Source organism: Triticum urartu, chromosome 2 (genome assembly GCF_003073215.2).
Source record: "Triticum urartu cultivar G1812 chromosome 2, Tu2.1, whole genome shotgun sequence".
Classification (NCBI taxonomy): domain Eukaryota; kingdom Viridiplantae; phylum Streptophyta; class Magnoliopsida; order Poales; family Poaceae; genus Triticum; species Triticum urartu.
In genome coordinates, this window is record NC_053023.1 from 63,601,263 (window position 1) to 63,745,441 (window position 144,179).

General features: G+C 44.8%; 2 protein-coding genes, 2 long non-coding RNA genes and 1 pseudogene across 4 annotated transcripts in view; 3 read left to right on the forward strand and 2 right to left on the reverse strand.

The window, feature by feature from the left end:
• Nucleotides 1-22,135: 22,135 nt before the first annotated feature.
• On the forward strand, nucleotides 22,136-48,485 carry LOC125535051. Its single transcript, XM_048698111.1, has 5 exons — nucleotides 22,136-22,473; nucleotides 24,982-25,048; nucleotides 47,375-47,767; nucleotides 48,035-48,340; nucleotides 48,462-48,485. The coding sequence occupies exons 1-5, from the start codon at nucleotides 22,136-22,138 to the stop codon at nucleotides 48,483-48,485; spliced, it is 1,128 nt and encodes a 375-aa protein (XP_048554068.1).
• A 24,267-nt stretch (nucleotides 48,486-72,752) lies between these two features.
• On the reverse strand, nucleotides 72,753-76,671 carry LOC125535052 (annotated as a pseudogene).
• A 25-nt stretch (nucleotides 76,672-76,696) lies between these two features.
• LOC125535053 lies at nucleotides 76,697-78,503 on the reverse strand. The gene is made up of 4 exons (XM_048698112.1): nucleotides 77,970-78,503; nucleotides 77,573-77,939; nucleotides 77,190-77,422; nucleotides 76,697-77,098 (listed from the first exon to the last, which is right to left on the reverse strand). Exons 1-4 carry the CDS (start codon nucleotides 78,450-78,452, stop codon nucleotides 76,697-76,699), a joined length of 1,485 nt encoding a protein of 494 aa, XP_048554069.1. The 5' UTR covers nucleotides 78,453-78,503.
• Nucleotides 78,504-81,220: 2,717 nt separating this feature from the next.
• Nucleotides 81,221-142,106, forward strand: LOC125541033. The gene is made up of 3 exons (XR_007297429.1): nucleotides 81,221-81,516; nucleotides 81,783-82,022; nucleotides 141,720-142,106. It is a non-coding gene; the product is annotated as an uncharacterized LOC125541033 (long non-coding RNA).
• A 1,837-nt stretch (nucleotides 142,107-143,943) lies between these two features.
• LOC125541034 overlaps nucleotides 143,944-144,179 on the forward strand; it is a 10,511-nt gene continuing 10,275 nt past the window's right edge. The window contains exon 1 of the long non-coding RNA XR_007297430.1: nucleotides 143,944-144,179. This exon is cut by the window's right edge and continues 16 nt beyond it. This is a non-coding gene — a long non-coding RNA (uncharacterized LOC125541034).

Below are 144,179 nucleotides of genomic sequence, written 5' to 3' on the forward strand. Positions count from 1 at the left end.
AAGGTTTACATAAAGAGGGAGAATGTCGGCAGCTGGAATTCTGGGCTGGAAAAGGAGCAAATATTAGAGACCTATTCTGCACAACTCCAAAAGTCCTGAAACTCCACGGAAGTTATTTTTGGAAATAATAAAAAATATTGAGCGGAAGAAATACCAGAGGGGACCCACACCCTGGGCACGAGGGTGGGGGGCGCGCCCCCTGCCTCGTGGGCCCCCTGGTGGCCCTCTGGTGCCCATCTTCTGCTATATGAAGTCTTTCGTCCGAAGAAAAATCATAAGCAAGCTTTCGGGACGAGACTCCGCCGCCACTTGGCGGAACCAATCTAGGGTTGTGGCGGAGCTGTTCTGCCGGGGACACTTCTCATCGGGAGGGGGCCAATCTCCATCAACATCTTCACCAGCACCTTCTCCTCTCAAACCCTAGTTCATCTCTTGTATCCAATTCTTGTCTCTAAGTCTGGGATTGGTACCTGTAGGTTGCTAGTAGTGTTGATTACTCCTTGTAGTTGATGCTAGTTGGTTTATTTTGTGGAAGATCATATGTTCAGATCCTTTATGCATATTAATACTCCTCTGATTATGAACATAAATTTGATTTGTGAGTAGTTACGTTTGTTCCTGAGGACATGGGAGAAGTCTTGCTATTAGTAGTCATGTGAATTTGGTATTCGTTCGATAATTTGATGAGATGTATGTTGTCTCTCCTCTAGTGGTATTATGTGAACGTCGACTACATGACACTTCACCATTATTTGGGCCTAGAGGAAGGCATTGGGAAGTAATAAGTAGATGATGGGTTGCTAGAGTGACAGAAGCTTAAACCCTAGTTTATGCGTTGCTTCGTAAGGGGCTGAATTGGATCCATATGTTTCATGCTATGGTTAGGTTTACCTTAATACTTCTTTCGTAGTTGCGGATGCTTGCAATAGGAGTTAATCATAAGTGGGATGTTTGTCCAAGTAAGGGCAGCACCCAAGCACCGGTCCACCCACATATCAAATTATCAAAGTACCGAACGCTAATCATATGAACGTGATGAAAACTAGCTTGACGATAATTCCCATGTGTCCTCGGGAGCGCTTTCCTCTATATAAGAAATTGTCCAGGCTTGTCCTTTGCTACAAAAAGGATTGGGCCACCTTGCTGCACTTTATTTACTTTTGTTACTTGTTGCTCGTTACAAATTATCTTATCACAAAACTATCGGTTACCCATAATTTCAGTGCTTGCAGAGAATACCTTGCTGAAAACCGCTTATCAGGGCCGGCCCTGAAGTTTTGAGGGCCACAGGGCGGACTCCATGACTGGGCCCAATGACGGTTGTGGTGAGGAAAAAAAGGAATTCCATACTTTGATACGGAAAAATTCTTGCAAAGGCATAAACTATGATAGATTTCCTCCTTTGTAAATAGTAGTATCTGATAATAATAGATTGTGGTGCTTCAATAATATTGACATCTAATTGCTTTAGATTGTAGTATAAAGTAGTGTCATTCCAAAAGATAAATTTATCCATAACCTCCTTCTAAAATTAGTTGAATGATGTGCTCATTTTCTCTTTTCTCGGAACTAGATAAATGTTTTTAGGCAACATATTTGTAAAAACAAAAAGGTGCACACCTCAACTTGGGAGTAAATTAGCAGAAATATTGTGTGCTTCAACATTATTATGCTCTCCAACTATCCAAGTAGGAGTACAAAACATCGAGACCAGGCAACCAAGACCAGCTATCTCCTCCAAGACTGCAAGTGTTATAGAAACAAGAATACAACTTCATTATCGTCCACCAGATCAAAATTGAGGGCTGAAAGATTCATAATTTTTTTACCTCTGTCATTTGGTTGTTCCTCGCCCTAGACGCAGCCGGCAACCGTTGAGGGTTTCACGGTGTTCGCCTGCTCCGTCCTTCGTTTGTGACGCGAAATGAAGCCATAGGCACCGAGCTCATGAAGATTGATAGATTGGCTTTGGAGAATTTAAGAAGCAACTTGCCGTAAAAAAAAGAATTTATGAAGCAATGAAACTAACAGCCACAGGAAGGTCCTTCCCTCAAAAAAAACTAGCAGCCATGGCTCTGAGCAAACACGTACAGCCGATCGTATTCCAGAACGAATTCAACTTGTGCATTCTTTGGGCTTATAATCTACATATCACGGATGGGCCTCTCAGGCCTTTTTTGTTTTCCACTTGTATGGCCTGGGTCGGGGCCCCTAGCTTGACTGGGCCCCAGGCCGTCGCCCCTGCTGCCCTGGCCCAGGGCCGGCCCTGCCGCTTATCATTTCCTTCTACTCCTCGTTGGGTTCGACACTCTTACTTATCGAAAGGACTACGATAGATTCCCTATACTTGTGGGTCATCAGTGCATTATTTAAAATTTGCTTTTGAATGCAAATGCACAATCGATTAGGATCATGGGTTACTCTTCCATGTCACATACATCTTGATGGAGCGCTCAAAATGATAGAAGTTAAAAGCATGCACTCATCACCAATTAAAGTGAATGATCATATAAGGATATAAGAGATAATATCATTCAACAAGCATTAAGGGTAGCATATGATCAAACACATGATCAAACAAGTATCTCACAAGAACATAAAGTATCTCATTCAAGCACACAATAAAAAAGTGTTAACCAAAATAGCAAGAGAGATAAAAAGCAACGCAACACTCTCTCTCGAAGCCTATGATCTATACATTTTTCTCCCCCTTTGGCAACAAGTTACCAAAAAGTTCAAAAATTCATAGTGCTAAATGACTCTCAGGCTTGATCTTCAGTAGGAGGTGTTGAGATGACTCCAGGGACGAAAGGCTCTGTTGATGTAGATGGAGCTAGTGGAGTTGCTGCTGGAGCTGATGGCACTGAGGCTGTAGCTACTGGAGCTGATGATGTAGCTCTAGTATCTGTGACTGGCACTGCAGCAGACCTCTGGCTTCTGGGCACTCTAGCAAAAGCATATGTGGTAGACTTTCCCTTCTTCTCCTTTGCTTCCTCCTGTAGCTGCTCAACTATAGTTTGGATCTCAGTTACCTTGCCATCCAGATCATAGAACTTCTGCTCAATGATCCTCTTAGAACTCTCCTGGTTTTGAGTCAGGGTGGCCAAGCCCTTCTCAATCCTCAAGGTGGATTGGATCAGATATCCAAGTTGATCTTGTTTGGATTTCAAGAACACTTGAGATGCCTCTTCAACAGTTGGCATCTTTGTAGCTTTCTCTGCCCTTGCCTTCTCTCTCTTCTCATGTGCTTGAGAAGAAGATGGTTCATTCTCATTCATGACAACTGTGTTGTCTTCAAATTCATGGCAGATGGGCAGGTGCTCCTTGTCCAGTATATATTTGCCTTTGCCCATCTTAGAGTTGATGAGCTCCTGAATGTGTGGGGCATACCCACAACTTCTCTTCTGATCAGCTGCTGTCCTCTTGATTGTCTCCACAATCAAACTCATGACTTTGAATTTTTGAGGCACATCAAATAAATGTAGTAAGTTGATAGCATGTCCTCTAATCATCTTGTGATCACCTGACTTGGGGAGCAGATTGTGCCTTAGGATCCAGTTGATGGTTGGCAGGCCAGACAACAAGAAGTGGACAGATCCAAACTTATGAGTATCCAAAGCATCATCTGGGATCTCTCTGTACATGTTGGCCATCGTGTTGTGGTCTTTCTTCTTTTCAGCATAGACGTCCAAGTCATCCTCACTTTCTTCTAGAGCATTGATCAACTGAGCCCATTCTTCAATAAAAGATTGATAACTTGTACCTAAGACATCCAAATGATCTTTCCATCTGGGTAGAAGTGGGTAGTGGAGTAAAACTGCATGATTGAAGAGGAAAGGTGATGCAGCACAGTAGCGTAAGTATTTCCCTCAGTTTTTGAGAACCAAGGTATCAATCCAGTAGGAGGCTACGCGCGAGTCCCTCGTACCCGCACAAAGCAAATAACTCCTCGCAACCAACGCGATAAGGGGTTGTCAATCCCTTCACAGTCACTTACGAGAGTGAGATCTATAGATATGATAGGATAATATTTTTGGTATTTTTTTGATAAAGATGCAAAGTAAAATAAAAGCAAAGTAAACAGAAAAAGGAAATAACTAAGTGTAGGAAGATTAATATGATGAAGATAGCCCGGGGGCCATAGATTTCACTAGTGGCTTCTCTCATGAGCATAAGTATTTTACGGTGGGTGAACGAATTACTGTTGAGCAATTGATAAAATTGAGCATAGTTATGAGAGTATCTAGGTATGATCATGTATATAGGCATCACGTCCGAGACAAGTAGACCGACTCCTGCCTGCATCTACTACTATTACTCCACTCATCGACCGCTATCCAGCATGCATCTAGAGTATTAAGTTCAAGAAAACAGAGTAACGCCTTAAGCAAGATGACATGATGTAGAGGGATAGATTCATGCAATATGATAAAAAAACCCATCTTGTTATCCTTGATGGCAACAATACAATGCGTGCCTTTCTGTCCCTACTGTCACTGGGAAAGGACACCGCAAGATTGAACCCAAAGCTAAGCACTTCTCCCATTGCAAGAAAAACCAATCTAGTAGGCCAAATCAAACTGATAATTCGAAGAGACTTGCAAAGATAACCAATCATACATAAAAGAATTCAGAGAAGATTCAGATATTGTTCATAGATAATCTTGATCATAAACCCACAATTCATCGGTCTCAACAAACACACCGCAAAAAGAAGATTACATCGAATAGATCTCCACGAGAGAGGGGGAGAACATTGTATTGAGATCCAAAAAGAGATAAGAAGCCATCTAGCTACTAACTATGGACTCGAAGGTCTGAAGTAAACTACTCACACTTCATCGGAGAGGCTATGGTGATGATGTAGAAGCCCTCCGTGATGGGTGCCCCCTCCGGCGGAGCTCCGGAACAGGCCCCAAGATGGGATCTCATGGGTACAGAAGGTTGCGGCGGTGGAATTAGGTTTTTGGCTCCGTATCTGATCGTTTAGGGGTACGTAGGTATATATAGGAGGAAGGAGTACGTCGGTGGAGCAACAGGGGGCCCACGAGGGTGGAGGGCGCGCCTGGGGGGGTAGGCGCGCCCCCTACCTCGTGGCCTCCTCCCTTGTTTCTTGACGTAGGGTCCAAGTCTCCTGGATCATATTCGGTGAGAAAATCGCGTTCCCGAAGGTTTCATTCCGTTTGGATTCCGTTTGATATTCCGTTTCTTCGGAACTCTGAAATAGGCAAAAAATAGCAATTCTGGGCTGGTCCTCCGGTTAATAGGTTAGTCCCAAAAATAATATAAAAGTGGATAATAAAGCCCAATATTGTCCAAAACAGTAGATAATATAGCATGGAGCAATCAAAAATTATAGATACGTTGGAGATGTATCAGGCATCCCCAAGCTTAATTCCTGCTCGTCCTCGAGTAGGTAAATGATAAAAAGGATAATTTTTGATGCGGAGTGCTACTTGGCATAATTTCAATGCAATTCTTCTTAATTGTGGTATGAACATTCAGATCCGAAAGATTCAAGACAAAAGTTTAATATTGACATAAAAATAATAATACTTCAAGCATACTAACAAAGCAATCGTGTCTTCTGAAAAAAAACATGGCCAAAGAAAGTTATCCCTACAAAATCATATAGTCTGGCTATGCTCTATCTTCACCACACAAAGTATTTAAATCATGCACAACCCCGATGACAAGCCAAGAAATTGTTTCATACTTTTGACATTCTCAAAACTTTTTCAATCTTCACGCAATACATGAGCGTGAGCCATGGATATAGCACTATATGTGGAATAGAATGGTGGTTGTGGAGAAGACAAAAAAGGGGGAAGATAGTCTCACATCAACTAGGCGTATCAACGGGCTATGTAGATGCCCATTAATAGATATCAATGTGAGTGAGTAGGGATTGCCATGCAACGGATGCACTAGAGCTATAAGTATATGAAAGCTCAACAAAAGAAACTAAGTGGGTGTGCATCCAACTCGCTTGCTCACGAAGACCTAGGGCATTTTGAGGAAGCCCATCACTGGAATATACAAGCCAAGTTCTATAATGAAAAATTCCCACTAGTATATGAAAGTGACAAAATGAGAGACTCTCTATCATGATGATCATGGTGCTACTTTGAAGCACAAGTGTGGTAAAAGGATAGTAACATTGTCCCTTCTCTCCTTTTCTCTCATTTTTTTATTTGGGCCTTTTCTCTTTTTTATGGCCTCTTTTCTTTTTTTCGTCCGGAGTCTCATCCCGACTTGTGGGGGAATCGTAGTCTCCATCATCCTTTCCTCACTTGGGACAATGCTCTTGTAATGATGATCATCACACTTCTATTTTCTTACAACTCAACAATTACAACTCGATACTTAGAACAAAATATGACTCTATATGAATGCATCCGGCGGTGTACCGGGATATGCAATGAATCAAGAGTGACATGTATGAAAGAATTATGAATGGTGGCTTTGCCACAAATACGATGTCAACTACATGATCATGCTAAGCAATATGACAATGATGGAGCGTGTCATAATAAACGGAATGGTGGAAAGTTGCATGGCAATATATCTCGGAATGGCTATGGAAATGCCATGATAGGTAGGTATGGTGGCTGTTTTGAGGAAGGTATATGGTGGGTGTATGATACCGGCAAAAAGTGTGCGGTAATAGAGAGGCTAGCAATGGTGGAAGGAAGAAAAGTGCGTATAATCCATGGACTCAACATTAGTCATGAAGAACTCATATACTTATTGCAAAAATCTACAAGTTATCAAAGCAAAGTATTACACGCATGCTCCTAGGGGGATAGATTGGTAGGAAAAGACCATCGCTCGTCCCCGACCGCCACTCATTAGGAAGACAATCAATAAATAAATCATGCTCCAACTTCATAACATAACGGTTCACCATACGTGCATGCTACGGGAATCACAAACTTTAACACAAGTATTTCTCAATTTCACAACTACTCAACTAGCATGACTCTAATACCACCATCTTTATATCTCAAAACAATTATCAAGCATCAACTTCTCATAGTATTCAACACACTCAAAAGAAAGTTTTACAAATCTTGAATACCAAGCATATTAGGATTATTTAAGCAAATTACCATGCTATTTAAGACTCTCAAAATAATCTAAGTGAAGCATGAGAGATCAATAGTTTCTATAAAACAAATCCACCACCGTGCTCTAAAAGATATAAGTGAAGCACTAGAGCAAAACTATATAGCTCAAAAGATATAAGTGAAGCACATAGAGTATTCTAACAAATTCCAAATCATGTATGGCTCTCTCAAAAGGTGTGTACAGCAAGGATGATTGTGGTAAACTAAAAAAGCAAATACTCAAATCATACAAGACGCTCCAAGCAAAACACATATCATGTGGTGAATAAAAATATAGCTCCAAGTAAAGTTACCGATAGAAGTAGATGAAAGAGGGGATGCCTTCCGGGGCATCCCTAAGCTTTGGCTTTTTGGTGTCCTTAAATTATCTTGGGGGTGCCATGGGCATCCCCAAGCTTAGGCTCTTGCCACTCCTTGTTCCATAATCCATCTAATCTTTCACCCAAAACTTGAAAACTTCACAACACAAAACTCATCAGAAAATCTCGTGAGCTCCATTAGAGAAAGAAAACAAAAGACCACTTCAAGGTACTGTAATGAACTCATTCTTTATTTATATTGGTGTTAAACCTACTGTATTCCAACTTCTCTATGGTTTATAAACTATTTTAATAGCCATAGATTCATCAAAATAAGCAAATCCTATAGGTTTAACTTGGCACAAACACTAATTAAAACATAAAAACACATCTAACCAGAGGCTAGATAAAATATTTATTCCTAAACAGAAGCAAAAACTAAAAAACTAAAAATAAAATTGGCTTGCCTCCCAACAAGCGCTATCGTTTAACGCCCCTAGCTAGGCACAAAAGCGAGGATAGATCTAGGTATTGCCATCTTTGGTAGGCAATCCATAAGTGGCTCTCATGATAGATTCATATGGTAATTTTATTTTCTTCCTAGGGAAGTGTTCCATGCCTTTTTTAATGGAAATTGGAATCTAATATTCCCTTCCTTCATATCAATAATTGCACCAATCGTTCTAAGGAAAGGTCTACCAAGAATAATAGGACATGAAGGATTGCAATCTATATCAAGAACGATAAAATCTACGGGCACATAATTCCTATTTGCAACAATAAGAACATCATTAATTCTTCCCATAGGTTTCTTAATAGTGGAATCCGCAAGGTGCAAGTTTAGAGAGCAATCATCAAAATCACGGAAATCTAGCAAATCGCACAAAGTTTTGGGAATAGTGGAAACACTAGCACCCAAATCACATAAAGCATAAAATTAATGATCCTTAATTTTAATTTTAATTTTAATAGTTGGTTCCCACTCATCATAAAGTTTTCTAGGGATAGAAACTTCCAACTTAAATTTTTCTTCATAAGATTGCATCAAGGCATCAACGATATGTTTGGTAAAGGCTTTATTTTGACTATAAGCATGAGGAGAATTTTGGCACGGATTGCAACAAGGAAATACAATCAATCAAAGATAAATTTTCATAATGAAATTCCTTGAAATCTAAAATAGTGGGTTTAGCAACATCTAGGGTTTTGATTTCTTCAATCCCACTTTTATCAATTTTAGCATCAATATCTAAAAACTCTGAATTTTTGGAACGCCTTCTGGGTAAAGGTGGATCATATTCAGTCCCATCATTATCAAGATTCATATTGCAAAACAAAGATTTAATAGGGGACACATCAATAACTTTTAGATCTTCATCTTTATTTTCATAGAAATTTGAAGAACATGCTTTAATAAAGGCATCTTTCATAGCACGCATCCTAGCGGTTCTTTCTTTGCACTCATCAATGGAAATTCTCATGGCTTTGAGAGACTCATTGATATCATGCTTAGGAGGAATAGATCTAAGCTTTAAAGAATCAACATCAAGAGAAATTCTATCAACGTTCCTAGCCAATTCATCAACTTTAAGCAATTTCTCTTCAAGCAAAGCATTGAAATTCTTTTGCGAATTCATAAACTCTTTAACACTAGTCTCAAATTCAGAGGGCATCTTATTAAAATTTCCATAAGAGTTGTTGTAGGAAGTTCCATAATTATTAGAGGGATTGCTAGGATAAGGCCTAGGATTAAAGTTTCCTCTATACGCGTTGTTACCAAAATTATTCCTACCAACAAAATTCACATCCATAGATACATTATTATTCTCAATCAAAGTAGACAAAGGCATATCATTAGGATTATAAGAAACACTTTTAGTAGCAAATAATTTCATAAGTTCATCCATCTTTCCACTCAAAACATTAATTTTTTCTATCGCATGCACTTTTTTGTTAGTAGATCTTTCAGTGTGCCATTGAGAATAATTAACCATAATATTATCTAGGAGTTTAGTAGCTTCTCCTAAAGTGATTTCCATAAAAGTGCCTCCCGCGGCCGAATCTAAGAGATTTCTATAAGCAAAATTCAATCCGGCATAAAACTTTTGTATAATCATCCACAAATTCAAACCATGAGTAGGGCAATTACGTTTCATTAATTTCATTCTCTCCCAAGCTTGTGCAACATGTTCATGATAGTTGCTTAAAGTTCATAATATCGTTTCTAAGAGAGATGATCTTAGCGGGAGGAAAATACTTAGAGATAAAAGCATCTTTGCACTTGTTCCAAGAATCAATACTATTTTTAGGCAAAGACGAAAACCAAGCTTTAGCACGATATCTAAGCGAAAAAGGAAATAGCTTCAATTTAACAGTATCATTATCAACATCTTTCTTCTTTTGCATATCACACAAATCAACGAAGCTATTTAGATCAGTAGCTGCATCTTCACTAGGAAGGCCGGCGAATTGATCTTTCATGACAAGATTCAACAAAGCAGCATTGATTTCACAAGATTCAGTATTGGTAAGAGGAGCAATCAGAGTGCTAAGGAAATCATTACTGTTGGTATTGCTAAAGTCACACAATTTGGTGTTATCTTGAGCCATCGTGACAGACAAGCAATCAGACACACACGCAAGATCACACAATTTGGTATTGCTAAAGTCACACAGACAAGCAAACAAAAAGAAAGCGAGAAAGAGGCGAACAGAAAAGAGAGGGCGAATAAAACGGCAAGGGTGAAGTGGGGGAGAGGAAAACGAGAGGCAAATGGCAAATAATGTAATGCGGGTAGCATCCGGCTACGCCACCCTCGCTTCCACGGCCACCGGCCTCGCTCTAAGCCTATCGGCCTCGCTCCATGGTCGCCTCCCTTTGATAGGCATGCTACCTGTACGCGAAAGAGGTGTGGGGCTCTTCACCGGTCGCACACCCGCAAGGTGTTCGACGTTTTATCCGCAAGGTACCATGGATAGTGGGAGGAGAGTTCTTCTTCAATAACTTCATCGTCGGACGATGAGGATTTTGTGGTCGCGACTATGGTCTTCAGCGACCACATTTCTAGGCAGTGGCTGAGGTTTAAGGGATCGATCCTGGGACATGCTCCGGCATTGAATCGCAACATAGGGAGCGGCCATTTCCTACTCTTCGCCAACAACTTCCAGTGCGCGTCCCCACTCTACAATCCCGAGCTTTTCCGGCGCCGCTTCTGGATGGCAAGACATGTGGTCGAATGTATCCGGGAGGGAGTGATGGAGTACGATGACTATTTCATATGTAAGGAGGATGCTCTTGGAAAGGTTGGCTTCTCCTCTTATCAAAATGCATTGTAGTTATTCGGTTGCTTGCATACGGAATTCCCGGTGATCTTGTTGATGAGTATGCCCGCATGAGTGAGCCTACATGCCTTGCATCATTGTACAAGTTCTGCAAGGCTGTGGTAGCAGTGTTTGGCCCGGAGTACCTGAGAGGGACAAATGTTGTGGACAGAACCCGATTGTTGGCAATCAATGAAGAGAGAGGCTTCCCGGGAATACTTGGTAGCATAGATTTTATGCACTAAAGTGGAAGAACTGCCCACTGCTTGGCAAGGGCGATATAAGGGGCATATTAAATGTTGCACAGTTATACTTGAAGCTCTGGCTTCACAAGATCTCTAGTTTGACACTCTTTTCTTGACATGGTTGGTTCTCACAATGACATCAACATGCTTCAGTTCTCTCCGGCGTTCGGAGGACTTGCAGAAGGCAACTGCCCAGAGGTCAACTTTGAGATCAATGACCATCACTACAACAAGAGATCCTACCTAGCATGGTATATATCCTCAGTGGTCAACTCTTGTGAAGACAATCTCCAATCCGGTAAGAGAGAAGAGGGCTATAGGTTTTCCCAAGAAAAAGAGGGTGCTAGGAAGGATGTGGAGCGTGTTTTGGTGTGCTTCAATCTCGATGGGCTATCGTTTGGTGCTCTGCTAGAACATGGAGCACCAAGAAGATGTGGAAGGTGATGACTGCTTGTGTCATCATGCACAACATTATCATAGAGGATGAGCACGAGGACCAATTTTTCGACCAAGAGTTTCAGTTTTAGGGTGAAAATGTTGTGCCTGAGCATGGACGGGCAACGCTTGCAGAGTTCGCCCAATTTCATCATGAAATGTGTGATTGGGAAACTCATATTCAACTTCAAAATGATTTGGTTGAGAATATGTGGACTCACCTTGGAAACCAATAGATCTAACCGGTCCTTTTCTTCAATGTATTTGTGACAATTTAAATTTCATTTGGCTTGTAAACTATGAGATTTTTGTTTGGTCCTAAGCTATTCATTATTGTAATACAAAAACTATGTGATTTAAAGTTTGGGTAATGTTTAGATTTGTATGCTACAATTGTGTAAATATGGCCGCATACCGGCCCGCGGATGAAATGCGTCGGCTGGTTTGACGCACTGGCCAACAAAGCAAGGAAGGGGCCGGCCGCCGCCCCTATGGTCGACCCAAATGGAGAAAAAATGTGTTGGGGAACGTAGTAATTTCAAAAAAAATCTACGCACACGCAAGATCATGGTGATACATAGCAACGAGAGGGGAGAGTGTCGTTCACGTACCCTCGTAGACCGTTAAGCGGAAGCGTTATGACAATGTGGTTGATGTAGTCGTACGTCTTCACGATCGACCGATCCTCAGTACCGAACGTACGGCACCTCCGCGTTCAGCACACGTTCAGCTCGGTGACGTCCCGCGAACTCATGATCTAGTAGAGCTCGGGGAAGAGTTTCGTCAGCACGACGGCGTGGTGACGATGTTGATGAAGCTACCGTTGCAGGGCTTCGCCTAAGCACCGCTACAGTATGACTGAGGTGGATTATTGTGGAGGGGGGCACCGCACACCGCTGGGAGAGATCAATGATCAACTTGTGTGTCTAGAGGTGCCCCCTTGACCCCATATATAAAGGAGCAAAGGGGGAGGCCCGCCGGCCCTAGAGGGTGCGCCGGAGGAACACTTTGTGTTCTACCAAACGTCACAACGTAACTGGGTGATTATAAAGGTGCTCTACAGGTATCTCCGAAGGTACTTGTTGGGTTGGCGTATTTTGAGATTAGGATTTGTCACTCCGATTGTCGGAGAGGTATCTCTAAGCCCACTCGGTAATGCACATCACTATAAGCCTTGCAAGCATTGTAACTAATGAGTTAGTTGAGGGATGATGTATTACGGAACGAGTAAAGAGACTTGCCGGTAACGAGATTGAACTAGGTATTGAGATACCGACGATCGAATCTCGGGCAAGTAACATACTGATGACAAAAGGAACAACGTATGTTGTTATGCGGTTTGACCGATAAAGATCTTCGTAGAATATGTGGGAGCCAATATGAGCATCCAGGTTCCGCTATTGGTTATTGACCGGAGACGTGTCTCGGTCATGTCTACATAGTTCTCGAACCCGTAGGGTCCGCACGCTTAAATTTCGATGATGGTTATATTATCAGTTTATGTGTTTTGATGTACCGAAGGTAGTTCCGAGTCCCGGATGTGATCACGGACATGACGAGGAGTCTCGAAATGGTCGAGACATAAAGATTGATATATTGGATGACTATGTTCGGACACCGGAATGGTTTCGGGGAGTATCGAGCATATACTGGAGTACCGGGGGGTTAACGGAACCCCCCGGGGAGACTAATGGGCCTATTGGGCCCTACTGGAGAAGAGGAGGGGCAGCCAAGGGGCAGCCGCACGCCCCCTTCCCCTAGTCCGAATTGGACAAGGAGGGGGGCGGCGCCCCCCGTTTCCTTTCCCCCCTCTCTCCTTTCCTCTCCTCTCCTACTCCCACATGGAAGGTGGGAGTCCTACTCCCGGTGGGATTAGGACTCTTCATGGGGCACGCCAAGGGTGGCCGGCCCCCTCCCCCTCCTCCACTCCTTTATATATGGGGAGGGAGGCACCCCTTGGAGACACAACAATTGATCCCTTGGATCTCTTAGCCGTGTGCGGTGCCCCCCTCCACCATAATCCACCTCGATAATATCGTAGCGGTGCTTAGGCGAAGCCCTGCGTCGGTAGAACATCATCATCATCACCACGCCGTCGTGCTGATGGAACTATCCCTCAACGCTCGGCTGGATCGGAGTTCGAGGGACGTCATCGAGTTGAACATGTGCTGAACTCGGAGGTGTCGTGCGTTCGGTACTTGATCGGTCGGATCGTGAAGACGTACGACTACATCAACCGTGTTGTGCAAACGCTTCTGCTTTCTGTCTATGAGGGTACGTGGACACGCTCTCCCCTCTTGTTGCTATGCATCACCAAGATCTTGCGTGTGCCTAGGATTTTTTTTGAAATTACTACGTTCCCCAACAATGGCATCCGAGCCTGGTTGTATGCGTAGATGTTATATGCACGAGTAGAACAGAAGTGATTTGTGGGCGATACAAGTCATACTGCTTACCAGTATGTCCCACTTTGATTCGGCGGTATTGTTGGATGAAGCGGCTCGGACCGGCATTACGCGTACGCTTATGCGAGACTGGTTTTACCGCCGTGCTTTGCACACAGGTGACTAGCGGGTGTCAGTTTCTCCAACTTTAGTTGAACCGAGTGTGGCTACACCCGATCCGTGAGAAGGTTAAAACAACACTAACTTGACGAACTATCATTGTGGTTTTTATGCGTAGGTAAGAACGGTTCTTGCTCAGCCCGTAGCAGCCACGTAAAACTTGCAACAACAAAGTAGAGGACGTCTAACTTGTTTTTGCAGGGCATGTTGTGATGTGATATGGTCAAGATGTGATGAGATATAAGTTGTTGTATAAGATGATCATGTTTTGTTGAAGTTATCGGCAACTGGCAGAAGCCTTATGGTTATCTCTTTATTGCATAAGATACAAGCGCCAAATAATTGCTTTACTTTATCGCTATGCAATAGCAATAGTTGGCGAGACGACCATGTGACAACACATTGATATAGATCAAGATGATGGAGATCATGGTGTCATGTCGGTGACGATGGAAATCATCACGATGCTTTAGAGATGGAGATCAAGGGCACAAGATGATGATGGCCATATCATGTCACATATTTTGATTGCATATGATGTTTATCTTTTATACATCATAGCATAGTTCTACGGTAGCTTTATAAGATGATCTCTCACTAAATTTCAAGATAAAAGTGTTCTCCCTGAGTATGCACCGTTGCCAAAGTTTGTCGTGCCGAGACACCATGTGATGATCGGGTGTGATAAACTCTACGTTCATCTACAACGGGTGCAAGTCAGTTTTGCACACGCAGAATACTTGGGTTAAACTTGACGAGCCTAGCATATGCAGATATGGCCTCGGAACACTGAGACCGAAAGGTCGAGCGTGAATCATATAGTAGGTATGATCAACATAGTGATGTTCACCATTGAAAACTACTCCATCTCACGTGATGATCGGACATGGTTTAGTTGATTTGGATCACGTGATCACTTAGATGATTAGAGGGATGTCTATCTAAGTGGGAGTTCTTAAGTAATATGATTAATTGAACTTTAATTTATCATGAACTTAGTCCTGGTAGTATTAGCATATCTATGTTGTAGATCAATAGCTCGCGATGTTGCTCCCCGTTTTTTCATATGTTCCTAGAGAAAACTAACTCGAAAAATGTTAGTAGCAATGATGCGGACTTGGTCCGTGATCTGAGGATTGTACTCATTGCTACATAGAAGAATTATGTCCTTGATGCACCGCTAGGTGACGGACCTATTGCATGAGCAGATACAGACATTATGAACGTTTGACAAAGCTCAGTATGATAACTACTTGATAGTTTAGTGCACCATACTTTACGGCTTAGAACCGGGACTTCAAAAATGTTTTGAATGCCACGGAGCATATAAGATGTTCCAAGAGTTGAAATTGGTATTTCATACTCATGCCCGTGTCGAAAGGTATGAGACCTTTGACAAATACTTTGCCTACAAGATGGAGGAGAATAGCTCAGCTAGTGAGCATGTGCTCAGAATGTCTGAGTACTACAACCACTTGAATCAAGTGGGAGTTAATCTTCCAGATAAGATAGTGATTGACAGAGTTCTCTAGTCACTATCACCAAGTTACTTGAACTTCGTGATGAACTATAATATGCAAGGGATAACGGAAACGATTCCCAAGCTCTTCGTGATGCTAAAATCGACGAAGGTAGAAATCAAGAAAAGCATCAAGTGTTGATGGTTGACAAGACCACTAGTTTCAAGAAAAGGGCAAAGGTAAGAAGGGGAACTTCAAGAAGAACAGCAAGCAAGTTGGTGCTCAAGTGAAGAAGCCCAAGTCTGGACCTAAGCCTGAGACTAAGTGCTTCTACTGCAAAGGGACTATTCTCTGGAAGCAGAACCGCCCGAAGTATTTGGCGGATAAGAAGGATGGCAAAGTGAACAAAGGTATATTTGATATACATGTTATTAATGTGTACTTTACTAGTGTTTATAGCAACCCCTTAGTATTTGATACTAGTTCAGTTGCTAAGAGTAGTAACTCGAAACGGGAGTTGCAGAATGAACATAGACTAGTTAAGGGTGAAGTGACGATGTGTGTTGGAAGTGGTTCCAAGATTGATATGATCATCATCGCACACTCCCTATACTTTTGGGATTAGTGTTGAACCTAAATAAGTGTTATTTGTTGTTTGCGTTGAGCATGAATATGATTTGATCATGTTTATAGCAATACGGTTATTCATTTAAGTTAGAGAATAATTGTTGTTCTGTTTACATGAATAAAACCTTCTATGGTTATACACCCAATGAAAATAGTTCATTGGATCTCGATCATAGTGATACACATATTCATAATATTGAAGCCAAAAGATGCAAAGTTAATAACGATAGTGCAACTTATTTATGGCACTGCCGTTTGGGTCATATTGGTGTAAAGCGCATGAAGAAACTCCATGCTGATGGGCTTTTGGAATCACTTGATTATCAATCACTTGATGCTTGCGAACCATGCCTCTTGGGAAAGATGACTAAAAGTCCGTTCTTTGGAACAATGGAGCGAGCAACAGACTTGTTGGAAATAATACATACCGATGTATGCAGTCCAATAAGTGTTGAGGCTCGCAGCGGGTATCGTTATTTTCTGACCTTCACGGATGATTTGAGCAGATATGGTTATATCTACTTAATGAAACACAAGTCTGAAACATTTGAAAAGTTCAAAGTATTTCAGAGTAAAGTGGAGAATCATCGTAACAAGAAAATAAAGTTTCTACGATCTGATCATGGAGGCGAATATTTGAGTTACGAGTTTGGCCTTCATTTAAAACAATGTGGAATAGTTTCACAAACTCACGCCACCGGAAACACCATAGCGTAATGGTGTGCCCGAACGTTGTAACCGTACTTTATTAGATATGGTGCGATCTATGATGTTTCTTACCAATCTACCACTATCATTTTGGGGTTATGCATTAGAGACAGCTGCATCCACGTTAAATAGGGCACCATCTAAATCCGTTGAGATGACACCTTATGAACTGTGGTTTGGCAAGAAACCAAAGTTGTCGTTTCTTAAAGTTTGGGGTTACGATGCTTATGTGAAAAAGTTTCAACATGATAAGCTTGAACCCAAATCGGAGAAGTGCGTCTTCATAGGATACCCAAAATGTTGGGTACACCTTCTATCACAGATCCGAAGGCAAGACATTCGTTGCCAAGAATGGATCCTTTCTAGAGAAGGAGTTTCTCTCGAAAGAAGTGAGTGGGAGGAAAGTAGAACTTGATGAGGTAACTGTACCTGCTCCCTTATTGGAAAGTAGTTCATCACAAAAACCGGTTCAAGGAACGAACCGGGACCAATGGGCCTCGCTCCAGGCCCATAACCATTGGTCCCGGTTCCAGCCACGAACCGGGACAAATGATTTGCCTATATATAGCCCATCGCCAGCGAGCAGAGCACTCCACCCTGCTCTGTTTTTTGCTGGCCGGCAAGGGGAGGGCATTTGGGTGCTCTAGCTCAGCTCCTATGCACATGAGGTGTTCGATGAAATGTCTGAGCCACACTAGTTAATATTTCTTCTCTCGAAACTCGACCTCCGAGCTCCATTTTCACCGAGATTTTTCTAGGTTTAGTGGTCCATCACGTCCCATCGCCGTCTTCACCACCGTCGAACGCCCGCGCCAATCTTGTCGCGGGCACCACCGTGGTGAGCCTCTTGTTCTTATCTTCTTTCTGAAAGAAAAAAATTTCTTACTTGAGATAGATACTTGTCTAATTTTCTTACTTTTATTATTCCTTGTTATTATATAGTGCGATGGTTCTAGTATCCGCCCCCGTCGGCCCTCGTCCAGTCTATGATTCGGATGTGGTATATATTATCTTTTTATAACTATTTGGTTCATTTATTGTTTATGACAATTATGCTGACCAACGTGACATAGATTTTATTTATGTAGAAGGTGCTTGAACTGGAAATTCCAACCAACCCTATTGTCGAGAGGTTAAATTTAGTCGACGAAGAAAACAATTACTTGAAGGAAAAAATAAAAAAATTGAGGAGGAGAAGATGATATTGGAGTTGCATGTTGCGGATGTCGTCGATGATCACAAGATCAAGATGGATGCAATGCGGTTGAAGTTTAGAAAGATTAGAAAATATGCCATTCATACCGAGGCTTGGTATCATTATGCTGTTGGATCAATTGTTACCTTAGTTGTGATTATGATCGCATTTGTTGTTGCATTGAAAGGTTTTACATAGTTTCAATGTATGGTTTAACTAGATGCTGTGGAGAGCTATATGTTGTTCAATCTGAACTATGTATGTACTTTGGTTTTAATGTTATGATGAACTACTATTAATTTGGTCACTTATCTATCCATGTTCATTTATAGTGCTTTTCAATTTCAGGATCTTATCAATGAAAAAATCAGTAAATGCATGAAAAATAACAAATGAAGTCAGAAAGGGTTGAAAATTGATGATGTGGCTTTGAATGGTGCATTTTGAACACAGAAAAAGTATGGAGTTCAAATAAGTTCAAAAAAAATGAAATCCCTTTTGTAACAGACGATTTTCCGTATGAAACCCTGATACTTTGAAAGAGACTGTCCGTTTTGTACACGAAGTGCATCCAGTTTTTGCCATAAGCCTCTCTACTTTCTTGCACATGCTATATGGGTGAAATGATGATACCATGCCAACTTTTAACCTTTTAAGAGTTCATTTGTAGTGCTTTACAATTTTAGGGTCTTATAGCTGAAAAAATCAGTAAATGCATGAAAAATAACAAATGAAGTCAGAAAGGGTTGAAAATTGATGATGTGGCTTTGAATGGTGCATTTTGAACACAGAAAAAGTATGGAGTTCAAATAAGTTCAAAAAAATGAAATCCTTTTGTAACAGACGAGTTTCCGTATGAAGCCCTGATAATTCGAAAGAGATTGTCCGTTTTGTACACGAAGTGCATCCAGTTTTTGCCGTAAGCCTCTCTACTTTCTTGCACATGCTATGTGGGTGAAATGATGATACCCTGCCAACTTTTAACCTTTTAAGAGTTCATTTGTAGTGCTTTTCAATTTCATGGTCTTATAGCTGAAAAAATGAGTAAATGCATGAAAAATAACAAATGAAGTCAGAAAGGGTTGAAAATTGATGATGTGGCTTCGAATGGTGCATTTTGAACACAGAAAAAGTATGGAGTTCAAATAAGTTCAAAAAATGGAATCCCTTTGTAACAGACGAGTTTCCGTATGAAACCCTGATACTTCGAAAGAGATTGTCCGTTTTGTACACGAAGTGCATCCAGTTTTTGCCGTAAGCCTCTCTACTTTCTTGCACATGCTATGTGGGTGAAATGATGATACCATGCCAACTTTTAACCTTTTCAGAGTTCATTTGTAGTGCTTTTCAATTTCAGGGTCTTATAGCTGAAAAAATCAGTAAATGCATGAATAATAACAAATGAAGTCAGAAAGGGTTGAAAATTGATGATGTGGCTTTGAATGGTGCATTTTGAACACAGAAAAAGTATGGAGTTCAAATAAGTTCAAAAAATGAAATCCTTTTGTAACGGACGAGTTTCCGTATGAAACCCTAATACTTCGAAAAAAATCAGTAAATGCATGAAAATTTAATAGCAAAAAGAGTTAGCATAAAATAAAATAAACAAGTAATTTGAAAGAAAATAATATAAAATTTAATAAAATATATTAGTAGAAACAAAATAAAATAAAATAAACTTTAATAACATAAATTAAATTTATGAAACTAAAATTAACAAAGTATTTTCTATTCAAAACATTATAAGCAACCTTTAAAATTTATGAAACTAAAATTATATAAAATTGATGCAACTAAAATTATCAAAGTATTTTCTGTTCAAAATCATTAAAAGCAAAAAGAATTTTCATAAAGAACATTGTTTGTTAGAAACTTTAATAGCAAATATATAAGTAGAAATAAAATAAAATAAAATAAATAAGTATTTTGTTGTAAGTAGAAACAAAAAAATAAAGCAAAAAAGTAAACAAAAAAACTAGGAAAAAATAAAAAATTGCCACCTACTGGGCCACCACGGCCTGAATACGAGTAGAAACCCATCCCTGGGCCAGGATTCAGGCCCGCATAAGGCCCAATAGGCCCATCAGGCATAGCAGTCACAATTACGCCTGTAAGCCTGCAATGGAGAGAAGCTCGAGGGGGGTGCGGCAGTGGGGCTTATAAACCACTGCGCGCCCTTCTCAACTAGCGAGGTGGGACCAAACTTTCGACGCGGGCGCAGCAGCACAAGGCCTTTGGTCCCGGTTGGTGGCACCAACCGGTACTAAAGGGGTGCATTGGTACCGGTTTGCGGCACCAACCGGGACCAATGCCCCCCTTTAGTCTCGGTTGGCGCAACCAACCGGGAACAATGGCCGCCGCTTCCCACCCTTTGGGCTGCTGAAAAGAGACCTTTGGTCCCGGTTGGTGGCACCAAGCAGGACTAAAGGGGGCATTGGTCCCAGTTGGTGCCACGAACCGGTACCAATGCCCTGGGTATATAGGAAATACACTTAGCAGTTTCGACCATATCCATCACTTCTTCCCCTGACGCTCCTGCTCCTCCTCCTCGTCGCCACCCGACGCCCTGCTCTACCTTGCCGCCGCCGCCACTGACGCCGTCAGGCTGCTCGACGTCGCCGTCGTCGCCGCCACCAACGCCGTCAGGCTGCTCAACGTCGCCGCCGCCGCCGCTGACACCCTTTGCCCCGACGATGGCGTCGACCCTCGCGCCCCTGCCGGCCCCGACGCGCCGCCCACCATGCCCCGCCGCCCCCTGTGAGCACCAGCCTGCTCCCGTGCCCCTCCCCTGTCCCGCGCCCCTGCGCCCCTGCCCTACCCCGCCGGCGCCGACGGCCGACCCCTCCGCCGTGCCCCTCCGCCCCTGCCGGGTGCTAGCGCTATTAGATTTTTAGATGTTTTTAGATGCTATTTTTAGATGTTTTTACATGTTTTTTAGATTATTTTAGTTTATGTTTAGTTTACTTTTAAGATTAGGAAAATTTCAGATGTATAGGTATATTTATTTAGATGTATAGTTAATTTAGATGTTGTAATTTGTTCATAAAAATTGTGCACTTCTGTATAGAAACTTTATTTTTTTTCATATGTACGAAAATGTAGAATGAAAACGAAAACAAACATATAGGAAAAAACAAAGAAAAAAATGAAGAAGGACCCGCGGTGAAGCAAGTCTTTTTTTAAGGTAGTTCTTTGTTAAAGTGAGGGGGGGCGTCCGGAGCACCCCCCGGCCCTCTCGCTCGACCAAAACTCTCGAGGACACCCAAACCCTAGAAAAAAACAATGTCGGTCTCCTACCCCCTCCCGCCGCGTCCCTACCCGATCGACAAACTCTCTTGAGGCCACCCAAATTTACCAAGTTAAAAGAGCATTGTCGTCGAGGCCACCCCGAACCCTTGAAGCGTTGTTGAGGCCACCCCAAACCCTTGCAGTGTTGCGGAGGCCACCCCAAACCCTAGAGAAGCGTCGAGGCTAGGCCACTAATATGATTCCTTTGTGCTTAGCTAGCTAGTTCAACGTTTGCCGATAATATATCCATCTGTCATGTTTGAATAATAATTGCCATGTTGTAAATATTTGCAGAAACTATGGATCCGCACCCCCGAGACGAAGCAAAAGAAGCGGTGTTGGGGGAGATAATCGCACACGGAAGTGATGCCGTCTTGTCGTTTCTCAACGACACATGCACCGATGGTCTGGAAAGACAGGATGAATAAGCAGGCTATGACGATGATCAGACAATAGAGGAGGAAGGACACCGTGATGACGGCTCCGGTGACCGAATGGAGGGGGAAGGACACGGTGATGACGGCTCCGGTGACCGAATGGAGGGGGAAGGACACCGTGATGATGGCTCCGGTGACCGAACGGAGTCCGGCCAGGTATATATATTAATTAATTAAGCATGTGCTGACTATAGCTAATTGATGCATCAATTGTTTTTGATATGTACACATATTAGCTCTCTTCTTTTTCTTCTTTTCTAGCCCTCCGAATCGAGCAACACTTCGGTAACGAGATGAGGCCCGAAGAGAAAGTTGCACACAGATGAAAGGTACATGATCATCGAAATTGATCACGCTGGCCAACCGATTGAACCCCTCCGGACCAAGCAAAAATTTATTGCTCAGTGCGAGGTTCTACAGAGGGACATGATCCCGATCAGCATCGAGCAATGGTTGAAGCCTAAGGACAAAGACTCTCAAGTGTCTAATGTCAGCGATAGGCAGAAAGCTGATCTTTGGACCGCGCTGCAGGAAAATTTCACCTTCCCGCCAGAGGAGGATCCGGAGAATCCAGTTAGAAAGCCAATGATCAAGGCTTATGCTCTTAAGAAGATGGCTGAGCTATTCCGGAGGTGGAAGAATGAGCTGAAATCATCGTTTGTTAACCAAGACAAGACTCCAGAATTCATCGGCCGATTTGAGAAGATCAAAGATCAGTGGCCCGAATTTGTCACCAAAACGAAATCTGAGAGAGCAGCGAAGATGTCAGCGAAAAACAAGAAAAATGCTACAAAGAAGAAGCATCACCATCGCACGGGGTCAGGTGGCTACCTGAAAACCCGGCCATTGTGGGACAAGGCTGAGAATGACCTCATTGATAAAGGGATCGAACCAGAGACGCGACGCTGGCCAAACTGTTGCATGACTTGGTTCTTCGGGGTTGGGGGAAAATTGGACCCTGTAACAGGGAAGTGCGTTTGGACCAACGAGCAGCTGAACACACCCATCGAGAAGCTTCAAGAGTATATCTAAAAGGTGCAGCAAGGGACGTTCGTTCTGGACAGAGAGAACAACGAGCTCACAGAGGCCCTCAGGAATCCTGAGCACCCCGGATGGACACGAGGCACGCCAGGCTCCCTTTTGTGGAAGGCTGGATTTCCCGACGCAGGCGGTTACAAACGCCAGGAGAGGAAGAAGAAAAAGGAGTTGACCCAACTACAGGCGCTGCATGCAAGGGTACAAGTGCTAGAGGAACGAGAGGCAGTTCGCACCACGCGACCTGCCGAAGCTACACCCGAAGCTACCCCGCCATCTCAGCAGAGAAGCATCGTGGGTTCCACGGAGCTGCTTCAGGAGCCTGTCTTCACGCCTCCTGCTAGCTACCCCATAGATGCTATCACGGAGTCTCAACATTGCCACCTTATGATGCAGTGGATGGAATTGAAAGTCAGGGCGGCTGTTGGCTCTATTGCACCTCCTGAACCTGGCGCAACTTTTCACTGCCGGCCGATTCCAGAAGGATATGCTAGGGTGATGGTGGATGAAATCACAGAAGGATTTGAGGACCTCCAGCTTGACCACCCTACAGGTGACGGGGAGACTCGGTTGGGTTCTTGTCTGAAGACTCCATGCCTATGGCGGAAGGAGCTCATCAACCTTCTGAACTGGATGCCTCCACCTCCTCCTCCTCCTTCGGCGAGTCAGGGCACTCCACCTCCTCCACCGCCTCCTCCTCCGGTGAGTGACGATCAGGGCACTCAGCCTCCTTCTCCGGCGCGTGGCAGCACTCCGCCTCCTTCTCTGCCTGCGCTGGCGCGCCCGAGCAGCCACCAGCCTCCTCCTTCTCTGCCTCGCCAGCAAGGGCGGAAGAGACCCGTCGCCACCCCGGCTGCTCCGGCGCGTCGTAGTCCTTCTCCGCCTCGTCAGCAAGCGCGAAAGAAGACAGCCGCAGCCGCTCCGTCTGCTCCGGCGTCTAGCAGTACAGCCAATGGCGGGACGTAATACAGATACGGTCCACCTCTCAAGCCTCTAGAGAAGTTAACGTACGAGATGACCGTGGAAGAAAAAAAGAAGATCATGCAAAAAGAAGTGAAGGACTTCTTTGAAGGGGCGAAAGCAGAGAGACATCCACCTCCGGAGGAGAAGGTAGATCCGGTGAAAGCAAAGCGCACTATCGATGCCCTAAGGAAACCACCAAAGTATCCGCCGAAAACCAACTATGAGCGCCTTACTGAAAAGGCATATCTCGAAGAGGAGCGGTCAGGAAGTACTGTTAGTGATCAAAGGTTAAAAGAACGACGAGCAGCTGGGAAAAAAATTGCCCAGCTCGGTGAACAAGCGAACCAATCGTGCCCCCCGCTCAATGTGTCTAGCGACATCGTCGCTAATGCTCCGGGGATGGTGCCTAGTTATAGAAATCTTGGAGATTACATGCCCGACGATGTACATTATGATTTCTTGGAGGTGGACGAACACAGATATGAGTACGGGAAGCCTCTCGTCAAAGATGAAAAATCTCTAACAACGATGATGCGAAGATTCCATAATTGGTACATGAAAGCCTGCAGAGAGTCTGGGGGACGAATATTTTGTATCTGAGAGTTAAAGAGGAGCACGACCTCGTTGGAATTGATCTGTTACATGTTCCATTTGAGGAGTTCTTCTAGTTCTTCAATCAAAAGGCCCTCGATAAATTAACGATCACTTGCTACTGTCTGTAAGTACTACTTCTGTCATTAAGTCTCTATATATAGCTCAGCTCTTTCATTGCATGTATTTATAATTATCCTCACTACATTATGCAGATTGAAGATCGTCGAGTGCAGAAAAGCATAAATTTATGATATTGGGTTCATTAACACAAATCTCATAGATGAATTTTAGGTTAAAAAGAACGCCGAAGATGCCGAGGCCAACTTGCTCAAATCATTGTTAATAAATCAAAACAAAGATTTAATACTATTTCCTTACAACTTCAAGTGAGTGTTACTGTCGTGTGCATATTCGGTTTCCCTTATTACTCGAGCCAGGTTATAGTAATGTAATTGATGAGTTATGCATGCGTGCGCAGCTTCCACTATATTCTCCTGGAGATTAAGCTTGAGCGGGGACTAGTAACCGTCTTAGACTCGAGACAAAATGATCCCGAGACCTATGCGGACATGACTAAAATTCTCAACAAGTAAGTTCAATCGATCATTATCGCACCATATCGGCAACTTTTTGTTCATTTCCTGATATCTCAAGTAATAATTATTTTCTTTGTCTTGCAGGGTTTGGAAACAGTTCACCGCAAAAGCTCCGGGACTGCCGAAGGAGCTGCGATATACATACCTGAAAGTAAGTACTACTAGCTAGCTAGTTGCGCTCATCTCCCATTGATTCTAGCTACTTTCATCAATGCCATTTATAATGCTTCATTATCAATTCGATTGACCTCTGTTTCTCGTAAAGTGCTTGTGGCAGGAACAAGGGAATGATTACTGTGGATACTACGTGTGCGAGTTCATCTACAATGCGACTTGCAAAGATAAGCGGGGCTACTCTAAAAGACAATATGAAGTGCGTAAGCAGTAATATTCACAATTTCATTTTATTACACCATCATTTCTGTTGAGTTTCATTCATATATATGTATTAACCCCCTTCTTCAAATTAGACGTGGCAGATGCGGAATGAACTCCTACCACAAGATCGCATGAAAGCAATAAAAGAGGAATTGGCGGGATTCTTTCTTGACCACGTCATCAATAAAGCCGAAGAATACCATGTGGAAGTTGAGTTCAAATGCTAGGGGATTGTAAGAGATCTTACATATTGTATATGTATGTAGCCAGTAGCGTCGCATAGATAATACGAAAACTTGTTCGACCAATCTCTCGGAGAAGGAGAGGTCGATCACTTCTCTCAGTATGCATGACAAACTTCTGTACTTAATGGTTTCCTTCATTTTCTTACCAGCTAGCATGTCGAGGGCCTCTCTATACGTATAGTACGTAGCATCGACCAAGCAGGAAGATAAGAGAGGACACTTCTCTCTATTAATTAATTAGCTACCTAACACAATATATGAAACACCTTAATTAACCATACAAAACCCCCAAATCCACCCCCCCTTTCAAAAAAAAACAAAAACCCTAGCCCCTGAACAGCTGACACGTGGATGCCTATTGGTCCCGATTGGTGCCACCAACCGGGACTAAAGGGCCTCCTGCCTAGGCTCGCAGCACCGGCCATGTGGAGGCCCATCTGTCCCGGTTAGTATAAGAACCGGGACTAAAGGCCTAGGCATTAGTAACGACCCTTTAGTCCCGGTTCCCCAACCGGGACAGATGGGCCTTATGAACCGGGACAAATGGCCCTTTTTCAACTAGTGTGAGTTGTCATTTGATAAACGGGATCACATCATTAGGAGAATGATGTGATTGTCTTGACCCATTCCGTTAGCTTAGCACTTGCTCGTTTAGTATGTTGCTATTGCTTTCTTCATGACTTATACATGTTCCTATGACTATGAGATTATGCAACTCCCGTTCACCGGAGGAACACTTTATGTGCTACCAAACGTCACAACGTAAATGGGTGATTATAAAGGTGCTCTATAGGTGTCTCTGAAGGTACTTGTTGGGTTGGCGTATTTCGAGATTAGGATTTGTCACTCCGATTGTCAGAGAGGTATCTTTGGGCCCACTCGGTAATGCACATCACTATAAGCCTTGCAAGCATTTAACTGATGAGTTAGTTGCGGGATGATGTATTAAGGAACGAGTAAAGAGACTTCCCGGTAACGAGATTGGACTAGGTATTGAGATACCGATGACCGAATCTCAGGCAAGTAACATACCGATGACAAAAGGAACAACGTATGTTGTTATGCGTTTGACCGATAAAGATCTTCATAGAATATGTGGGAGCCAATATGAGCATCCAGGTTCCGCTATTGGTTATTGACTGGAGATGTGTCTCGGTCATGTCTACATAGTTCTCAAACCCATAGGTTCGGCACGCTTAAAGTTCGATGACGGTTATATTATGAGTTTATGTGTTTTGATGTACCAAAGGTAGTTCGGAGTCCCGGATGTGATCACGAACATGACGAGGAGTCTCGAAATGGTTGAGACATAAAGAATGATATATTGGACAACTATGTTCGGACACCGGAATGGTTTCAGGGAGTATCGGGCATATACCGGAGTATCGGGGGGTTACCGGAACCCCCCAGGGAGACTAATGGGCCTATTGGGCCCTAGTGGAGAAGAGGAGGGGCGGCCAAGGGGCAGCTGCGCACCCCCTCCCCCCCAGTCCGAATTGGACAAGGAGGGGGCGGCGCCCCCCTTTCGTTTCCCCCCTCTCTCCTTCCCTCTCCTCTCCTACTCCCACATGGAAGGGGGGAGTCCTACTCCCGGTGGGAGTAGGACTCCTCATGGGGCGCGCCAAGGGTGGTCGGCTCCCTCCCCTTCCTCCACTCCTTTATATACCGGGAGGGAGGCACCCTTGGAGACACAACAATTGATCCCTTGGATCTCTTAGCCGTGTGCGGTGCCCCCCTCCACCATAATCCACCTTGATAATATCGTAGCTGTGCTTAGGTGAAGCCCTGCATCGGTAGAACATCATCATCATCACCACGCCGTCGTGCTGACGGAACTCTCCCTCAAAGCTCGGCTGGATCGGAGTTCGAGGGACGTCATCGAGTTGAACTGTTGGGGAACGTAGCAATTTCAAAATTTTCCTACGCACAGGCAAGATCATGGTGATGCATAGCAACGAGAGGGGAGAGTGTGTCCACGTACCCTCATAGAATGAAAGCAGAAGCGTTAGCACAACATGGTTGATGTAGTCATACGTCTTCACGATCCGACCGATCAAGTACCGAACGCACGGCACCTCCGAGTTCAGCACACGTTCAACTCGATGACGTCCCTCGAACTCCGATCCAGCCGAGCTTTGAGGGAGAGTTCTGTCAGCACAACGGCGTGGTGATGATGATGATGTTATACCGATGCAGGGCTTCGCCTAAGCACCACTATGATATTATCGAGGTGGATTATGGTGGAGGGGGGCAACGCACACGGCTAAGAGATCCAAGGGATCAATTGTTGTGTCTCCAAGGGTGCCTCCCTCCCGGTATATAAAGGAGTGGAGGAAGGGGAGGGAGCCGACCACCCTTGGCGCGCCCCATGAGGAGTCCTACTCCCACCGGGAGTAGGACTCCCCCCTTCCATGTGGGAGTAGGAGAGGAGAGGGAAGGAGAGAGGGGGGAAAGGAAAGGGGGGGCGCCCCCCTCCTTGTCCAATTCGGACTAGGGGGAGGGGGCGCGCGGCTGCCCCTTGGCCGCCCCTCCTCTTCTCCACTAGGGCCCAATAGGCCCATTAGTCTCCTCGGGGGGTTCCGGTAACCCCCCGGTACTCCGGTATATGCGCGATACTCCCCAAAACCATTCCGGTGTCTGAACATAGTCGTTCAATATATCAATCTTTATGTCTCAGCAATTTGGAGACTCCTCGTCATGTCTGTGATCACATCCGGGACTCCGAACTACCTTCGGTACATCAAAACACATAAACTCATAATATAACCGTCATCGAACTTTAAGCGTGCGGACCCTACCGGTTCGAGAACTATGTAGACATGACCGAGACACGTCTCTGGTCAATAACCAATAGCGGAACCTGGATGCTCATATTGGCTCCCACACATTCTATGAAGAACTTTATCGGTTGAGGGAGTCCTGGATTAGGGGGTGTCCGGATGGCCGGACTATACCTTCAGCCGGACTCCTGGACTATGAAGATACAAGATTGAAGACTTCGTCCCGTGTCCGGATGGGACTTTCCTTGGCGTGGAAGGCAAGCTTGGCGATGCGGATATTTAGATCTCCTACCATTGTAACCGACTTTGGGTAACCCTAACCTTCTCCGGTGTCTATATAAACCGAAGGGTTTTGGTCCGTAGGACGACATACAACAATCATACCATAGGCTAGCTTCTAGGGTTTAGCCTCCTTGATCTCGTGGTAGATCTACTCTTGTACTACCCATATCATCAATATTAATCAAGCAGGACGTAGGGTTTTACCTCCATCAAGAGGGCCCGAACCTGGGTAAAACTTCGTGTCCCTTGTCTCCTGTTACCATCCGCCTAGACACACAGTTCGGGACCCCCTACCCGAGATTCGCCGGTTTTGACACCGACATTGGTGCTTTCATTGAGAGTTCCTCTGTGTCGTCACTTTTAGGCCCGATGGCTCCCCCGATCACCAATAACGATGTAGTCCAGGGTGAGACTTTTCTCCTTGGACAGATCTTCGTCTTCGGCGGCTTCGCACTGCGGGCCAATTCGCTTGGCCACCTGGAGCAGATCGAAAGCTATGCCCCTGGCCATCAGGTCAGGTTTGGATGTTTAAACTACACGGCTGACGTCCGCGGGGACTTGATCTTCGACGGATTCGAGCCTCAGCCAAGCGCGCCGCACTGTCACGATGGGCATGATCTAGCTCTGCCGCCGAACAGTGCCCTGGAGGCCGCACACGCATCGGTTCCGACCCTCGATTCGGAACCAACTGCGCCGATCGAGGATGGGTGGCTGGACACCGCCTCGGGGGATGCAATCTCTATGGCGATTGAGCCGAACACCAGCTTTGTCCTCTGCGAAGCCCGTGACTCCAAAGCGCCGAACTCCACCCCGGACTCCGAGACTGCCGCGCCCCTGCCGATCGTATCCAACTGGGCGTCGATCATGGAGTTCACCGCCGCGGACATCTTTCAGCACTCGCCCTTTGGCGATATTCTGAAGTCACTGAAGTCTCTCTCTCTTTATCAGGAGAGCCCTGGCCGGACTACGGTCAGCAAGGTTGGGATACGGATGATGAAGAAATTCAAAACCCACCCACCACCCATTTGGTAGCCACCGTCGATAATTTAAACGACGTGCTCAGTTTCAACTCCGAAGACATCGACGGTATGGACGACGATGCAGGAGACGCATATGAACCAACGCCTATAGGGCATTGGACAGCCACCTCATCTCATGATGTGTACATGGTGGATACACCTAAAGGAAGCGACAACGAGGAACACGGGGATGCAACGAGGGATCGATCTCTCGAAAAGCAATCAAAGCGGCGACGTAAACGCCGCTCCAAGCCCCGCCTCGATACAAACCCAGCCATAGAGCAGGATGAGTCGGCAGACGATGAGCATGCCTTAGAGCAACCTCCGAATAGGGAAACTCGGATAAAGAAACCGAACAACCCGTCCCCGGCAAAAACGGCATTCCGGACGACCTTACGCCGGATAAGCCCACGGAGCAGAAGAACCTCCACAAAAGGCTCGTTGCAACCGCACGCAGCCTGAAAAAGCAGAAGCGGAAGCTAAAAACGGCGGAAGATGCACTCAGAATCAGATGGAGAAAAGTAATCAATACAGCAGACAAATACGGCGGCAGTCGCCGCACTAAAAGCTATCCGAAGCGAAAGCTACTGCCTGAATTCGACGAAGAGGCCTTAAAGCCCTCGCATTCAAAAAGTAAGAAAGCCACCCGGTCGGATAGACGACCCCATGGCCAGCATAAAGCAGCAAGCGGCGCCGCACTCAAGCCGGCATGCGACCCACTCAAGGATTCGCATCAAAAAGATGGCCCAGCCAGATCTATTTATGGGCCAAGAAAGCAAGCTCTCGTAAGCAATGCAACAAAACAAGTATCTGAACACCACAGCACACCCAAATACAGGGGTGCTGCACACCCCCTATGTTTCATCAATGAGGTCCTGGATTATGAATTTCCAGTGGGATTCAAACCCGTAAACATAGAGGCATACGACGGAACAACAGACCCTGGAGTCTGGATCGAGGATTATATCCTCCACATACATATGGCTAGAGGAGATGACCTCCACGCCATAAAATACTTACCCCTCAAGCTTAAAGGGCCAGCCTGGCATTGGCTTAAAAGCCTTCCTGAAAACACAATTGGAAGTTGGGAAGAGCTCGAGGATGCTTTCCGAGCAAATTTTCAAGGGACCTATGTCCGCCCTCCGGATGCAGACAATCTCAGTCACATAACTCAACAGCCCGGAGAGTCAGCTCGGCAATTCTGGAATAGATTTCTTACTAAAAAGAATTAGATAGTTGACTGTCCGGACGCCGAAGCCTTAGCAGCTTTTAGGCATAACGTTCGAGATGAATGGCTCGCCAGACACCTCGGCCAAGAAAAGCCGAGAACAATGGCCGCATTAACAAGCCTCATGACCCGCTTTTGCGCAGGAGAGGACAGTTGGTTGGCAAGATGTAGCACCAGCGACCCAAGTACATCCGAAACTAGGGATGGAAATGAAAAACCGCGACGCAACAAGGATCGTCGCCGGACTAAGGAAAACAGTCCGAAGAGCACGGCAGTCAACGCCGGATTCAAAAGCTCACGGCAGAATCAGAAAAATCCGCCCCTCCAGGATAACAGGGACGAGCTATCCAACCTAAACAAAATCTTAGACAGGATGTGTCAAATACACAGTACTCCCGGGAAGCCTGCTAACCATACCCACAAAGATTGTTGGGTCTTCAAACAATCCGGCAGACTCAACGCCGAACACAAGGGGCTCGACACACCAAGCGAAGACGATGATGAACCCCAAAAGAAGAGCACCAGGAAACAAAAGAATTTTCCACAAGAAGTAAAAACAGTAAACTTACTTCACATAACAAAACGTGCGGTGCCCATAAAGGTACGCGCCATACGGCCTATCCCAAAGGAGTCTCGCCACTGGTTGTCAAAACCAATCATCTTCGATCATCTGGATTATTCTAGAAGTATCAAGAATGCAGGCTGGACTGCCTTGGTACTCGATCCAATAATTGGCGGACTCCAGTTTACAAATGTCCTGATGGACGGCGGCAACGGTCTAAACCTGATATATCAGGACACAATCCGCCACATGGGGATAGACCCAACAAGAATTCGCCACAACAAAACCTCCTTTCAAGGGGTAACGCCAGGCCCGGATACCCATTGCATGGGTTTTCTCTGGCTCGAAGTTATATTCGGCTCCACCGATAACTTCCGTCGCGAAAAGCTAACTTTCCACATTGTCCCATTCTCAAGTCGCTATCAAGCACTGCTGGGACGCGAAGCTTTTGCCCGCTTTAACGCAATACCGCATTACGCATCTCTTACGCTTAAGATGCTCGGTCCACGAGGCATCATCGCATTAAAGGGGAAGCATTTAGTGCGCCCCTCGCGCGGAAGATTGTGCGGCCGCCTTAACAGCCCCACAATAAAACGGCTTCACCAGCCAAAACATCTAAACAGGTCATTAAGACCACGGACACGGCTAGACGAGTCTGGCACAAAAATATCATTGATAAAGGCTTAATAGCCACATACCCCTACTCTAGGGGCTCCGCACATATAAAATAAGAGACAATCAAGCTCAATTTTACCCATTTCAATTTATACTTTGTTTATTTAGTATAACTTCTATTCGGCACGACCTTTTTTCAACTTAGTTCCTCTCTTTTACAGATGAATATCGTGCTGCGCCCATCCAGGATACGGCACAACGGAGACACAGGCACAGACGTGCAGCAGGGACCCATTCCAAGGATTCTTTTCAGATTAAGACCCTGCGAAAACCTTTTTTACTGTCTCTTGTTGATATACATCCCCTGGTTTTCTCTGGTATAACCAAGGAGGAGGCTGGCGTCTTGGCATGTGGCCACTCAGAATTTCTGCGCGTACCTGGACACTAGGGGCTTATACCTAAGGGCGTTGTCTCGCCCGCCCTCATAAAGACCGAATACCTTAGGGAGTGTTCGGCGTCGCAAGTTTGGCCTTATATGCATCAACTCCGAATCATGTTTGTGGTCAAATGTTGGGTTGCCCGGCTCCTGTGTTCGGCTGCCTTACGTTCCGCTCTATCGGCTAAGGCGGCACCAGGAGAACTACTGCGATTGTGCCCCGGTTCGGCCAGGCGAGCACCTCAGTAGAGAAAGCCGAAAACTGACTGTCATGATATAGTGTGAGACTGGTCAACCACTCGATGACTCACCAGAATCTATAGGATTCCTCTGCATTAACGAAGGGCCATTTCTCGGCCAGGCACACACGCGCCCCGAATTCGGGCGAGCGCAGTCGCCACCAGGGGCTATCTAAGTAGCCTCACTATCAAGCTCCTATGGCTAAGTGAAAGTGATAAAGCATTATAGTCCGATTGCCTAGTTCGCTGCGCTATCACCTCCTTTGTAGGACCAAGACGTTGGATCAAGTGTGAAAATGCGCCTTCTGCGAACACCCCCGCATTATTTGCGTGGGGGCTGAAGCCGACGACTGCCATCTTTCAGATTTTATATATTTTAAACGGCCGCATAGGAGGTGTTACAATACTTCCAGGCACAAGTATAAAAAGTTCCTACAATTTATCAAAATACCATTTTACAATCGCATATGCTACTCGAACATAGCATCCTTTGAGCACTGCGTCTCTATTACACGAGCGCCTTGCAGAACTTCCTGAAAAATAGTGCTCGGCAGGTACTCGGCTTATGTCCGAATCTCAAGATGCAACAGCGATGGTCTCCATTTCCACCCAGTATGTCTTGACACGGGCAAGAGCCATCCGCGCACCCTCTATGCATGCTGACCTCTTAATTGTATTAATACGTGGCACCGCACCAAGGAACTGCTGCACCAAGCTGAAATAACTCTTCGGCTCCGATCTCCCCGGCCACAGGTGACTCATGACGCACTTCATGGCGAGTCCGGACAACCTATTCAGTTCGGCCCCTTCGGCCAGACGATCGGCCACTGACAGTGGACGCTCTGGATTGTGGAACTGCGACCAGAAAAGCTTTTCCACTTCGCGATCTTCTTGATCTCGAAAGTGTTCGGTCGCATCAGCAGCACTCGCTGCCAAATCCAGATAGGTGTCCGCTGTACTCCACAACTGGTATAACGGAGCATGCTTAGGATCACCAAACATCCTCCGCCGCATAAAGGGCTTTCCAGCTGCGATCTCTCCAGCCTGACGTAGCTCCTCCTTTGCAGCTCTCATCGCAGAGCGAGCATCCTTGGCATCGGCAACGGCCTTCTCTAAGTCTGTCTGTCCCGCCCGGTCTTCTTTTTCAAGAAGCTTGCAACGGTCAGCAGCGCTCTTTAGCTTCACGGCCATCTCGGCCATCTCTTTCTTGCTTCGGAAGTGAGCAGCCTGTTCGGCTCTCAGCTCTTCAAGGGCCTTCTCGGCAGCCGCATCACTTTTTCTGGCTTGTTCCTTGGCTCGGGCAAGTTCTGCCCGAAGACTCTCCACGGCGGCCGCACCATCTGCATCAAGCACACACATTGTAAGATACTGGCATAAAGCTCCTCTTACCAGGTGCTGCCCGAGGAATTACATACCTTGTGCCTCATCAAGCCACTTGTTGACGAGCGCGATGTCGGCATCTGCCACGTCAAGTTGCCGCTTTAGCTCGGCAAATTCATCAGTCCGGCGGATTCCGGACACTTCGCCACCTACATACAAAGGCGACATTTTAGACCTGGGATTATGATCCTCTGCGCACCGTCACTTTTGACAACGCACAGAGTCTCAGGGGCTACTATCTACACAGGGCGCATCTTATTTATGTGCAACTGTCAGAAAGTGTACATTATTTCACGTACCTCAAAACCTGTCAGTAAACTTCTGACGGCCTCATGCAATCCGCTTTCCGCGGACGAAATCCTTTCAATCACCGTGCCCATCAATGCATGGTGCTCCTCTGAGATAGAAGCTCGCCCTAGCAGATTCTTCAGCTCCTCCGACCGAGCACCGGACGGTGCCGGACTCGTCCTATGGCCCCTTTCGAAGCCCGGACATGGAGAACCTTGGGGGGCCATATGGCTACCTTCCGCCCCTGCCGGATTCGGAGAAACCCTCCGCCACGACACCTCAGGGTCGCCTGCCTCGCTAGGTGGTACGGTAGGGGGAGGCGTTCCGCTCTCCATCATCTCCGGAAGAAGGTTCCCCGAAGACGAGCTCTGCTGAGAAGGGCTGAGGTTTGAGCTACAAGGTAAAATTTCGGTTAATCTTCTGAGATATAAAGCAAGGATTTCTCTCATCTCTCAAAAAGAAAATCTTTCTCTACTTACGGCTCGCTGGAGGGCTGATCCCCTTGAGGGCGTAGTTCGGCCGAGGTACCCCCCGGCGTAGGACCCTCAGACGAGGATTTTCCCCCCCGCTTTGAGGCCATGGCCTCCGGGTTTTCAGAGCTGGTCCTCTTCTTCCCCTGAGGAGAGGAATTTTCAGTTCCTTCCTTCCAAACAGCCTCCTTTGAGGAGGCCGTAGTTTCCTTGTCCCCTCCCTCACTTTCCTTCAAAGGCACAATCTTCAACATCCTGACTAGCACGGGATCCGGCCTGGTCTCGGGGAGGGGAGCCGGACACCTAATCAGCTTTTCTTTCGCTATCCACTCTTGTTTAAAAGGACAGCTCTTTTAGGGGCAAGTTTATGACAAGTATATGGATGGCGATTCCGGGCACAAGGCTACTTACTTGAGTATCCGGGCGATTGCAGCTCAGACCTGCGTCCTCGGTCAAATCCGGACACGTTTCTTGTGATCCGAAGAACAGTTTATACATCTCCGCGGGCGTTGCGCCCATAAAATGCTGGAGAGCTCGTGGTCCCTCCGGATTAAACTCCCACAGATGAAGGGAGCGACGTTTGCCGGGCAGTGTTCGGCGGATCAGCATGACTTGCGTCACTTTGACCAGGCTGAGACCTCTTTCTAAGAGATCCCTGATGCGGCCCTGCAACAAAGGCACGTCCTGGGATGGCCCCCAATCTAGGCCTTTATTGACCCACGACCCTAGCTGCTTTGGGGGACCCGAGCGAAAGGCAGGCGGCGCCACCCACTTGGTGCCCCTGGGAGCGGTGATATAGAACCACTCTCGTTGCCATAAGCCGAGCTCCTCTTGAAAAGGGCCCTCGGGCCATGGAGCATCAGCATTCTTGCTTATAACAGCGCCTCCGCACTCTGCGTGCCGTCCCTCAATCATCTTCGGCTCTACTTTAAAGGTCTTGAGCCATAATCCGAAGTGAGGAGTAACACGGAGGAATGCTTCACACACGACGATGAATGAGGAAACATGGAGGATGGACTCCGGAGCTAAGTCGTGAAATTCCAACCCATAATAGAACATCAGCCCCCTCACGAAGGGATCCATTGGGAAGCCTAACCCCTGAAGGAAGTGAGACACGAACACCACGCTCTCACCAGGCTAGGGACTGGGAATAGCCTGCCCTTGAGCGGGCAGCCTATGCGAAATTTCACCGGTCAAGAACTTGGCCTCTCTCAACTTTAGCACGTCCTCCTCCGTGACGGAGGAGGGCATCCATCGGCCTCGAAGGTCAGAACCGGACATTGTCGAAGGTCCGAAGCGCCTGAAATCTAGAGCCTAGGGTGTTGGAACTCGAGGCGACGGGCGAACTCATTTGAGATTGAAAGAAAGGAGTAAGGCCTTGGTCTCTTTATAAGAGGTTGAATACCAAGGGCCCTCCCCGTAACCGTTTGGGACTCGCCTTTAATCGAGAAAACATGCTAACGGGCACGATTGGGTTACCCACGTCCGTATTGATGAGAATCCCGTAAATAAAGGGGACACGATCTCTGCTTTGACAAGACGTGCGAAGGAAACCGCCTCGCAAAATGCGCTGAGGTGGGGAAGTAAAAACGATTCGAATAAAGGCAGATTAGATTTGTGTAAATGTTATTCTCTCTATGGCAATATGTGGAAACTTATTTTGCAGAGCCGGACACTATCCTTAGTGTCTACAATCTTTTATGAAGTACTTGGAGGAGGAACCCGCCTTGCAATGCCGAAGACAATCTACGCGCCAGACTCGTCGTCATTGAAGCCTGGTTCAGGGGCTACTGAGGGAGTCCTGGATTAGGGGGTGTCTAGATGGCCGGACTATACCTTCAGACGGACTCCTGGACTATGAAGATACAAGATTGAAGACTTCGTCCCGTGTCCAGATGGGACTTTCCTTGGCGTGGAAGGCAAGCTTGGCGATGCGGATATTTAGATCTCCTATCATTGTAACCGACTTTGTGTAACCCTAACCCTCTCCGGTGTCTATATAAACCGGAGGGTTTTAGTCCGTAGGACGACATACAACAATCATACCATAGGCTAGCTTCTAGGGTTTAGCCTCCTTGATCTTGTGGTAGATCTACTCCTGTACTACCCATATCATCAATATTAATCAAGCAGGACGTAGGGTTTTACCTCCATCAAGAGGGCCTGAACCTGGGTAAAACTTCGTGTCCCTTGTCTCCTATTACCATCCGCCTAGATGCACAGTTCGGGACCCCCTACCCGAGATCCGCCGGTTTTGACACCGACATCGGTCAAACCGCATAACAACATACGTTGTTCCCTTTGTCATCGGTATGTTACTTGCCCGAGATTCGATCATCGGTATCTCAATACCTAGTTCAATCTCGTTAACGGCAAGTCTCTTTACTCGTTCCGTAATACATCATCCCACAACTAACTCATTAGTTGCTATGCTTGCAAGGCTTATAATGATGTATATTACCGAGTGGGCCCAGAGATACCTCTCCAACAATCGGAGTGACAAGTCCTAATCTCGAAATACGCCAACCCAACAAGTAACTTCGGAGACACTTGTAGAGCACCTTTATAATCACCCAGTTACGTTGTGACATTTGGTAGCACACAAAGTGTTCCTCCGGTAAACGGGAGTTGCATAATCTCGTAGTCATAGGAACATGTATAAGTCATGAAAAAAGCAATAGCAAACATACTAAACGATCAAGTGCTAAGCTAACGGAATGGGTCAAGTCAATCACATCATTCTCCTAATGATGTGATCCCGTTAATCAAATGACAAATCTTTGCCTATGGCTAGGAAACATAACCTTCTTTGATCAACAAGCTAGTCAAGTAGAGGCATACTAGTGACATTCTGTTTGTCTATGTATTCACACATGTATCATGTTTCCGGTTAATACAATTCTAGCATGAATAATAAACATTTATCATGATATAAGGAAATAAATAATAACTTTATTATTGGCTCTAGGGCATATTTCCTTCAGTCTCCCACTTGCACTAGAGTCAATAATCTAGATTACACAGTAATGATTCTAACACCCATGGAGCCTTGGTGTTGATCATGTTTTGATCGTGGAAGAGGCTTAGTCAACGGGTCCGCAACATTCAGATCTATATATATATTTTGCAAATCTCTATGTCTCCCACCTGGACTTGATCCCGGATGGAGTTGAAGCGTCTCTTGATGTGCTTGGTTCTCTTGTGAAATCTGGATTCCTTTGCCAAAGCAATTGCACCAGTATTGTCACAAAAGATTTTCATTGGACCCGATGCACTAGGTATGACACCTAGATCGGATATGAACTCCTTCATCCAGACTCCTTCATTTGCTGCTTCCGAAGCAGCTATGTATTCCGCTTCACATGTAGATCCTGCTATGATGCTTTGTTTAGAACTGCACCAACTGACAGCTCCACCGTTCAATAAAAACACGTATCCGATTTGCGATTTAGAATCGTCCGGATCAGTGTCAAAGCTTGCATCAACGTAACCATTTATGATGAGCTCTTTGTCACCTCCATAAACGAGAAACATATCCTTAGTCCTTTTCAGGTATTTCAGGATATTCTTGACCGCTGTCCAGTGATCCACTCCTTGATTACTTTGGTACCTCCCTGCTAAACTAATAGCAAGGCACACATCAGGTCTGGTACACAGCATTGCATACATGATAGAGCCTATGGCTGAAGCATAGGAACCATCTTTCATTTTCTCTCTATCTTCTGCAGTGGTCGGGCATTGAGTCTTACTCAACTTCACACCTTGTAACATAGGCAAGAACCCTTTCTTTGCTTGATCCATTTTGAACTTCTTTAAAACTTTGTCAAGGTATGTGCTTTGTGAAAGTACAATTAAGCGTCTTGATCTATCTCTATAGATCTTGATGCCCAATATATAAGCAGCTTCACCGAGGTCCTTCATTGAAAAACTCTTATTCAAATATCCTTTTATGCTATCCAGAAATTCTATATTATTTCCAATCAACAATATGTCCTCCACATATAATAGCAGAAATTCTACAGAGCTCCCACTCACTTTCTTGTAAATACAGACTTCTCCAAAAGTCTGTATAAAACCATATGCTTTGATCACACTATCAAAACATTTATTCCAACTCCGAGAGGCTTGCACCAGTCCATAAATGGATCGCTGGAGCTTGCACACTTTGTTAGCTCCCTTTGGATCGACAAAACCTTCTGGTTGCATCATATACAACTCTTCTTCCAGAAATCCATTCAGGAATGCAGTTTTGACATCCATTTGCCAAATTTCATAATCATAAAACGTGCCAATTGCTAACATGATTCGGACAAACTTAAGCATCGCTACGGGTGAGAAGGTCTCATCGTAGTCAATCCCTTGAACTTGTCGAAAACCTTTTGCAATAAGTCGAGCTTTATAGACAGTAACATTACCGTTAGTGTCAGTCTTCTTCTTGAAGATCCATTTATTCTTGATGGCTTTCTGATCATCGGACAAGTCAACCAAAGTCCATACTTTGTTCTCATACATGGATCACATCTCGGATTTTATGGCCTCAAGCCATTTTGCGGAATCTGGGCTCACCATCGCTTATTCATAGTCCGTAGGTTCGTCATGGTCTAGTATGATAACCTCTAGAACAGGATTACCGTACCACTCTGGTGTGGATCTTATTCTGGTTAACCTACGTGGTTCAGTAACAACTTGATCTAAAGTTTCATGATCATCATCATTAACTTCGTCACAAATTGGTGTAGACATCACAGGAACCGGTTTCTGTGATGAACTATTTTCCAATAAGGGAGCAGGTACTGTTACCTCATCAAGTTCTACTTTCCTCCCACTCACTTCTGTCGATAGAAACTCCTTCTCTAAAAAGGATCCATTCTTGGCAACGAAAGTCTTGCCTTCGGATCTGTGATAGAAGGTGTACCCAACAGTTTCCTTTGGGTATCCTATGAAGACACATTTCTCCGATTTGGGTTCGAGCTTATTAGGTTGAAGCTTTTTCACATAAGCATCGCAGCCCCAAACTTTAAGAAATGACAACTTTGGTTTCTTGCCAAAACACAGTTTATAAGGCGTCGTCTCAGCGGATTTTGATGGTGCCCTATTTAACGTGAATGCGGACGTCTCTAAAGCATAACCCCAAAACGATAGCGGTAAATCAGTAAGAGACATCATAGATCGCACCATATCTAGTAAAGTACGATTACGACGTTCGGACACACCATTACGCTGTGGTGTTCCGGGTGGCGTGAGTTGCGAAACTATTCCGCATTGTTTCAAATGTAGACCAAACTCGTAACTCAAATATTCTCCTCCACGATCAGATCGCAGAAACTTTATTTTCTTGTTATGATGATTTTCAACTTCACTCTGAAATTCTTTGAGCTTTTCAAATGTTTCAGGCTTATGTTTCATTAAGTAGATATACCCATATCTTCTTAAATCATCTGTGAAGGTGAGAAAATAACAATACCCGCCGCGAGCCTCAACATTCATTGGACCACATACATCAGTATGTATGATCTCCAACAAATCAGTTGCTCGCTCCATAGTTCCGGAGAACGGCGTTTTAGTCATCTTGCCCATGAGGCATGGTTCGCAAGTACCAAGTGATTCATAATCAAGTGATTCCAAAAGTCCATCAGTATGGAGTTTCTTCATGCGCTTTACACCAATATGACCCAAACGGCAGTGCCACAAATAAGTTGCACTATCATTATCAACTCTGCATCTTTGGCTTCAACATTATGAATATGTGTATCACTACTATCAAGATTCATCAAAAATAGAGCACTCTTCAAAGGTGCATGACCATAAAAGATATTACTCATATAAATAGAACAACCATTATTCTCAGATTTAAATGAATAACCGTCTCGCATCAAACAAGATCCAGATATAATGTTCATGCTCAACGCTGGCACCAAATAACAATTATTTAGGTCTAAAACTAATCCCAAAGGTAGATGTAGAGGTAGCATGTCGAAGGCGATCACATCAACTTTGGAACCATTTCCCACGCGCATTGTCACCTCATCCTTAGTCAGTGTTCACTTAATTCGTAGTCCCTTTTTTGAGTTGCAAATATTAGCAATAGAACCAGTATCAAATACCCAGGTGCTACTGCGAGCTCTGATAAGGTACACATCAGTAACATGTATATCACATATACCTTTGTTCACCTTGCCATCTTTCTTATCCGCCAAATACTTGGGGCAGTTCCGCTTCCAGTGACCAGTCTGCTTGCAGTAGAAGCACTTAGTCTCAGGCTTAGGTCCAGACTTGGGTTTCTTCTCTTGAGCAGCAACTTTTTTGCTGTTCTTCTTGAAGTTCCCCTTCTTCTTCCCTTTGCCCTTTTTCTTGAAACTAGTGGTCTTATTGACCATCAACACTTGATGCTCCTTCTTGATTTCTACCTCCGCAGCCTTTAGCATTGCGAAGAGCTCGGGAATCGTCTTATCCATCCCTTGCATGTTATAGTTCATCACGAAGCTCTTGTAGCTTGGTGGTAGTGATTGAAGAATTCTGTCAATGACGCTATCATCCGGAAGATTAACTCCCAGTTGAATCAAGTGATTGTTATACCCAGACATTCTGAGTATATGCTCACTGACAGAACTATTCTCCTCCATCTTGCAGCTATAGAACTTATTGGAGACTTCATATCTCTCAATCCGGGCATTTGCTTGAAATATTAACTTCAACTCCTGGAACATCTCATATGCTCCATGACGTAAAAAACGTCGTTGAAGTCCCGGTTCTAAGCCGTAAAGCATGGCACACTGAACTATCGAGTAGTCATCAGCTTTGCTCTGCCAGACGTTCATAACATCTGGTGTTGCTCCTGCAACAGGTTTGGCACCTAACGGTGCTTCCAGGACGTAATTCTTATGTGCAGCAATGAGGATAATCCTCAAGTTACGGACCCAGTCCGTGTAATTGCTACCATCATCTTTCAACTTTGCTTTCTCAAGGAATGCAATAAAATTCAACGGAACAACAACACGAGCCATCTATCTACAACAAACATAGACATGCAAAATACTATCAGGTGCTAAGTTCATGATAAATTTAAGTTCAATTAATCATATTACTTAAGAACTCCCACTTAGATACACATCCCTCTAATCATCTAAGTGATCGCGTGATCCAAATCAACTAAACCATGTCCGATCATTACGTGAGATGGAGTAGTTTTCAATGGTGAACATCACTATATTGATCATATCTACTATATGATTCACGCTCGGCCTTTCGGTCTCAGTGTTCCGAGGCCATATCTGCATATGCTAGGCTCGTCAAGTTTAACCCGAGTATTCTGCGTGTGCAAAACTGGCTTGCACCCGTTGTAGATGAACGTAGAGCTTATCACACCCGATCATCACGTGGTGTCTGGGCACGACGAACTTTGGCAACGGTGCATACTCAGGGAGTACACTTTTATCTTGAAATTTAGTGAGAGATCATCTTATAATGCTACCGTCAATCAAAGCAAAATAAGATGCATAAAATATAAACATCACATGCAATCAATATAAGTGATATGATATGGTCATCATCATCTTGTGCTTGTGATCTCCATCTCCGAAGCACCGTCATGATCACCATCGTCACCGGCGCGACACCTTGATCTCCATCGTAGCATCGTTGTCGTCTCGCCAATTATTGCTTCTACGACTATCGCTTCCGCTTAGTGATAAAGTAAAGCAATTACAGGGCAATTGCATTGTATACAATAAAGCGACAACCATATGGCTCCTGCCAGTTGCCGATAACTTGGTTACAAAACATGATCATCTCATACAATAAAATATAGCATCATGCCTTGACCATATCACATCACAACATGCCCTGCAAAAACAAGTTAGACGTCCTCTACTTTGTTGTTGCAAGTTTTAAGTGGCTGCAACGGGCTGAGTAAGAACCGCTCTTACCTACGCATCAAAACCACAACGATAGTTCGTCAAGTTAGTGCTGTTTTAACCTTCTCAAGGACCGGGCGTAGCCACACTCGGTTCAACTAAAGTTGGAGAAACTGACACCCGCCAGCCACCTGTGTGCAAAGCACGTCGGTAGAACCAGTCTCGCGTAAGCGTACGCGTAATGTCGGTCCGGGCCGCTTCATCCAACAATACCGCCGAACCAAAGTATGACATGCTGGTAAGCAGTATGACTTGTATCGCCCACAACTCACTTGTGTTCTACTCGTGCATATAACATCAACGCATAAAACCTGGCTCGGATGCCACTGTTTGGGAACGTAGTAATTTCAAAATTTTCCTACGCACATGCAAGATCATGGGGATGCATAGCAACGAGAGGGGAGAGTGTGTCCACGTACCCTCGTAGACCGAAAGCGGAAGCATTAGCACAACGCGGTAGATGTAGTCGTACGTCTTCACGATCCGACCGATCAAGTACCGAACACACGACACCTCCGAGTTCAGCACACTTTTAACTCGATGACGTCCCTCGAACTCCGATCCAGCCGAGCTTTGAGGGAGAGTTCCGTCAGCATGACGGCGTGGTGACGATGATGATGTTCTACCAACGCAAGGCTTCGCCTAAGCACCGCTACGATATTATCGAGGTGGAATATGGTGGAGGGGGGGCACCGCACACGGCTAAGAGATCAAAGGGATCAATTGTTGTGTCTCCAAGGGGTGCCTCCCTCCCTGTATATAAAGGAGTGGAGGAGGGGGAGGGAGGCGGCCACCCTAGGAGCGCCCCATGAGGAGTCCTACTCCCACCGGGAGTAGGACTTCCCCCTTCCATGTGGGAGTAGGAGAGGAGAGGGAAGGAGAGAGGGGGGAAAGGAAAGGCGGGCGCCGTCCCCCTCCTTGTCCAATTCAGACTGGGGGGGAGGGGGGCGCGCGGCTGCCCCTTGGCCGCCCTCCTCTTCTCCACTAGGGCCCAATAGGCCCATTAGTCTCCCCTGGGGGTTCCGGTAACCCCCCGGTACTTCGGTATATGCCCGATACTCCCCGAAACTATTCCGATGTCCGAACATAGTCGTCCAATATATCAATCTTTATTTCTCGACCATTTCGAGACTCCTCGTCATGTCCGTGATCACATCCGGGACTCGGAACTACCTTCGGTACATCAAAACACATAAACTCATAATATAACCATCATCGAACTTTAAGCGTGCGGACCCTACGGGTTCGAGAACTATGTAGACATGACCGAGACACGCCTCCGGTCAATAACCAATATCGGAACCTGGATGCTCATATTGGCTCCCACATAATCTACGAAGATCTTTATCGGTCAAACCGCATAACAACATACATTGTTCCCTTTGTCATCGGTATGTTACTTGCCCAGTTGCTCGAGATTTGATCATCGGTATCTCAATACCTAGTTCAATCTCGTTACCGGCAAGTCTCTTTACTCATTCCGTAATACATCATCCTGCAACTAACTCATTAGTTGCAATGTTTGCAAGGCTTACAATGATGTGCATTACCGAGTGGGCCCAGAGATACCTCTCCGACAATCGGAGTGAAAAATCCTAATCTCGAAATACGCCAACCCAACAAGTACCTTCGGAGACACCTGTAGAGCACCTTTATAATCACCCAGTTACGTTGTGACGTTTGGTAGCACACAAAGTGTTCCTTCGGTAAACGGGAGTTGCATAATCTCATAGTCATAGGAACATGTATAAGTCATGAAGAAAGCAATAGCAACATACTAAACGATCAAGTGCTAAGCTAACGGAATGGGTCAAGTCAATCACATCATTCTCCTAATGATGTGATCCCATTAATCAAATGACAACTCTTTGTCTATGGCTGGGAAACATAACCATCTTTGATCAACGAGCTAGTCAAGTAGAGGCATACTAGTGACACTTTATTTGTCTATGTATTCACACATGTATCATGCTTCCGGTTAATACAATTCTAGCATGAATAATAAACATTTATCATGATATAAGGAAATAAATAATAACTTTATTATTGCCTCTAGGGAATATTTCCTTCATGAACGTGTGCTGAACTCGGAGGTGCCGTGCGTTCGGTACTTGATCGGTCGGATCGTGAAGACGTACGACTACATCAACCGTGTTGTGCTAACTCTTCCGCTTTCGGTCTACGAGGGTATGTGGACACACTCTCCCCTCTCGTTGCTAAGCATCACCATGATCTTGTGTGTGCGTAGGAATTTTTTTGAAATTTATACGTTCCCCAACACTTTGATCTTGCGCATGATTTTGCTTGCGCTGTGTCGAACACCCCCTCGTCAACCTCCTCCACATCATCTTCTTCCTCACCATGACCGTGCACGCCACCATCCAACTCATTGTAACCGTAATCACCGATCGGGGCTTGATCGATGTCGATGGTGTTGTCGTCCAACATTTGCACGAAGTCGGCAGTCGCATCATGCAAACCGGCGCTACAATTTCGCTCAACAAGTCACAAACACGCGCAATGGAGAAAAGTAAAAGAAGTGCAAGAAATCAAAGCATCATACCTTGCACCCATTCCGTCGAACTCCTCGTGGGGTGGCGGTAGTAGCGCGATCGGCGGGCATCCTCAGGGAAGTTCTTGCCGGGGCAAACGGGGGAGGTGTTGGCGGGGTAGGTCTTTCCGGTGAGTTTCTTGTGTTTCGCACCGGAAGCCTTCCCCTTCTTCGTTGGTGGGTTCCCGACCGAATTCACATCGGAGGCGGCGGGGCCGGCAGGCGCGCGTGCCTTCCTGGCAAGGGCTACGGGAGCGCCACCCTGGACGACGATGTTGCCCTACCGCTTGCGGGGTGGCATAGTGGAGCCTTGAACGACGACGTGCGTGACATGGCCGACGACGAGAGCTGCCAAAGGGGATGGCGTGTGGATGACATCCACGGTGACGACGGACGACTGGGAGGGTTCCATGGTGGCGGAGGAAAGCTGGGGAAGGTGCTCCAGAGCGGGCGGAGGGAGGTGGTTGGCGGCGGAGGGAAGGGGAAGCGGGAACAACCGCACGGAAATGCCCCTCCCGCCAAATGTCGCAGCCGATAAGGCTGTATTTAAAGGTTGAGGACGAAGATTTTCCGTGCCCCGCAATTTTTTTTACAGATCATGGGCTGATACAGTGTCTGCTCGAGCTACTTTTTTCGTCTGAAACCATAAACGGGTGGTTATTTTACCGGTCGGCGCGTTTTAAGGGTCTGCTAGAACCCGAATCCTCATCTGCTGGTAGAGAGGAAATGGGTTGAGCTGAACCCGGAAGGGAAGCGGGACAGCTCGCCACAAAACCCCCTCCCCTGTCTCCTGTTCCTCATTAATTAATCCCCATTTCCCACAAACCACTATCCCGGAGGTGCCGTGCATTCGGTACTTGATCGGTCCGGAATTTTTTTGAAATTTATACGTTGCCCAACACTTCGATCTTGCGCGTGATTTTGCTTGCACTGCGTCGAACACCCCCTCGTCAACCTCCTCCACATCATCTTCTTCCTAACCGTGACCGTGCACGCCACCATACATCTCATTGTAACCGTAATCACCGATCGGGGCTTGATCGATGTCGATGGTGTTGCCGTCCAACATTTGCACGAAGTCAGTAGTCGCATCATGCAAACCGACACTACAATTTCGCTCAACAAGTTACGAACATGTGCAATGGAGAAAAGTGAAAGAAGTGCAAGAAATCAAAGCATCATACCTTGCGCCCATTCTGTCGAACACCTCGGGGGGCGGCGGTAGCAGCGCCATCAGCGGGCATCCTCGGGGTAGTTCTTGCCGAGGTAACCGGAGGAGGTGTTGGTGGGGTAGGTCTTCCGGCGAGCTTCTTGCATTTCGCATCGAAAGCCTTCCCCTTCTTCGATGGCGGGTGCCCAACCGAATTCACATCGAAGGCGGCGGGGTCGGTGGGCCCGCGTGCCTTCCTGGCAGGGGCTGCGGGAGTGCCACCCTGGACGACGACGTTGCCCTGCAACTTGCGGGGTGGCGTAGTGGAGCCTTGAACGACGACGGGCGCGACATCACCGGCGACAAGATTTGCGAAGGGGATAGCGTGTGGATGACATCCACGGTGATGACCGACGACCGGGAGGCTTCCATGGTGGTGGAAGGAAGCCGGGGAAGGTGCTCCGGAGCGGGCGAAGGGATGTGGTTGGCGGCTTAAGGAAGGGGAAGCGGAAACAACTGCGCGGAAATGACTCCCTCGCCAAATCTCGCAGCGGAGAAGGGTCAAGCTTGGTCGGCCTCCCATCCTGTGTATCTGAAGGTTGAGGGCGAAGATTTTTCGTGCCTCCCAATTTTTTCTACAGGTCACGGGCCTTGTCTGATCGGGTCACTTTTTTCGTTCGAAACCGTAAAAATGTGGTTATTTTGCAGATCGGCGCGTTTTAAAGGTCGGCTAGATATGCTCTTAGAACCCGAATCCGCATCCGCATCCGCTGGCAGAGGAAATGGGTTAGAGCTGAACCCGGAAGGGAAGCCGGACAGCTCGCCGCAAAACCCCCTCCCCTGTCTCCTGTTCCTCATTAATTAATCCCCATTTCCCACAAACCACTGTCCCCTCGCTGTGCCGCCCAACCACTTCGCCCCCACCGAGTGCGATCGAGAAGCTTCGAGGAGCTAGGGTTTCCCGTACCGACCGATGGCCGCCCCCTCCCCCGCCCCCGCCGGCGCGGATCGTCGTCGTGGTGCTGGCGCTCGTGCACTTGGCCCTCGCCCCGATGCTGGCGCTGGGGCGCGTCCTCTGCGTCGCGGCGGGAGCCCTCCCCTACCTGGGCTTCGTGCTCGCGTGGGTCATCTCCGCGGCCACGGCTGGACAGATCGTGGCGAGCCGCTCCTGGGGCGAGAGCTCCGACCCCTTCCTCTTCCTCCAGGCCCTCACATACGGGGCTCTCAAGGTCCTCATCTACAGCATCCTTGCATTTGTCGCGCTTCTCGTCCTGTTGGTGTGCGTGGCCTACATGATTGCAGCTGTATCTGTATCCACTTCGGGATTCAAGAAGGCATCACACAAATTCACTCCCTGTGATCTTTATTGTAGTCGAATTACAGCAGTAATGCAATACATACGCCAGTGGATGAGCCCTGTGTTATCATTATGTTCGAACTAAGTTGCCATATACAGTTCAGGTTATCCTGATCAGTGGGACTAGTTTTTTCCATGTGTGTTCATGTTCATCACTTCATTTGCATCCTTCCATTTCCGAACCATTCTGTACATACTCATGTTCATTTCATACCTATGGTTTTGTTGACATTGTTGTCCTCAGAGCGCTCTAGAAGCATTCACGCAGGAGTCGGTTGCAGAATCGTTCAGGCTTCCGCGCACCGCGGTGCTTGGATTGGTTGCGGATGTGGCCTTCTTCCTTCTAGTGGTTGCTGGTCTTCTGGTAGTGATGATGTCGCCGGACATGGAGGGTTCGATGTCTCAGGGTGAAATGGTCGCCTCTGTAATCATGGATGTGGCACTATTTGGTATGCACGCGATAGCTTGCTTTGTTATCATCCCAGCGCTCATTCTTAGTGTGTGGAAGGGGGCCAGGAGGACAGGAAAGCGCCATCGCAGTTTTGTTGAGGTATACTACCCCCCTTTGCTTTGCCCCTGCATCAGCCATATGGTCTTTTCAATTATAATCTGTATATTTTTTGTATCCTCCTCATAGAATGAAAACAGTCCTCTAGTGTTGTTGATTACAGCTTACTGTTGTTGATATTTGTTAAGATGGAGCATTGCATATAAAACCAATGAGGTTTTTTCTATTTCCTCTGGTCATTGCATATTAAATTGGGATTGACATCAATCTTAATTGTGCAAGTAGTCGAACTAGTGCAGTTCTACAGTATGTGTTTGTTATGAAGTGATGATAATAAAAGTGATCAGTTGCACATATATTAGAAAAAAACAAATTAATTGCCTACAGTCCGTTCACTGTGATCGTTTTATCTTTGCAGGGAGTGAGATATAACAATGTTTGCATGCTACTCCCTTCGTTCCAAATTACTCGTCGCAGAAATAGATGTATCTAGAACTAAAATACATCTAGATACATCCATACCTGCGATAAGTAATTCGGAACGGAGGGAGTAGCTTCCAAACCGTTTGCAAGCACCTTTCTTGAGTTTTCTTGTCATTGCTAATTTCTCCATTGAAACCAATGGAAAGACCCAAAGTTTTGAAGTTTTGGCTATGGCATACGAGTCTACTCTTCTTAGCTGCATTTGGTATTTATGACTTTGTGCCATGTTTCCCTCACTCTGGTAAAAGAAGTGAACTATTTTTTTACCAGGAGTATGCAAATTGCGTACCATAGCTTTATAGAAGGCAGAGCTAAATGTACAAGAAATATCCAAGCCACTCTCAACACAAGCCAGTGCAAGAGCAAAGAAACTCCTAAAACCATACACCACTCTTCGCTAAAGTGTTGAACTCCTCTAGCTCCGGCAAGAGCCCACAACTTGAGCTCTTGAAAGATTTTTGAAGCCAATACCCATTCAGATACCGTGTCATGCCTACCAAACACTCATCCATTACGTTGCTTCCAAATACTCGGCTACTGTTCCTGCTGCTTGGTCATGTCCGGCGATGAGGGAGGTTTTGACTTCTGTGGCAACGATGACGGTGGTGAGCATTGTCGGAGGCCTTTCTCATGGTAGTCGGCTCTTCTCCGGCGTGTCCTTGAGATTACCTCGGCTGCTTGTTGCTGTGAAGTCGAAGCTGCGGTGCGGGGCTCTGGTAGCGTACGATGACGAGCGACATGTGGTCCGTTCGGCTATCTCCTGTGACGCCAACGTTTTGTTCTCCGTAGTTTCTCCGCCGGAGTTGGAGCTGCATTGTCTTGCGGTGGGCGGATGGCGTTCCGTCTTGTAAGTGTAGTGTTGTTCTGTAGCTAATAGGGCTGCCTTTTCCTTTTTCCTTTGATCTTCGGATCCTCCTCATGTTGTTTCTTCCGCTGCTTTCTGCTAAATCTAATTGAAGCCAGCAATTTGCTAGATCTTTCAAAAAAAATTACTCCAACACACAATAGTGATCATCGAAACAAACCCTTTGTTGTACCTTTTAGGAATGCGTTTGCGATTAGAGCTCCACCAAGATTCAAGATGATCCGTCATCATTGGCAGCAGCGCCAAATCAATCCTCCCCTCATGAAGCAGAGATACCATACCTAACTAGACACATTGCAGCAAAATATGATCCACAATATCTTCTTCTTGATCGCATAGAAAGCACGATGAGCTCTGATCCTGCAAACCGTGCCTCAATCTCCAATCCGAGGTCCACAGTCGATATTGCAGCGCAAGCCACATAAATATCTTACATGACAGGGGAGCCCAACACTGCTAAACTGCCGATGCACATTGGAAGTTTGGAACTTGATGGCACCCTCTCACGGCATGTGATTGGAGAAGCCGAGGTGTGCTGCCCTGAACGTTCCACATACATATCGCAACATCTTCCTGGCCAGGGGAGTTTTGCATGGGCAGTAGAATCGCCCAGAGCCGGATGAATTGCACTAGCCCATCGGTAGAGAGCTCTCCCACAATGTCAGATGCTTAGCTGTGAAGATACAAGCCCTCCTTAACCAATCTGCGATTGACCACCTGGGTCCAGACGTGTGGCGTAATTTCTGCCAGCCTAGCACCATTAATCCAACGGTCCCTCTAGAATAAAACTCAATCCCCAGCTCCCACTGCTAATGCACCAACCTGTCGAACGCCTCCTGAACCCGAGGATCAGGGGGCATGTTCAATCCCTTCCAGGGTCCAGTATCGTCCGTGTGCTTCAATCAACCATTCCCAATGTAGGTGCAGCACAATATCTTGCCTCCTGAGATCAATCACTCCCAAGCCTCCGAGGCATTTTGGCCTACAAATACGCCACCAAGCCACGTGGCACTTCCCGCCATGGGTTTCTTCTGTCCCAGCCCAAAAGAAGGCCCTGCAGTCCTTGTCAACACAATCAAGCGCCCACTTTTGAGCGTCTGCCACAATCAGGTGATGCATAGGACAGCCTCTAATAACATTTTTCACAAGGATCAGCCGTCCCGGCCTGGTGATCAAACCTCTCTGCCATGTCGGAAGAAATCGCAGCAGCGAATCAACTATCGGTTGCCACTCCGACCTCGTGAGCTGTTTGATGGAGAGTTGTAGCCTCAAATATTTGCAGGGAAAAACTCCCATCTTCCATGGCAACGCCGCAGCCACCATCTCCTGATATCCCTCTTCCGCACAGATCATAATGGCCGAAGACTTGTTGAAATTCACTTGAAGACAGCTCCAAAAATGCGTACAGATTCATGGACACACATCAAATCGATTGCCATCTGCCTGATGAGTAGTACCGCATCGAGGTGATCATCCTGGCAATGCACTGAGCACTCCACATTCCTATGCTCGGGTGACCATGGAAGTCAAGGTGTCCATGGCGATCACAAAAAGGAGGGGCGAGAGCAGATCTCCCTGATGAAGCCCATGTGCAGTGCATGAATTTCGCCCAAGCCGAGCCATTTACCACCACTCGATTACTAGCCGTCATGAGTAGTAGCAACCCAAACTCTCTAGATCTTCGAGAATCCTTTAGCTCGTAGCACCTCAAACAAAAAGGGCCATGAGTCCCTTGGCCTTCCACTTGTGCAGCTTCCTCGTTAACTGCTGGACAAGCATGAAATTATCATGTATATTTCTCCCTTTTATGAACGCCGATCGATTCACCATTATCAGATCTTTCATACGTCGGCTGTGTCTTGTCGCGAGCAATTTAGCACATAGCTTCAGTATACCGTGTACCCAGCTAATCGGATGAAACTCACCGATCATGCATGCATCCGGCTTTTTTGAATCAGCATGATCAGGGCTTGATTTAATCTACCAAAACCGCGGCCGTCATAGAGAAACAGCTTATGAATCGCTGCCATGACACCTCCTTTAATGATCGCTCACACCTTCTAGTAGAACAAGCCAAAAAAACACGGGGCCAGGTGCACGTTTGGCCGGCATCTCCTTGATTACCGCCCAGACTTCCTCTTAATTAAAACAAAATCAGGTCTTGATCACTAAGATCCACCTGGGCAATGTTAAGGAATTCCAAAACTTTTTTTGACGAAAAACAGCAGAGTTGCTGATTTCATTCATTAAGATAGGAGGAAACACCCCATGGAGAAACAAATGCTGATGTGCACAAAAGCATGAATAACGCCTCGCCGTGTTTTTTTTAAACCGCCATCAAGGAATTTTATTACTGAGTTGGCGGAACAACTTCTGATTGCACTTGGGCAATCAAGAAGGCAGGGATTACATCAAAAAAGGAGCTACAACACTCCAAGCTCAGTGCTTCCTTTGCACACAGGTGAGCAGCAAAGTTCGCACTACGATTAGAAAACACTAAAGGAAATCCCTGAAATTGTGAGAGCTACGTCTTCATCTCTCTGAAGATATGTCCGGCCTCGGAGCCATCATATCCCGCTTCCCATGCCGTTGCAATCATCTGACAATCTGTCTCCATGATCACCTTCCGGTAACCCTTTTCCAAAGCCATGCTCACGCAATCTTGACAGGCTAACGATTCAATGATGAATGGGTCTGTTATAGCTTCATACCTTAGTTGCCTGTGCTGCGACAAATGTACCTGATTGATACCTCGCGATCGCCCCAGTCCCCGCACACTTTTGTGCACATCCGATTGCACTGTCAGTGTTAACTTTGATCCAGCCAGCGTCCGGAGGCTCCCACTTAGGCTGTGGTTTAGCGTGTAGCACCTCCACTGCCGGAATGTCCAGCGCTCTCACAAGTTCTTGTCTGTGCGGTTGATAGCCGATCTCCCTGTTTGTGTACTTGTTTCTGCTGTTCAAAATCACCCACAAAACCGACGCAGCCACCGCTGCATCCTTCTTACTCACGAAGTTGTGATCTAGTAAGTCTCTCGCCGATGTCACATGGTGTAACGTAGGAAGTTTTAACTCAATAAAACCACTGGCTGTGTCCCAAAACAGCAGTGCATGATCGCAAACTATCAGCGCATGAAATAAGGATTCATTGCTTCCTCCGCACATTGGGCAAATTGCATCCGATCTGATATGACGCATGTATTATTCCCCATGTGCTAGTAACATATCCTTCAGTACTCTCCACACAAAGACATGAATTTTTGGTTGTACTTGTAGTTTCCATAGAGCCTTCCATGTTTCCCCTCCACTATCAGAGGATGAAGTCTGAACTTGCAAATTGAACTTCTTGTCCATTGCCATTCTATAAGCGGATCGGACCGTATACGACCCAGACTTCTCCCATGCCCAACCCCAAAAATCTGGGCATACAACTCTTGGTCACGGCATGCTCAAGATTGCATCCGCGTCAGGGGAAATAATCATACTCCGAACCAAACTTGTGTTCCACTGCCCTGATTCATCAAGAAGATCAGCAACTATGTGTACTGGCTCATCAGATAGACGGCATATGGGTTTCATGGACACAGTTCCAGCTATCCACTTGCCATGACATACTTCAGTCGTCCTTCCGTCGCCGCCGCGCCTAATCAGGCCTTCCTTCAACATGCTTCTGCCAGCAATGATGGCTCTCCATGTAGGTGATGCACTCCTTGGGCAATGTGCACTCAAGAACTCACCATTAGGATAATACCTCCCTTTTAGTACATGTGCACACAAACTGTCAGGCTTCTCCAATAGCCTCCATGCCTGCTTTGGCAACATGGCATCGTTAAAAATCTCTAAATTCCACCCCCCCCTCTAAATTTTGAGATGTACATTTTATCCCATGACTGCCAGTGCATTTCTCTTTTATCCAGTGATCCCACCCACCAGTACATGGACATCACTGTCATGACTTCTCTGCACACCCCCTTTGTGAGCTTGAAATAGGTCATAGCGTAGGTTGGTAAAGCTTGAACCACTGTCTTAAGAAGGACTTCCTTTGCTACACATGAAAGTTTTTTGTCACACCAGCCTTGCACCCTGCATCTTGAACACTCATGGATGTGCTCAAAGTGACGTTCTGTGAGCCTACCAGAGGGAGTTGGTAGCCCAAGATATTTTTCTGTGAGTGCTTCTCGCTGAATATGCATTTCGTACACCCACTCAAACAGAAGCTCCATAATTCCCACTGAAAAAGATCGAGCTCTTCTGCTTATTTGCTCGCTGTCCCGAACCTTCACTATAAACACTCAGAATTTCAATCAGCCGAGTTGCACTCCTAACATCGGTCTTCATGAACACAAGACAATCGACTGCAAATAAAATATATGAGACCCACAGGGCCGTGAAGCCCACTCGAATTCCTCTGTCAATCCATCCCGCATCATAATTCTTGAGCAGACGTGATAATCCTTCCCCACACAACAAGAAAAAATATGTGGATATGGGATCCCCTTGTGTAAACTCTCTTGTAGGTTTAAAAGAGAGAAGAAGCTCCGCATTCACCTTTACCTGAAAGCTGATTGAGGTAACACATTTCATAACTAGAGAAACCATACTTCTGCAAAACCAAGCTGCTGCATAACACCTTGTAAATATGGCCATTCGACTCAGTCATAAGCTTTCATCATATCGATTTTAACTGCACACCATCCATGTTTACCCTTCTTTCGCTTCATAGAGTGGGTGCACTCGTAAGCTGAGTACATTGTCTGTGATCAGTCTCCCAGGTACAAATGCACTGTGTTCTTCTGCTATAATCTCGTCAAGGATCTCACGAAGGCGGTTAACCAAAACTTTAGAACATAATTTGTAAATGATGTTGCATAAGGAGATCGGCCTATACCGGGTAGTATTCCTTGGGTGTTTCACTTACGGTATAAGAACTATTGCCGTTTTGTTGATCATTTCCAGCATATGATCATCATGTAGAAACCCGAGCACCGCCTGGGTTACATCCTCCTTAATGAGGTCCCAATGCCGCTGATAAAAGCTGGCATTAAATCCATCCACCCCGGCGCCTTTGATGGTTTCATGGAGAAAAGTGATGCACGCGCTTCCTCTGCTGTAAACGGCCTTAAAAGCATTTCGTTCATCTGGTCTGTAACCATTATCGGAATGTGATGTAAAACTGCCTCAATATCTAGCTCCTCCTATGCTCTGTACAGGTCCGGTATAGAAACCTTGAATTTCTGCCACAACTTCCTCCTTACTCTCGTGAAGAACACCTGCACCATCTTCAAGTGAGACAATGCGATTCTGGCTCTTCCTAGCAGCTGCTTTCGCGTGGAAGAATCCAGTGTTGCGATCACCTTTGTGTAACCAGTCCACCCTAGATCTTGGCTTTGCCATTACCTCTTCCCGTATTGATCCGTAATGGTGTCACCCCCATGGGTAATTGCCGGTATGCTTTTTTTCTTCCCATTGGCAATAAAGATTGAAAAGCTTCGTATTAGCATCTCTGTCTCTTAGCCATCTTATACGTGAGCATTGTCTCGCAATCATATGCTCAAGCGATGCAAGACCCAGCACTAGCTGCTTCGACGTGCGTCTCAACCACCTCCCCTCCGCCGAGAGAGATCTCCAATCCTGAGCACAATCGAGGCGCAAAATCACATAATTTGCGACGGTGATCTGCAGCTTCACATTCCCACTGCTCTTTTGTCCCCAAGCTGTGAGATAACGTGCTGTGTTTCTCAACAGCAAATATAAGTGCTTGAACGGGTCAGTAATGGCAGTGTCGCAGGCCCACACTTCCTTGACCGCCTCCTCAAAACCCTTAAGTTTTGCCCAGGAAATCTCAAACCTGAGGTGGCGCCTTGGTTGAATGTGCTCACTCAGCGTCAAATGAAGCGGACAATGATCAGAGTATGGACAATCATCAGAGTACGCCGTGGATAGCACCTGAAGGAAACAGTCCGGATGCTCCAATTCCCAATCGACTGAGACAAAAACTCTGTCAATCTTGGTAAGCGTGGGTGATTCCAGCTTGTTACACGTAAACATGTGGCTGTGCCCATGCAAGTACAGATCTTTGAGGCCATTATCATCAATGAACTGCTTGAATCTTCCCATCAGTCCAGGTTAGCATTATTCTTGTCAGATGCCTGTAGAATCAGGTTAAAATCCCCTAACACCAACAGTAGGCCAGGGAAATGCTGGTGGTGAGCTGAGATCTTCTCCTGATCCTCTTATGGTCTGTAAACCACCGAAAGCCACCAAGGCGCACCCTCAGATGGCAAAACATAGCCCGTGATGAAGTTTGTATCATTCACAAAGTTAGAAATCTGTAGCATGGAGGAATTCCAGGCGATAACGACCCCTCCCTTAGTCTTGCACACAGGAAGGTAAGCAAAACCGTTGTAAGACGACCCAAACATTCCATAATAGTGTACTGGTCGATCATTGCCAGTTTAGTCTCCTTGATACAGAAAATTGTAGCATGTAATGAGTCAGCAAACTCCCTAAGCGCCTTACTCTTTGCTGGACTATTAGGCCCCCTATCATTGCAGCAAACAATCTCCAGGTTAAGGCCTGACATAATGGAGAGCATGTCTCCATTGCGCGCCAGCATCCAACAGCCTATGCTGACACTGCCAGTGTCACATCTCCATCCACTCCCGGATCGATGGAGATAGCTTTCCCAAAGATGGAAAGTGAACAGTTTGATCACTTTTGTTACGAAGTGATGTTAATAAAAATGACATTCCTTTTACATATTATAAAAATAAGCAATATTAATTGCTTACGCTCCATCGTCCCCTGTGATCGTTGTATCTTTGCAGCGAGTGAGATTATATAACAATGTTTGCATGCTTCCAAACTGTATGGAAGCACCTTTCTTAGTTTTCTTGTCATTGCTAATTTCTCCATTGAAACCAATGGGAAGACCCAAAGTTTTGAAGTTTTGTCTATGGCATACTAGTCTACTCTTCTTAGCTGCATTTCGCATTTATGACTTTGTACCGAGTTCTGTCACTCCTCCAGTCCTTTTAACAATTATCAACTTCTATGTAGCGCTATGTTCACTAAATTTTGGTAGAATTACCATTGTGCCTTTGTCTGCTGTTCTGTGACTCAGTTTAATGCGTTTATACTTCAGTAAAAATAAGTAATCTGTTTGATCATGTACATAAATAACATAATAGTACATGTATGCACATCTAGCACTTACATAAATAACTTGACAGTAAATGTATGCTCATCCACTACTTACATAAATAACATGACAGTAAATGTATGCACATCTAGTACTATAAGGTGGTGCTATTTTTTTAGAAAAGGAGGAAATCCCCGGCCTCTGCATCAAAAAGATGCATACGGCCATCTTATTAAACAAATAAAGCAGTGCAAACATGGTTCCAAGGTCTCCAAAAAGTAATAGAAAGCAAAAGAAAGCTCACACAGAGCCAAAAAGGGCTAGAAACACCCACTAGCCATGTAAAGACGCCACAATTGGCTGGCTAAAATTAGATAGGTAAACTACATGCCTATCCTATTACATGACCGCCATCCAAACCGGTTGAAGATATCCCGAGCTGCCATCTCCCATCGGAAAGACCCAGTAGCCAAGTGCTCCCTGGCCTCCATCTGGGTGAGTAGCGACCAGGAACGGATCAGAGCCGTAGTTCGGAATAAAACCTGCAAAAAATGAATACATGATATTCTGTTAAAAACCAAATCATTTCTGCAGGTCCAGATAGTCCACAGCAAGGCACAAACTCCAACCCGAATGTGTCTCGCTAAGTCAGGCTCAATCCCATTAAGCCATGTCCCAAATAACATGTTAACAGAATTCGGTGGATTTATATTAAAATCAATGTGGACAGTCTGCCAAAGTACTTTGGCCAACGGGCAGTCAAAAAAGAGATGTTTGATTGTCTCATCCCGATCATAGAAACTACACCTAGTAGGTCCTGTCCAACTACGCTTTATCAAGTTGTCCTTGGTTAAAATAACGTGTTTATGGACAAACCACATAAACACTTTTATTTTTAAAGGAACTTTGACAGCCCAAACATGCTTAGAGGTAGGAATGGAGTTCGAATTAATAACATCAATATACATTGATTTAACAGTGAATACTCCAGACCTAGTCAATTTCCAGCGTAATTCATCGGGTTGTTGAGATAGTTGGACCTCCATTAGTCTCCTAACTAAACAGAGCCATTCTTCCCAACGATTGCCCGCTAGCGTCCGTCAGAACTGAATATTAAGGGGGATAGATTGAAATACCGAGGCGACGAACACTTCACGTCGTTGAGCAATACGGTACAAAGACGGATATTGGATGGCCAAAGGTGTCTCGCCGAGCCAAGTATCCTCCCAGAAACGTGTACTAGAGCCGTTTCCAATAACAAACTTCATCCTATTAAAGAAAGATTGTTTGACTTTCATCAGACCTTTCCAAAAAGGTGAATCAGTCGGCCTGACTGTAACCTGGGACAAAGTTTTTGTCTGGAGGTACTTGGAACGAAGAATTTGAGCCCACATGGCATCATTCTCCGTTGAGAGCTTCCACAGCCACTTGCTAAGAAGGCATCTATTCTTAACTTCTAGATTCTCAATACCGAGACCCCCTTGGTATTTCGGTCTACAGATGACATCCCATTTAGCAAGCCGATATTTTCGTTTAAGCTCATCACCCTGCCAAAAGAAACGCGATCGATAGAAGTCCAGTCTCTTCCTAACCCCAACTGGGACCTCAAAGAACGATAGGAGAAACATAGGCATACTCGTGAGCACCAAATTAATTAGGATTAATCGGCCTCCGTATGACATGAGCTTACCCTTCCAACAACTCAGTTTCTTCTCAAATCGGTCCTCGATGCACTTCCACTCTTTATTTGTCAGCCTACGATGGTGGATTGGAATACCCAGGTAAGAGAAGGGTAACTCTCCCAACTCGCACCCAAACAATTGCCTATAAGCCTCTTGTTCGTCTTTGGCTCTACCAAAACAGAACAGCTCGCTCTTATGAAAGTTAATCTTTAACCCCGTCAATTGTTCAAATAGGCATAACACAAGCTTCATATTTCTCGCATTGGCCAAGTAATGCTCCATAAAGATAATTGTATCATCAGTGTACTGAAGGATGGATACACCTCCATCAACGAGATGAGGTACCAATCCACCTACGTGACCATTTTCCTTAGCCCTTCCTATCAAAATTGCTAACATATCCACCACAATGTTAAACAGGATAGGGGACATCAGATCTCCTTGTCTTAGGCCTTTATGTGTCTGGAAGTAATGAGCTATGTCATCATTAACTTTAATTCCCACACTACCTTTTTGCGTAAATGATTCAACCTGTCGGCGCCAGGCTTCATCAAAACCTTTCATACGCAATGACTGTTGGAGGAATGGCCATTTGATCTTATCGTACGCTTTCTCGAAATCCACCTTAAAAATTACTCCATCTAATTTTTTGGACTGAATTCCATGGAGCGTTTCATGCAGGATGACCACCCCTTCAAGGATATTTCTGTCCGGCATGAAAGCAGTTTGGGACTGTTGCACCACAGAATGCGCAATCTGTGTGAGCCTATTAGTCCCTACCTTGGTGAAAATTTTGAAACTAACATTGAGGAGGCATATCGGCCTGAATTGCTCAATTCTCACAGCATCTGTCTTCTTAGGAAGCAGTGTGATAGTTCCAAAATTCAAGTGAAATAACTGAAGCTGTCCAGAGAACAGATCATGGAACATAGGTATCAAATCCCCCTTAATAATGTGCCAACACTTTTTATAGAACTCGGCCGGGAATCCATCCGATCCGGGAGCCTTATTGTTTTCCATCTGTGCAATAGCATCAAACACCTCCTTCTCTGAGAACGGGGCAACCAGAATATCATTTTCGGCAGCCGATAGCTGAGGCACATCCTCAGTCCTGGACTCATCGAGGGACACACAATTATCCTCCGGAGGTCCAAATAACTGCTTGTAATACTCGGTAATATCTGTTTTTAGGTTATCCTAGTGCCCTCGTCTTGTTCAAGCTGAAAGATATGCTTCTTTCTGTGCTTGCCATTAGCTATCAAATGGAAGAATTGAGTATTCGCGTCCCCTTGGACCACTTTGCGTACTTTAGCACGCAAATCCCACTTCAATTCTTCTTTGCGGAGCAGTTCTTTCAACCTCTTCTCCGTCTCGTTTTTAACCTGAAGCTCATTAGGCAGTAAAATAGTGGATTCGGCCTTTATGTCCAGGGCCTGTATAAGAGAAAGGAGTCTATCCTTTTCAATCTTATACACACCACTAAGGTGCTTAGCCCAACCCCGTAAGAAACTTCTCAAATGCCTAATCTTATTCTGCCAACGCTCGATCGCAGTCGTGCCTCCTGCACCTCTAGCCCATTCCCTGGCAATCAAGTCCAAGAACCCCTCGCGTTCGAACCATGACATCTCGAAAGAAAAGGTGTTCTTGTTACCCACGTGGTTCGGCTCCCCTGAGTCCACGAACAAGGGTGTGTGATTGGATATTCCCCTCGAGAGAGCTTGCACCGTAACCAGAGGGAACTTTTGTTCCCACTCCACGCTCGCAAGAACTCGATCAAGTTTTTCATAAGTCGGGTTTGGCAGAGCATTAGCCCAGGTAAACTTTCTACCAGAAAGCTCTATCTCCCTCAGATCCAAGCTTTCAATAATGGTATTGAACATAAACGACCATCTACCATCAAAGTTATCATTGTTCTTCTCCTCTCTCCTTCTGATGATATTGAAATCACCTCCAACTAAAATTGGGAGCTGTTCTGACCCACAGATTCGAACAATGTCCGCCAGAAACTCCGGTTTAAGCTCGGGCTGTGCGGCACCGTCAACCGCCACCAAAGCCCAGTTAAAACCATCTATCTTAGACCTGACTCGAAACTTCACCGCGAAGTCACCCATCACTACACTTCGGACTTCAAGCGAATCGCATCTCACACCGAGTAAGATACCACCCGATCTTCCTCGCGGAGGGAGGCAATGCCAATCGAAATCAATACCACCCACAAGAGAAGAAAGAAACTGGGGCCCAAAGTTTTCTCTACCAGTCTCCGATAGAGCAACAAAATCTAACTTCTGCTCTAAAGCTTCCTCAGCAAGGAACCTTCTTTTAGCCAAGTCCTTCAGACCTCTGCTATTCCAAAAGATTCCTCTCATAATTCATCATGGAATTTTTTAGTGATTCGAATCCTAGCACTCCTACGAACTGCGGAATCAGGATAGATTTTCCGTTTCCACTTACGTTTTGGTTTACTAGGCTCTGCCGCTCGGTCCTCATAACCGGGTTCACTTAAATTATCAGCATCATTTTCGATGGGTACATCATCATCCTCAGACACATGATTTGGAGGTGCTAGATCCGCAAACATATTATCTAGCACTCTATGATGACGGGAAAATGGCGGGGCATGAGAACACGCGTCCACGTCATTGATACAGAGTGAATAATTTAAATGAGTAAATGCATATAATAAAAATAGGATCAAACATTGCAGGTACTTTATTTCCAGAACTCTTACATTTACATAAAAGATCTGTTAATCACATCTCCGTAGAGAAAACCCCTGATTAAGAATTCCAACTATCCTATTACATATAATTGCAACACGTGAGTACTACAAAATGTAGAAATAAAAGAAGACTAGAAAATGTAGAAATAAATAGTCCTCCTCGCGGTCTTCGACGTCGGCGTACTCGGAGAGCCTTGAACTTCGTCTATGCTAACATATGCGTCACATAACATTCATGATTTGACAATGTTCATTCATATAGCACGTTCATGCCTAGCTCATTAACCATCACAAATATGTAGTGGTTGTCCTTTTTAATCATATGAAAATCTATTTAATGGTTAACTAGCCGGGCTAACGCGCGTATGTGCAATATGGGGCATAACTCTTTTCATGAGTTAATTTTGACATGCATGTGATTTAGGCATGCATGCCTGAAATGGTGGATTATTTGGTTTACTTTATAGCAATGTATATAGCGTTGCACCGAGCCATCATATGCGAGGGCTATATGAAATTTGTTGATCACATATTCAATCGCACTATGTTATGTTTAGTGCAAGTGACATGAGCTATGACCCTAATTATCTTTTAGTTTTGTGGATGCATTCACCTATATGAAAGGAACACGTGATTTAATTTTAATCTGTATGAGGGATTTTCTTATGACATATGGGTTATGCTTAAATACTAGCTTTGCTAGTCTCAAACATATCATATATGGGCATGCGACTAAGCGAATCTAGTCAAATATTTATATGACTTCGGATTTGCGGTGCATGGGAATATTTTCATGAAGTTTCACTTCACTTGTATTAGTACTAACATCATGTAGCAACATTGTGCCCATGCGTAGCATAACCAAGTGAAGTATGCTGATTTGTTCTTACTTGTATTATCACCAACATAGCACAAACTGTATGCTGGTAGTGTAACCAAACAGAAGTATATATTGATTTATGTTTCGCATGAACATGATGAAGTTAACTAGGCAGATGGCATGCAAATATTATCATTTTTTTGGGTCTTTGCTTCATGATTACATAACTAGCACCACATGATGCAACGATGACTGCATTTAGCGATCCGGACAGGCTATAACTTATATGGAAGAAATATGCCTGCATTTCCAACAACATAGGGCTTTATGAAACCAAATCAATATGGGGTTTATTTTTATTTTTGGTCTTGACTTGTATCCACATGGAGATGCAAGATCACCATGAGACCAAATCAAGATGGACATATTTCTATCCTTGAATTGTATCAACATGGGATGCAAGATCGCCATGAGACCAAAACAAGATGAGCATAAATTTTGGTCTTGACTTGTATCCACATGGAGATGCAAGATCACCATGAGACCAAATCAAGATGGACGTATTTCTATCCTTGAATTGAATCAACATGGGATGCAAGATCGCCATGAGACCAAAACAAGATCAGCATAATTTTTTGTCCTGATTTGTATCAACATGGAGATGCAAGATCACCATGAGACCAAAACAAGAAGAATTTTAGTTGCATTGGGTGCACTTAGTTTGCATCATTATAGGATTGAGGAGTGATATATGACCACTAGGCATCTCATGCATTATCTTGATTTGTATCATCATGGGATCAAGATCACCATGAGACCAAAACAAGAAGACTTTTGTGGGTAGAACCGAATATATATGAGATATGTGGTGAAAATAAAACATCATCGATGAATATATTTTAATCTTGAACTGTATCAACATAGGATGCAAGATCACCATGAAACCAAAACAAGAAGGAATTTTTGTTCTTGAATTGTATCAACATGAGATGCATGATCCCATGAGACCAAAACAAGATGAACTTGACTTAACCATGATTTGTATCAACAAGGGATGCTGGATCCCATGAGACCAAACTAGGTGTGCTATATGGAGCGACGTAGAACACCAATAGTACTCTGAGACATATGGTGCAAGAGGAATGCATCAAGAAAGGAGCAAGGAGGTAGCCATGTATTCTCACCTTGCCTTAGTTTTTCTCCCGTACGATGTGAGGAAGTGATGCGGACGAGCAGCTGCTGGCGTGGACGATGAGCGGTGTGGATGACGAGCGAGCGACGACGACGACAGCGAGCGGACGACGGGCAGATGGCCGCCGACGGGCGGCGTGACCGGCGACGATGACGACGAGCAGCCAGCGACAACGGCGGCGGCCGCGACGTGGAAGACGAGCAGCCGGCGACGATGACGGCGGCGGCGACGTGGACGACGAGCAGCCGACGGCGATGAGACGAGCGGCCGGCGGCGACGACGGTGAGCGGACGAGCAGCTGTTGTATGTGCGTGAGTGATGGATGGATTGATGAATATGAGCGGGCAGCAATGGACTGAATGAGCGATCGATGGATGTGGTGAGCAGCAGCGGCGGCGTGTGGATGAAATAATGAGCGACCCGAGAGCAGTCAAACGGCCTGGTATTTATAGGGACGAAGGGAAGCAGTGGAGAGCCGGCTGGACGCGCGCCTGCCCACGTTCTGATTGTGGGATCGTGTCCATGAACGTGGGAGCGTGGCTGGCTCCTTTCCCCTTTTTATTTGTTTAATCACTAATTACCGGTAATGTCCCATCAGCTGGGCTTAATTAGGCCACATAATGCGTGGGCTCTGGGCATGCTTGCATGCGATCGGCTGATGGAATAGGATATGCATGCATGTACGTAGCTATCTCGTATAAGTGCACTTGGTCAGATTTAGACATGGGGAAGCATTTTTCCACAGATATATCATTCATGATGACTTGACATTTTTTATACATTGTCGCGTGTTATATTATTTTACGCGAACATTACTGTGCTAATATTTTTTTTAGCGATGACAGAATAATACTCATAAATATGATATAGCATTGTGGCAATATTAGCGTCGTCTATGAAACTTTGAATTTGTATCAATGTTGGAATTTCGTGGTTGATGATGGTGTATGTGTATGAAAGTCATATGTCCACTAATTTATGCGACGATATTGCTCCTTTCCTTTTATTTCCGGGTTTGTTATTTTATATTGAGTGGCGCGGTAGAAATTTATCATGCTATTTTATATATAAATTACTTTATTTTAATAATATCTAAGCACCATGTTTCACTTTGGCCGAAATCAGTGTCAACACTCTAACCCCTAACGCATCAATCTCTTCATCATTCATCGGTTTAACTGCTGCAAGATTACGAATAGTCTCTAAGACACGTTCCGTCTCCAAATCTAACAAATCATTGACCGAATTAGTGATCTCACTATCCGTGGCACCTAGTGAAACTCCTAACTGGTTTGCATTATTTATAATCTCCTCATTAGAAAAATGCAATAAAGAGCTAGATATGTTGACGGACATACCAGAGGATGATGCAGCCTCCTGAAGCTTGGCCGCCCTCATAGCGCACCGCTGCTGCATATCGTCCACCTCCGGGAGATCGTGGATGCGAGCACTCATCCGTCTGCCTGTCAAGACGGGGTCCGGGATCCCGCCAAAAGCAACCACCTCCTCCCTCGTAAAGCCTGGCGTTGAGACCAGAAGAGGCGGCTGCGTGCTCCCAAGCCCCACAGACGGGTGCCCCACGCCGGAGTCCGCTGCCACCGGTGCGAACGGAGAGGGGATTACGGGGGCCGCCTGCCCGCGCCCTCCTCCCGCCCCATCCGCCCGTGCAGACAGTGTCGGCGAAGAAGAGGCGGTCGTCCAGACCGCCAGGGAAGAAGGATGAGCCAGGGCCTCCTGCCCCAGCCCCCCTCCAACGCAGCAGATGGTGCAGGTGTCGCCGCCTTCACCGGAGTAGCAGGAGCCGAGGCCACCTGCCTCGGGCTCCCTTCCCCGGCGTTGGCCGACCCCGACGTGACCGACGTCACTGGCGTCCGGATGTGGAGGGGAGACGTCAAGGCCTCCTGCCCCGACCCCCCGACCCCCATCAGCAGCCCACGGGTAGCAATCCACACTGGAGGCTCGACCACAAGAGGAGGAAGGGAAAGAGAAGCGACCTCCGGCTCCCCCACCCCGACTCCATCCAGAGTCCTCGCCGATGAGTCCCTCACCAAGTGTCCAGAACCGTCAGCCCCTTCAAACTCCAACAGAGGAAGCGTGTACTCGAACAAATCCTCAGAATCCACCCGGTCACTCCAAAGTCTAGGTGGCGCTAATGCTGGCTCAAAGGACCCGAACCGCAACGAGGTCATAGGCACCGATGGCGATACTGCTTGCTCAACCCCGGTCCCCTCCCCGGGCCGCTGAGCATCTGGGCGAGAACCGTTAGACCCCTCTCGTGCGGGGTCATCAATCTGTGGCCCATTGGCGCCCTCATCTCCATCACCCTCATGCATATCAACATCATTCCCATTAACCGCATCTGCAAACAGAGCTGTGTCCTCAAACTCAATATCGAGCAGGAACACCTCGCCCCTATAAGTCCAGTTGACCACATCAGGCACGAACTCAATATCAAGAACACTGACTAAAAGCCGGGCCACCCCATGAGCCCGGGTAAAAGCCATATCAACTCTCTCCGTTTTCCCAACAACCATACCCAGACTGGCCACAACACGAACATCCTGCAAAGGCTTAGACGGGGCCCCTACAAACCGCAACCAGACCTGTGTAAGCGGCTTTCCCTTAGGCTCCACCTTCTTCCACTCGTGGAACTCTAGAATGCATGAAGTGCCAGGAACTCTACACAAACCAAAGCTCAACAACCTCTGCAAGTCATCCACTGTGGGAAAATCAACCTTATAGACCTTATCCTCGAGAACCACCAGCTCCCAGTGAAAGTCCCCCGGAGCCAGCTCCTGAAGCCTCTGCACGATCTGAGCCTCAGTCACCTCTCCCTGGGTCGCTTTCACAACCCCGGTGGTCAAACTCGGGGTTTCATCCGGAATCTCTCGCGTGGCCGGTGATTCAAAGAACATAAGCTCAGCGCAGTAGACTCCATACACAGTCAGTGAGGGAGCCTGGTCACGCAAGAACGGGCACTCACTGGAGGGATGAGCCGGCTTGCCGCATGTCTCACACAGCTCGGCCATGCACTCAGCAATGAAATGGCCCTTCTCCCCACAACGGTAGCACAGCATCTTTTCTTTTTTGCGCGCATATTTGGATAGCCTGTCAGCATCGGACCTGCCGGAATCCTCGGCCATAGTCCCATTCTCAGGAACCTCCACACTGGCCAAAGTAGTCACCACCTCCATCGCCTGGGGAGGAAGTTCAGTGGGCGCGTGGTGGGGCTCCGGTACTGACGCCTCGTTCTCAACAATTGCACCTTAGGCAGGGGCGGTCGACGAAACCTCCCACGGCCTCCTCCCCGACCTCCACGATGGCCCCGAAAGCCACCTCTCTGACGGTGATCCGGGCCTGAGGCTCCCTCAACAAAACCGCCTGTAGGGCCGAGAAACGGTCTCTCTGTCGACCCATCACTCTGCCAGGCATAGCCACGACCTCCTCCCGTGGATGAGGAGCCACGGTGCCGTCCCTCACCATACGCATCAAACCCATCATCCCCCCACTGACCTTGGGGTGGATCATTGGGCTCTCTGTTGTTAGAGTGCTGATTAGTCTTTATCGTACCGGACCGGTATAGCGTCGGCCTAGCAACATAATGGGGCGGAGGTGCAGCCCGTGGTTGATTGCCTGCGGTCGCCGGCAAACCCCCGCGTCCAGCCGTAGTCACACCAGGCGTGCCCGGCACTGGAGGTCTAGGGCCTCCATGACCCGCAGCCGGCGGAGCAATGGGCGCCGCGCCTGGCGCCGGTGGTCTCAGACCACCCCGTCCGGCAGCAGGGACAACGGGCACCGCGCCTGGCGCCGGCGGCCTCAGGCTACCCCTCCCAGAGGCCGGCAGCAGGTGACCCTGCCCCGGAGGCCGCGCACCCACGGGGCCAGCGCCTCTGCCTGGGTGACTTTGCACGACGGCCCCGCCCGCCGGCGGCCTTTGGCCAGGCTGCGCCAGGACGCCACGTCCGGCACCCGCCGCCGGCGGCGGAACTGCCCCACCCCGTCCCGCTGGACCGGAGGAGGGCTTCTTGGCTGGCGGCGGTGCATCCCCACGGCTGGCCATGCCTAGCAACGGCCGGATTCTTCGAGCCCGGCGAACCCCACAGGAAGGGTAGCCCCTCGTGCTATGCCACTACATTTTGGCAGACGTCCGTTTGAGAACAGCTAATATATGATGTTTCAAGTTTATATCATCAGTTGTGTGTTTTATCACTACCAATTGCAAGGATGAGAAAGATTCGAATTCTATAATATCTCACAAGATAGAAGTTACTTCATTGCTGGAAAATGAGTGGCATGGGCTTTAGATTTACACGACTTCAAGTTGAAAATATTCCCTCCGTCTGGAAATAAGTGTCTCAACTTATGTACAACTTGCGACACTTATTTTGGGACAGAGGGAGTATACTATTGGATGCTTAATGTTGATTTGGCAATGTTCTTTTATGTGGTAATTTAATCAAATCTTGGGCCTGGTTGTTGGCAGATGAAGCTAAGAAGAGAGGGTGTCCGCAGAATTTGGCAAGGAGCTACAGTGCCCATTCCACTGATGGTTGTGAGTGATCCCAACAGATGCAAGTTTTCAGAGGAAAAACAGCCTTTGAATACTTGCTTCTTTCTACTATTAGTAGATCCTAATCGTCATTAGCCATGGGAACTTTTGTAGACTTGCTTATTTCTGATATTACTAGACTGTAATCATCAATAGCCGTGAAGTTTGTGGGTCATTATGGATCTGGTGATGATGTTCGATGCTACTCCAGGCTACTTGCTTACAAGTTTGCACTGGAGTATTGGTGTATACATGTTGGTAGAATTTGTGTCCTGTTTGTAATACCCCGTTGGAAGAAAATGCTTCCATTCCATGAGACATTAATCTGGTGATGAATTGGTATGACTGTCGTCGGTTTGCATTCTTATGTTGTATGCATGGTAGTAACGTTCTGCAAGTGGGCTATGTCTGCGTTGCCATGCATTTCGACTATCCTCGTGGTTATGTTTATCTACTGCCATCGTGGTCGTTGGGTCCTCTGTTAGAATGTTAAACTCTACCTGCTGGCAGGCTTGTGTTGTCGTTTTCATCCTCGTATTGGCTGCTGAAATTCGTCTACATTTTTAACGTTATGATGATTAATACTATGACCAGAGATACAAATTCGCAATCAGTGTTGGATATTTGGTAAATAAATTTGCATTGGTTATCTATGTTACAGAGACGAGCTTAGGGCGCGCTAGATCGGTTTGTTCATTCATCAATTTGTTATTTGTAATTTGACAACAAAATGCATGTGTAAATTGAAGAAGCCCTCTAACTTTGATTATTTTCTGTTTTCTGTTAAATAAGTTAAGACAAATTCTTCGCACAAAATCTCTCAATGTAAGAATGAATTAGCCTAGAAAGCAATGGTCAAAAAATAGGTTAGACATTTTTATCCAATTTTTGTTTGCAAGATTCGCTACTGTCAAAAAAGACGTGTGCCCTTTTTCTTCCATTTTACTGAAATTCAGTCGATTGAATTTCCCTTTCGTTCTTGGTGGAATTCTCAATCCTTGAATCTCGTTGGCAATCGCAATGTGGGCTGCCCATCATGGATGAGGTGTCTGCTTGCCTTCGTTTTGTGTCGTTGAAAACTGTCACATGCTTTACCCAATTTTCTTTTGTCGAACCGTAACATCTGAAGGCACTTCTCCGATCTATGCATAATGGACTGTGGTCCATAGCATCAATTTTTCATTACACTGTATTGAACTGCAATTATATTATTTTTATCTAGTTATTGGGTGTGTTTTCTCTTTCAAACCGATTATCATCGAAATCTATTTCCAGGAGAAAGGATCTATCAGGACTTTCAGTTGCTTTTGACAATATAGTCCTTTCCTTTCAAGCCGTTTTTCAATGAAAATTTACCTAATTATGCAATCATAATAATTTGACACTAGGTCTTGAAACTTTCAAAATACTTCAAACTAAATAAATTGGGTGTTAACCATTTCCCTCAGAATTTTTCAACTTCAAATTGAGGATCCCGATTGAGAGTTTTTTTAATTCAAAAACCCTAACTGAAATCCAACTCAGTATTATTTCGTTGGAAATAAAATTTGGTAATAAATTTAGACATTTGGCCCGGTGGCTTGAACAAGAAATTCAGTAATTCTTGTAAAAAAAAGAAATTCTGTAATTGTGCAGGATCGCATCAGGCACTCACCATTTCCACGTACCCGGTTAGAGCATCTCTAGCAGACAATTTAAAACCGCGACCCTTATAACCGGGATAAGGGCTGAGAAAAGCGTGTTTTAAGGGCCGAAATCGGCTGCGGCCGAACAGAGCCCGCAAACTAGAGATAACCGTAAAACCACACAATGCAATTGACCGCGATTTTAACAAATAAACACAAATTTCGAGAATTCAAATACAGTTTTGGGGACATTTGAACATAGTTTTTGCGTCGCAACCCAAAGGACATCACATCCATCATCACGCCATCATCATCATCATCATCATCACAAGATGAAATCTTCACCACCACCATTGCCGAACCACCACCGAACCTTGGCACTGCATGGTCTCTTGTGGCTAGCCTTCTCCTCTCCAAGATCTCCAACCTTGCCATGTCATGCCATTCTTTGGTGACCATCCATCTATTTTGATTCATCATCATGATCTTGTTCTCCTCTTGAAGGAGCTTGGCCATGGCTCTTCTCTCCTGAATGGCGGCCTTGCGCACGGTCTCCTCGTTGAGTAGTTGTCACTTCTCTTGCTTCTCTTGAGCCTTCTTCTCAGCCAACTTCTTTTTTGCCTCCAATGTCTTGATCACCAATATCTCATTGGACTTAACCATATGATCTAACTTGTCCCGCAAGCTTGATGCCTCCGCTTCCTTCTTGATTTTGTCCTTGGCCTTTTTGTTTTCATCGGGCTTGTTCTTGGTGAGTGCACCTCTCTTCGGTGGGGATTCTTTGCCAATCACCTTCCACTTCTCGCTATCTTTAAGAAATTTCCAACAATGCTCTAGTTGAATGCTTTTTTATGGGAAGTTTCCATGTCCTTGTACCTTTTCTTGCGCAATTTTGTCCTACAAAATGAAAACAATGCCAAATTATGCAACCACTCCGACGGCTACAAAAGATTTGCACAACTTGGGACATGAAAACAAACTCACATAATAGGATTCAACAGTACCACTTGGAGGTGCATTGCGGACTTGCGTCAAACAAGCAGCCCAACGGCTACAAACCGGCTTGATCACGTCCCAACGACCTGGGAGAGACCGAAAGGTGCGTGGCGTCCTGTTGGGATACTTTGCCATCATGCTGAGGTACTGATCCTCTATCCTTTGCCAATACCGCTTGGCGGTTTGGTCAGCACCGGTGCACGCATCAAGAGACACCGATTCCCAAGCCTTGATCAAGTTTTTTTTATCTTCCAATGGCGTGTAGTTCTTCGATCTTGCGCGTGATTTTTCTTGCGTTGCGTCGAACACCCCCTCGTCAACCTCCTCCACATCATCTTCTTCCTCACCGTGACTGTGCATGCCACCATCCATCTCATTGTAACCGTAATCACCGATCGGGGCTTGATCGATGTCGATCATGTTGTCGTCCAACATTTGCACGAAGTTGACAGTCGCATCATGCAAACCGGCACTACAATTTTGCTCAACAAGTCATGAACACGCACAATGGAGAAAAGTGAAAGAAGTACAAGAAATCAAAGCATCATACCTTACGCCCGTTCCGTCGAACACCTCGGGGGGCGGCGGTAGCAGCGCCGTCGGCGGGCATCCTCGGGGTAGTTCTTGCCGGGGCAACCAGGGGAGGTGTTGGTGGGGTAGGTCTTCCGACGAGCTTCTTGCATTTCGCACCGGAAACCTTCCCCTTCTTCGCTGGCGGGTGCCCGACCGAATTCACATCGGAGGCGGCGGGGCCGGCGGGCGTGCGTGCCTTCCTGACAGGGGCTGCGGGAGCGCCGCCCTGGACTACGACGTTGCCCTGCCGCTTGCGGGGTAGCGTATTGGAGCCTTGAACGACGACGGGTGCGACATGATCGGTGAGGAGACCTGCCGAAGGGGATGGCGTGTGGATGATATCCACGGTGATGACCGACGACCGGGAGGCTTCCATGGTGGTGGAAGGAAGCTGGGGAAGGTGCTCCGGAGCGGGCGATGGAAGGTGGTTGGCGGCTTAGGGTGGGAACAACCGCGCGAAAATGTCTCTCCCGCCAAATCTCATAGTCGATAAGGGTCAAGCTCGGGTCGGCCTCCCATCCTGTGTATCTGAAGGTTGAGGGCGAAGATTTTCCATGCCTCCCAATTTTTTTACAGGTCGTGGGCCCACATACCGGGCCACTTTTTTCATCCGAAACCGTAAACGGGTGGTTATTTTACGGGTTGGAGCGTTTTAAGGGTCTGCTAGATATGCTCTTAGAACCTGAATCCGCATCCGCATGCAGAGAGGAAATGGGTTAGAGCTTAACCCGGAAGGGAAGCGGGACAGCTCGCCGCAAAACCCCCTTCCCCTATCCCCTGCTCCTCATTAATTAATCCCAATTTCCCACAAACCACTATCCCCTTGCTGTGCCGCCCAACCACTTCGCCCCCACCGAGTGCGATCGAGAAGCTTCGAGGAGCTAGGGTTTCCCGAACCGACCGATGGCCGTCGCCGACGCGGTGCCGCCCCTCCCCTACCCCCGCCGCCGCGGATCGTCATCGTGGTGCTGGCACTCGTGCACGTGGCCCTCGCCCCGATGCTGGCGCTCGGGCGCGTCCTCTGCGTCGCGGCGGGAGCCCTCCTCTACCTGGGCTTCGCGCTTGCGTGGGTCATCTCCGCGGCCATGGCCCCTCCCGCGGTATTGCCCCCAAGCTGCGGTTCCGGAGGTGGGGAAGGGCGCGGCGGGGCGGCTGGGGAGGCGGTGACCCGCGGCGGGGGCGGGCTCCCGCGGCTGGGAAGGCAGCGACCCGCGGTGGGGGCAGGCTCCCGGTGACCTGCGGCGGCTTCCCGTGGCTCCGGTGCACGAGGCGGCGGTGAAGGGCGCGGCTGCGCGAGGCGAATGGCGCGGGAGGAGGAGGAGGTCGTGCGAGCGGGTTTTTTTTCTTTTTCACTGCAGGGAAAATTAGAGATCGATCGATTGTGGCTTGATGCGTGGTTTGTAGCGTTAAACACGGAACAATTAAGGGCCATTAGATTTTGATGATGGATGGATGTGATTGTTTGGATCTGCCCCTCTCTTTCTTTTATAGTGGTAGTAGATGTAAGATATTATGTATCAACAGAAAGCATGATCGCATCACCATCTGTTCTAACATGTCATCTAACACCAACTGAACAGAGCTTCACACAACAAGTCAGCCTAGCAACAAAACCCGAAAGAAAGAAGAACACTATGGAGCAAATACAAAGAAAGATGAAGCGAACCAGATGCACAACACTCCACAGAAACCCACCAGCGCTGTACGCGGCTGTACGCCACGCATGATAGCTAGTATAAGTTATGGCCAAACAGAAATAGATAGATATGACTGGGTAAAAACGTATCATACCATTCTTCTGTCACAGCATTCTGCAGCATAGCTGCGCACCAAGTTAAAGTTGGTGCGCCGCCAGAAGCAGCATCCTCTAACAAGGTGTTGTGCCGGCGATAGTCAGCGTGGTGCAGCCGCCATCTGCCGCATACTTTGGGCATTCTTCTTCACACTCAACTCCATGTCACCTTTAGAGCCAACATCTTCTTTGCGATGGAGCGGTCTCGTGGGATTGGCATGCCTGTAGAGCTCTCTGATGGTTCCGCCATGGGAGACCAGGTTAACTCGCTCTCCTGTTGGTGCAGGAGAAATTTAAGTTCAGAAATAATACTCACAAGGTCATAGGCAAGTAAGCAAATATCATGCAGGTAACCAAACGGTGCCAGGTTAAGCCACCTCCTCCTTTGAATAGCATTCCTTTTGATAAGTGCTGAGCAAGCACTCAAGTTTTTTTTTTTTTTGAGATTGTCAAGTTTACAAAGTAATAGTCTGATTCACCAGTTATAGGTCGAAGTAAAAATGAAGCCCACAGTTTTGTTTTGTTTTGCTTTTTGCGGGGAAAAGTCTGAAGCCTGGAGCTTACCTTTATGTTTCTCGACTATGTTATTATATTGTTATACAGGCACGAGACACATCGCTCTGATAGTTGATCAAGACTCTCTCCACCACCCTGAAAGGACAAGCCAATTCAGAAAACAAATCTTTCAAGACAAGCTAATGCATGCAGGTATGTCTTGAAAAAAACAGCAGTTGTTAGCATCAAAGCACTGATGCAGGCATACAGCAGGTTAGACCGTTAGAGAGAAGCTGTATGGGCATCCTGTATGATAATAATCGGCCTAGAATAAAAATTGGTCTTTCATGTACAAACCTATGAACCTATTGCGTGTGTAAGTTCATAATAACAAGTGATAGTATGATTTGGCAGAGCTGGTTGTCTGTCAAGTCTCCCTCAGAAGCAGCTGCACTTATTTGGCAGGGTACCAAAACAGTGACTTGCATTGATACCTCATTTCATTAGGACTAGGAGCACATCATATTAAGTGAACATTATTTTTCCACTGGAAGATCAATCCATGTTCAACATATTCAAGCCTACAAAATGGTTGACTCTAGGCCATTGAATGATGTAGCATCTATGCATATCTACTTGTGACATCTTAAGATTACGATTACAACCAACCATGCATTTGCAACATTTCCAACTAGTCAGTGAACTAATATCGACTTTCAACTAAAGAAATCAACTGATAAAACATTTTCTCAGAAGTAGAAAAATATGAATGCTCACGCTTCTCTTATGGGTCATAAAAGCTTTGTAAGCCTCTGGTCTTTCTTTGGCAGCATCTTGAAACGTCAGGCCCTGCACATCTCCTATGTGCCTTTCTCTAAGTGCAGGATCAAACACAACCTACAATGCAAATTGCTTTCTCATTTGTTCATTAATATTATATCAAACAAATTTTTAGCACAAATTACATGGAAACAACATGGTGTATGGCTGTAATGTTTGAATAGCAGAAAGGGTCAAGGTGAATGAACACTGGGCAAATTGCAGATTTTTGCTATTGTTCTTGCAGTGTCTGGTGTCCGCTTCAACTCGGATGAGTATCTGGCAGCTGGTTTGGCTTCTTCAGACAGCCAACGAGCAACCTTGACATTGAAGTTTCCACATAAAAAATGCTACTCTAAATGTCTTGTAGTAATACAAGGGAGCCATACAATCCCACAACAGCTGGCTGACTCTCCCAGTCTCATTCAGGTCTGCATCCAAGTGTCCCTAACACAGGAGTAGGATACCATATCAGATCGATAGAGGGTTGAGTAATGTGCAAATACGCACTAAGTTGGATACCATATCAGATCGATAGAGGGTTGGGTAATGTATTGCCCCTACCTATTTATTCAGATTATAAATAAAATCAGGTAAGGGAAATTGGCCCTATCACAGTATCATTTGTTGGCATTTGCTCACACATTACAAAACTGCCAATTGGCTCAGTACTATCCAACATCAGGGCTCTAACCTAGGTTGTGGCTCTCTCTAAGCAGAGCTCATATACGGATTCCTAAAAGCTCAACTATGTTTATAAAAATCCAATGCCTTTCAAGTATTAAGTAACTAAAAGTGGAGAATGAGAGCTCTCACAGATGCAATCTGTGGTAACCACCTTGTCTTCTTCCCTTTGATCTGCATCGACATTTCTGATTTCGCAAGAATCTGGCAGGGAAAAGCAAGAAAGTATCACATGAATAAGATGTGATGGAACAGAATAATTTCATGGTCATTGATGGTTTGACTTTGCTACCAATCTATCAATCTTCTGGAGAAAATCTCAACTTACCTCATGAAAGGTACATAGTTTCGGCAGGTTGTTTTCTGTGTGCGTTCTTTTGATCTTCTCGACAGGATCTCACAATCACGCGGCATCAAACCATGCCATTAATCTTTCTTCTTGAAAATTGTTTGAGATTTCACATTCAAATTTCCATGAAACGTTCAAGTCATCTCCGTCTAACAAAACAGAGCGTGAAAAATGTTCCAAGTCATCTGTGTCTAACAAAACCGAGCATGAAAAACTCAAAACCGAGCGTGAAAAACGTTCAAGTCATCCTTGTCGCGGCTCTCTCTAAACAGAGCTCATATACGGATTCCTAATAGCTCAACTTCATCTATAAAAATCCAATGGCTTCCAAGCATTCAAAACTAAACGTATAGAATGAGACCTCTCACAGATGCAATTTGTGGTAACGACCTTGTCTTGTTTTCTTCAATATGCATCGACATTTTTCTGATTTCTGATTAATCTGGCAAGGAAAAGCAAGAAAGTATCACATGAATAAGATGTAATGGAACAGAGTAACTTTCGTGGTCATTGATGGTTTGACTTTGCTATCAATCAATCAATATTTTGGAGAAAATCTCAACCGACCTCATGAAAGGTAGCATCATCAAACCATGGCATGAACAAACAAACCATCTACTGACAAAACAGAAGTAGATGGATATAGCTGGGCAAAGGGTATCATACCATACTTCATAACATTCTTCTGTCACAACATTCTGCAAAATAGCTGTGCACCAAGTTGATCACATGTTAAACAGGACTGATAAGTAGTTCATGAGCAACTTAACATGGCTTCATACTGTGTACAACTGAAGCCACGTCACCAGTGACACACATTCCAGATTCCCATTGACTGGGCAGAGGTTTTAAGCAAGACAAAAAAGAAAACTGAGTGTTTTGCTGCAACTCAAGTTCCCAGCAGAGCTTATCCATCTGAATCTAGTCGTAACAGAATGAAAGCAAATATTATTCTAGACTAGGGAGAGTAACATGGCATATTAACAAAATATTCCAGACTCTTTGCATAATGTGCCTGCTTAACTGTCAAATCAGAAATACTTCCCACAGCATGACTTACACGTTAAAGCAGTAATGAAAGTAGAAACACATCAAGAGATGACTTGTAAAACAGAGTCGATACGCACATGGTCGAAATCTTACATAGCAGATCGATACAACAATAGGTCAACATCTTACATAGCTGATCAAATACTTGAACAGACAAAATACTACTGTCAAACCAGAGAAATAGATAGATATAATAGGTATACTTCATAACATTCACGCCCGAGCACTGTCAAACATATATCCCACTCATAGAATAACCTTGTTGGTTCGAAGAATAGGTGACCAAGCAATGGTAATCTTCACCGTAGAGCCGGCAAGGACACATTCATGTTCACTTATGCCGCAATACTGAGGCTTGACCATGAAATCAGCTTTAGCAGAAACTTTAGGAGGAGAGTCTGGAGTCGAGTCTGAGTAGGCTTCCATGAAAACATTCAAGGTTTCTTCCAATTCTTCAGAAACGTCTCTAACTCTCCTTAATTCAACAGAAACAAAATGCCTTGACAGATCAAGGTAACCATCTTCTTCGCCTATTGGCATCTTCCCACCATCACAATGACGAGAATCAAGCAACACAACTTGGGTGGGCGGGGCAGTTCCTTGGCCTCCATGAGGTGGTGAGGAGCAGGCCTTGGCCTCCATGAGGTGGTGAGGAGCAGGCAACTCGGCCTCCATGAATGAAAGGGGATGTATTGCCTTTAACAAAGCCACCGACATGCAAGAAAGTTGCTTGGACTGATTGACAGTACAGTTGCTGCAGGCTTAACTCTGTTGTGCAAATACGGTTATTCAAGGTAAGAGTATATAAACCATTATCGGTATGATAGCCACTGTACTGGCATCTTTTAGTGATCAACACTCTGTCTTCAGACTCTGTTGTGCCTTTAAGTTTTAGTTGGACTTCAAGGTCAACAGGGTCCTTAGCCAAAATTGCACGAGATGGGCCAGTCAAACACAAGAAGGGTTTCTGCAGGCATCATAATTACACATGCTTAATTGCAACAAACCAATGGATGAATAAACTAAGGGAATATTAATAGAATACGGCAGGCGCTTACTTCTTGGGTGATCTCTTGGAAGTTCCCCCTTTCCCTCAAGAAGAGAATATTGCGTCTACGATCCACATTGTCTCGTGCGGCGACGACACCATACACTTTGAGTGGCCATTTGAGGTCCAAATCGATGTTGGCAATTTTAAAAGACAAGATCTGCAAGGTGGTCCCGTAGGTAGCAAGATAGTGTGGGATCTGTCTGGGCGTGTAGTATGTAAAGTGCATGGGGCTCACTAGGGCTGCAGAGTTTTGCCAACAGAAATAAGTTAGTGTACATCGATCCTAATAAACCATGAATCGGTATTTGCTACAAGGAGGGAATTTGCTGGTTGGCAATTAGAGAACGAACACTGCTGTGTGATTAATTAGGAGTGTTGGCCATATCTTACTTATGAATTCAAAGTGTTCAACAAAAGATGTCAAGCCTTGACAGTAGCCCTCAAAGTCACTCGCGTCAAACTCCATCTGCCTCCTGGCCTTCTCCTTATTATCCATCTTCTCATATTCCAGCCTGGACTTGATCCTCTTCTCCCTCTCCTCTGAAGAAGTCAGCACCTTCTCATAAGGATACTTGTGCCGGAAAGGGGTCAGTTCCAATTTGAGCTTGGACATGTCACGGCGCACATCAGCTAGCCGCTGTAAGATGCCGTCAATCCCCGACTGTGGTGCCTTGTCATGTTCATCTTTCGTCTCCTTGCTGCTGCTGCTGCAGATGAGTGGGGCTGAAGGTATGATCCTGTAATTCATAAAAGCGACCATCTCGTCCATCTGCGCACAGAGCGCGACCATCTCGTCCATCTGCGCACAGAGCTCCTTGATCTCCTGCTCAGAGATAATGGAGTTTGATTTGCCTAGGTCCATCTCCACATCCCCCTCCTCCGGGTTCTTGATCTGCTGCTTTGATTTGCCTCCGTTCATCTTGTCCTTCCGAAGCTCCTCATCCGCAACCTCGCCATACTTGAATTGGGTCATCTCTGTATCCACATGCCCGCCTCTGGCAGCCATCGACTCAATGGCCTCTTCCGAATCCATCCGCTCGACGCCGATCTTGCCGTCCCTGGCAGCCATGGCCCCACTCTGATCCTCAGCGAGAATTGAACTCGTACCCGGAGCGCCCAGCTTGCGGATTTTGAACGGCGGAGGGCTCCCCTCCACGACATCTTCCCCGCCGCCATCCGCCGTCGCAGATCTTGTGGGGGAAGGGATGGGGTCGTTGAGATTGCCATACTCGCCGCCGCCGCTGCCGCCGACGCCGCCGCCGCCATCCATCGCAGTTCTTGTGGTGGTGGGGATAGGGGTGTTCAGTGGCGAATCTACAGGGCAGGCTTTAGCAGGCTCGAGCCTGCCCTCCAGCGCTGCCAATTTTTTTTTCTACTACACTTAAGGCCCAGCCCAGCCAAACGTTTGATGTTTCCAGCCCAGCCCCACACCACTTGTTCGCTGGCTCGCTCGCACGAGGCCGTTGCTGCTTTCCATCGTCCCAGAGAGCACGCACGAGGCTGCTACCATTACTGTATTATTATAGTTCGAACCATGGCAATTTTGCTAAAGTCTAACAGTTTCAAATAATTCCAAAAATTTACAGTAAATACTATGTGTGCCCAGTAGTATCTGGGAAATTCTGAGGTAATTTGGGTTGCAAGATTTTGAGATACCATATTTTGCTAAACATAACCAATTTTTGGTTCAAAATTTTATATTTTGAAAAAATTCTGAAACACTTCTAGTGCATAGTACATGTTTTCAGTAGTATTCTGGCAAATTTTGACCTTCTTTGAAAAAAAGAATTGAGAGTCAGTGTTTTTTTTCACACCGTTACTTTGAGCCCGCCCTCAATTTTCTTCCAAGATTCGCCACTCACCACCGCTGCCGCCGCTCTCTCTCTGCGTTAGAGCATCTCCAGCGTTGGGCCCCCGAGAGGGGCTAAAAATACCCCCTGAGGGCGCACCGGCGCTAAACCGTGCACTGGGGGTGTGATGCCCCCAGTCGCGGCGCCCACGTTTTTTTTGAAAAAGTCAAATACGGCGCAAACACGGCTCAAGTTTAACGCAAACATCGGCGAGTTCATTCAAATTTAAATATATTTTACAAAAAAAATGAAAAAAACTAGCACGGGCTGCCCCCACCGTCTCCATCGCCGCTCCTCGCCGTCTACTTCGCTGTCTACCTCGCCGCTCGCCGCCCGCCTTTGCAGTTCTACATGCCGAGGAGGCGGTAGAACCGCGTGTAGTCGCCGCCGTTGTCGTCATCGTCGTCTCCGCCGCCGCCGTCCCTGCTGCATCCCTCCCCCGGTTGGCGGGGCGGGTTGGACGGTCCGGGGGCGTCGTCGTCGTCGCTGTCGAGGACCACGACGCCGTGCTCGCCCTTGCGCCCACGCTTGCGGGCGGTGATCTCCTCCAGGGCCCCGGTCTGCCGGGTCATCTCCGTCCGGAGGTAGTCGTCGCGCGCCCACCGCAGGGCGTCCTCGTCGGAGAAGCCGCGCCGGGCTATCTCCTCGTACTCCACGGGGAGGCCGGGCTCCGGCTTGGGCTCAACGAGGACGAAGCGGCCGGTGGGGGGGCGGAGTCGCCGATGCGGACACCGGAGCTGCGGGTGCGCGCGCTGACAGGCGTGTCCTGGGGCTTCGGCTTGATGGGGCGGAGGCAGGGAGAGCCCGACGAGCGGCCGGACGAGGAGGAGGACACCCCGGGCCGCTCCATGCGCCTCGGCGTCCAGGAGCTTCCACGGCGGCGTGAGAAGGACGGGGGAGCGGGGTACTCAAGGCGCGGCGTGTTGCCGCCCTCGATGTACTCGAGGACGGCCTCCAACGTGCGGCCGGGCACGCCCCACCACCGGCGCCGGCCCTCGGAATTGAGCCTGCCGGAGGGCACGACGCCGTTGGTGGCCTCGAGCTGCTCGGCGTGACGGCGGCGGAAGTAGGGCTCCCAGAGCGGGCTGTCGGGGACGTACCGTGGCCCCTCCCTCGCCGCCCGCGGCAGGGACGCGCGGATACGTGCGATCTCCGCACGTCGCGCCGCCCCGGTGGGTGGTGGTGGCACCGGCACGCCGCCGGCGCTGATCCTCCAAGCCCGGGCACCCGCATGTCCGGCGGGACCGGGTACTCGGCCTCGAAAAGGAGGCGAGCCTCGTCCTCGTGAAGATGGTGGTGCCCGAAGCCATTCGCCGCCGCGCCGTCACCTGAAAAGCGCTCGGCCATTCTTCTAAACTCGAGACGGCGAGAGGAGCAAGGGGGGAGAAATGGGCGCGTCGGCGGTGGAGTATCTATGCGTGTCTCCGGCGCGCTGGTGGTCGGCTTATATAGGCGGAGGCGCCGCGTGGTAGGCTTGGCCGGCGCGTTACGCGTGGCTTGATGGCGTGGCGGCCGAGGGGACGCGCGTCGCCCGGCCTTCAGTGCACCGCCCGTGAGGCATCAATGGAGGCTGACCAGCGCGCGCAGCGTGCAGCTTTGGCATTGATTCGCCGCGGGAAACGAGGCGATGAGGACGACGAAGCGGTGAGAAGGGAGTCGTGTTGCTGACGCGGCTGGCCCGCGGCTCTTCGCGCCAAAAACGATTCGCCCGGCGCCCCCGAGCGACCCCAGCGCGCCGGGTTCGGGTTGGGTCCGCCGGCACCAATTTCGGCCCGAGCCGGCGAAAACTGGGCCTTTGGGAGCACGACTGGGCCGATTTTTTGGCACCGGCGGCCGAAAAATCTCCCGGGAGGCCTTCTTGGGGGCGCGGCTAGAGATGCTCTTAGGGTTTCGATCTACGGAACGGCCGGGTTTCGCGTATGTTAGGCTTCTATAAGACGCGCTTGCCTCGGGCCCGTCCAGATATTGGCCAACGGAGCATGTGCCGTGTTTGGGCCGGCCCACGAAGCACGGCAGGTTTGGGCCCGACCGCTTCGCACTCACACCGACCCAGTCCACAAATCGGGTCACATCCAGCCCAGTCTATACCTACTAATAGAGCATGGGCGAACCAATCCCTCAAAAAAAAAGCATGAATGAACCAATTTGAGGTTGAATGGTTAGAGCAACTCTAGGGTTTCGCCCCCCATGACCGTCCCCGAGCCGGAGATGCCGGCGTCGGAGCACAGGCGTTTGTTCCTCGCCAGGTTCGACGTGCTCATCTTCCTGCATTGCGGGCTGCTTTGGGTCCTCTGCGCAGTGTACCTCGCCTTGGTCATCGCGCGTCTTGCCCTGGGTAAGCTCGAGGTTCCCCCCGCGCTCTGGTCTGCGTCCTGGGTCTGCGCTTACATCATTCTGTGTCTCACCCCCGCTTCCACGTTTCTCGTCGGCGCGCGCTCCTCGCGCTCCTTGCGCTCCCCGTACGACACCACCGACGCCAACAAGGTATCGCGGAAGAACTCCCCTTGCGCCTTAGAATATGTATGTAACTATGTATGACCCGATCTGCTTCGAAAATAAATAAATAACCGACCGATTTTACATGTGTGCGGTTTAAATTAAGCTGCCAATTCCAAATTAGAAATTGAGATCCATTGTTTTCCTGAATTCATAAGAGGCTACCGTATATATGGAAATGCCTCTGCGCCTGTCTATCTTTAGAGCATATAATATGATCTCGCACTGATTTTTCTTTTTTGTCGATGCTCAAGGACCCTGCCATGATTGGAGTCCCGTTTCGGCCGCCTTCATGCTGCTCGCAATTGATTATGATAAGGTGGTGGGTCTGTTGGGTGTGGAAGGATGTCAGAGGGAACGGATTGGTTCAATAGTGAGGGATGTGTGGTTAATGGGTGGTATTGCAACATGTTGTTTCGTCACCTTACCCAGTATGATAATGAGGCAGTGGAGGATGAAGATGAAGTAGAGGGTTATGTGGTTGTGTTGTTGAGGTATATACTCGCCCTCTTCTCTGTTCACCTATTGGTGCCACGTTATATGTTTTTATGAGCATGCTGTTTCTAGTTTCATGAATCCTGATAACTTGCGAGTTTTTTATTTGTGTCGTGATCATTTATACATGCAACCGAGTAACCCTTTTGGTGTTGATAACTTTATACCAAACTATTTTTTCGTACATCCCAGTTAGACCTACAAAAAAGTTTGGTTGCTCGGCTTTTTGATAGATGTTAGCTTTCCTAAAGTATTTGCATTTAACACTGATTTCTTTGGTAAAACAAGTTGCCATTTGACCAATCAGATTCATACGGAGATATCATCAATGGAAAGCTAGTATTGTTGGGAAATGTAGTAATTTCAAAATTTCTTACGCACACGCAAGATCGTAGTGATGCATAGCAATGAGATGGGAGAGTGTTGTCTACGTACCCTCGTAGACCGTTCGCGGAAGCGTTATATCAACGCGGTTGATGTAGTTGTACGTCTTCACGATCCGACCGATCCAAATACCGAAAGCACGACACCTCCGAGTTCTGCACACGTTCGGCTCGGTGACGTCCTCGCCTTCTCGATCCAGCAAGAGGGACGAAGTAGTATGTAACATCCCAAATTTTCGATTTGTAATGTTATACATAGATCATCCATGCATATCATGATTTGTTGCATTTCCATTCCGCAATGCTCGAAATCCTAAGCAACTCAAGGACCTATGGAGAGAGAGTTGGGGATTTTCCGGTTTTCATATTTGATTTTTTATCAAATAATGAAACGAGGATTTTGATTTTATAATTTTTCTCTCCGAAAAATATTTCATATTAAATCAAATGAGTGGAGATAATAGGACTTCTCCAAGATAATTAAAATATTAGAGGAAAAATATTAAAATCATTTATTGGATTTTATTTGGTTTTATTCAGATTCTATTTGCATTAGAAAAATTACACGTTTTCAAAATTGCATTTTAGGGCCAAGAAAATGTTCAACTCGTCCTAAATATTTTATTAGACGGTGAAAATTTGTTTTGGTATTTTTAGGTTTTTTTAGGATTTTATTTCGGTCGGCGAAGTTTAAAAAAAAAGGGTTCCCGTGCGGACTAGGCCTAAGGCCCAGCTGCGCCAGGCCGCCGCCGCCGCCTCCCCGCGCGCGAGCGCCGCCACCGCCGCCACCTCGGACAGAGTCCGAGCCGGACTCCGCCTCCGCCGCCGCGCCTTGCCCCCTACTCCAAGTCGCCGCCCCCCTCCTATATATACGCGCCGCCCCGGCCCCCACACCACCACACCACCACCGCCACCGCACCCCGCCCCGAGCCGCGCCGCGCCTCCCGCCGCCCGCCACCCGCGCCGCCGCCGCACCCTACCGCCCCGCCGCCCAAGCCCTCGCCGGAGGTAGCCGCCGGTTCCAACCGCTGGTTTTTCTAAAAAAAACCGTTCGTTTTTTTTTTCTTTTTCAAAACCCTAGTTTTCGTTTTTTAGATCGGTTTTTCTCTGGTTTATTTTTTTAGCGAGTGTTCGCTCGTTCGTTCATTTTAACGAACGCGTTCTTCGTTTAGGTCCAGATAACGAACGTTCGTTCGTTAATTTGTTCATCGTTTTTCTTTTTCTCGGATTTATTCCGCAATTTTTCTGATCGCGATTTCTGATCCAATCTTAGTTTCTGTTTATCTTTTTGCTCGTTTATCGGAATCAGGCGATTCAAGTGCCTGGAGTTTCGTCTCGAAACCCTCTTTCCGTTTAACCAACTCAAACAAGTTTTTGTTACTGTAAAATTTGACCTAGTTTCAGATTAGTAAACGAAGCTTCTTTCTTTCGTCGTTTGACTTTCGTTGCTTCGTTTGATTTGATTCTTTTTGCGTACCGGAGTTCTTAAGTTGAACTTTCTGGTCAACCTCTCTTATTTGAGTTTTGCTTGTGCATCGTTGCTTGTTACTTATGTACGTTATTGTTTTCTTGCGATAGAATTCCCGGAGTGCGAAGCGTGTTACTACGAGTCTCTAGGATTCGCGGATCGTCAGCAAGGCAAGTAACACCTTGATCATATCCCATTATTACCCAGTTTTTATGCATTAGTTCCAATCCTCAAACATTGCATGATTAGGATGTCATTAACTTGTGGGTTGGGAAGTAGTTGCTGAGGTAGAACCTATTGCCCTGTTATATTCAAACCCTTGGGAGTTACTTCTACGTATTGCTTATATTGCTATGCTATGCTCGTAGACGTGGTTTGGGTTTGAGTGAAATTCATGACAGATGTGAGATTGTTAATTAATGGTTCAACTTAAGGTGGCAACTTAATCAAACAACTGGGTGGATTGAGGCACCTGGGGAACCCAGTGTTGTCTGTAATTTTTTGGAAATCCCGGGGTACCCGTGTGATCTTCCTATGGACCGCCACCCAGGCTCAAAGGGAACTGAGATGATTCATGCTAGAAACTTCCGTGTGCAGCCACAAGCTATTATGGGCTCTAGCATAGTTGAGTAAGTTACGTGAAGCTCTTGAAGAGGTAGATCAGCAGGTAGTGGGTTTTATAGGTTTGGTATGGTCTACCCGGAGTAGAGAGTTAACGTTTCTGAAAGACTGTGTCTCGGTCATCCATTTCTCAAACACCCTGCAGTGCGAGAAATCCAATGGAGGCGATCGAGTCTTGTGGAGAAAAGTGCGCAAACCTCTGTAGAGTGTACAATCTAATCATGGTTAGCCGTGTCCCCGGTTATGGACAATTCTTGAGTATCTAGTACTTGGGTTATCACATGTATCTCACCATGTTTAATTAATATTGTTGGGTTGTTAATCACTTTAATTGTGATTGAGTTGGGGGTACCTTCTCAATGATGTTTCAACCACCATGATAGTTAAATAAAAATCTATTCCTTTGTTGTAGGGAAAAATTGGCTTTTCGCAAAAACTATAACCATAGAGCTTTCCACCAGCCATATATGCATGTAGTGATAGCATTATTCTGTTTCTGCTCTACTGTGTTATATTGCCAGCATATTCCATGTGCTGACCCATTTTCGGCCTGCAACGTATCATGTTGCAGACTTTTTAGACGAGAAGTAAGGTTCGTTAGGTCGTTGTCGTGCAGCTCAGCTATGCCGTTGGAGTTGATGGACTCACCTTATCTTCCAAGCCTTCCGCTGTTATCGCATTAGATGGCCTTAAGCCATGTTATTGTAATAAGTTCTCTTTGGAGACATTCGATGTAATAGTGTGTGATTGATACTCTGTTATAAATCCTACGAGTACTGTGTGTGTCAGCATTACCGATCCAGGGATGACACTAAAGCACAGAGACTTGACCATCTGAGGTCGGGTCGCTACAAGATGGTATCAGAGCACACGCTGAGTGTAGGACACGACCCCTAAGATAAACCCTAGGTCACACTTCTCTTCTCATTTCTGACTCCTCTCCATTTTCTACTCTTTAGGATGACGGAGATGAAGAACAAGTTTGCACAACCGGATGAAGACACACCTTTTGGACGCCATTTGAAGGAAGTCACTAGGTACTTGAACATTGGAATACCAAGCTTCACCGGGACGTACAACGCCACTTTACCTGAAGAGGAGCGCTGGATGATTCAAGTACAAGTTCCAGGAAGGACGTTCTCGCCAACTTCTAAACCCATAGAATTTTCCTTCGACGCACCAACCTGGAGTTTAAGAAAGATTATGGCAGCTCACATCACCATGGGACGCATTGGAGAAGTTTACAACAGGGAGCTTAAGGACACTATCTACCAAATATGTGGGCACCGAGACGAGCAATGGGAAGTAATCAGCACTAAGAAGGATAGATCCATTGCAGCTTTCATCCAGGAGTTAAACCAGCACATTCGACGTCAGGAGAACCAGATGTGTGTGGACATGATGGACTTGAAGAAGGCGAAGACTAGGATCATTGAGCTGGAGGAAGAACTCAAGTTTACCCGCGATAGATATGAGGAGGAAATCAAGACACTACTGGAGAAGAATGACGACTTAGTCAAGAAGATCGGAGTATTCATGGGAGGACCAGCACCAATAGAAGAAGAAGAACCCAAGGAAATACGCCCCGAGGACTACATCATCATCGACGACACCGACTCCGACCCTAGTGATGATGACTTTGAAGACGAAGCTAGAGCAGACATCATGGAGTCTTCCATCGATCAAAATTTCTAGATGACCACCAACCATTAGTAGTATTTCCCCCATGTATATAGTAGTAGTGAGCACTTTTGCGATAGTTCTAGACCGTTTGTATGCCCTTGCTTGATTGATTGAGTGAAATGATTGTGTTTGTCTTATGTGCATATGGGTAGTGCTTTCTCATTAGACCCCTTTTCTATTCTAATCTCTTCCATCTAAACCCATCAGATGCCTCCGAGACGTGACACCGGTTTTGCCTTTCTGCCGGAGCTCACCCAGTTGATCCAGCAGCAGAATGCCTTGATGCAATTGCTAGTTCAGAATCAGGGCAACAACAACAACAACCCACCGCCAGTGGACAACCTAGCCCGTTTTCTAAGGTTACAGCCGCCGGTGTTTTCCAGTAGCACCGAGCCTATTGTTGCTGATGATTGGCTACGCCGAATTGGGAGGGAGTTGAACACCGCAGGTTGCATAGATGCTGAGAAGGTGCGCTTTGCCGCACATCAATTGGATGGACTAGCAGCCTCATGGTGGGAGAATTACACAGCCACTTTTCACTAGTGCAGAACCGGGCAATAGCACCGGTTCGTAAGGCCCTTTAGTGCCGGTTCCATAACCGGCACTAAAGTGTGGTCACTAAAGGCCCCCCCCCCTTTAGTACCAGTTCAGCACGAACCGGTGCTAAAGGGCAACCACGTGGCACGAGCCAGCTCCGGGGGCCGGGAGCCCTTTAGTACCGGTTGGTAACACCAACCGGTACTAAAATGTTTGGGGGGTTTTTGGTTTTATGATTTCTTTTTCATTTAATTTTGTGTTTTCCATTTTAATTCTTTTTCGTTTGCTGGTATTTTACGATACTACACATTGTACACGTTATGCATATATATATATATATAAATAGAATTTCTAGTAGAACCAATCATATATATATCATCAATGTCTCACAAACCACCATATTAATTCACACATACACACATGTATAGCTATATACAATTTCTCCTACATATGCATGTTGCCTTCGGAGCCAGTGGCATTAGCCTAATTGGTGCCTTCGGAGCACGTTGACAATTGGAAGTGGTTCATGACCTGGTCGATGCGGGCGGTAGCGGGTAATAGTATTCTCCCTTCGGATTTATGACCTGGTCGAGCAAAAATCCCGCTATTTCCTCTTGAAGTGCTTCTACGCGCTCCGTTTCTAGGAGCTTGTCCCGCACCTCTTTGAACTGTTAAGAAGGAGATCAATATGCATGTGTATTAGTTGTGTGACTAGATATCGATAATGGTGTAAAAATTGTGAATAGTGTTCTGACAAGCGTACCCATTCCTGTCTTTGAGATCTGCTCCTTTCGGACGCCATCATGCGAATGTTCTCGCAAACGCAAAATGCACACAGATCAGTCCCCTACGCCTGCTTCAAGGCCTTTATTACGAGAATGGAATTTAATTTGATCAGATAATAATTAATCAAGCATGATAATTAAAGAGATGGCAGCTAGCTAGCTAGCTAGTACTACTTAATTACTTACCTTGGGTCGAAACCATTTCAGCTGTCGTTTCCATCCGCCTTCGGTGACGCTGATGAACCTTGCCCAAGCCCTGCCCGCCGACAAAGAAAATGAATAAAGGGGTTATTAAATAGTTCATTTCATGAAATGATGAACTAAATAGGCTGAGATATATAGTTAATAATGATTGAAATTACCTGTTGACTATCCCAAACAAGATGTTATAGTCACTATTTGCTTTGAGTAGTGAGTCCAGTATTTGAACTATTCCGGCGTCAACTTTAATGATACACAAGATCCAGTGAAATCTGCATGCACACATGTTTGCATGTCTTAATTAAGCGGGCATATGTAAGCAAAAACATGTAGCTAGCTAGTAGGCAAAAACAGAGAATTTGTAGTACAAGAAAGTGTGACTCACTGGAAGTTGTAAGGAAGTAGTATATCTTCATTGTATTTGAGGCGCTTCAAGAACTCTAGCATGCTGTCCTCTACCTGCTTTTCATGATGCTTGTTTATTTTCCATGTGTATTCATTAATGGTGTTTGGGTCAATGAACCCAATGCCATAGCGTCCACCTTTTCTCATTTCATACATCTTCATCCTGCATAATACCACAGAAAAGAATATAGTGAGGATAATTACAGGTAATGATTGATCAAAAGGATCACTACAGCTAGCTTGAGACTTAAATTACAGAAAGAAATCACTTACAGACAATAGCAACTGACGATAGATTTGTCGAGTGCGTCTTGATTGTATAACTGAAACAGTTCAGAATACTCAACGGTCACAGGTTTCTCATGGTAGTAATGATCCTTATTGACTTGCACCATGAGGGACTCTCGATCGGATCTCTTGGTAATGTCCATGTACCATTGATGCAATTCATACATTCTCGTTGGGAGCTTCTTGACCTCTTCTGGCTTGACCAAAGGTTGGCCCCGGGCATATTTCCATTTTATTTCCTCCTCTGTAAGCACAGGCATGTCCTCGATCTCGAGGAGTTGTCCAACAGTGATGTTGAGAGTTTCAGCCAGCATTATATGCTCCTGGGTTATTACCACATCGCCCACCTCGGGAACGTAAACTGTTTGCCCACAATAATATTGGGCGCGCGTACTGTCACGTGTTGTTCGCGGCACAACAAGCGGGGGGATCGATTGCGTCGCCTGTTCTCCCAGCTGGGCAATGGTTTTCCCACATTTTTGACAACTGCTTGTTGTTTGCTCGAGCTCGAGCTCGCCTCCTTCTGTAGACGTTGTCGATGTAACTTCCTGATGTGGCGCTCATAGTCTGTGTCAACAGGCTTAGGAGCTGGTGGTTGAGCCATACGAATGAAGTGGTCAACTACTTCCACAGGCACTTTCTCCCTTGGCGGCGGTGGCGGTTTCGGTCCAAAATGGGCGTCGACTTCTGCCCGCACTATGGCATTGGTTTGCTCCTCGGTCCTGTCATAAGCCCTCTCAGGAAGAGGAGTAGTGAGGTTTGGACCATATTTATATCGCTTGCCTCCGCCTGTACTTCCTGTACTATGACCTCGACTCGTACCGCTACGCACCATAGCTGCGGGGTGTCTCTTCTGCGATTGCTGAGGCGGCGGAGACGGCTGACGGGGCTGAGTTGGACGAGGAGGAGTGGCCTGAAGCTGTGCCGGACTTGCAGTGGCCTGAGGTTGTGCCGGACTTGGAGGAGGAGTGGACGTCTGACGCTGTGTCGGACTTGGAGGAGGAGTGGCCTGACACTTTGCCGGACTTGGAGGAGGAGGAGTGGCCTCACGCGTTGGTGGACTTGGAGGAGCGGGAGTCTGCTGACTCGGTGGCGGACTTCGACGAGGAGTCGGGTGACGCGGTGTCGGTGGCCTTCGAAAGATGATGCAATCCTTTCTCCATAGGATGATACGATGTTTGGCATCTCCGAGTGTGTGCTCCTCGTCACCTCCAGGAATGTCAAGCTCTAGCCCCGAATATTGGTCCACCACCTCATCAACCACGACACGAGCATAGCCTGCTGGAATCGGGTTGCAATGGAAGGTTGCATCGGGGGAATTTGTATAAGCAACGCCGTCCGCCACCTTCAAGGATATGTTCTTAATTTTGAAGTGTAGCTCGCAGTTAGTGTTCTCCGTGATGTCATCCACGGGGTATCTATCCAGCATTGCGTCAAACGGGGCGGAACCCACGCTGCTTCTCGGCATGGATGGGGCGGTGGTATCCAATGTTGGATCATCCCCTAGCTGCTGCAGCTGCTGAGACCCCCTTTGCTGGCTAAGTGAGTCGATCAACTCCTGCTGCCGCTGGAATTTGATTGCCAAGTCCACGTGCGCTGATTCTAGGCCTTGAAGGCGTTCATAGTCGAGCTTCCTCTGCTCCTCCTCCATCTTCCTCTTCTTCTCCTCCGCAATCTTCTTTCTCGCACGGGTTCTGTAGTCGGCGTTCCAGTCCGAAAACCCCTCATACCACGGAATAGCGCCCATGCCTCGTGTTCTTCCCGGGTGTTCAGGATTTCCCAGGGCACGTGTAAGCTCGTCGTTCTCTCTGTTGGGCTCGAACAACCCGGATCGAGCCTCTTCTATTGCAACAAGTAGCTTATCTTCGGCTCCGTCCAGACATGCCTTCTTGGAAACTTTGCCTGTCTTCGGGTCCAACTCCCCCCCCATGCGCATAGAACCAAGTCTTGCACCTGGGGGGCCAGCTCAATGTTTCTGGAGTGACACCTGCATCCAGCATCTCTTTCTCAGACTTATCCCACTTAGGCATTCCCACCGCATAGCCACCTGGCCCCAGCTTATGGAACTTATCCTTTTTTGCGGCATTGGCCTTGTTTATTCTTCACCGTTCCTTAGATAATTCCGAATCCTTGAATTTCACGAAATTGTCCCAATGAGCACTTTGATTCTCTAGTGTTCCCTCGAATACTGGAGTCTTCCTTCCTCCCTTGACGTACTTGTCCCATTCACGATTCTTGTGGTTCTTGAATGCAACCGCCATCTTCCTAAGAGCAGCGTCCTTGACTTTCTGCACATCTGCTTCTGTGAAATGATCTGGTAGGGTGAAATGTTCCATGAGAGTATCCCAAAGCAGACTTTTTTGTCTATCGTTGACAAAAGTAAGATCTGGACATGGCTTTGCTGGCTCTCTCCATTCTTGAAGGGATATCGGGAGTTGGTCCTTCACAAGAACTCCGCACTGACGAACGAACTTGTCCGCAATCTTCTTAGGCATTAATGGTTCGCCATTAGGTTTGATTGCCTCGATATTATACTTTACGCCCTCCTTCAACTTTTTGTTCGGGCCTCGTTTCGTCCTGTTGCCTGAAGATTTGCTCGATCCGGATGGCTGAAAGAAGAAAGATCGATTCGTTAATATATCTTCAACTCATTTAAAACATGTGATGATCACCAGATGCCTGCTTATATAAATATATATACCTCTCCGGTGTTGTCATAATCGTAGTTCATGACTTCATCAATTCGGTTGTCGCGATCGAATATCATATCACCCTCTCCGCTGTTGTTTAGAAATTCAGAGCCGTCATAATCTTCTTCATTCTGTTCATCATCTGGCCCGCGTATTATATCAAACATGGTTTGTTCTCCTCTCTATCGGTATTGTCCGCCATAGCTTTTATTTAACTATGCCAAAAGAAATATAAAACAATTTAGTATTTGAATTACATCATCTCGAATAATAGATATAATCTCGAATACATCGTCTCGAATAATAGATATAATCTCGAATACATCGTCTCGAATAATAGATATAATCTCGAATACACCGTCTCGAATAATAGATATAATCTCGAATACATCGTCTCGAATAATATATAATCTCGAATACATCGTCTTGAATATTATATATCGAGTACATCACTGGTTAGGTAGCTAATAAAGATCGAATACTACAGAAGAATCTAGGACACTCGCGGTTCCTGCGACGCGGGCGGTGGACACCCAAAGAGAAGGAACCCTCACAGGATCATAGCTGAAGTGAGATCCCTGAAGAAACTGCCAGGTATTGGAGAACCTGCCGCCCTCTAACGCAACCATGTAGCGATGGACGTGCTCGTCCTCCTCCCTGACACGGTGACGTACCACCTCCGGCGGGGCCGGCTCCCTCCGCACCGAGACTGGCCCACGTGAACGCCACCAAATGAGATCAGGGTCGACGACGGGACTCGGGGCCGGGTTCCTCATCAAGAGGCGCGCCCCTCCAGGCAGCACCTCCCAGTGCCAGCCCGGCGGAGCCCAGTCCTGGACATGGGTCAGTCGGACGTCGTCGCGGACAGGTCAACGACGAGGATGCGGGCCGGGCATCATCGAGAACAAATACTAGCTATATGCCTGCAAAAAGTAACATTTTTTTAATGATTGGATTTTGATAACTAAAATTTCTAACATTTCTATATAACACTAATTATGCTATCATTGCATATGTCAAAATTCTATATGCTATTTCATACTAATTAAGCATCTAACACTAAAAACAAAAAACACAACTTTTATACATCCATTAAAAAACTGAAAAACAACATTATATAAAAAATTTCCATAATAATTAAACACTAATTATATCCATCTAACATGCATTCATACATATATACTAGTGAAAAAATAATAATCTAAAAAATCTAAACTAATTAAACATACAAAATACGTATATACTAATATATACATGCATTAATTCATACATATGTACGTGTGTGTGTGTTCATCATGCTTGTGTGTGTGTGTATGGGCTCGGGGAGGGGCGGCGCCAATGGGTGCCGCCGGGGGCGAGGGAGAGGGGTTAGAGGGGGAGAGCTCACAGCGGGGCGACGGCGAGGCGATGGCCGGGGGCGGCGACGGGCCGGGGCGTGACGCGGGGGCGGCGACACGGGGACGGCGCGACGGGGACGGGCCCAGGGCGGCGATGGAGACGAGGGCGGCGATGGGGACGGGGCGGCGACGGGGATGGGGGCGGCAACGGGGACGGGGGCGGCGACGCGGACAGGGGCGGCGACGGCGACGGCGTCGATCGATCGGGGCGCGCGGGCGGTGCTTCAATGGGGAAACAGAGGAAGAAACAGAGGGAGAATGAAATTTTCGTAAGTGTTGTATATATAGAAGGCACCTTTAGTACCGGTTGGAGCCACCAACCGGTACTAAAGGCCTGTTTTGGCCAGGCCAAGCGGCGGGAACCGCACCCCCTTTAGTACCGGTTGGTGGCTCCAACCGGTACTAAAGGCCCCCCTTTAGTACCGGTTGGTGCCACGAACCGGTACTAAAGGGGGTGCGCTGGCGCAGGTGCGATGCGCAAGTTTAGTCCCACATCGCTAGCCGAGGGGCGACCGCACTGGTTTATAAACCCCCGTGCGGTAGCTCTCTCGAGCTCCTCTCCAAAGCAGGCCTACTGGGCCTACATGTTCTGTGCTGCCCTGTTGGCCTACTGGGCCTTTGCGGGCCTGCATCCTGGCCCAACAACAGGTTGGGTTTCTAGTCGTATGCAGGCCGCTCTGGCCTAGTAGGCGGGCTTTTTTTAGTTTTTTTGCTTTATTTATTTTTGAGTTTATTTTTGTGTATTTAGAGTTTCTTTGTGAATATTTTTGCTTTAGGTACAAAAAATTACAAACTTTCTGTTAGTGCCCGTAGTTTTCAAATTTGAATAGTTTAAATTTTGAATTATTTGAAATTAGTGTGAATCACTAGTTTGTGAATAACTTAACTTTAAAAATCAGTAAAGGCATGAAAGAATTTGTTTGCACATAAAATTTCTTCGCGTTTCAAATGCCAAAACACATAATTAACTACCCTAACTATTACAGAGATTCCCTTCTGGGTGTGAAACATAGAAGAAAGTGATGATAGTGAAGCCGATCACATCCCAGATCTTTGGGTGTGAAACTTTTTCTTCGCGTGTGTCCCTTTGCGCCGTAACCATGGAAAATCTTCATCATTTAATGGATGCTCGGGTCAATATTCACTGTGAATGGAGCAATTTCATCAAACTTTTCATAATCTTCTGACTTGTCTGTCTTGTCATCCACTCCCACGATGTTTCTCTTCCCAGAAAGAACTATGTGCCGCTTTGGCTCATCGTACGATGCATTCGCTTCCTTATCTTTTCTTTTTCTTGGCTTGGTAGACATGTCCTTCACATAGAAAACCTGTGCCACATCATTGGCTAGGACGAATGGTTCGTCTGCATACGCAAGATTGTTGAGATCCACTGTTGTCATTCCGTACTGCGGGTCTTCTGTTACCCCGCCTTGTGTCATATTGACCCATTTGCACCGAAACAAAGGGACCTTCAAACCACGTCGATAGTCAAGTTCCCATATGTCCTGTATATAACCATAATATGTTTCCTTTCCTGTCTTGGTTTTTGCATCAAAGCGGACACCACTGTTTTGGTTGGTGCTCTTCTTATCTTGGGCGATCGTGTAAAATGTATTACCATTTATCTCGTACCCTTTGAAAGTCATTATATTCGAAGATGGTAACTGGGACAGCAAGTACAGGTCATCTTCAATAGAGGTGTCATGCATGGTACGTGTCTGCAACTAGCTGGCGAAACTCCTGGTTTGTTCACGTGTAATCCAGTCATCAGACCGCTCCAGGTGTTTGGAGCGTAGCAAATTCTTGTGTTCATCCATATACGGAGCCACCAAGGCGGAATTTTGTAGAACTGTGTAGTGTGCTTCAGTGAGAGAATGTCCGTCCATACATATTATTTGTTCCCCTCCTAGCGTGCCTTTTCCATCCAGTCTGCCCTTATGCCGCGATTCAGGAACACCAATCGGCTTAAGGTCAGGAATAAAGTCAATACAAAACTCAATGACCTCCTCATTTTGACGGCCCTTGGATATGCTTCCTTCTGGCCTAGCACGGTTATGAACATATTTCTTTAAGACTCCCATGAACCTCTCAAAGGGGAACATATTGTGTAGAAATACAGGACCCAAAACGTTAATCTCTTCACATAGGTGAACTAGGACGTGCGTCATGATGTTGAAGAAGGATGGTGGGAACACCAACTCGAAACTGACAAGACATTGCACCAAATCATTCTCTAACCTTGGTATGATTTCTGGATCGATTACCTTCTGAGAGATTGCATTGAGAAATGCACATAGCTTCACAATGGCTAATCGAACGTTTTCCGGTAGAAGCCCCCTCAATGCAACCGGAAGCAGTTGCGTCATAATCACGTGGCAGTCATGAGACTTTAGGTTCTGGAACTTTTTCTCTGCCATGTTTATTATTCCCTTTATATTCGACGAGAAGCCAGACGGTACCTTAATACTGAGCAGGCATTCAAAGAAGATTTCCTTCTCTTCTTTGGTAAGAGCGTAGCTTGCATGACCCTGATGTATGCCGTCTTTTCCATGCATACGTTGCTGGTCCTCTCGTGCCTCAGGTGTATCTTTTGTCTTCCCATACACGCCCAAGAAGCCAAGCAGGGTCACACAAAGATTCTTCGTCACGTGCATCATGTCGATTGCGGAGCGGACCTCTAGGTCTTTCCAATAGGGCAGGTCCCAAAATATAGATTTCTTCTTCCACATGGGTGCGCGTCCGTCAGCGTCATTCGGAACAGGTTGTCCACCAGGACCCTTTCCAAAGACCACCTTCAAATCCTTGACCATATCATGTACATCAGCACCAGTACAGTGGCGAGGCTTCATCCGGTGATCCGCCTCACCTTTGAAATGCTTGCCTTTCTTTCTTACGGGATGCCTGCTCGGAAGAAATCGACGATGTCCCAGGTACACATTCTTCTTACAATTAGCCAAATATATATTGTCGGTATCATCCAAACAGTGCGTGCATGCGCGGTATCCCTTGTTTGTCTGTCCTGAAAGGTTACTGAGAGCAGGCCAATCATTGATGGTCATGAACAGCAACGCCTTTAGGTCAAATTCTTCCCCCATGTGCTCATCCCACACACGTACACCTGTTCCATTCCACAGTTGTAAGAGTTCTTCAACTAATGGCGTTAGGTACACATCAATGTCGTTGCCGGGTTGCTTAGGGCCTTGGATGAGCACTGGCATCATAATGAACTTCCGCTTCATGCACAACCAAGGAGGAAGGTTACACAAACATAGAGTCACAGGCCAGGTGCTATGGTTGCTGCTCTGCTCCCCAAAAGGATTAATGCCATCTGCGCTTAGACCAAACCATACGCTCCTTGCATCATCTGCAAACTCCTTCCTGTACTTTCTTTCGATTTTTCTCCACTGCGACCCGTCAGCGGGTACTCTCAACTTTCCGTCTTTCTTACGGTCTTCTCCGTGCCATCGCATCGCCTTGGCATGCTCTTTGTTTTGGAACAAATGTTTCAACCGTGGTATTATAAGAGCATACCACATCACCTTGGCAGGAATCTTCTTCCTGGGGCGCTCGCCCTCGACATCACCAGGGTCATCGCGGCTGATCTTATAGCGCAATGCACCACATACCGGGAAAGTGTTCAAATCCTCGTACTCACTGCGGTAGAGGATGCAATCATTAGGGCATGCATGTATCTTCTGCACCTCTAACCCTAGAGGGCAGACAACCTTCTTTGCTTCGTACGTACTCTCGGGCAATTCGTTGTCCTTTGGAAGCATATCCTTTATCATTACCAGCAACTTTCCAAATCCCTTGTCAGATACACCATTCTCTACCTTCCATTGCAGCAATTCCAGTGTGGTGCCCAGCTTTTTCTTTTCACCTACGCAATTCGGGTACAACAATTTTTTGTGATCCTCTAACATGCGCTGCAACTTCTTCTTGTCCAAATCACCTGCACAGTTTCTCTTTGCATCGGCAATGGCCCGACCTAGATCATCAACGGGCTCATCTGATGCCTCTTCTTCAGCTTCTTCCCGCATTGCCGGCTCAGCTTCTTCCCGCATTACCGGCTCAGCTTCTTCCCCCATTGTTGTATCATCGTATTCAGGGAACCCATGGCCAGGATAGCTGTCATCGTCCTCTTCTTCTTCATTGTCTTCCATCATAACCCCTCTTTCTCCGTGCTTGGTCCAAACATTATAGTGGGGCATGAAACCGGACTTAAACAGGTGGACGTGAATGGTTCTTGACGTAGAGTAATTGTGACCATTCTTACAGCGAGCACATGGACAAGGCATAAAACCATCCGCCTGCTTGTTTGTCTCAGCCGCAAGCAGAAAAGTATGCACGCCCTCAACGAACTGGGGAGAGCATCGGTCATCGTACATCCATTGCCGGCTCATCTTCATTACACAACACCGAATAGACCAAATTAATACAAGTTCATACATAAAGTTCATACAACACTTAAATGCAACAAACAAATAACTCTCTAGCTAAAGCATTTAAATGCAACAACAAATACGATCAAGATCGCAACTAAGGTAACAATGGATCCAACAGCATAATGATACCAAGCCTCACTATCGATGGCATATTTTCTAATCTTTCTAATCTTCAAGCGCATTTTCTCCATCTTGATCTTGTGATCATCGACGACATCGGCAACATGCAACCCCAATTCCATCTTCTCCCCCTCAATTCTTTTCAATTTTTCTTTCAAGTACTCGTTTTCTCTTTCAACTAAATTTAACCTCTCGACAATAGGGTCGGTTGGAATTTCTGGTTCACATACCTCCTAGAAAAAATTTCTATGTCAACTTGATGGGCATAATTTGTCATAAACACGAAATGCAACTAGTTTTAAAAGAGAATATATATACCACATCCGAATCATAACAAGGACGAGGGCCGACGGGGACGGATATCAAAACCATGGCACTATATGTATAACAAACAACGTACGGGTAAGATAATTATATGAGTAACTATATATCCAAATCACACAAACATCAATTTTTATATAAAATTTCATGAACAAGAGGCTCACCACAAGGTGGTGCCGGCGACGGGACGGTGCGGGCGATCGACGGTGGTTACGACGGAGATTTAGAAGGCACTAAGTAAACCACACCTACATATGCAAACTAAGTGTTATTTTTGACCTCAAATTGCATATAAATCAAATACTAGCACATATATATATATATCCTCCCAAATTACTAAACTCACAAATTAATCACTATATAAATCATTGCAAGAGCTAATCTAGCAATCAGAGATGAAAGGACAAAGTTGCTAACCTTTGTGATCATTTGAATGGATGGGGGCCTTCAAATCTTGACAAATTTTGGGCAAAATGTGTGATGAGCTCGAGAGGAAGAGGGGAAGAACAGAGAGGAGAGGGGAAAGGGGAAGAACAGAGCGAGCTCGGGTGGACGAAGGGTTTATGTAGGACGACCTTTAGTACCGGTTCGTGCCAAGAACTGGTACTAAAGGGGCTGGAGGGGCCCCAGTCTGACAACATCCTGCCACCACTCTCATTAGTACCGGTTCGTGGCACGAACTGGTACTAAAGGTTCGCCACGAACCGGTACTAATGAAAGCGGTCCGGCTAGCCGTTGGAACCGGCACTAATGTATACATTAGTGCCGGCTCAAATAGAAACCGGTACTAATGTGCTTCACGTTTGACCCTTTTTCTACTAGTGTTTCTTGTAGCCAATGTCACTTGGGACCAGTTTTAGCAAGCTTTCCGCACCGCCCATGTCTCAACTGGAGCTATGCAGATGAAGAAGCGGGAGTTTCGCAACCTACGCCAGGGGAACCGTACTGTGGCTCAGTACGTGGATGAGTTTAGCAAGTTATCATGCTATGCCCCTAATGATGTGGCCACAGATGCCGCGAAGCAGGAGAAGTTTATGGAAGGGCTGAACGATGAGATGAGCATGCAGTTGATGGTAGAAACCTTCAACAACTACCAGGAGTTGGTAGATAAGGCTCTTATGATTGAAGGGAAACAGCAGCAGATTGAGAGCCGCAAGAGAAAGTATGGACAAGGGAAGTATAACTCAGGAGCTCCGCAGAAGCCTCGCCTAACCCCGAACTCGGGAGGACTTGTTCATAACCATGAAGGTCACAACCACACTGGAGGAGGATCACATAACCACAGTGGTGCTAAGAATGGGAATGGGAACGGAGCTAACAACAATTAGAACCGCTCCAACCCGTCCACTCCCGCCAAAAGAGACTTAAGTCAGGTTACCTGTTTTAAGTGTGGGAAGACAGGGCACTATGCCAATGATTGCCCCAAAGGAAGGAATGGAAACGGAAATGGAAGCACTGGGAAGAAGCCCAATCCATTCAACAAAGGACAAGTGAACCACGTTAACGTGGAGGAGGTTGAAGAGCAGCCGGACGCGGTAATAGGTAAGTTTTTGTTAAGTCATTTACCGCTCTTGTTCTTTTCGATACTGGTGCATCGCATTCATACATATCAAGGGGATTCGTGGATAAGTTTAAACTACCAACCCAAACCCTTAGGACCCCTATTTTAGTGAGTTCACCCGGAGTAGAATATATGGCTAGCCGATGGTGTGACCAGATACCCTTAACCATTGGCACACATGTGTTTCCGTCCGACCTAATTATCTTGGAGTCGCAAGGATTGGGTGTAATATTGGGTATGGACTGGATGTCAAAGTATGGAGGAAGCATTGACTGTGCGAGTAAGTCGATATATCTCACCACCCCGGAGGGAAAAAGGATTAAGTATGTGTCTAGGCATGTGCCTAAAAGGAGCCAAGTGAATGCCCTTACGGGAGTTGTTCAGGAGGAAGTGCCGGTAGTAAAGGATTACCCGGATGTTTTCCCAGAGGAGTTACCAGGCATGCCACCGGACAGAGATATTGAGTTTTTGGTAGAGCTGTTACCAGGAATAGGACCAATATCCAAGAGACCCTATCGGATGCCCGCGAATGATCTGGAGGAAATTAAGAAACAAATCAAGGAGTTATTGGAGAAAGGATACATCCGAAGGAGTTCATCACCTTGGGGAGCCCCAGTACTCTTGGTTCAGAAGAAAGATAAATCCCTAAGGATGGTTGTTGATTATCGAGCCTTGAATGAAGTGACAATAAAGAACAAGTACCCACTGCCGATGATCAACGATCTGTTTGATCAGTTGCAAGGAGCTAAAGTGTTCTTAAAGATCGATTTACGATCAGGGTATCATCAGTTGAAGATACGAGAGAATAACATACCAAAGACAGCGTTCACGACGCGATATGGATTATACGAGTACACGGTCATGTCATTTGGACTGACTAACGCCCCTGCCTATTTCATGAGCATGATGAACAAGGTGTTCATGGAGTATTTGGACAAGTTTGTTGTGGTGTTTATTGATGATATCATGGTATACTCGAAGAACGAGGAGGAGCACAAAGAGCATTTGCGTTTAGTTCTCGAGAAGCTCAGGGAACACCAGTTGTATGCTAAGTTTAGCAAATGCGAGTTTTGGCTGAAGGAAGTCAGATTCCTTGGACATGTTATATCAGGAGAAGGTATAGCAGTAGACCCCAGCAAGGTTCAGTCAGTCACTGAATGGTTGGCACCCACCTCAGTTAGCGAGATCCGCAGTTTTCTTGGACTCGCAGGATACTACCGGAGATTCATTGAGAACTTTTCCAAGATTGCAAAACCAATGACTGAACTGTTGAAGAAGGATACCAATTTTAAATGGATAGAAGATTGTGAAGCAAGTTTCCAGGAGTTAAAGAAACGTTTGACTATAGCCCAAGTGCTAGTACTGCCAGATATACATAAGGAGTTCCAAGTGTATTGCGACACCTCTCACTTAGGACTTGGATGTGTGCTTATGCAGGATGGAAGAGTTGTTTCGTATGCCTCACGACAACTAAAACCTCATGAGTTGAATTATGCTACACATGATTTGGAGCTAGCATTCGTAGTGCATGCGTTGAAGACTTGGAGACATTACCTTATTGGAAACCGTTGTGATGTGTACACGGATCACAAGAGTTTGAAGTACATCTTCACCCAGAAGGAGATGAACCTTAGGCAGAGGAGATGGTTGGAGCTTATAAAGGATTATGACATGAAGCTACACTATCATCCAGGAAAGGCAAAGTCGTAGCAGACGCATTGAGTCAGAAGAGTTATGCTAATATCCTTGAAAGTAAAGGACTGCCGAAGGAATTAGCAAAGGACATCATGGAACTTCGATTAGAGATTGTACCTAGAAGGTTCATTGCCACAATAGAGGTTCAGTCGACATTGCTGGGCAAGATTCGGGAAGCTCAGAAAGATGATAAAGAGATTGCCGAGATAAAGGAGAAGATGGGCAAAGGAAAGGCCAAAGGTTTTCATGAGGATGAGCACGTTACCCTATGGTTTGAGGACCGAATTTACGTGCCCAATAATCAGGAGATCAGAAAGTTAATACTTCAAGAGGCGCATGACTCACCATACTCGATACACCTCGAAAACACCAAAATGTATTTGGATTTGAAGGAACGTTTCTGGTGGACTGGTATGAAGAAGGATATTGCCGAGTATGTAGCCGTATTACCCAGCAGGACTGTTACAGCCTATGCCGATACCCGAATGGAAGTGGGATAAACTTGGCATGGACTTTATCACCGGATTACCCAGGACTAAGCAGGATATGATTCCATATGGGTAGTAGTTGATCGTTTGACCAAAGTAGCTCACTTCATCCCAGTAAAAACCACCTGTACAAGTGCAAAGTTGGCCAAGATCTATATGTCCAGGATCATATGTCTGCATGGAGTTCCGAGGACCATCGTATCGGATCGAGGAACACAGGTTACTTCAAAGTTTTGGCATCAGTTACACCAGACTTTGGGAACGAGATTGGAGTTCAGTACATCGTTTCACCCACAGACAGATGGACAGACTGAGAGAATCAATCAAATTTTGTAGGACATGTTGAGAACATGTGCGCTAGATTATGGATCTAGTTGGGATGACAATTTGCCGTATGCAGAGTTCTCATACAACAATAGCTACCAAGCCAGTTTGAAGATGCCACCATTTGAAGCCCTGTATGGACGCAGGTGCAGAACACCGTTGATGTGGGATGAGGTAGGAGACCGACAGTTGTTTGGACCAGACTTGATTAAAGAATCTGAGGAGAAGGTAAAACTGATCCGAGACCGACTGAAGATTGCTCAGTCCTGGCAGAAGAGTTATGCAGACTCAAAACGCAAGGAGGTAACCTACGAAATTGGAGATAGAGCATATCTCCGAGTATCGCCCTTGCGAGGAGTGAAACGTTTTGGAGTTAAGGGAAAGTTAGCCCCAAGATTTGTAGGACCGTATCGCATTTTGGAACGGATGGGAGAAGTTTCCTACAAGTTGGAGTTAGCTGAGGGATTGTCAGGAGTCCACGATGTGTTCCACGTTTCACAGCTGAAGAAGTGTCATGCTGAGATGGCTGATATACCATTAAGAGATACAGTACCCTTGGAGGCGATTCAGTTGGACAGTGATTTGACTTACGAGGAGAAGCCAATTAAGATTCTTGAGTTTGCCAGCAGAGTCACCCGCAGTAAGGTTATCAAGTTTTGCAAAGTTCAGTGGAGCCACCATACCGAGGATGAAGCCACCTGGGAACAAGAGGATGATCTCCGCAAGGACCACCCATACCTATTTTCTAGCCAACCCGAATCTCGAGGGCGAGATTCATCTTAAGGGGGGTAGGTTTGTAACATCCCAAATTTTCAATTTGGAATGTTATACATAGATCATCCATGCATATCATGATTTGTTGCATTTCCGTTCCGCAATCCTCGAATTCCTAAGCAACTCAAGGACCCATGGAGAGAGAGTTGGGGATTTTCCGGTTTTCATATTTGATTTTTTATCAAATAATGAAACGAGGATTTTGATTTTATAAATTTTCTCTCCGAAAAATATTTCATATTAAATCAAATGAGTGGAGATAATAGGACTTCTCCAAAATAATTGAAATATTGGAGGAAAAATATTAAAATCATTTATTGGATTTTATTTGGTTTTATTCGGATTCTATTTGCATTAGAAAAATTGCACGTTTTCAAAATTGCATTTTAGGGCCAAGAAAATGTTCAACTCGTCCTAAATATTTTATTTAGATGGTGAAAATTTGTTTTGGCATTTTTAAGTTTTTTTTAGGATTTTATTTCGGTCGGCGAAGTTTAAAAAAAAGGGTTCCCGCGCCGACTGGGCCTAAGGCCCAGCCGCCGCCGCCGCCTCCCCGCCCGCGAGCGCCGCCGCCGCCGCCGACTCGGACAGAGTCCGAGCCGGACTCCGCCTCCGCCGCCGCGCCTTGCCCCCTACTCCAAGTCGCCGCCCCCTCCTATATATACGCGCCGCCCCGGCCCCCCACCACCACACCACCACCGCCGCCGCACCCCGCCCCGAGCCGCGCCGCGCCTCCCGCCGCCGCCGCTGCAGCGCGCCGCTGTCGCCCGCCGCCCGCGCCGCCGCCGCACCCAGCCGCCCCGTGCCGCCGCCGCCCCGCCGCCCAAGCCCTCGCCGGAGCCCCTCGCCGGAGGTAGCCGCCGGTTCCAACCGCTGGTTTTTCTAAAAAAACCGTTCGGTTTTATTTTTTTCAAAACCCTAGTTTTCGTTTTTTAGATCGGTTTTTCTCCGGTTTATTTTTTTAGCGAGTGTTCGCTCGTTCGCTACGTTCTTCGTTTAGGTCCAGATAACGAACGTTCGTTCGTTAATCTATTCGACATTTTTCTTTTTCCCGGATTTATTCCGCGATTTTTCTGATCGCGATTTCTGATCCGATCTTAGCTTCTGTTTATATTTTCGCTCGTTTATCGGAATCAGGCGATTCAAGCGCCTGGAGTTTCGTCTCGAAACCCTCTTTCCGTTTAACCAACTCAAACAAGTTTTTGTTACTGTAAAATTTGACCTAGTTTCAGATTAGTAAACAAAGCTTCTTTCTTTCGCTGTTTGACTTTCGTTGCGTCGTTTGATTTGATTCTTTTTGCGTACTGGAGTTCTTAAGTTGAACTTTCTGGTCAACCTCTCTTATTTGAGTTTTGCTTGTGCATCGTTGTTTGTTACTTATGTACGTTATTGTTTCCTTGCGATAGAATTCCCGGAGTGCGAAGCGTGTTACTACGAGTCTCTAGGATTCGCGGATCGTCAGCAAGGCAAGTAACACCTTGATCATATCCCATTATTACCCAGTTTTTATGCATTAGTTCCAATCCTCAAACATTGCATGATTAGGATGTCATTAACTTGTGGGTTGGGAAGTAGTTGCTGAGGTAGAACCTATTGCCCTGTTATATTCAAACCCTTGGGAGTTACTTCTACGTATTGCTTATATTGCTATGCTATGCTCGTAGACGTGGTTTGGGTTTGAATGAAATTCATGACAGATGTGAGATTGTTAATTATGGTTCAACTTAAGGTGGCAACTTAACCAAACAACTGGGTGGATTGAGGCACCTGGGGAACCCAGTGTTGTATGTAATTTTTTGGAAATCCCGAGGTACCTGTGTGATCTTCCTATGGACCGCCACCCAGGCTCATAGGGAACTGAGATGATTCATGCTAGAAACTTCCGTGTGCAGCCACAAGCTATTATGGGCTCTAGCATAGTTTAGTAAGTTACATGAAGCTCTTGAAGAGGTAGATCAGCAGGTAGTGGGTTTTGTAGGTTTGATATGGTCTACCCGGAGTAGAGAGTTAACATTTCTGAAAGACTATGTCTCGGTCATCCGTTTCTCAAACACCCTGTAGTGCGAGAAATCCAACGGAGGCGATCGAGTCTTGTGGGGAAAAGTGGGCAAACCTCTGCAGCGTGTACAATCTAATCATGGTTAGCCGTGTCCCCGGTTATGGACAATTCTTGAGTATCTAGTACTTGGGTTATCACATGTATCTCACCATGTTTAATTAATACTGTTGGGTTGTTAATCACTTTAATTGGGATTGAGTTGGGGGTACCTTCTCAATGATGTTTCAACCATCATGATAGTTAAATAAAAATCTATTCCTTTGTTGTAGGGAAAAATTTGCTTTTCGCAAAAACTATAACCATAGAGCTTTCCACCAGCCATATATGCATGTACTGATAGCATTATTCTGTTTCTGCTCTACTGTGTTATATTGCCAGCATATTCCATGTGCTGACCCGTTTTCGGGCTGCAACGTATCATGTTGCAGAGTTTTCAGACGAGGAGTAAGGTTCGTTAGGTCGTTGCCGTGCAGCTCAGCTATGCCGTTGGAGTTGATGGACTCACCTTATCTTCCAAGCCTTCCGCTGTTATCGCATTAGATGGCCTTAAGCCATGTTATTGTAATAAGTTCTCTTGGGAGACATTCGATGTAATAGTGTGTGATTGCTACTCTGTTATAAATCCTACGAGTAATGTGTGTGTCAGCATTAGCGATCCAGGGATGACACTGAAGCATAGAGACTTGACCATCTGAGGTCGGGTCGCTACATAGTAGATGAGTTCCGGCAGCACGACGGCGTGGTGACGGTGTTGGTGAAGAACAATCTCCGTAGGGCTTCGCCTAAGCACTACGAAAACTAGGACGGAGGATAAACTAGACGGGACGGGGTAGCCGGCACACGGCTTGGTGTTTGTTGATGTGTCTTGGGTCCTAGCCCTACCCCTCTATTTATATGTTGATCCTTGGGGTCGAAACTTGGAGTAAAAGCCTCCACAAAGTCGGTTTCACCCGAAAGGCAAGAGTCCTTCTCGGACTCCAAGGCCAGACGCCAGGGTTCTCGGCGTCTGGACCCAGATGCCAGGGACCCTAGAGTCTGGCCCTGGACTCCGCAAAACTTCCTTTTGCGCTTTCCAAAAACCTTGTGGGCTTTCCCCTTTGGCCCAAATAAAGTGTTCTCGTACCCAAACATTTCGGGAAACATCTGGAACCCCTTCCGGTGAATTCCGGAACCCTTCCGGTGACCAAACACTATTATCCCATATATCAAACTTTATCTCCGGACCATTCAGGAGTTCCTCGTCATGTCCGTGATCTCATCCCGGACTCCGAACAACATTCGGTCACCAACATACATAACTCATATAGTACTATATCGTCAACGAACGTTAAGCGTGCGGACCCTACGGGTTCGAGAACTATGTAGACATGACCGAGACACCTCTCTGGTTAATAACCAATAGCGGGACCTGTATGCCCATATTGGCTCCTACATATTCTATGAAGATCTTTATCGGTCAGACCACATAACAACATACGTTGTTCTCTTTGTCATCTGTATGTTACTTGCCCGAGATTCGATCATCGGTATCTCAATACCTAGTTCAATCTCCTTACCGACAAGTCTCTTTACTCATTCCATAATACATCATCCCGCAACTAACTCATTAGTTGCAATGCTTGCAAGGCTTATAGTGATGTGCATTACCGAGTGGGCCCAGAGATACCTCTCCGACAATCGGAGTGACAAATCCTAATTTCGAAATACGCCAACCCAACAAGTACCTTTGGATACACTTGTAGAGCACCTTTATAATCACCCTATTACGTTGTGACGTTTGGTGGCACACAAAGTGTTCCTCCGGTAAACGGGAGTTGCATAATCTCATAGTCATAGGAACATGTATAAGTCATGAAGAAAGCAATAGCAACAAACTAAACGATCAAGTGCCAAGCTAACGGAATGGGTCAAGTCAATCACATCATTCTCCTAATGATGTGATCCCGTTAATCAAATGACAACTCATGTCTATGGTTAGGAAACTTAACCATCTTTGATCAACGAGCTAGTCAAGTAGAGGCATACTAGTGACACTCTGTTTGTCTATGTATTCACACATGTATTATGTTTCCGGTTAATACAATTCTAGCATGAATAATAAACATTTATCATGAAATAATAAGGAAATAAATAATAACTTTATTATTGCCTCTAGGGCATATTTCCTTCAGTCTCCCACTTGCACTAGAGTCAATAATCTAGATTACACAGTAATGATTCTAACACCCATGGAGCCTTGGTGCTGATCATGTTTTGCTCGTGGAAGAGGCTTAGTCAACGGGTCTGCAACATTCAGATCCATATGTATCTTGCAAATTTCTATGTCTCCCACCTGGACTAAATCCCGGATGGAATTGAAGCGTCTCTTGACGTGCTTGGTTCTCTTGTGAAATCTGGATTCCTTCGCCAAGGCAATTGCACCAGTATTGTCACAAAAGATTTTCATTGGACCCGATGCACTAGGTATGACACCTAGATCAGATATGAACTCCTTCATCCAGACTCCGTCATTTGCTGCTTCCGAAGCAGCTATGTACTCCGCTTTACACGTAGATCCCGCCACGATGCTTTGTTTAGAACTGCACCAACTGACAGCTCCACCGTTTAATATAAACATGTATCCGGTTTGCGATTTAGAATTGTCCGGATCAGTGTCAAAGCTTGCGTCAACGTAACCATTTACGATGAGCTCTTTGTCACCTCCATAAACGAGAAACATATCCTTAGTCCTTTTCAGGTATTTCAGGATGTTCTTGACCGCTGTCCAGTGATCCACTCCTGGATTACTTTGGTACTTCCCTGCTAGACTTATAGCAAGGCACACATCAGGTCTTGTACATAGCATTGCATACATGATAGAGTCTATGGCTGAAGCATAGGGAACATCTTTCATATTCTCTCTATCTTCTGCAGTGGTCGGTCATTGAGTCTTACTCAACTTCACACCTTGTAACACAGGCAAGAACCCTTTCTTTGCTTGATCCATTTTGAACTTTTTTCAAAACTTTGTCAAGGTATGTGCTTTGTGAAAGTCCAATTAAGTGTCTTGATCTATCTCTATAGATCTTGATGCCCAATATGTAAGCAGCTTCACTGAGGTCTTACATAGAAAAACTTTTATTCAAGTATCCCTTTATGCTATCTAGAAATTCTATATCATTTCCAATCAGTAATATGTCATCCACATATAATATCAGAAATGCTACAGAGCTCCCACTCACTTTCTTGTAAATACATGCTTCTCCAAAAGTCTGTATAAAACCAAATGCTTTGATCACACTATCAAAGCGTTTATTCCAACTCCGAGAGGCTTGCACCAGTCCATAAATGGACTGCTGGAGCTTGCACACTTTGTTAGCTCCCTTTGGATCGACAAAACCTTCTGGTTGCATCATATACAACTCATCTTCCAGAAATACATTCAGGAATGCAGTTTTGACATCCATTTGCCAAATTTCATAATCATAAAATGCGGCAATTGCTAACATGACTCGGACAGACTTAAGCATCGCTACGGGTGAGAAGGTCTCATCGTAGTCAATCCCTTGAACTTGTCGAAAACCTTTTGCAACAAGTCGAGCTTTATAGATAATAATATTACCGTCAGCGTCAGTCTTCTTCTTGAAGATCCATTTATTCTAATTGCTTGCCGATCAATGGGCAAGTCAACCAAAGTCCACACTTTGTTCTCATACATGGATCCCATCTCAGATTTCATGGCCTCAAGCCATTTTGCGGAATCTGGGCTCACCATCGCTTCTTCATAGTTCGTAGGTTCATCATGGTCTAGTAACATAACTTCCAGAACAGGATTACCATACCACTCTGGTGCGGATCTTACTCTGGTTGACCTACGAGGTTCAGTAACAACTTAATCTAAAGTTTCATGATCATCATCATTAACTTCTTCACTAATTGGTGTAGGTGTCGCAGAAACCGTTTTCTGTGATGAACCACTTTCCAATAAGGGAGCAGGTATAGTTACCTCATCAAGTTCTACTTTCCTCCCACTCACTTCTTTCGAGAGAAACTCCTTCTCTAGAAAAACTCCGAATTTAGCAACAAAAGTCTTGCCTTCGGATCTGTGATAGAAGGTGTACCCAACAGTCTCCTTTGGGTATCCTATGAAGACACATTTCTCCGATTTGGGTTCGATCTTATCAGGTTGAAGCTTTTTCACATAAGCATTGCAACCCCAAACTTTCAGAAATGACAACTTTGGTTTCTTACCAAACCATAGTTCATAAGGCGTCGTCTCAACGGATTTCGATGGTGCCCTATTTAAGGTGAATACGGCCGTCTCTAAAGCATATCCCCGAAACGATAGCGGTAAATCAGTAAGAGACATCATAGATCGCACCATATCTAGTAAAGTACGATTACGACGTTCGGACACACCATTACGCTGTGGTGTTCCGGGTGGCGTGAGTTCCGAAACTATTCCGCATTGTTTCAAATGAAGACCAAACTCATAACTCAAATATTCTCCTCCATGATCAGATCGTAGATACTAATTTATTTTCTTGTTATGATGATTTTCAACTTCACTCTGAAATTCTTTGAACATTTCAAATGTTTCAGACTTATGTTTCATTAAGTAGATATACCCATATCTGCTTAAATCATCTGTGAAGGTGAGAAAAAAACGATATCCGCCACGAGCCTCAACATTCATTGGACCACATACATCTGTATGTATGATCTCCAACAAATCTGTTGCTCTCTCCATAGTTCCGGAGAACGGCATTTTAGTCATCTTGCCCATGAGGCACGGTTCGCAAGTACCAAGTGATTCATAATCAAGTGGTTCCAAAAGTCCATCAGTATGGAGTTTCTTCATGCGCTTTACTCCGATATGACCTAGACGGCAGTACCACAAATAAGTTGCACTATCATTATCAACTCTGCATCTTTTGGCTTCAATATTATGAATATGTGTATCACCACTATCGAGATTTAGCAAAAATAGACCACTCTTCAAGGGTGCATGACCATAAAAGATATTACTCACATAACTAGAACAACCATTATTCTCTGATTTAAATGAATATCCGTCTCGCATCAAACAAGATCCAGATATAATGTTCATGCTTAACGCTGGCACCAAATAACAATTATTTAGGTCTAATACTAATCCCGAAGGTAGATGTAGAGGTAGCGTGCCGACCGCGATCACATCGACTTTGGAACCATTTCCCACGCGCATCGTCACCTCATCCTTAGCTAATCTTCGCTTAATCCGTAGCCCCTGTTTTGAGTTGCAAATGTTAGCAACAGAACCAGTATCAAATACACGGGTGCTACTGTGAGCATTAGTAAGGTACACATCAATAACATGTATATCACATATACCTTTGTTCACTTTGCCATCCTTCTTATCCGCCAATACTTGGGGCAGTTCCGCTTCTAGTGACCAGTCTGCTTGCAGTAGAAGCACTCAGTCTCAGGCTTAGGTCCAGACTTGGGTTTCTTCTCCTAAGCAGCAACTTGTTTGCTGTTCTTCTTAAAGTTCCCCTTCTTCTTCCCTTTGCCCTTTTTCTTGAAACTGGCGGTCTTATTGACCATCAACACTTGATGCTCCTTCTTGACTTCTACTTCTACGGCTTTTAGCATCGCGAAGAGCTCGGGAATAGTCTTGTTCATCCCTTGCATATTATAGTTCATCATGAAGCTTTCGTAGCTTGGTGGCAGTGATTGAAGAACTCTGTCAATGACACTATCAACAGGAAGATTAACTCCCGGTTGAGTCAAGTGATTATGATACCCAGACATTTTGAGTATATGTTCACTGACAGAACTATTCTCCTCCATCTTGCAGCTATAGAATTTATTGGAGACTTCATATCTCTCAATCCGGGCATTTGCTTGAAATATTAACTTCAACTCCTGGAACATCTCATATGCTCCATGACGTTCAAAACATCGTTGAAGACCCGGTTCTAAGCCGTAAAGCATGCCACACTGAACTATCAAGTAGTCATCAGCTTTGCTCTGCCAGACGTTCATAACATCTGGTGTTGCTCCTGCAGCAGGCTTGGCACTTAGAGGTGCTTCCAGGACGTAATTCTTCTGTGCAGTAATGAGAATAATCCTCAAGTTACGGACCCAGTCCATGTAATTGCTACCATCATCTTTCAACTTTGCTTTCTCAAGGAATGCATTAAAATTCAATGGAACAACAACACGGGCCATCTATCTACAATCAACATAGACAAGCAAGATACTATCAGGTACTAAGTACATGATAAATTTAAGTTCAATTTAATCATATTACTTAAGAACTCCCACTTAGATAGACATCCCTCTAATCCTCTAAGTGATCACGTGATCCATATCAACTAAACCATGTCCGATCATCACGTGAGATGGAGTAGTATCAACGGTGAACATGAAGGGGAACGTAGTAATTTCAAAAAAATTCCTACGCACACGCAAGATCATGGTGATGCATAGCAACGAGAGGGGAGAGTGTTGTCTATGTACCCTCGTAGACCGACAATGGAAGCGTTATGGCAACGCGGTTGATGTAGTCGTACATCTTCACGGCCCGACCGATCAAGCACCGAAACTACGGCACCTCCGAGTTCTAGCACACGTTCAGCTCGATGACGATCCCCGGACTCCGATCCAGCAAAGTGTCGGGGAAGAGTTCCGTCAACACGACGGCGTGGTAACTATCTTGATGTTCTACCATCGCAGGGCTTCGCCTAAGCACCGCTACAATATTATCGAGGATTATGCTGGAGGGGGGCACCGCACACGGCTAAGAGAACGATCACGAAGATCAACTTGTGTCTCTAGAGGTGCCCCCTGCCCCCGTATATAAAGGAGCAAGGGGGAGGGGCGGCCGGCCAGGAGGAGGCGCGCCAGGGAGGAGTCCTACTCCTTCCGGGAGTAGGACTCCCTCCTTTTCCTTAAGCGTGCGGACCCTACGGGTTCGAGAACAATGTAGACATGACTGAGACACGTCTCCGATCAATAACCAATAGCGGAACCTGGATGCTCATATTGGCTCCTACATATTCTATGAAGATCTTTATCGGTCAGACCGCATAACAACATACGTTCTTCCCTTTGTCATCGGTATGTTACTTGCCCGAGATTCGATCGTCGGTATCTCAATACCTAGTTCAATCTCGTTGCCGGCAAGTCTATTTACTCGTTTCGTAATACATCATCTCACAACTAACTCATTAGTTGCAATGCTTGCAAGGCTTATGTGATGTGCATTACCGAGAGGGCCCAGAGATACCTCTCCGACAATCGGAGTGACAAATCCTAATCTCGAAATACGCCAACCCAACAAGTACCTTCGGAGACACCTGTAGAGCACCTTTATAATCACCCAGTTACGTTGCGACGTTTGGTAGCACACAAAGTGTTCCTCTGGTAAACGGGAGTTGCATAATCTCATAGTCATAGGAACATGTATAAGTCATGAAGAAAGCAATAGCAACAAACTAAACGATCAAGTGCTATGCTAATGGAATGGGTCAAGTCAATCACATCATTCTCCTAATGATGTGATCCCGTTAATCAAATGACAACTCATGTCTAGGTTAGGAAACATAACCATCTTTGATCAACGAGCTAGTCAAATAGAGGCATACTAGTGACGCTCCGTTTGTCTATGTATTCACACATGTATTATGTTTTCGGTTAATACAATTCTAGCATGAATAATAAACATTTATCATGATATAAGGAAATATATAATAACTTTATTATTGCCTCTAGGGCATATTTCCTTCAGTCTCCCACTTGCACTAGAGTCAATAATCTAGTTCACATCGCCATGTGATTTAACATCAATAGTTCACATCACCATGTGATTAACACCCATAGTTCATATCGACATGTGACCAACACCCAAAGGGTTTACTAGAGTCAATAATCTAGTTCACATCGCTATGTGATTAACACCCAAAGAGTACTAAGGTGTGATCATGTTTTGCTTGTGAGAGAATTTTAGTCAACGGGTCTGTCACATTCAGATCCGTAAGTATTTTGCAAATTTCTATGTCAACAATGCTCTGCACAGAGCTACTCTAGTTAATTTCTCCCACTTTCAATATGTATCTAGATTGAGATTTAGAGTCATCTGGATCAGTGTCAAAATTTGCATCGACGTAACCCTTTACGACGAACCTTTTGTCACTCCCATAATCGAGAAACATATCCTTATTCCACTAAGGATAATTTTGACCAATGTCCAGTGATCTACTCACTACTAGGAAAAGGGCTATAGATGGAATTGACACTAATGGCGCACCAGACATGTGGTGCGCCATTACTATATACTAAGTTCCCCAACAGTGGCATCAGAGCCTAGGTTTTGTGCGTTGATGTTGTGCACGAGTAGAACACAAGTGAGTTGTGGGCGATATAAGTCATACTGCTTACCAGCATGTCACACTTTGGTTCGACGGTATTGTTGGATGAAGCGGCCCGGACCGACATTACGCGTACGCTTACGCGAGACTGGTTCTACCGACGTGATTTGCACACAGGTGGCTGGCGGGTGTCAGTTTCTCCAACTTTAGTTGAACCGAGTGTGGCTACGCCCGGTCCTTGCGAAGGTTAAAACAGCACCAACTTGACAAACTATCGTTGTGGTTTTGATGCGTAGGTAAGAAAGGTTTTGCTCAGCCCGTAGCAGCCACGTAAAACTTGCAACAACAAAGTAGAGGACGTCTAACTTGTTTTTGCAGGGCATGTTGTGATGTGATATGGTCAAGACATGATGCTAAATTTTATTGTATGAGATGATCATGTTTTGCAACCGAGTTATCGGCAACTGGCAGGAGCCATATGGTTGTCGCTTTATTGTATGCAATGCAATTGCGCTGTAATGCTTTACTTTATCACTAAGCGGTAGTGATAGTCGTGGAAGCATAAGATTGGCGAGACAACAACGATGCTACGATGGTGATCAAGGTGTCATGCCGGTGACGATGGTGATCATGACGGTGCTTCGGAGATGGAGATCACAAGCACAAGATGATAATGGCCATATCATATCACTTATATTGATTGCATGTGACATTTATCTTTTATGCATCTTATCTTGCTTTGTTTGACGGTAGCATTATAAGATGATCTCTCCCTAAATTTCAAGATAAAATTGTTCTCCCTGAGTATGCACCATTGCCAAAGTTCGTCGTGCCCAGACACCACGTGATGATCGGGTGTGATAAGCTCTACGTCCATCTACAACGGGTGCAAGCCAGTTTTGCACACGCAGAATACTCAGGTTAAACTTGACGAGCCTAGCATATGTAGATATGGCCTCGGAACACTGAGACCGAAAGGTCGAGCGTGAATCATATAGTAGATATGATCAACATAATGATGTTCACCATTGAAAGCTATTCCATTTCACGTGATGATCGGTTATGCTTTAGTTGATTTGGATCACGTGATCACTTAGATGATTAGAGGGATGTCTATCTAAGTGGGAGTTCTTAAGTAATATGATTAATTGAACTTTAATTTATCATGAACTTAGTCCTGGTAGTATTAGCATATCTATGTTGTAGATCAATAGCTCGCGATGTTGCTCCCCATTTAATTTTTATATGTTCCTAGAGAAAACTAAGTTGAAAAATGTTAGTAGCAATGATGCGGATTGGATCCGTGATCTGTCGATTATCCTCATTGCTGCACAGAAGAATTATGTCCCTGATGCACCGCTAGGTGACAGACCTATTGCAGGAGAAGATGCAGACGTTCTGAACGTTTGGCTAGCTCAATATGATGACTACTTGATAGTTTAGTGCACCATGCTTAACGGCTTAGAATCGGGACTTCAAAGGCGTTTTTAACGTCATGGAACATATGTGATGTTCCAGGAGTTGAAGTTAATATTTCAAGCAAATACCCGAGTTGGGAGATATGAAGTCTCCAACAAGTTCTATAGCTAAAAGATGGAGGAGAATAGCTCAAGCAGTGAGCATCTGCTTAGATTGTCTGGGTACTACAATCGCTTGAATCAAGTGGGAGTTAATCTTCCAGATAAAATAGTGATTGACAGAATTCTCTAGTCACCATCACCAAGTTAGTAGAACTTCGTGATGAACTATAATATGCGAGGGATAACAGAAACGATTTCCAAGCTCTCCGCGATGCTTAAATCGACGAAGGTAGAAATCAAGAAAAGCATCAAGTGTTGATGGTAAACAAAACCACTAGTTTCAAGTAAAGGGACAAAGGGTAGAAAGGGGAACTTCAAGAAGAACGGCAAGCAAGTTGCTGCTCAAGTGAAAAACCCAAGTCTGGACCGAAGCCTGAAACTGAGTGCTTCTACTGCAAAGGGACTGGTCATTGGAAGCGGAACTACCCCAGGTATTTGGCGGATAAGAAGGATGGCAAAGTGAACAAAGGTATATTTGATATACATATTATTGATGTGTATTTTACTAGTGTTCGTAGAAACCCCTCGGTATTTGATACTGGTTCAGTTGCTAGGAGTAGTAACTCGAAACGGGAGTTGAAGAATGAACAGAGACTAGTTAAGGGTGAAGTGATGATGTATGTTGGAAGTGGTTCCAAGATTGATATGATCATCATCGCACACTCCCTATACTTTCGGGATTAGTGTTGAACCTAAATAAGTGTCATTTGGTGTTTGCGTTGAGCATGAATATGATTTGATCATGTTTATTGCAATACGGTTATTCATTTAAGTAAGAGAATAAATTGTTGTTCTGTTTACATGAATAAAACCTTATATGGTTACACACCCAATGAAAATGGTTCGTTGGATCTCGATCGTAGTGATACACATATTCATAATATTGAAACCAAAAGATGCAAAGTTAATAATGATAGTGCAACTTATTTGTGGCACTGCCGTTTAGGTCATATTGGTGTAAAACGCATGAAGAAAATCCATGCTGATGGGCTTTTGGAATCACTTGATTATGAATCCATTGATGCTTGCGAACCATACCTCATGGGCAAGATGACTAAGACTCCGTTCTCCGGAACAATGGAGCAAACAACAGATTTGTTGGAAATCATACATACTGATGTATGTGGTCCGATGAATATTGAGGCTCGCGGCAGGTATCATTATTTTCTGATCTTCACAGATGATTTGAGCAAATATGAGTATATCTACTTGATGAAACACAAATCTGAAATATTTGAAAAGTTCAAAGAATTTCAGAGTGAAGTGGAGAATCATCGTAACAAAAATAAAAGTTTCTATGATATGATCGCAGAAGGAAAATATTTGAGTTACGAGTTTGGCCTTCAGTTAAAACATTGTGAAATAGTTTCACTAGTCACGCCACCTGGAACACCACAGTGTAATGGTGTGTCCGAACATCGTAACCGTGCTTTATTAGATATGGTGCGATCTATGACGTCTCTTACTGATTTACCGCTATTGTTTTGGGGTTATGCATTAGAGACAGCTACATTCGCGTTAAATAGGGCACCATCTAAATCCGTTGAGACGACACCGTATGAACTATGGTTTGGCAAGAAACCTAAGCTGTCGTTTCTTAAAGTTTGAGGTTGCAATGCTTATGTGAAAAAGTTTCAACCTGATAAGCTCAAACCCAAATCGGATAAGTGCATCTTCATAGGATACCCAAAAGAAAATGTTGGGTACACCTTCTATCACAGATCCGAAGGCAAGATATTCGTTGCTGAGAATGGATCCTTTCTAGAGAAGGAGTTTCTCTCGAAAGAAGTGAGTGGGAGGAAAGTAGAACTTGATGAGGTAACTGTACCTGCTCCCTTATTGGAAAGTAGTTCATCACAGAAATATGTTCCTGTGACTACTACACCAATTAGTGAGGAAGCTAATGATGATGATCATGTAACTTCAGATCAAGTTACTACCGAAACCTCATAGGTAAACCAGAGTGAGATTCGCACCAGAGTGGTACGGTAATCCTGTTCTAGAGGTCATGTTACTTGACCATGACGAGCCTATGAACTATGAGGAAGCGATGATGAGCCCAGATTCCGTGAAATGGCTTGAGGCCATGAAATCTGAGATGAGATCCATATATGAGAACAAAGTATGGACTTTGATTGACTTGCCCAATGATCGGCGAGCCATTGAGATTAAATGGATCTTCAAGAGGAAGACGGACGCTGATATTAGTGTTACTATCTACAAAGCTAGAATTGTCGCAAAAAGGTTTTCGACAAGTTCAAGGTGTTGACTACGATGAGAGTTTCTCACTCGTATCTATGCTTAAGTCTGTCCGAATCATGCTAGCGATTGCCGCATTTTATGAAATCTGGCAAATGGATAAACAAAACTGCATTCCTCAATGGATTTATTAAAGAAGAGTTGTATATGATGCAACCAGAAGGTTTTGTCAATCCTAAAGGTACTAACAAAATATGCAAGCTCCAGCGATCCATCTATGGACTGGTGCAAGCATCTCGGAGTTGGAATATACGCTTTGATAAGTTGATCAAAGCATATAGTATTATACAGACTTGCGGTGAAGCCTGTATTTACAAGAAAGTGAGTGGGAGCACTACAACATTTCTGATAAGTACATGTGAATGACATATTGTTGATCGGAGATAATGTAGAATTATTTTGCAAAGCATAAAGGAATGTTTGAAAGGAGTTTTTCAAAGAAAGACCTCGGTGAAGCTGCTTACATATTGAGCATCAAGATCTATAGAGATAGATCAAGACACTTGATAAGTTTTTCAATGAGTACATACCTTGACAAGATTTTGAAGTAGTTCAAAATGGAACAGTCAAAGAAGGAGTTCTTGCCTGTGTTACAAGGTGTGAAGTTGAGTAAGACTCAAAAACCCGACCATGGCAGAAGATAGAGAGAAAATGAAAGTTATTCCCTATGCCTCAGCCATAGGTTCTATAAAGTATGCCATGCTGTGTACAAGACCTATTGTATACCCTGCCCTGAGTTTGGCAAGGGAGTACAATAGTGATCTAGGAGTAGATCACTGGACATTGGTCAAAATTATCCTTAGTGGAATAAGGATATGTTTCTCAATTATGAAGGTGACAAAAGGTTCATCATAAAGGGTTATGTTGATACAAGTTTTGACACTGATCCAGATGACTCTAAATCTCAATCTGGATACATATTGAAAGTGGGAGAAATTAGCTAAAGTAGCTCCGTGCAGAGCATTGTTGACATAGAAATTTGCAAAATACGTACAGATCTGAATGTGGCAGACCCGTTGACTAGATTCTCTCACAAGCAAAATATGATCACACCTTAGTACTCTTTGGGTGTTAATCACATAGCGATGTGAACTAGATTATTGACTCTAGTAAACCCTTTGGGTGTTGGTCACATGTCGATGTGAACTATGGGTGTTAATCACATGGTGATGTGAACTATTGGTATTAAATCACATGGCGATGTGAACTAGATTATTGACTCTAGTGCAAGTGGGAGACTGAAGGAAATATGCCCTAGAGGCAATAATAAAGTTATTATTTATTTCCTTATATCATCATAAATGTTTATTATTCATGCTAGAATTGTATTAACCGGAAACATAATACATGTGTGAATACATAGACAAACAGAGTGTCACTAGTATGCCTCTACTTGACTAGCTCGTTGATCAAAGATGGTTATGTTTCCTAACCATAGACATGAGTTGTCATTTGATTAACGGGATCACATCATTAGGAGAATGATGTGATTGACTTGACCCATTTCGTTAGCATAGCACTTGATCGTTTAGTTTGTTGCTATTGCATTCTTCATGACTTATACATGTTCCTATGACTATGAGATTATGCAACTCCCGTTTACCGGAGGAACACTTTGTGTGCTACCAAACGTCACAATGTAACTGGGTGATTATAAAGGTGCTCTACAGGTGTCTCCAAAGGTACTTGTTGGGTTGGCGTATTTCGAGATTAGGATTTGTCACTCCGATTGTCGGAGAGGTATCTCTGGGCCCTCTCGGTAATGCACGTCACTTAAGCCTTGCAAGCATTGCAACTAATGAGTTAGTTGCAGGATGATGTATTACGGAACGAGTAAAGAGACTTGCCGGTAACGAGATTGAACTAGGTATTGAGATACCGACGATCGAATCTCGGGCAAGTAACATACCGATGACAAAGGGAACAACGTATGTTGTTATGTGGTCTGACCGATAAAGATCTTCGTAGAATATGTGGGAGCCAATATGAGCATCCAGGTTCCGCTATTGGTTATTGACCGGAGACGTGTCTTGGTCATGTCTACATTGTTCTCGAACCCGTAGGGTCCGCACACTTAAGGTTTCGATGACAGTTATATTATGAGTTTATGAGTTTTGCTGTACCGAAGGAGTTCGGTGTCCCGGATGAGACCGGGGACATGACGAGGAGTCTCGAAATGGTCGAGACGTAAAGATCGATATATTGGACGACTATATTCGGACATCGGAAAGGTTCCGAGTGATTCGGGTATTTTTCGGAGTACTGGAGAGTTACAGGAATTCGCCGGGGAGTATATGGGCCTTATTGGGCCATACGGGAATAGAGGAGAGAGGCCAAAAGGAAGGAGGCGCGTGTCCCCCCTCTGGTCCGAATTGGACAAGGGGTGCAGCCCACTTTTCCTTGTTCCTCTCCCCCTCTTTCCTTCTCTCCTACTCCAACAAGGGAAGGAGGAGTCCTACTCCCGATTGGAGTAGGACTCCCCCCTTGGCGCGCCCTCCTCCTAGCCCGGCCGCCTCCCTTCCTTGCTCCTTTATATACGGGGGCAGGGGGGCACCCCATGAACACAACAATTGATCATTAATCTCTTAGCATGTGCGGTGCCCCCCTCCACCATAATCCTCGATAATATTGTAGCGGTGCTTAGGCGAAGCCCTGCGGCGGTAGAACATCAAGATTGTCACCATGCGGTCGTGCTGACGGAACTCTTCCCTGACATTCTGCTGGATCGGAGTCCGGGGATCGTCATCAAGCTGAACGTGTGCTAGAACTCGGAGGTGTCGTAGTTTCGGTGCTTGATCGGTCGGGCCGTGAAGACATACGACTACATCAACCGCGTTGTGCTAACGCTTCCGCTTTCGGTCTATGAGGGTACGTAGACAACACTCTCCTCTCTCATTGCTATGCATCACCATGATCTTGCGTGTGCGTAGGAAATTTTTTGAAATTACTACGTTCCCCAACAAAAACACATGTAATACTTCAAATAACAACAGCCAAAATCAGTATGGAGCTCTTGCTCTACCAATAACACGTAATACAATTGGAATCACAATATTAAAATCTCTACAAGTGTGATAGCTGGCTACAGTAATTTACAACTCCACAATTGTCTTCAATCTTCTTCGAAATGGAGCTCCTGTCAATAGCGATCGCAAACTGGGCACATGCTCCTGCCATATGAACCATATGCCATACTCACTAGACGACCATATTCAGGATTAGGCTGTGACCTTCATTACAAACAGCAATATGAATTTCCATCCCTTCCACGGTCACCCTGTCAAGGATTGGTGCTGACTCGCATTAAAAAAGATATAAAAAAGATTCCATACGGACTAGCATTCTAGAAACTAACTAGTCAAGGATCACATATATTGTTGTAAAGGCATTCCATACTATTAAGATGGACCAAATTCATGCAGATACAACATGTCTCACTAGTTCAAAGAGGAGCCACAGGAAGCTTACATTGCGCAATGGATTTATCAACAAAAGGGCCAGGTAGACGGCGAGACCAACACATATTATCCATCCCTGGGTCCTCCAGCTTCCAACGTGTTGCCTCCTCCTTGCCCTTCCTCCAAGAAAAATAACTTCCTTCAAGAAAAACAGCACATGGTCAGTGCTGCCCTAATATAGCAATCAAGAGTGCTCTAACTTTTGACATGGTTAGCTTCTATTTTTCTGGACATTTGGATCGACATACATCCAAAACTAGCTAAATATGAGCACAAGCTTGACTCATGTGACCAACAATTTATTGATGAAAATCATTAATCAGGAACTAAATATAACATTTCTACAATCAACAAATGTTTGGTAAAATGACAACTTAAGAAGAAAATAGGCACTCAAGCTAGTTCAGTTTCAGAAATGTACCCCATTCATGAGACCAGCAGCAAAGAACGCAACCCAACCAACGAAGCACTTGAGATAGCCTCGGTTCACCACGGGCTGGAGAACTTGGCGGGCAACACCAACAGTAAGTCTTCGCTCCATTCATGCTTGCACAGGTACGCCTAGCCAAGGGAGTAGTCCAGCGCTCGTTCCACGGGGACTGCCACCGCACTGCCGGACTCGCATATACCTGCCAACATCACGATACTATAAGATAATTATAATCAGGAAAAATCAAATTGATTCAAGCATATTACTTGCTGGGGGTACCATACAACATCATTATGTGGCTACAACTTTTTGCTTTCTATATACCATTTTCATCAATCTCAGATTTAACAAAGCAAGAACTACAAATGCAACGTAGCCTCAAATTTAATAGAGCAAGAACTACAAATGCAACATAGCCTCAAAAACTAAGTTTGACATGTCATTTTAAAGATGCGTCGACCTTTATTTATTTCGATTCTTTGATGACAAGGCTAGAGCAAAGTTAGCTTTCTTGTCTGCGTAAGGATGAGAAATAATAATTGTAGTGTTGCAACATAAGGACAGTACAGATACCATAATAAGTTTCAGGAACATCACATCTAGCACAGTTGCAGAGATGGCACAAAATTCTTCTATGCAATTTTCAACATATGTGTAATAATTTTCATAAGCAATGAATCATGACAAACAAATTATGAGTTATGAAGTGGTTTCAAACTATAACAGTGAAGGACTAGACCCGCAAAATACAACGATGTATAGGCACTAAATGTACAGCAAGTAATAAGAATAGAGACCATAAATGATACTGATCAAGGATAAAAACAGGTAGGTATCATATAATTCTCATCACAATCATACATTGAATTCATTAAAGGCTACAGTTATAGAAGTATCATGCAACCAAAAGGGTTAAGACCATACACAAGGAACAGTGTTAGCGGAATTGAGATATATTTGTATAGGGTAATGAAAGGTGCCAATCCAGTGCAAGATAATAGAGCAAATATGTCAAAGTTATTTAGATTTGCTAATGTGTTTGTCACACTACCAAAATTCAAGATAAATCATGGCAGGGAAACGAGTGAATTACATCAAAGGAGGCATCTAATTTGACTACCAGTACCACAATCATTGAGTGAAAGCAAACACCAGAGAATTCAGAAATTTTCTGAACTGAATGCAAGCAAGTTTGATCATGACATAGCAAGTCTGCAGTCCGTAATTAGATTAGATATTCTAACTCATGATCCACATACATAGAGACCTACTGGAATCTGCTTATGCTTAAACTAGAAAGAGAACAAAAAAACTTAACCTAACTATGCAGCAGAGAGAGATAGCATGGGGGGACGACCTATGGACCAAATTGTCCTTCACCAGATTGTTCAAGGAAGCACAACAACAGTAGCAGACCTTGGATGTTCCTTCACACAACCAGATCGGAGCAACCTGCAAAGAAACGCATGAATTATCATTCGTTCATTAGCAGCATTGGCCTGCCAAAATAAATCTCAGTTATATAATTCACTGTTGAATACAGAGAAAGATAATTACTTCTATGCAAAATGTTACACATCAGTTTATCATAAAACACAAATGGAAGTAGCATAAGGATTTAGTAAAATGCTCACATAATAGATCATATCAACCGATCTTGCAAAGGCTTAAGATCTAACTGGCCGAATGGATTTGTAATAAGGTATTGGATTTATCAAAGTGTGTAATTATACATCAAGGTTTGCAGGTGCAAGAAATCCATCAGATGGATCATGGCATGCGCCACAAAATTTGATACAGTTTTTATTGAAGACAGTATGTACAGTATGAGCAGTGCAAAATAGAAACATCTCTTGTATATATCCTAATTTACCAGTTGTTTAGCACCATGCTACAGGTGAGAGCTTAGTGCAGCAGTCACAAGGATCAAAAGGAATTACCGAATAAAACAGCAAGACTGTTAATTCAGATTCAATGTCAAGGCTGAACATACTAGTGATTACAAAACTGAACGAGCCAAGGCTGTTCATTCAGTGGGGAGAGGATCTGAGCCGCACGCCGTGGAGCAAGTCCCGGCCGCCGCTGAGCCAGATCTGGGCGCCGCCTGAGCAGCTCGAGAAGGGAAGAGGGTGGGGGCGGCAGCAGTGCACCGATGGGAGAGAGCCCGCGGCCGCCGACGCTAAGCAGCGCCATGGATCCGAGGGGAGAGGGTGCGGCTTTGCTTTCTTGGAGGAGGAAGGGTGCCGGGTGGGCTGGTTGGTTTGGTTGGATGGGGGAAGGGGAAGGGCGAGAGAAGTAGGGCGTGGGGGATGCCATGGACGGCGGAGTGCTTCGCCGGAGGGAGGTGGCAGCCGCGATCTGGAAGGAGGAGGTGGCGTGGTAGTCTGCGGAGGCTGCATCGCCGCAGAAGCTGCAGAGGAGCATGGTGCGCGGCGGTGGGACGCGCGAGCTTCGAGAGGTGGGAGGGAGAGGGGAGGGGGAGCTCGATCTGAGGGAGGGAGACGGCAGTGGGAGGGATCGATGGCGGCGGTGGGGAGCGCCGTCGATGGCGACGGCGAGGAGATGGGGGGAGGAGGGGGTCGATGGGAGGAGGGGATCGATGGGATCTGGGTAGGGTTTGGGTAGGTGGATGCGGGTGGGGTTTTCTTTTTCATTTTCTTTTTTTTCTGTACATAGATGGATGGATGTGGTATGGAGAGATGGATGGATGGATGGGCGCCATGTCATCGATCTGTGTGACAACGAATTCCACCAATGGGAATAGAGCACATATGATTCTGTTTTTTCTTTTGTTTTTCTTCTACTTTTTCACATGAAAAAAACAAATATTGATCTCATATTGTGCACAAGAGTTCATCTTCAAATGCCAAACAATGTTGCCTAAGAAAGTTTTCATTTTCTTTAGATGAAAACTCAATTTTCCATTTTCCGAGTGCCCGAAATGAGTTTTTTTTGTGAAGGGCCTACCATATATTTGTTGCAAAATTGGACTAAATCAATTTTCTAAAATACTAGTACATATTTAATGCACAATTGCCAAAATGGTTGGGTGTCAAAAGTTTTGATCCACCTCTGGTGAAAAAGACAAATTACCGTCGATTCAGCAGGAAGTGGGTCAAATTTGAACTGTGGCTGCCTCATAGTTTCCTCTTTATTTTTTCCAAAAAAAATTCTTGGTACATAAGTATCTATTTAATCAGAGAAACATCAAAAGTTTTCCAAGATTCAACCACTAGCTAGGAACGGCCAAGCCCGCCGTTTTGACTGCATTTTGAAACGGGAATAAAAAAATTCAAGAGAATTCAAAAAATTGGAAAACCTTCGCATTGTGTCATTATATGTGACCAAGTTTCCAGGAAAAATAATAAACTTGTAATATGGAAATTACTTTAAAAAAGTGTTCTTAGAAATGAGCTGTCATGCGTGAAGATTCATGGCTTTCAAGCCAAATGATCAATCTAATGGCCACATTCAAGGCATAGTTTGTTCAAATGATCTCATATTGTACACAAGGGTGCATCTTGGAATTCCAAACAATGTTGCCTAAGGGAGTTTTCATTTTCTGTGCACGGAAAATTCATTTTCCATTTTCCGAGTGCCCGAAATGAGTTTTTTTGTGTGAAGGGCCTACCATATATTTGTTGCAAAATTGGACCAAATCAATTTTCTAAAATACTAGGCCATATTTAATGCACAATTTACAAAATGTTGGGTGTCAAAACTTTTGATCCACCTCTGGTGAAAAAGACAAATTACCATCGATTCAAGAGGAAGTGGGTCAAATTTGAACTGTGGCTGCCTCATAGTTTCCTCTTTATTTTTTCCAAAAATTATTTCTAGGTACATAAGTATCTATTTAATCAGAGAAATATCAAAAGTTTTCCAAGATTCAACCACTAGCTAGGAACGGTCAAGCCCGCCGTTTTGACCGCATTTTGAAACGGGCATAAAAAAAATTCAAAAGAATTCAAAAAATTGGAAAACCTTCACATTGTGTCATTATATGTGACCAAGTTTCCAGCAAAAATAATAAACTTGTAATATGGAAATTATTTTTAAAAAGTGTTCTCAGAAATGAGCTGTCATGCGTGAAGATTCATGGCTTTCAAGCCGAATGATCAATCTTATGGCCACAATCATGGCATAGTTTGTTAAAATGATCTCATATTGTGCACAAGGGTGTATCTTGGAATTCCAAACAATGTTGCCTAAGGGAGTTTTCATTTTTTGTGCACAGAAAATTCATTTTCCATTTTCCGAGTGCCCGAAATGAGTTTTTTTTGTGAAGGGCCTACCATATATTTGTTGCGAAATTGGACCAAATCAATTTTCTAAAATACTAGTACATATTTAATGCACAATTGCCAAAATGGTTGGGTGTCAAAAGTTTTGATCCACCTCTGGTGAAAAAGACAAATTACCGTCGATTCAATAAGAAGTGGGTCAAATTTGAACTGTGGCTGCCTCATAGTTTACTATTTATTTTTTCCAAAAATTACTTATAGGTACATAAGTATCTATTTAATCAGAGAAACATCAAAAGTTTTCCAAGATTCAACCACTAGCTAGGAACTGTCAAGCCCGCCGTTTTGACCGCATTTTGAAACGGGCATAAAAAAGTCAAAAAAATTCAAAAAATTGGAAAACCTTTGCATTGTGTCATTATATATGACCAAGTTTCGAGGAAAAATAATAAACTTATAATATGGAAATTATTTTAAAAAAGTGTTCTCAGAAATGAGCTGTCATGCGTGAAGATTCATGGCTTTCAAGCCAAATGATCAATCTTATGGCCACATTCATGGCAAATTTTGTTCAAATGATCTCATATTGTGCACAAGGGTGCATCTTGGAATTCCAAACAATGTTGCCTAAGGGAGTTTTCATTTTCTGTGCACGGAAAATTCATTTTCCATTTTCTGAGTGCCCGAAATGAATTTTTTTGTGAAGGGCCTACCATATATTTGTTGCAAAATTGGACCAAATCAATTTTCTAAAATACTAGGCCATATTTAATGCACGATTGACAAAATGGTTGGGTGTCAAAAGTTTTGATCCACCTCTGGTGAAAAAGACAAATTATCGTCGATTCAGTAGGAAGTGGGTCAAATTTGAACTGTGGCTGCCTCATAGTTTACTATTTATTTTTTCCAACAATTATTTCTAGGTACATAAGTATCTATTTAATCAGAGAAATATCAAAAGTTTTCCAAGATTCAACCACTAGCTAGGAACGATTAAGCCCGCCGTTTTGACCGCATTTTGAAACGGGCATAAAAAAATTTAAAAGAATTCAAAAAATTGGAAAACCTTCGCATCATGTCATTATATGTGACCAAGTTTCAAGGAAAAATAATGAACTTGTAATATGGAAATTATTTTAAGAAAGTGATCTCAGAAATGAGCTGTCATGCGTGAAGATTCATGGCTTTCAAGCCAAATGATCAATCTTATGGCCACATTCATGGCATAGTTTGTTCAAATGATCTCATATTGTGCACAAGGGTGCATCTTGGAATTCCAAACAATGTTGCCTAAGGGAGTTTTCATTTTCTGTGCACGGAAAATTCATTTTCCATTTTCTGAGTCCCCGAAATGAGTTTTTTTTTTGTGAAGGGCCTACCATATATTTGTTGCAAAATTGGACCAAATCAATTTTCTAAAATACTAGGCCATATTTAATGCATGATTGACAAAATGGTTGGGTGTCAAAAGTTTTGATCCACCTCTGGTGAAAAAGACAAATTACCGTCGATTCAGCAGGAAGTGGGTCAAATTTGAACTGTGACTACCTCATAGTTTCCTCTTTATTTTTTCCAACAATTATTTCTAGGTACATAAGTATCTATTTAATCAGAGAAATATCAAAAGTTTTCCAAGATTCAACCACTAGCTAGGAATGGTCAAGCCGCCGTTTTGAATGCATTTTGAAACAGGCATAAAAAAATTCAAAAGAATTCAAAAAATTGGAAAACCTTCACATTGTGTCATTATATGTGACCAAGTTTCCAGGAAAAATAATAAACATGTAATATGGAAATTATTTTTAAAAAGTGTTCTCACAAATGAGCTGTAATGCGTGAAGATTCATGGCTTTCAAGCCGAATGATCAATCTTATGGCCACATTCATGGCATAGTTTGTTCAAATGATCTCATATTGTGCACAAGGGTGTATCTTGGAATTCCAAACAATGTTGCCTAAGGGAGTTTTCATTTTCTGAGCACGGAAAATTCATTTTCCATTTTCTGAGTGCCCGAAATGAGTTTTTTTGTGAAGGGCCTACCATATATTTGTTGCAAAATTGGACCAAATCAATTTTCTAAAATACTAGGCCATATTTAATGCACGATTGACAAAATGGTTGGGTGTCAAAGGTTTTGATCCACCTCTGGTGAAAAAGACAAATTACCGTCGATTCAGTAGGAAGTGGGTCAAATTTGAACTGTGGCTGCCTCATATTTACTATTTATTTTTTCCAAAAATTATTTCTAGATACATAAGTATCTATTTAATCAGAGAAATATCAAAAGTTTTCCAAGATTCAACCACTAGCTAGGAACGGTCAAGCCCGCCCTTTTGACCACATTTTGAAACGGGCATAAAAAAATTTAAAAGAATTCAAAAAATTGTAAAACCTTCGCATCGTGTCATTATATGTGACCAAGTTTCCATGAAAAATAATAAACTTGTAATATGGAAATTATTCTAAGAAAGTGTTCTTAGAAATGAGCTGTCATGCGTGAAGATTCATGGCTTTCAAGCCAAATGATCAATCTTATGGCCACATTCATGGCATAGTTTGTTCAAGTGATCTCATATTGTGCACAAGGGTGCATCTTGGAATTCCAAACAATGTTGCCTAAGGGAGTTTTCATTTCTGAGCACGGAAAATTCATTTTCCATTTTCTGAGTGCCCAAAATGAGTTTTTTTGTGAAGGGCCTACCATATATTTGTTGCAAAATTGGACCAAATCAATTTTCTAAAATACTAGGCCATGTTTAATGCACGATTGAAAAAATGGTTGGGTGTCAAAGGTTTTGATCAACCTCTGGTGAAAAAGACAAATTACCGTCGATTCAGTAGGAAGTGGGTCAAATTTGAACTGTGGCTGCCTCATAGTTTACTATTTATTTTTTCCAAAAATTATTTCTAGGTACATAAGTATCTATTTAATCAGAGAAATATCAAAAGTTTTCCAAGATTCAACCACTAGCTAGGAACGGTCAAGCCCGCCCTTTTGACCACATTTTGAAACGGGCATAAAAAAATTTAAAAGAATTCAAAAAATTGTAAAACCTTCGCATCGTGTCATTATATGTGACCAAGTTTCCATGAAAAATAATAAACTTGTAATATGGAAATTATTCTAAGAAAGTGTTCTCAGAAATGAGCTGTCATGCGTGAAGATTCATGGCTTTCAAGCCAAATGATCAATCTTATGGCCACATTCATGGCATAGTTTGTTCAAATGATCTCATATTGTGCACAAGGGTGCATCTTGGAATTCCAAACAATGTTGCCTAAGGGAGTTTTCATTTCTGTGCACGGAAAATTCATTTTCCATTTTCTGAGTGCCCAAAATGAGTTTTTTTGTGAAGGGCCTACCATATATTTGTTGCAAAATTGGGCCAAATCAATTTTCTAAAATACTAGGCCATATTTAATGCACGATTGACAAAATGGTTGGGTGTCAAAGGTTTTGATCCACCTCTGGTGAAAAAGACAAATTACCGTCGATTCAGTAGGAAGTGGGTCAAATTTGAACTGTGGCTGCCTCATAGTTTACTATTTATTTTTTCCAAAAATTATTTCTAGGTACATAAGTATCTATTTAATCAGAGAAATATCAAAAGTTTTCCAAGATTCAACCACTAGCTAGGAACGGTCAAGCCCGCCCTTTTGACCACATTTTGAAACGGGCATAAAAAAATTTAAAAGAATTCAAAAAATTGTAAAACCTTCGCATCGTGTCATTATATGTGACCAAGTTTCCATGAAAAATAATAAACTTGTAATATGGAAATTATTCTAAGAAAGTGTTCTCAGAAATGAGCTGTCATGCGTGAAGATTCATGGCTTTCAAGCCAAATGATCAATCTTATGGCCACATTCATGGCATAGTTTGTTCAAGTGATCTCATATTGTGCACAAGGGTGCATCTTGGAATTCCAAACAATGTTGCCTAAGGGAGTTTTCATTTCTGAGCACGGAAAATTCATTTTCCATTTTCTGAGTGCCCGAAATGAGTTTTTTTGTGAAGGGCCTACCATATATTTGTTGCAAAATTGGACCAAATCAATTTTCTAAAATACTAGGCCATGTTTAATGCACGATTGAAAAAATGGTTGGGTGTCAAAGGTTTTGATCCACCTCTGGTGAAAAAGACAAATTACCGTCGATTCAGTAGGAAGTGGGTCAAATTTGAACTGTGGCTGCCTCATAGTTTACTATTTATTTTTTCCAAAAATTATTTCTAGGTACATAAGTATCTATTTAATCAGAGAAATATCAAAAGTTTTCCAAGATTCAACCACTAGCTAGGAACGGTCAAGCCCGCCCTTTTGACCACATTTTGAAACGGGCATAAAAAAATTTAAAAGAATTCAAAAAATTGTAAAACCTTCGCATCGTGTCATTATATGTGACCAAGTTTCCATGAAAAATAATAAACTTGTAATATGGAAATTATTCTAAGAAAGTGTTCTCAGAAATGAGCTGTCATGCGTGAAGATTCATGGCTTTCAAGCCAAATGATCAATCTTATGGCCACATTCATGGCATAGTTTGTTCAAATGATCTCATATTGTGCACAAGGGTGCATCTTGGAATTCCAAACAATGTTGCCTAAGGGAGTTTTCATTTTCTGTGCACGGAAAATTCATTTTCCATTTTCTGAGTGCCCGAAATGAGTTTTTTTGTGAAGGGCCTACCATATATTTGTTGCAAAATTGGGCCAAATCAATTTTCTAAAATACTAGGCCATATTTAATGCACGATTGACAAAATGGTTGGGTGTCAAAAGTTTTGATCCACCTCTGGTGAAAAAGACAAATTACCGTCGATTCAATAGGAAGTGGGTCAAATTTGAACTGTGGCTGCCTCATAGTTTACTATTTATTTTTTCCAAAAATTATTTCTAGGTACATAATTATCTATTTAATCAGAGAAACATTAAAAGTTTTCCAAGATTCAACCACTAGCTAGGAACTGTCAAGCCCGCCGTTTTGACCGTATTTTGAAACGGGCATAAAAAATTCAAAAAAATTCAAAAAAATTGGAAAACCTTCGCATTGTGTCATTATATGTGACGAAGTTTCCAGGAAAAATAATAAACTTGTAATATGGAAATTATTTTAAAAAAGTGTTCTCAGAAATGAGCTGTCATGCGTGAAGATTCATGGCTTTCAAGCCAAATGATCAATCTTATGGCCACACTCATGGCATAGTTTTTTCAAATGATCTCATATTGTGCACAAGGGTGAATCTTGGAATTCCAAACAATGTTGCCTGAGGGAGTTTTCATTTTCTTTGCACGGAAAATTCATTTTCCATTTTTTGAGTGCCCGAAATGAGTTTTTTTGTGAAGGGCCTATCATATATTTGTTGCAAAATTGGACCAAATCAATTTTCTAAAATACTAGGCCATATTTAATGCACAATTGACAAAATGGTTGGGTGTCGAAAGTTTTGATCCACCTCTGGTGAAAAAGACAAATTCCCGCCTATTCAGTTGGAAGCGGGTTAAATTTGAACTGCAGCTGCCTCATAGTTTACTATTTATTTTTTCCAAAAATTATTTCTAGGTACATAAGTACCTATTTAATCATAAATACATGGTTTGGTGGCGATATGTCGAGGTTTGGGCAGTGGCCGAGGCCCCCAACTCTAGAGCACGTAAACTCGCATGCCCGCCGCGTGGTCACCGCGTAACCGTGGCATTGCCATGTGTTCTGGGCAGCCTAGGCATGTCTAGTGGGTTGGGCACTCCCCAGGTAGGTATTAGGAAGAAAATCACAACATAAGATTCTCACGAGGAGACCGATCGATGCTCAAACATGAATTAGTTGCCTAGTGTCTGATTAGCGGTACGAGAAATGCACATGGACAATGGGCGTGCGTTTTGGCTGAGGATGATCATCTACTAAGGAGAATGTCTTCACACATTTTTAGCTCAAAAGGAGGATCCTAGGTGGTACTTGCTTTGCAAAGTACCACGCTGGACAAAAATATGAATGTTGAAGCTGGGCTCAAAATAATGAATGGATTGAGCTGAAATTTGGTGGAGTATGGTTATTTGGGCATAGGAAAGCATTGTAGAAAATTGATACCATTTGGACATGCCAAAGTAGTACTTCCTTCACAATGCTCTTCTATGGATAAAAACTTTGGAAAACTAGTGAGAGAGATTGGATGAATGAAATGAGCTAAAAATTAGTGTAGGTAAGTTATATAGGTATGGTCATGCGCTGGTAAATTTTCAGATTATTTGGGTGAGCCTAGCTAGTACTTACTTCACAAAGCTTCTCTCGAGGTAGAAACTTTGGAAATTTCCTGAGAAAGATTTACTAGGAAAATTGAGCTGAATATTATCATGTGGCAATGATTTGGGTATGGAAGAGTGCCCGAAAATTTTGAGGGTAATAGGAGGGGTCTATATAACACTTGCTTTGCAACGCGCCAATTTGGCCATAAAATATAAATTGAACATGGGCTCACATAGATGATTTGACTGAGCTGCAATTTGGAGGAGGGTGATAATTTGGGCACATGAAGGAACTGCATAAATTTCAAGTCATTTCGAGATATAAAAAAGGTACTTCCTTCACAATGCTTCTAGGTGGACAAAAACTTTGGAAATTTGCCGAGGAAGATTTGCTAGGCAAATGGAGCTGAATTTTGTCATGCGGTAATGATTTGGATAGGAAAGAGTGCCCAAAAATTCTGAGGACAATCAAGAATATGTAAATAGCACTTCCTTCATAAAGTGTTGTTGTGAACAGAATAGGAAAATGAATATTGTTGAATTAGTTTTGAACTAGGCAAGGAAGGATTTTTACATATTTGATGAAGATATGACCCAAAGAATTTATGAGATTTTTTTGGGAATTTTGGGAATGACAGAAATATAGGTTGCTTCACAACCTAGGGCAAAAACTGCTACATGGACATGACACATAGGCAAAACTGATGAGGTGGCGCCTAGTCATAGCGACCCACCACAATTTACAAGGTTGTGACCATCTATATTGGTCATGATCAGCTAGAAATAAGGTAGCAGACTAGTGCTATCTGCTTTATGACCATTTCGTGTAAGGAAATTACGACCTTTCTGACCAAAATGGTCGTTATAGTTTAGGGTTTGGAGCCCCCCGAACAGCTTTTGACCAATTGGTCTGAAATGGTCATAGATCTATGACCAATTCTTCCAGGGTCACTGACAGAAGGTCACTAGTTGACATATTTCTTGTAGTGGGAGAGTGTTGTCTACGTACCCTCGTAGACCGTCCGCGGAAGTGTTATATCAACGCGGTTGATGTAGTCGTACGTCTTCACGATCCGACCGATCCAAGTACCGAAAGCACGGCACCTCCGAGTTCTGCACACGTTCGGCTTGGTGACGTCCTCGCCTTCTCGATCCAGCAAGAGGGGCGAAGTAGTAGATGAGTTCCGGCAGCACGACGGCGTGGTGACAGTGTTGGTGAAGAACAATCTCCGCAGGGCTTCGCCTAAGCACTATGAAAACTAGGACAGAGGATAAACTAGAGGGGACGGGGTTGCCAGCACACGGCTTGGTGTTTCTTGATGTGTCTTGGGTGCTAGCCCTACCCCTCTATTTATATGTTGAGCCTTGGGGTCGAAACTTGGAGTAAAAGCCTCCACAAAGTCAGTTTCACCCAAAAGGCAAGAGTCCTTCTCAGACTCCAGGGCCAGATGCCAGGGTTCTCGGCGTCTGGCCCTGGACTCCGCAAAACTTCCTTTTGCGCTTTCCAAAAACCTTGTGGGCTTTCCCCTTTGGCCCAAATAAAGTGTTCTCGTACCCAAACATTTCGGGAAACATCCGGAACCCCTTCCGGTGAATTCTGGAACCCTTCCGGTGACCAAACACTATTATCCCATATATCAAACTTTATCTCCGGACCATTCAGGAGTTCCTCGTCATGTCCGTGATCTCATCCCGGACTCCGAACAACATTCGGTCACCAACATACATAACTCATATAGTACTATATCGTCAACAAACGTTAAGCGTGCGGACCCTACGGGTTCGAGAACTATGTAGACATGACCGAAACACCTCTCTGGTCAATAACCAATAGCGGGACCTGGATGCCCATATTGTCTCCTACATATTCTACGAAGATCTTTATCGGTCAGATCGCATAACAACATACGTTGTTCCCTTTGTCATCGGTATGTTACTTGCCCGAGATTCGATCGTCGGTATCTCAATACCTAGTTCAATCTCGTTACCGGCATGTTTCTTTACTCGTTCCGTAATACATCATCCCGCAACTAACTCATTAGTTGCAATGCTTGCAAGGCTTATAGTGATGTGCATTACCGAGTGGGCCCAGAGATACCTCTGCGACAATCGGAGTGACAAATCCTAATCTCGAAATACGCCAACCCAACAAGTACCTTTGAAGACACCTGTAGAGCACCTTTATAATCACCCATGTGCTTTGGCATACTAATGGCGCACTATGGGGTGATGCGCCATTAGTATGAATATTAGGTTTTTTTACTTTTCTGATTTTTGCATAGGTTACAAAATATATTATTGGATAGAATATAGACAGCACCACACAACAACAACAGATTCTTCGAATACAATAGAAGATTAGTCTCCGAATACAATTCATTATATTATTCTCCGAATTCAAAAGACCGAACAAAGATAGAACATTACAAGTCTCAAGACTGCGAGTAGTGAGTTTGTCGGAAGTAATACTAATCCTAACAATTCCTACTAATCTTCATCATACAACTTATACTCGTTATTAATAACAAGTCATACGATCATCATCTTGATAGTCATCGAACCAACCCTACTTAATTGCTTTTAGCACATGATCATCAGTATTAGGCAGGACCTAAATACCCTATTTAAGGTAAAATAGCATAAAACAATATAGACCCTGACTCTCCATTATGGAGAATAGAACATCCTGTCTCCAATTCTTGCGCTTCGCTTCCTTTCTCTTCCAAGAACCTCCTTACGACTGTCCATACATTTTTTCCATCCTTTGATTTTCATGTCTCCACTTCTTTTAGAAATCTCGTATGGACAGTTGAGATTCGTAGGATGACCTGGCTGTATGTTCAAAACATTAAGACTACCTTTCTGATACATCAAATGAGGCACACAATTCTCTGGGATTATCTGTTGAAAAACATAGTAATAACTTCATAGTTAGCAATGATGTACTAGTTTTAGAAGTATGCAAAAGATGCACGGATGTCGTAATAGTAAAAATCTTACCAGGATATCTCCATGGTAGTTACCGTAGTTGAACACATGCACTAGTGGCATGTATTGACCATAATGTTGAGGAGTTTGATTGTAGATATTGTAATTCTCAATGTCAGTACAAAATCTGACCAGATGATTTTTCTCCTTGTAAGTTGTTAATTCGGAGCCATCAGTGTAGTGGGTTTTGTCTACCATCTCCCGCACATTCTTTGAACAATAAAAATAAGCTGTCAACTATTTTGAATTAAACAATATAAATTATCTAATAACTATATTTGAGAAACTCACATAGCGGTAGAACTGGAGGCGTATCAACAAGGACCCAAATGTCCATATTGTCTTGGTCGATGTCAGGATTACCAAGATCCATGGTGACAAGCATACCCTCATCAAAACCATACATCTTGCAAAATGCTTCCCAATTTTTGCAACCAAAATGGGTTACGCTCCCAGAATAATACAGATTTACTTCAAAGTCCACATCGTGATGAGTCCTTAGGTGAATTTTCTTTGTTTCAGAAATTTTATGGCCTTCAAAATCCATCCTCTCCAAGACATAGCGTCTTGCATGGCATGGGATAAGCTATACTCGAATTGTAAAAGATGAAAATTACACGTTGAAATAGTTGAAGTCATGCTTAATTATGAAAAAAACAATTGTCGTCGTTGCGTACTGTTTCAACTTCGAAGGTCTCCTCGAGCTTAATGCTGAAGCGCCGATCATCGTCCAGGTGAGGCCTGTCGCACAGACCTCGATCGTCGTGGCACCAGTCGCACTCCCCTGGGAGACTTTCGTCGTCCGATGACGACATTTCCTACGTTCATAATTCAAAACAACATAGGATGAGTGGTTCCTCTTCCATATTAGGGTTTATCGATGACGAGCAGCTGACATTAGTAATAACTATGAGTTGATATCACACTTCTACATGTATAACACAAGAGGCAGTTCATCCTACTTAATTAAGTACTAAGATACCCCGGCCCATGCATTTGTCGCAAGTACCCCATATGTCCTATTTTTAGAAAAGTCATGCTAAAATTCACGAAAAATTTCAGCATGACCTTTGCTGAAAATAGGACATATGGAGTACCCGAATTTGCCGGAACAGAAGTTAATCGACATTTCGGCAAACTCAAGGGTCTCTCGGGGTACCTGCAAAATCATCACGACACGATGGTCGGAGACAAAACCTAGCAAACTCCTTCCCTTCACTCGGGGTACAACAATATATCTTCTAGCCATGAAAAATAATACCAACAATATATCTTCTAGCCATTCTCAAACTCTGAGTTGCCTCTGTTGCACTAAAACTAATTCAAATAATTTTCATAAAATTGCCACAAAATTTTTGGGAGACCCAATAATACCTATAAATCATTTTTTAACAAAGACCCATCCTACTCTTTTGAAATTTTTGAGAGAAACACCCACTTCTCCATTCTGATCCATTTTCAGTTTACAACTACAACCCTATTTCCCCTAGCTCCTAAAAATCTACAAAATTATCGCAACACAAGAACAGTACCTACACTCCTTTTCCCAAACATCTCCTGATCACAAGTTCTAAATTTTCAAATAGGCCACATGGATTTGCTGAATCAGCATGAACCTCTCAAGTACCAAAAATGCAGCATTTTCTTGGCACGACCAAGCTACTTCACGATAATTCATATTTTAAGAATTCTCACATTTCATATATCATCTTTTTCAAAACAAAAAAAAGTATCTATGGGGGCTGCAGCTGCATGTTGTGTATCAATGTACCTTATATATCACGAATCTAAACTAGGCAAACACGAATCTAAACTGAACAATTAATAGGTTGCAAGAATATATAAAATCTTAACATTACACAATTCTGAACAGTACACTTCTCAAATTCATAGAAATTTGATAGAGAGAGGGAGACAGCAAGGATTCAGATTCAGAGAAGTGCAGCAGGAGGGAAGTGGAGAGGAGGAGGAGCAACAGTTTTGAGGTTTCAGAGAAGAGCGGCGGCAAGACGCTCAGAGGAGGAGCAGCAGGAGTAAAGCAAGAGGGAGGAGCAGCAACAAGGCGAGGGCGAGCGCGGCCGTGGGCGGCAACACGCAAGTGTGTGTGTGTGTGTGCGGGTGCGGCCGACTGCAGCGACAGCGCAGCAGCGAGGCAACACAGGAGCTTGACGACAGCGGCTACGGCGACGAACCCGACGGGGGAAGGGGGAAATCGGTCAAGGGCCTCACCGAGGTGCTTGACGATGATCTCGGGAGGTCGGGGTGGCCGGGGCGGAGCGATGTGACGAGGTGGACGAGGGAGGCCGAGGTTGGGGAAGACGACGATGGCGACGATACGGTGCAGCTCCGGTCGATTGAGAACCCATAGATGAAGAAGCAGTCGACGGCGGTCCTCCTGGACGTCTCCGTGCGGCGTGGGGTGACTGGTGGCGGCGCAGTGGGTCGGGGCGGCGGCGGAGCAGCAGGTCGAGGGCTCGGGGAATTGGGGATTGGGCTTGGCCGGGGAGGAGGCGGCGCTCGGGGCAAAAGGGGTAGAGGGGGGAAAGTTAGTAATGGTGCACTGTGGGAGTGGTGCGCCATTACTAGTTAAACTAGTAATGGCGCATCACACCCACGGTGCGCCATTACTAGTTCAAAAAAATTCAAATGTTTTTTCAAAACTAGTAATGGCGCACCTGTGGACAGTGCGTCATTACTAGTTTTAACTAGTAATAGCGCACTGTCTACTTAATGTGCCATTAGTATGTTTGGAAAAAATGAAAAAAAAATTGTTACTAGTGGCGCACCATGTATCTGGTGCGCCATTAGTGTCTTCCACACTAATGGCGCACCTGCACATGGTGCGCCACTGCTATATTGTAGTGGCGCACCACATGTCAGGTGCGTCATTAGTATCCATTTCATCTATAGCCCTTTTCCTAGTAGTACGTTAATCAAATGACAACTCATGTCTATGGTTAGAAAACTTAACCATCTTTGATCAACGAGCTAGTCAAGTAGAGGCATACTAGTGACACTCTATTTATCTATGTATTCACACATGCATTATGTTTCCGGTTAATACAATTCTAGCATGAATAATAAACATTTATCATGAAATAAGGAAATAAATAATAACTTTATTATTGCCTCTAGGACATATTTCCTTCAAGTATGCATTGTCTATGTTCAGTCGTTGCCATGATTATTATGACCGGGAAGCTTTGTTGAATTTATCATTCAAAACCCACCGTAAGTGATAGGCCTCAAATTTCAAAGGGTTGGGTTCGAGGATATCTCTTATTTAATTGCACTAGTTATTTATCTACCTGTTTATCTGTTACATATAAATTTATTGTCTTATTTTATCTGCCTATTTATCTGTTTCATAAAATTTATTGCCTTATTTTATCTGCCTATTTATCTGTTTCATAAAATGTATTGTCTTATTTTAGTCAAGATAGCAAATAGAAATTTAATTTGATTATTCTAGTAAACTATGATGGTATTATTATAGAACAAATCCTCATTTAATTCGCAGCTAACATATACTTGCATGTGGTGTTGTGCCATGACATTTTTATTGAAGTGCATTCACACATGTTGATGTTTTAGAAAGTTTTTTATCTCTTTCTTTATCCTCAAAGTAACTTGTTTCGCAAGTGCAATCTTTAGCAAATATTTTTGTTAGTTTTTATGATTATCTATGAATTATATTGTGGAAGTGCTCTTCTATGTACAAGCACAGGTGCGCATGGTATCGCTCTTGTCCTTTTGCCTTGAAATTGACAGCCCAAGACGTATAGGCCCATGTGGGGATTCTTGCCTTCCAGCACTCATCATGGCGCCCGGCGCACATATCTGACCCTTGACGCTTAATGCCGGCGTCCGCAGCGGTTGATGGACACCCACTGCAGCGACACCTAGATAATGCAGTTGCTTTATCAGAATTTCCCTGTTGTTTCACCTTCTCCAGCACCGTCACTCTGGACAACCATATGAGTTAGGGGTGGATTGATACTAGGACCGATAAGCACAGCCAAATATACAGCATGCCCAAAAAGATTAAGTGAGTAACCTTTGAATCGGCTGCATCAGGAACTCCATGTTCACCTTCGGTGTAAGCGTGCATCTTTGCCCGCCGCCTGAACCTAATCCACAACGCGCCCGCAATTGGTACTCGAAAAATGCAGCCGCCGAAGGTAGGATACAATCCCAACTACCAACCATTATCCCTTTGTTTTTTAGCACCTACCAACCATTCTCCCATTTACTCCATCTCTGTCCCCCATTGAATGGAATGTGTTTACTGATCCATGGATCAGGAAAGCAACAGACATCATGAGCCACAATCCAGGGAATCAAAACTTATCCCTAATGTGGGCACTATCTCATTCTCACTTGGGCTCTCTGCAAAACCATATATTGCTTTCTCTAATGCACTGATGCGGCCAGGACAGGGTGTCCTCCGTGGTGCCGCAGCCCCGATCCTCACCCTGCATGGAAGAGCGCTCATGAGCAAATTCTCTAACTAGCATACTACCTAGAATCTAGTGATCACATCGTTTAACCGATTACTCCACGGTACTAGAGCACACACATCATTCCTGCCACAACTAAATTTTGTCCCATATTCGTTCCTTTTTTTGCTGTAATTTTTTTTTCAATTGACATTTAACACTGCTTTTGTCTTGTGCCATAGGTTATACCATTATTTCATACAACAATAGCTACCAAAACCAATTCCATTTGTAGGACATGTAACTTAACACTCAGGGCATAACACTCCCCCGTCAATTTATATCTTATATCTCTGAATCTGAAATATAGCTACACCAGCTGCCTGTGGTTGCAATATGTCTTTGAATTTGAAATCCAGCATCAGAACACTGCAAATACTAAATATAGCTACACCAGCTGCCAGTGGTTGCAATATATCTTTGAATCTGAAATCCATAGTGCTTTTTCTTAATCTCGGGTCAGTATGGCTTAATCTCAAGTCAAATCGCACTCCGTGGTCAAACTTCCCGAAAGGTCACCCATCCTCACACTACTCCAGCCCAAGCACGCTTAACTTCGTAGTTCTATCCAACCTCAGCAACAGCTCACTCAACCTTGTTGATATATCTATCATATCAATCCTATTAAACCTTGTTGATGTCTATGACTTTGTTCATGTTCATAAGTGTGATGAAATTTTGAAAAAATATTTCAAACTTCCCGGTCATATTACGTATCATATTTTGAAAAAAAATTCTAAAAAAAATTCGAAACCAATTTTTTTCTGTTACTATTGGCACACTTAGCAAATGGTGCGCCATTACTAAGTTTGAAACTTCTTCCATTTTCCCCCCTCTAGATCTTAAAAGCCCCGTATCTTTTGTTCTATTAGGTTTTTGGGGATTTTGAAAATCTTCAACGGGGTTCCCCCGGTTGAATTCGGATGTAACTTTTCGAGTAGATGATTTTTCATATAAAAAACTTTTTAATCCGAGTTTGTATGCAAAAGTTATGCCCATTTTACTAAATTTCAGAGAGATTTTGCAAATAAAGTCAAAATTCATATTTGTAAATTTTCCCAACAACTAGACCACATATCACATGGGAAACTTATTTTCTTTTATTTTTTTAACATTTTCATCATTTTCTTTTATTTTTTCTAAAACTGAAAAGGCGGTCCAAGGGGGAGGGGGTGCAAAGAAAGTTAGTAATGGCGCATCACCTAACAATGCGCCATTAGTAACCCTGGTTACTAATGGCGCACCTGTTACGTGGTGCGCCATTACTAGTTTTGCAAAAAAATAAAAATGATAATAGTTAGTAGTGGCGCACCATGATTGTGGTGCGTCATTACCCTGGTGCGTCATTACTAGTTTCGAAAAAAAGTAAAAAAATTAATTAATTAGTAATGGCGCACTAAGCCCTGGTGCGCTATTACTAGTTTTGAAAAAATAAAAAAAATTATTAGTAGTGGCGCACCGTGGGTTTGGTGCGTCATTAGTGATATGGACACTAATAATGTACCTACACATGGTGCGCCACTGCTATATAACCTTTTTCCTAGTAGTGATATGAAAATCCCCCTTCAGCGCAGTCAGCAACATGCTAATACCGCTCATTCCTTCGCATCAACGCTGGAGTTTTTGGGTCAATCTGATCAATAGAATGCTCAGATCCTTGTGACTGTTCCGCTCCTTGGGCAGGCACCTCTGCGGTACAGATCTGGCCATCCGCACTCACTGCATCCATGGGGTCAGGAGATCTCCGGTTGGCTGCACCACAGGGTAGTGTAGCGGCTCCATGTCGGCATTGTTGTCGTTGACCTCCACCCCCGTGTCCTGCTCCACCAAATCTTGTATCATGCGAAAGATTGGATAGAAACGGCTCTGTAAATCAATGGATTTCACATGCCTAAATCAGCACCTCTTAGTCGGCTGTAACAAGAACTCCATTTCCTTGTGCCGTTTGAGTATTTCTCGGGCAACAACTCTGCCGTGCAGCACATCGCAGAGAATGGAGAAAACTTATTAGCTCGACGTGGAAGACAAGTGCAACCAGACCTCCCAGCATTTACTACTAAGCAGAGCCGGATGACGTAAAGCATGTTTTTTGAACCACGTATCACAACAGAATTGATGTCCCGAGCCACGGCTTGAGTATCCCACGCCTCATGGTGACTTCTTCCCGTCACATGTCCTGGCCCATGTAGCCCATGTGTCTCTCCTGTATTTCGGGTTTTACTTATTTATGGGCGAACTCCAACAGGGCATAGGAATTTAATGCACCGAATCACAAAGATCGAACCAGCAGCGCAGATAACAAGCTCACGTGTGCTCGTGACTAGAACAACTGCGGCCATTACATTGGTGTTTCTTGTGCAATAAGCCAATAAAACTGCAGAATACCACTGTCGGGGAGTCGATTCCATAATGACAAATGCCACTAGTTCCATTGTTTATACCATTCTTTTGGGCCCTGTGGAGTGTGGATTGTCATGCTTTGTTCTGTCCACCACTCTTCATAGTCTAATGCATGTGAATATATGGGGTTAGTGATCTCAAGATGGTCTCCATATATGGGATAATTACTGATTAGGCCATCTTTTACGGAAAAGAATTCTATGAGACCAGGTCTCACGCGAGATCCATCCTGATGGATGACACGTGGCATTCAAAAATCACAAAGCATCCCCCACCCCCACTTAAAATCGGACAAGACTTGCCTGCTCCCCCAGCGTGCTCCCATCCGTGCTCCCGCATACGTGGCATGATTTGATTGGAACAAAATAAGGATCGGCCCCACCCTTTAAAATCAGGGGGGAGATGATTAGATTAGAAAGAAAAAAGAGAAAAAGACAGTCGTAGGATGGAGTGGGAGTATGGGGAGGGAGCAGGCAAGCCGGATCCCTTAAAATCAGGGGGGGAGATTAGATGTTTTGTGATTTGTAAATGTCACGTGTCATCCATCAAGACGGGTCTCACCTGCTAACCGTGAGACCTGGTCTCATATAATTTTTTTCCATTTTTTTCCATCGATTGTGCTGAAATTCAGAAGTCCATTTTGAGCTAGCTACCATGTACATTGAATTTGCACCTTTGAGGCCCACAGCCTTTCCAAATTAGGCTGTTATATGGAGCAAGAAGAATTACGCTCTATATATGCTGAGTTTCAATCATTGTATTTTCCATCAGGCCTGAGGTTCCACACTGCCCTTCCCACTCTATTCTTCATCTTCAAAATCCCTCTTGCTGGTCTAGTAGTTGCAGTGGCATGGTAGTGACCCTTTAACATATTGGCAGCATAATACTACTCTACATATATCAATACATACATGTTCATAACATTGGATGCTTAATATTGACAAACATCTCCATATCCTCATTCAAGTACTTGTATATGCTGCTAATCTAATTGAATTTTGGGTTTTTTTATTGACAGACATAACCTTGAACGGATGGTGTTAAGATGGACAAGACAAATACAAGAGCCGACTCTTTGCTGAAGTTTATGGCCGCGGATAAGTACTGGATTTTATTTAGTTAGTTACATGTGTTCACGACTGTAGATTGATCCACTGCTAGTATCGAGTACTCCATGTGCTAGGAGCTCTCGTAATTCGACATTATGGCGTTGAAGTGTTTACTTGCTTCTGGAAAGCCTGGAATACATGACCAGGCGGTGGGGGGTATACCACCCTCCAAGAGGATAGTGCTTTTGTAGGCATATAGAATTTGTCATGTTGGTAGTGTTATGTTCGATGACTACCATTTCTATGCAAGCGCCGTGTGGCAGTTACTGTAGAATGTTATGTTTGTAGCGATCACACATGTTTCCGATCTACAGATTTATGGAGTATGTATGTTCATATTTTTGTCTTGTGGATATTTCGTAGGTGGAGCTCAATATCTTAAGTGATTTTTATCATTATGAGTATGTTCATTTTTTTTTGTCCATGGTGATCATGAATCTATTACTACAGAGGTGTTTAAATTGAATGGTTTACCCGTGTAAGTTTTTTTTATGTTGCCTTTGATTCATGTTAGCAAGCAGTTCTCTGTATTATTCTTCGGATTGTTTGCATTGAAAGAATGCACTTAAATTAGAGCCCAGAAGTACTTGAACATGGCCTAGTGTGGGTGGTGCTCAAACATGGCCTATAGGCACTGTTATACGTGGTTCTTCCAAGGATTTTCTATTTCCCATACGATGGTAACACGTGAATGCAATTATCCAATGTGCATGATTGAATGTTCATAAAACCTTCTTTTGTATAAATTACGTTAAACTGTAATACTAATATGAATTTATTTCTTGGAATCGCGTTATCCCACAAAGAGGGTAGGTAGATTAGACCAAAAAAATTTGTAGGGCGCCCTCCAATTAAAAGTTCCGAACTAACAGTAAAATCAACATAGTTGTCATTTTTCCGCACAACAGTTTTGATTTGTAGCATCATAATAATTTGACCCGTCTAAAAGGAAATTGGTGTTGTAAACTTGTAAACCCCTTTTCTCGCTAGCAACAAACTTCTATCATCTAATTTTCAACACTATGAACCAATATGCAGTTTGGGAACAAATAATTCAAGGTTATATGCTGTTTGAACTAAATAATCTGAGTTTTTATGTTATTTGGGCTAACAATTTGAATACTAACATTTTTTTTGAAAGTTTCAACTTTGCTTTCCGAATCTCTATTGCGATTTTTATAAAGTTAATTTACAACCGAGATTATAACCGGGAAATTCAAAATTCCAACAGGAAGTCGCAACGTTTCAAATTTTTTGAGGAAAAATCTCCAATAAATATGAACATTTCACTAGTTGGCTTGACTGTGAGCCGTAAGCGTTAAAGTGGTTAGTATAATTTCTGACCGAAATCATTTCCGAATTCATTTTAATATGATACTATAAGATATTTTTGACATCCAAACACAATCCGATCCAAACTTGAGTCCGACTAAAGGGATACAGTATAGGATATGGTATTACCAATAGCACACACCATACGATAATCCCATTTTTCTACCCGGATAATCCGATTCTATATATAAAAAAATGGATGCACGCTTTATGTGTAAAGTTTGAAGTATTAACTAGCAAAGCGCGAATGTTGAGACAAAACCTAAGCTCATTACTAATGTATCTGGCTTATTTTTAGTACTTTCTAGTGCTCTGCATGTGTTGAAAGTGTACAAGTGTTAATACTCCGTACTTGCCTATTGTTTATGTAAGTTTGCTTTAAAATATTTACATATTCAGTTGGCTTGACGGTGAGAGAGCGGGGTAATTATGAGCTGGGGCAGCATAGAATCGGGCAGTCACCATTTCGTCATACCCGTTTGGAACCCGAATCCACTAGATGAAATGGGCCAGAAAAAGAACCCGGAAGGGAAGCGGGACAGCTGTCCGCAAAACCCCCTCCCCTGTTCCTCGCCAATCCCCATTTCAAACAAACCCCCGTCCCCGTCCCCTCGCCGCCCCAACCCAACCACTCCGGCATTCCGCCCCCATCCAAGCTTCGAGGAGCTAGGGCTTCCCATCCCGATGGCCGCCGTGAATCCCTCGCTGCCGCCGGCGCCGGCGGGGACCGTCGTCGTGGTGCTCGCGCTCGTGCGCGCCGTCCTCACCCTGACGCTGGTGCTCGGGCGCGTCCTCCTCGTCGCGGCCGAAGCGCTCCCCTACCTGGGCTTCGCGACTCTGTGGGTCATCTCCGCGGCCGCGGCTGCCAGGGTCGTGGGAAGCCGAGCCTGGGACGAGGGCTCCGCCTCCGCCGTGTTTCTCCAGGCACTCGCGGACGGGGCTCTCAAGGCCAGCTTCCTTGTCCTGCAAGCGCTTGGCACCGTGATGCTGTGCGGCCAGTTCCTGCTCTACGTGGTTGCAGCTGTATCTGGATCCGG

What these genes read in the sequence shown, in the direction of transcription:
- LOC125535051 (XM_048698111.1), top strand. Translation starts at nt 22,136, where the DNA reads ATGATCCCGATCAGCATCGAGCAATGGTTGAAGCCTAAGGACAAAGAC. An exon ending in TCTGAGAGAGCAGCGAAGAT is followed by an intron (nt 22,474 to 24,981) that starts GTCAGCGAAAAA and finishes TTTGTCTTGCAG; the next exon opens with GGTTTGGAAACAGTTCACCG. An exon ending in GCCATCGCAGTTTTGTTGAG is followed by an intron (nt 48,341 to 48,461) that starts GTATACTACCCC and finishes TGTTGATTACAG; the next exon opens with CTTACTGTTGTTGATATTTG.
- LOC125535053 (XM_048698112.1), bottom strand. Translation starts at nt 78,452, where the DNA reads ATGGATGGCGGCGGCGGCGTCGGCGGCAGCGGCGGCGGCGAGTATGGC. An exon ending in GTGCGCAGATGGACGAGATG is followed by an intron (nt 77,940 to 77,969) that starts GTCGCGCTCTGT and finishes ATGGACGAGATG; the next exon opens with GTCGCTTTTATGAATTACAG. An exon ending in TGAACACTTTGAATTCATAA is followed by an intron (nt 77,423 to 77,572) that starts GTAAGATATGGC and finishes AAAACTCTGCAG; the next exon opens with CCCTAGTGAGCCCCATGCAC.